This window comes from Tauraco erythrolophus, chromosome Z (assembly GCF_009769465.1).
Source record: "Tauraco erythrolophus isolate bTauEry1 chromosome Z, bTauEry1.pri, whole genome shotgun sequence".
NCBI lineage: Eukaryota > Metazoa > Chordata > Aves > Musophagiformes > Musophagidae > Tauraco > Tauraco erythrolophus.
In genome coordinates, this window is record NC_141496.1 from 37,179,285 (window position 1) to 37,323,463 (window position 144,179).

Genomic DNA, 144,179 nt, shown 5'->3' on the forward strand with positions numbered 1-144,179 from the left:
AGTTTCCCCGCAAAACCACCATGCTGTTGTGATTTTTCGTGTAGGGCGTAAATGCCTCTTCACTTCATCTCCTTCTCTTCTCCCCACCACCCCCTGCCTTTATGTAAAGGATGCAGAAATAAAATTAAAACTCTCTGAGTAGAATCTTTACCTGTCAAATAGCACAATTTTAAGCCAGTGTAGCCTGCCAATGCTCTTGATTCCACTCCAAGAGCTGCAAATAAGAGAGGATATCTTCAGTAATGATCTTTTATTATGAGGCTCCTGTCATTCTTCTGAATATATTTTGCAAAAGAAAAGCAAAGAAAGAGCTAACAACAAAACAGACTCCCGTCATGTTTCTTCATTCCTTTCTTGCTACTTATGCAAGCAAGGATGTCACTGCAAGGGAAGAGCTCCAGGAGGTCTCAAAAAAGCCATTATTCCTACGATGTTTACAAGCCTCCCTCGAGTGTAAAATTCAGACCATTTCACAGGTGGGAGCAAAGGTCTGAGGGCTACTGAAATTCTACATTTCAGCACTGCATCACATTGAAAAGAAGCACCTGTGTTTCATAATTTTGTGCTGACGTACTCACTCCGTGGTCCAGGGGTCAGGTACCTTTCACACCCTGCTTGTGCTTGTTTCTGAGCAGCAAGAGTGCTGACCTTCACGGCACATTTGCATCGTCGCTGGTAGAGGGGCAGACCGTTCAGATGAAGGTTTAAACTCTGACAGTGAAAACAAGTACCTGCCAGTTTGCAGTGCATCACGCTTCCTTGCTGATAATTAGCTGATTTATTCCTGAACCTGAATAGCCTCAATGAAACACCAGGCTAAAATTAATCGTGGAATAGCCTGAAGACTCCAGCAAGTCAATGACAAGGGAAGATTGGAGAGAATGTGGATTAATGGAAAAGACTAAGAGGTCAAGTCCCACAAATGCAAATTGCTGCATTCTTTATATTTGCATGGATCTAATTTTATGCATCCTCAATTTCCCCTGAACCCTTTATTGTCCATAACGTAGGAAATCAGGAACACAAGACTGCAAGCTCTAGTCAGACAGTTATATATTTGTATTGCTCCTAGTCCTGTGGGACCCAGGTTCTTGACTCAGAGCCTTGCACCTTAGTGCAACATTACATAAATTTTAAGTGTAACGTAAGTCTTAAGCCCTAATTTTCCACTGCTTAGTCACAGTTTCCATCTCGGTTGCATGTTGTAGCCAGCCGCTGATTAACTGCATAGGCACTTATGGCAGGGCAACAGTTCAGAAAAACAAACTCTAATCCAATTCAGACTGAGACACCTTCAGAATTTAGGTTTCAAGCAAAGTTCCATGGGTGCCTGCAGCTGCGTTTTTGGGGCTCATTTGGTGGTTTCCTTGTTCAGCAGGAAGCCAGCTCAACAAAGAAGTATCTCCTTGGGATCAGGAGACCAAGCATCCAAACACTAAGCCCTCTCGTGAGCTCTGTTGTCTAGTCCGGACCTCAGCTGTCTAACTATCCTGCACCAATTAGTGTACTGTACCAATCTTTTGCACGATAGCCTGGTCAATAAAAAGCTTCCCAGAAGTGAGAGTAGCAGTGGTCACATCTGTCTCATATTGAGAGTGTTTAAAACATCTGTGAGAGTATGGGTTATATTTTTATTTTAACTCCATGTCTCTGTTCCCCCAAATGAGATTTCCTGCTAAGCTGGTTTTAGAGGAGAGAGTTCAAGTGCTTACCTCTGACCAGCTTACAGAAAATCTGCATGTCTTTGTCTTCTGGTTGTCTAACCTAAATGAAGAAGAAAAGCTGTGTTCTGTTGACATCATTGACCATCACACCTGCCCCACATGGCTTCAAAGAACCCAGGACAGGGTTTCATCTCAAAACAACAGAGGGGTAAAAGGCGATGTAGGGAAGACAAGCAGAAAGCAGATGTTGTAACTCAAGTCTGGCAGGGTGAGAAAGACAGTGTGGATCCCCAGTCCCAGCTGGAGGTCCTTCTCAACAGTGACACTGGACCAAGATGGTTGGTTGGACTGAGCCTACAGTTTGGTATGTGTGGTGATGGAAAGCTGCTGGCCCCTGCCTTTGTCATGAAGTCCTATTGATTCTTGCATGCCTAAAGTCCTTGTGTCACATCTGTGCTTTAGTGAGGTTAACAAGTAAGGTCTATCCTTATCCAGCATATGCATCCAAAAAGCCAGGCAAAACAGCTTGTCTGGCTGTCCCAGCACTGCTCAGAAATCCTTGAAGTTGCCAGGAGGTCTCCTCCAGGGAGCCGCATGCCTGCAGTTCCCATTAGCCAGGAGGGAGCACCATCTGTCCAGCGCTCTGTGTGGGAGTCCTCACCTTCTCTCATTGAAAAGCAGCTGCTGGCTTTTGAAGGGTTCATACATACTACATTAAAGCAGTTATTGATAAGGAACTGAATGATACACCTTCCTTGTCTCAGGAGAGCATCTTGCTGCCTGTCTGGAGCCAAGCTGCCCTTTGCTTTCTGTTCTGGCAACTCCGAGAATGAAGTTCTTGGTTGCCCGAGGTCCCAAGAGTTATTGCAGAAAAAGTTTTACATGCTTTCTGTCTGTCCACGTAGGAAGAAGTCTAAGTGAGTAGTTTCACACCTTGAACATCATCTTCACTGGGACCTAACCTTCACCTGCAGACAGCACTGATCATGAAACACCTTCTTCTGGGCCTTTTGGGGGCTGTGGTTTAGACCCTCACTGGTTGATGTACCGACTCCCTGTCCAAGCCTTCTAATTCTGCTTGCTATACAAGCAGAATTTGGGCAAGGCTGTTCGTTCACAGAGCTGGCTGACAGATTTTAAGCATAGAGATTAAAGTATCACAAAGCACAGAAACCTGCCATGTCACCTGTCCCGAACGCCCTTGTTCATCTCATGAATGTCTTGAACTAGCAGTGATAAACAGTTTGCTTTCCAAATGAGAACTGAAGTTCTCTTGGATGGTTAGATGCTTAAACATCACATTAAAGATCTGAATTTGAGAGATCCTGGTATTCCCACTAAATGCAAGGGACGTGATGCTCATCATTTTTATAAAGACTGGAACATGAGGACTAAATAGGAACACCACTGTGAAAATCAGTCCCAGAAGTAGAAGGGAGGGTTGATATTAATTAGATTTTTTTTTTTTTTTTTAAAAAAGGAGAAAATAATCATTTTCTGTACTGTGCCTTTTCGTTTATCTTGGTCTTTGTGCAGTATGGTTGACAGGAATAAGAAAAGCTCTGATTTCTTGTTAGTATTACATGCTAAACACTTTATCCTCGGAGTTCATAGCAATTTATTATTTTTCTTCTTAGAAATAGATATGTGAAATATCCCATAAGGTTAGACCTCATTACTCTGCAAGAGAAGGTATATTGTGCTGTGTTTTCTACACACAGCAAAGTAGACACCCAGTGTTTTACATAGTGTGATTCCATTATGAGCCCATAAACCACCGTAATCCCAACACCCACCTTCCTAAAATGCATGCATGAGAATCTAAAATGCTTTTATTGCTTCTATGGCCACTTTCTGCAGGTGGAATATGTCAAGGAGACACCTTCGGAGACGGAGTTTGGAGTATCACTTAACGTCTTCAGAGGCATCCTGAAGAGTTGGTCTTGTTCCAAGGCCTGTGTTGAAGCATATTTTGTGGAAATGGTCTGGAGTTAGCCAGGAGCGAGGGAATAAGGTCTATACATGAGGATAAGACACGGAAGACTAATTGCACTCCTGGGAAATCCTGGCTTGGATGATTATATTGTCAGAATCATTGATCTTGGTTCTGCTATCCCTCTCTTGAGAGGGAAAGATGAGATTCTTCTATGTTATAAGCTAGAGAAGGAATGATACTAAATATCATTTCCTTTATCTAAATAACTGTGATGGGAATTGGGTGCAAAAGTATGTTTGTTTCCGAGCTAAAAGGAGAATGTGTTATAAAGGGAGAAGGTATATGTTTTTTTCAGGGCCTGCAGGACTTAATCATAACCTAAATGTGCCAATTGTATTTATTTTATGGGACTAACATCTGTGTTTTGCAATGTAATTGGGATTTCAGGTTCAATGTGAAAGAGCTCTGTTTGTTTTTCCACTATCGTAGATTATTCCCCTGTTTGTGCTAATTGCCCCTCTGTGCATGTGGTCCATATTGTCTCACTCTTGCACTAGATAACTTCATTTGTGCTGTGCTAGTCTGAAACACACCTGTGAAAACCTGTAACAGCTTTCAAAGCTGAAGATGTTTCCTCAGCTCCCTGTAGCACAACAGTCACGACTACCTGAGGTACTATCCTGAAAGACAGGGTAATTACAGTTGAATATACAGAGGGAAGGAATGCAGTGGTAGATAAAATATAACCGTTTAAGTATGTGGAGCAATCTGGGCCAAATGGCAGTGGTTAATGTCATCGATCTCCTGGAATTACATGGTTATTTCTACCAGCTTACCAGCTCCTTTCTTATTACTTAGACATATACAGTGCTGTGAGTTTCACCTGCTTCAACAAATAAAATAGTTATTTTGTTTGGAACCAAACCTTCCTGCCCTGGGTTTTGCAATTCTTAAAATACCTTATGCTGGACATGAGCTGAAAAGTAAATGTGGGTTGGATAAAGTAGTATAAAGTAGTATGTTTTGATTCGGGAGAAGATTGCCTAAGCTGCATGCAAGGGTAGTTCTAACAGGGAGCACAAAATGCCCAGGACTAATTTTTTTTATTTGATTGTATTTGAGGCTTTTTTTTTTTTTTTTTTTTTGAGAAACTCTTTGTGTGCTGGATTTAGTTATGAATGCTAACAGCTCTCTAGGAAAAATCCAAAAGCATGCAGAACTAGATCTGTGCCTGATGAATTCTAAAATTCTTTATCACCGGATTCCTATTCACTTTTTTACTCTAAAACCTGAAAATGCCAGTTTCTCTGACCTGATGCTGCTGCTTTGCATCGTTCTGACAGCTCGAAGCAGGCTTAACTGGCCAATTGAGGATTCCATTGTTAAGGCTATAATGACTCCTATGATAACCTGCTCTGGCTGTTGTCTCAGGGTCAGAGTGTGACATGTTGACTTTCTGCAAATTCCCTGCCTGCTAGAACAGTCTTCTGGGGTCAAAGGCGTTAGATGTAAAATGAGAGTAGCAGAGGCTGCTGTAATTCCCACCAAGTATCACTAATGTAGGGACAGAGGGTTTTTTAATAGTCCCTTTCATTTCTTCCTACGGCATTTGGCACTTCCTAGGTTTTGCTCTTTTGTTCCTCTGTTCTTGAGAGTAAAGAGGTACTTTTTGGAATATACGTGAGAGAAAAAGACTTCAGGATCTGATACTTTATAATAGTGCTCTGTCAGACCATTGTATGGTCATTTACACCTGTGCAAGTGCCCAAAGTCTTGTATGCAAGTATGGAAAGAGGATTCTGACGAGAAAGAGCATTTTATAAGCACTTATGATTAAGGCTATAAATGATCCCATAATGTGCAAAGCCATGCAGACTGAGGTCTGATATCTCCTTCACATGAATAAGTGATTCTTGCTTTTTATTCTGCTCAGCATACACATTTGAGATATTTTCAGTAAGGAGCAAACACATTCTGCTGAAGAAAACCATCTATTTGCATCCTTGTAATCTTTGCACAGCTGTATATCATGATTTCTGATCTGTAGAGTTCTTCTGAAATGGATGAATCTGGGACACCTGAAAGTCAGCTGAAGATGTGCAGGCAACGGCTCTGTACGGGCGGCTTTGGTTCATTTCCTGTAATACAGGACTTTGATGTGGTTTGTTGATTTGTCATTGTCAAGAAGTGTGCAAGAAGGCTAATAAATACAGCCAGGCTGCTTTTCTAATCTCCAGTGTCATCGGTATTGCCCCTGCCTTCCACCCCATGTTATTAATCAGTTTGCAGGTATGTATGCATGGAAACAGGTTTTTCCGTGGCACTGAGAATAGATAGTTTCTCATTTTTTTCTGATTTTATGCAAATACACATATTCCACAAAGTAGCATTTTCCCCTTAGGTACTGAACTATTTGAATTATTGTAGGTGAAGGTACAGCAGCCAATTTCCTCTGTCTCCTTTTTTTTCCTTTTTCTTACACTGCACGGGAAAGCAGGATCAAGAAGAGTTCAGGGGGTTTTGGGGTGGGTTTTTTGCTGCTGTAACAGGTTGCCATTGAGGTCAGATCATATTCATGAACATTGAAATATCTATTTACTAATTGCTTGTGACAAGCAAGCTCAGTAAAAATGAAAGGAGTTGGCTTAAAACTGCAGAGAACTGTCTGATAGTTAAGAATACAAATGCTGATAGTTAAGAATACAAATGTGAAACTTAAGTGTCTCTTCAGGCAGGTAGTAAGTAAATCATCTTGTAAAACCCCTTCTCTGAAGTTTGTAGTAGACACCAATTTAAGTCAAATGAAGTTAAAATGGTATGCAAATAGCCTCTGAAATATATGTATCTTGTGAAATGTCAAAGTTACATAGATGGCAAACAGAATAAAAATGTCACAATACTATTAAAACTCAAAAGAAGTTCAGTACAAATGGACAAAACTGGAGACTGGACAAAATTTTGTGTCTGTTTTATTCTTGCCAGCTTGTCCATCTTAAGTATTCTTTTTTAAATAATGGAAAGAAAGAAGACTATTGGGAAGTGCTTTGAGTTGCCTCCTTTTCCATGGTGAGAAAATTTACTTCTCTCTAAAGGGCATAGCTGTTCGTGCAATTTCCCATATATATTTTTAAAAAGAAAAATGAAGAGGGTCATTCTGAAAGCCTCTGTTTTCTACGTGTCACTAAAAATACAGATATCTCTTTGCCTTCCAGCCTGTTAATTCTGTGACAGATAGGGGTGTTATTTTTAAAGGTAGCCCACCCAGCTCTGCCCCCCTGCGAGAACACCCCGTGTGTGGGCTGGTCAGATGATAACCATGTGGAGTTTTGTGTGGGCCCTTAGTCAAACGGGTGCGAGTATCGTTACTCAAATGAGTATTCATAGCCACTACTTGCTTTATTTTTTTCTAGAGCAGCAACAAAATGGCAGAGACGACAGCTGCCACATCATATACATACACACACTCCTACACAAACTACGCTTTGTACATCAGAAGCAGCATAAATACCATGGCATGTGGCAGTTGCCATGGCAACGTGTTTTTTTAATGAATAGCAGATGGAATAGGCATGTAAAACTTACATAAGTTGTTAGTAATTTGTAAGTTACTGCAGACCAGCTACTGCAGTAAACTTTTTGTTTTCACTGTTTCTATTTTTTCCACGTACAGTGTTCAGTCACTCCTTTTCTTCCCACTGAGTTTACCCTGATCTGGAATATAGGCTATGGTGGTGCATAATAAATAGCAATGGCTAATTTTTTTGTGGGTGAGGTTCTATAATACAGACGACACAGGAAATAATATGGTTTAGCACTTTTTTTTTTTTAATTTATTTTTACAAAATTATTTTGATGTAGCCTTTAATGGTAAAACTCTAAGACATTGCAAAACCACGGCAGCTTTCCTTACTAGAAGCAAACTCCTTCTGAGTGGATAGTGAGCATTGAAAATGAGGTGGACAAGTGAAACTATTTGCATGATAATTCATGTTTTGATTCACATTCTGTCTATGGTTTGTTAGGAGACAGAATGTGATAGTTTACTGATCATCAGGCAAAGATAGTGACAAATGCTCCTCACTGTAAAATTTCAGCCAGTGGAATGCTGAAAAAAAGGATTCTTCTTCAAAATTTGAGGTATGAGCTCCTTAGGAGATGTAAATAACTGACTTGATCTTTACAGGCAAGGTCAGACAACAGTAAAGGCAGAACTGGAGTTAAAATGGAGGTCTTTGGCTGTGTAAGTAGCTCACTCACCCTCAGCATTTCCCAGTCAAGTCGTATAGGACAAAATCAACTATGATGTTAGTTCCTAAATCCAAGTTACTGGTTTCTGAGCAGCCTCTGGAGAGGGAGTTAACAGACATATATGGCTAAGACTTTTAAGCACCTTTAAAAGAGTTGGTGCTCTTGACTTTGGCCATCCTCCCTTGGCATTTGATAGGGTTTGAGTGTGCAAGTCCCTTAGTCTCATCTAATTCTGGGTTACAAGAGTGATCTTGTTCCCTGATGCTTAATTTTTCAAACTCCCTTTTCTGTTCCTTCTCCCTTTGTTTGGAAATTGGGTGCTGGTCTCCCTACTGAGGAACGGTGTGGGGTTCAGGAGTTGTGAAGGCTACCTGTTTTTTTTTTTTTATTCTGCTCACTGGTTCCCGACAGCTACTCCTGGTGGAACTGAACCTTCATTTTCTGGTCAAGGACATCTATCTTCCTTATTGTAAATCTGCTCTTGATTTTCCTTCTGCAACCACTTCTCTGACTGTTCCAGCATCAGAAAACCTCACTTGTATTTAATGCTGACTGTTATTGCTGCTTCTTGTCAAGGGATCCACTTATTCTTCTTTCTGCTCATGGTAACGATGGTCACAGAAAGGCTGATTGCATGATATAGTCATCAAACAATAGTTTCATGAAAAGAAACCCCCTGGGTCTCTGCTGTCTTCTGGCTGAGATATTCCAGAGCAGTATTTCCACTGAGCCCCATAGTGCTTAAGAATACTCTTCGACACTTTTTCACATTTTTATACTTGCTGTAGAGGATTAGGACCAGAAAGAGCAAGGTTATCACAAAAAAGAAAGTAAATAAATCAGGCTCTTCCCTTTTTACTGTTATCGAGAACTCCAAAGTCTTTCTTTTATTCTCCAGGGGTATATTTTCAAAGCAGTAAAATTAAGCACACCATTCCCATGCATTAACCATAACTTAGATACACAGGTAGATCTATGCTAATTGTTCCTTCTAATGTTCCAGGGGAGTTATAGCTAGGTAAAATGAACACTTGATTTAGGCCTCAGAATTCAAAGTCTTAGAAGTTATTTTCACCCACGAAATGGCACATAAGAGCAATTACTGCAGTCGTCTTATCCCTTTTACCAAATTAACCCTTCATTCTGTGGGAAGCTAAGTGAGAATTAAATGTTCCATCTTCATGATGGTTGCATGTATTTTTAAATTTACATTTTACTAACAGAGTAATTGTGGACTTAAATTTTGTTTAAATGGTATGCTTCATATAACTGCTAAGTAGCTGTTATACAATTGTAGAGAAAGCTTTGCAAGACATTGAGACACTAATGGCTTTTCAACCTCAACAAGACACCTAATATAAGAAGACATGAGAGCCTTGTAATTAAAACAATCTTCTCAGTGAACTGTTGATATAGAAAACAATCTGCTCTCCTTTACATTTTCCATATTAACTGACTGAAAAATTATGTATAGTACATTTTGTGAAGGTGCACTTTGTAATTTTTATGTTATTGAAAGCACTTTAACTCACCGTGCTACCACAAAATTGTATTGAATATTGCAATTTATCAGTATTAGTGTGAACTAGAAGTGTATCACTAGATATCTCTATCACTAATCCAAGCATCCTTCCAGACCTCTTTCAGTAACTCAAAAGCTCTCACCAGGAGAGTGTGCTTTGGGAATCTGACATTCCAGATATCTTGAAGGCAGCAGCGGGATGCAGGATGAGCGGTTCCATGAGTCAATTTGGCCTGGTTCACCTATGGATTTTTGTCTAGCAGACAGCTCTCCCAGTGTCTAACACGCTGTAAGCTCTTTCCTGAGCAGAAGAATTCAGGGCGGCTGTTCATTTTCCAGCATCCCTGAAGAAGTGAGCTCGAACTGCATCCACTGGAGGGAGGACAAGAAGGAGGGAGAAGGAAGTCCTCTCCCCTACTCCTTTATTCCCATGAAACTTGTTTAGCTTGCTACTATGCGTGTCACCTGGAGTTTGACTGTGTCTGCCTTGTTTCCTCAAGAGACCACATCAGCTGTTAAGTCTTTCCTTTCTACAGCAGCACCAGAAATCAGCATGTATTCTTGCAGGGCATGGTTAACCTACTGCTGTGTCTTCCAGGAGGGTTGGGTGTGGAAGCAGAGTGTGCGACTGTCCTCTAAAAATCCGAATTAGATGATGTAAAACACCATGAAAACACAAAACAGCAATGAGAGCAGATATCAGACAACTGACAAGTCCTCTCTTGACAATGCAACGCTTGTAATGAAGGAATATTAATGGAGGAAGGTGGAGGTGGATAAATTATTGGATTAGAATAAAGAGAAATCACCTTGCTTGTGATAATTGAGTTCAAATGGCGCATGTTGCATAAGTAAAATTTCGTTAGTATTAAACTGAAAGCTTTCCAAATCAGTCAAAGAAATTGCAGCACATTCAATCAAACCTTTACAAGTTTCCATGCATGAGAACATGTATGTATTGTCTTCCTATTCATCAATTAACAGCATAAGTCTCAACCTAAAATTATGTAAGGGCTGAAAAAAACATTCCTTAAAATGTTAAATTAGTTAATTCGTATTAAGGCCTTTGGGCTTTTGCTGAATATGAGTCATTGTCCAGTTGTCACTACTACAAAAAGTTCAGCAAAGGCTTTGCAGCACTAAGTCTCAAAAAACATTGTCTGAGACTGCTGATGCCAGTGGGGTCTTGTCCGTGAGTATACTGTGTGCCGTGTTGCTCCTCTCCTCCTTGAGAACTGTGGAAAACCTCTGTGAATAATTTTGGGTTAGAACGATTTCCTATCGTACTCTTCTTCCACGTACTTGCCAACATGCCAATAATCAGCATGTTATTTACTCCCCGATCATACCAGTTACAAGCTGGGCACACTTCATCTGTTGTGCAGTGCGACATATCAGCGGTACTTGCTAACTAGTAATTGATAGTGTCACCGAAACGATAGTGGTTTTTCTTCATGTGCATACTCATCAAAGATTCTTTGTATCCACAGATGAATAGTCTCCTAGAAATGAAATAAAACCTGCCTGCTGCATTACTTGTGAGGCATTCTGCCATCTCAGTAGGATCTCTGACTCTCAAAATGCTTGCAGTGTCTAATAATTAGATTTGGATAATTCTCTCTCTTCCAGGCATCACGTTTTGTTTTAGCGAGTATTTCCCTCCACAGTAGTGCTGTTGAAATTTTGAATTAGGAGAGACACAAAAAGAGCATGTGTGTGTGTGTGTGGAGGGCAGGGGGAGGAACCCTTAAAAACGCTCCTTGGGGTGTGGAGTCTGCCTGGGAAGAAAGAAGTGTTACCAACTTCTCTGTTCTTGATGTACAATCGCAAAAGGAAATTAGCTCATTTGTAATTTCAGGCAGTCCCCCCATCCCAACACACATACACCATTAATAATGAGTTGAGAGAAAAGAGATCCAGAGTGCACGCCTGCTCAAATAGAGCGTGTACTTAATAGTCCTGTTCGTCACATGGCTCCCCAAACCTGCCCGAGATGTCTCCGGGGACTCCGCCAGTTCGAGGCAGCGGAGCTCTGTGGTGCCAGGATGTCATCACCCCCATGCATTCCACAAAATCCTTCCTGAAAAGAATAAATTAGGCTAGAAAGCCACTACGTGATTAGGGAAGACAATGTGATCTTACTTAGAAAGTGACAAAGTACTATTCCTGTCTGCAAAGGCTCCTATTCCATGCTGGTTTGGCAGATACTGGTGAAAGAGGATTTTCAAGTGCTCAGGTGTTACAGCTGTGGGCACAAAGTCTCCTCAGATCAAATCTTAAAAGGTGTTCAGATCTAATACCCATCAGCATTTGATTCAAAGAGTTTCCAAAGATCAATCATGTGCAGGAAGAATTGGGTGACAAAAACCAGCAACAAAACTGGGCAAGAAAGTGCTGCATTCAGCTGTGGTGGGGGCTTTGGTTTTCAGGGTTTGTTTTGAGGTGGTGAAATAGTCTGTATGTATCACATTGGGAATATCTCGGCTATTTTGTTGTTATGACAAACTGGTATTTTAGTGTATTTATCAGCTGCAGGAGTGGGGTTTTTATTATTTTTAATGATTTTTTTTTTTTCAAATGAAAGAGCTATATTTTTAAGGAGCTAGTGTTTGGTACTAAATTACAGGATATCAAACACATTGAACCCTCTAACGCTGACAGCTCTCTGTACTCCTCAACTTCTACTAAGTGTGGGGTATGTAAGGAAGAATTTTACAGATTAAATTTTTCCTATTTATTCCTATCACAGAAGTTGACATCTTAGTCTTTTTTAAGGCTGAACAAACCAGAAAGGCTGTAAGTTAAAACTAGTTTACAACCTAGACAACCTAAAACCAGACAACCTAGACAAGACAGTGAACATCCACTGAGAGTCCTGAAAAACAGATTTACAATGATCAGGATAAAATTACAGGGACCATCAATCTTTTCACTTTAAGACGGAGATTGGTCACCAGCTGGAGTCAGAAAGTAATTCATAACCATTACTATCAGGGCTTGGCATTATACAATTTGATGCACTCTGGGTGCTTTATTCTCTTACCCAGAATAAAGAATATTTTCCTATGTGGCTTCCTGTTAAAACATTGCAACTTCTCTTTGTATTTGGAAAAAGGCAGGGGAAAAGCGTGGAACACCTCTAACAGGAAGAGAAAGAAAGCAAACAATTATTGACAGGAGCAGATGCGGACAGCTTTTGTCTCACCATTCGGTTGTGTATGTGAATGCTCTTAATAGTCCAGAAAACTAGCTTAATCAAGTCTACTGGTAAATCTACACCTAACAACGATCCAAAATAAACATATAAATAGGCACATTAACCTAAGCTCCGGACAAATCACAAATGTGTTAAAATAAATAAGAATTATAAAGAAACCAAAAATATCCATCACTGCATTAGAAGGGAATTCTATTCTTATGATCTTAAAATATCCCTCTAATTTGAACCATAATGTCCTTAATACACAAAGAAATGTAACTCCAGCAGATGTGTTAAATTCATGTAATGAAAAGAAGCCCCTTTGCGGATTCACCCTTCGCTGGGACCCAGTTTCTCCACCACATACCAACAATTGATGCAAGTTTCAGCCATAACCAACTCAAAGCAAAAAGTGAAAGCCAGCCAGTGCATGAAGCCAATCATCTGAACAATAGACAGCATGCCACCATATGGGACAGCTCTTGAACATCCTGTTCTTACAGGCTCAGCATGAAAGCCACAAGAAAACCAATGACTGGAGAGTGTGACTGTTTCTGCAGAGAAAAAGTAAATGTCAATAAACAAGGGTGTCTTCTGCGGTATGTCAAATAGTGATCCACCTGGAAGCATTAAAAAGCTGACAATGGGTTTCTTTCCCCATGTCTTATTAACCTTTGATGTGCCAAAGGCTATCCCTCTTGGTTTCGAGAAGGAGAACTAGGATGTCAGCAACTTGCTGACGACACCAAGCTGTGTGGTGTGTTCAACATGCTGGAGTGAAGGGATGCCATCCAGAGGGATCTGAACAGGCTGGAGAGATGGGCCTGTGAGAACCTCATGAAGATCAACAAGTTGGACTAGATGATCCTTCGAGGTCCCTTCCAATCCCTAACAAGGCCAAGTGCAAGGTCCTGCACACGAGTTGGGGCAATCCCAAGCACAAGTACAGGCTGGGCGGAGAATGAATTGAGAGCAGCCCTGAGGAAAAGGACTTGGGAGTGCTAGTTCAATGAGAAGGTCAACATGAGCTGGCAATGTGCGTGGCAGCCCAAAAAGTCAATCGTGTCCTGGGCTGCATCAAAAGCAGCACGGCCAGCAGGTCGAGGGAGGGGATTCTGCCCCTGTGCTCTGGTCTCATGAGATACCACCTGGAATACTGCCTTCAGCTCTGGGGTCCCTAACATAAGAAGGACACGGAGCTGCTGGAGTGAGTTCAGAGGAGGGCCACGAAGAAGATCTGAGGGCTGGAGCAGTTCTCTTATGAAGACAGGCTGAGAGTTGGGATTGTTCAGCCTGGAGAAGAGAAGACTCCGGGGTGATCTTCTAGCAGCCTTCCAGTACCTAGAGGGGCTACAAGAAAGCTGGAGACGGACTTTTTGCAAGTGATAGGACTTGATAGTATAGTGATAAGACAAGGGACAATGGCTTTAAAGTGAAAGAGGGGAGATTTAGATTAGATCTAAGGGAGAAATTCTTCACTGTGAGGGTGGTGAGGCACTGGAACAGGTTGTCTAGAGAAGTTGTGGCTGCCCCATCCCTGAAAGTGTTCAAGGTCAGGTTGGATGAGGCTTTGAGCAACTGAATCTAGAAGGGAGGGAGTTGGAACTAGATGATTATTTAAGTCCCTTTCAACCCAAACCATTCCGTGATTCTGTGATTCTACATATCGTCTCTCACCAGGCCAATCTTTAGAACAGTCAATATACTGTGACTTGTTTTAAGTACTGATGAGGTCTTGTGATTTACAAAGCAGTTTGGTCACAGAGGTGTAAGAGGAGGGAAGAGGAGAGCAGACAACAGACAACTGCCCTTTTGGCTGCAGTGTTTTGCTCCCATACAAGGCCATCATGGTAGCAGATGTGCAGAGGAGGGCATTGCCGCACGCATGATAGGACAGAAACGTGCTTCTGCAAAAGTCTGATGTACCCGGCTCTGAATACAGCTGTCCATCTGACGCTGTTTTCAGAAGGGTCAAACTTACCTCTTCAAAGAAAAAGATGCATTTGTGATGCCAGCAGGGCTCTGTGTTTGTGCTTGCTATGACACTGGGAAGAGGTCCAGGGCCCTCCTCAGAACAAAACAGGTTAAAACATTCAGATAATGGGAACTAAAGGCTACGTTAACAAAATAGCTTTCCGCAAATCAATAAGTTCACTTCAGGCATTGGAAACTCTGCAGAAGAACAAATATAAAGCTCAATGCTGTGCCGCAGCCTGCACAGAGCGAGTCATGTCCTCTCAGTGGTGTTGTAAAGTGACATGGAGTGTCTCATGAAGAATGAACTTTTTGAACTTCAAATCATCCTGGCTTCATGTAAACCGACATAACACCATCCAAGCTGCTGAAGAGACACCTTTTCTCCTCAACCAGCCCCAAGATCCAGTCTTTCTGTCCGTAGATGGAGAGAAGATCTATGGAACTGGTGTACTCTGTGGGACTGGTGTCCTTAGGACTTATTTTCTGCTCTTGGAGGGTGAGAGGGGAGACAAAAAGCAGCTCAGAACAAACAGTAAATCAACTTCAATCTTTTTCATTAAACTTCGTGCATCTCTGCACACAGTTGTGACCCTTGGACCGTATGGCTATCTCCTCCTGCTCTGCCATCTGAGCGAGCCTTGAGACCGGTGCTTTTAGCAGAGAAGTGGAGTGTGTTTGAGTGGGAGGGGGGTTGTGGTGTATTTTTGCAACGCTACATGTATTTAGACTCTTGGACATTTCACAGAACCATCGCGCTGAGTGCGAAGACTGTCATATCTTTACCCCAAGCTTCTTTGTGTTGTATAGTTCATGGGTATCACTGCTGGTTTCTTATTCCAAAGGACTTGCGGCTTCACCAGTGAAATCTGTTGCTTCTCCTGGAGGCTGTCATGTCAACAATGATTACTGAGACCTCTGTGGTCTGTAGAAGGTCAACAGCAGCAGCCTGAAAGCACACTTTTGAGTATTTCTGCTTTTGCCTCAGTGGTTAAATAGTGTCACTCAGCCACTTCATGGTGGCATTCTGGAAATGTCAGGATTTGCTTTACAGCCATTTTTCTCCTCCTGTGGATTTTCTATACATTAATAATATTTTGTAGTGTGCATGTGATTAGTCTGGCGTTGAAGATAGTTCTTTTCCTTCCTGCATTTCTCAAGTTGCATATCTTCGTTTCTGGATCTGTAGCAATTTTTCTCTTATACTTTTGAAAGTATGCTCTATCTTTCACTAAATATTTTCTCTTATTTCTCATCTAAGCAAATAAAATCCTTAAAGAGGCTAACCAAATTCCCTGACATTGGCCAGTAAAATTACCATGCATATATACAAATATACATACACACATATATATTTATGCATGCATTTGAATTTGTATGCGTTATATATGTGTGTTATACATGTATATAAATTATATGCGTTTATATGTGTATAAATACATACGCACACAAACCAACACATACAGAAGTATGTACACACGCCTGTATGCGTGTCTGTGAGTATGCATACTTGTTTAAATAAACATGTTCTACACACACTAAGTTATACATGCTAAGCTCCAGCTCTACACTAGGATATAGTGCAGTGATGTACCATTTAAGCAGAGACTCTTGGTAGCGTTATTTCTATGGTGGGTAAAATATACTCTCCCACTTCTGGAGTGTTTCAGTTGGAACAAGGCACAGCATATGCTCTGCTTCATGACTATTTCTGTGTGATTGTGCAGAAGAGGTGAGCACTGCCGTGTCTCTTTGGCTCATGGGGCAATGCCAAATAAGGGGCAATAATTATTATTCAGGTGCTGTAATGACTGCAGTTGACGACGATTCCTTCTACTGAGGTTGGAAGTCTCCTAGGGACTATCTGCATGCATAAAGTATTTATTTCTGTGCCAAAGTGTGTGAAATCAGTGAGTGTTAGTTCCATCCTGCGAGGCTGGTACGAGATCTTTAAAAAGTGGCAACTTGCCATGAAAAATGTAGCAGGCAGTAAAAAGAGATTTAGCAAAGGCCATTTACCAAGAAAGCATAGCAGAGAAAACATTGACAAAAGCTGGCGTAGGGGATACCCAGGGCTGCTATTGGACTCAACGGGGTGGTCATTGCACCCAACTCTGGTTTTGGGAATTGAGCAATGCATGGAGCTTTGGGTCGGTGGGTACCTTCGCTTTCCTTCTCCATCTCCCTCACTGTTGATCAGCATCTGTGGGCAAGACAGTGATGAGTGCTATCTACAGCTCTGAAAGAGAAGACTCAGGCAAGGCAGTAAGTGAGGCAAAGCAGCCTCCGTGCAAAACAGCCATGTGTTTCAGAGCCTGCTTTTCCATAGCTTTGCCGTCTTTGTCAGACGACTGTTCATGCAGCCAATTGTGTATCAGGCATAAGTGGTTAGCTCTGAAGATAAAATGCCATGTGTGTGAGGTCACTTACTGAACAGGAGTGTTGCAATAACTGTCTGCAATCCCCTTTAGAAAGAAGTTTTTGAAGGGAGCCCACAGTTCATGGGCAGCTAGGGATCAAATCTCTGCCTCCTCTGCAAAACAGCAGACATAAGGTCAGAAACTCCGGAAATGTAGAGAGGCATTTACATTGCTTTAAACCTCTACAGGCTCTGTTGTGAGACAAAAATTGTTAGAAGCTGAGCTATTTCATTATGAGGCAAATGCTTTTGTCTTGGGGAAGATACGTTATTCCGTATGTAGCACAAACATCTTTTTCACAAAAAAAAATAATAAATCTCTTTATGCAAGCTACTTGTGCCTTTCTTAAGATTGAAGCAGAAGAGTTAGTCTGAGAACTGGCTTGTACCTGGTCTGTTTTAGGGCCACACAAATGCAGGGGTAGTGGCTGCTTCTCCTCGCCCCATTCCAGCTGCCTGAGCCATGGGGAATCTATACGACTCTTTGCTCCTCAGCTTGGACCCTGCAAAACAATGCAAACCTGCCTCAGCTGGAGGCCCAGGTAGATCATGCATCTCTTTAGCTCCTAGAATATTTGAGGTAGCTTAAGGGTCCCCTAAATCATCTTTAGTACTTCATGACATCAGCAGATCTGCTGATCTCTCTGGGGAGAGTTAACAGAGACTGGACAGTGGGTTGATACCTCTTCCCAAGTCTAGTTCACCAGCACAGCTGTGCTGCAAGACTAATCTCACTGTGGCTCCTTGCTTTACTTTTTTCAAAAGTCAGACCAGTTAGCTTGATGGACCCAAATGCTCTGGTCAGCTAACTGATTTCTCCTAAAGCAGATTCCCTCACAAAAGCTGCATTGTTGATGGAGCTGTGTTTGTACCAATACCTTGCGGGGGTGCAGGCGTCCCTTTTAGCTACCACAAAACACCACAAATCTTGTTGATATCATCTCTCATCCCTGTTTTGTTTTTTTTTTTTTTTCCCCCATCTGATCCTGTTGCCTGTAGCTTGCACTTGGTAAGCTAAGCCTCTGCCTTTAGCTTGTTTTGTTACAGAGGAGAATTATGACGCTTGAATTATTTGGAAAAGAAGAAGGTTTTCCACACATCCATTTGAAATATCAGCCACATAAATGTCTCTGGTATTATACAAATGGAAGATTTTTGTATAGGACTGAATAAAAAATTTGGATGAACATAGCAGTCAGCCAGAGAAGAATGTCATTTAGCCGATTGAGCAAAGACACTGGAGAGATGCTTGAAATAGAAAGGAAAAACTCCCTGAAGTCTGAAATCCCACATATTTTTCTCATTTGGAGCAGTAATTCCAGTATACTGGGGCACCCGTTAGCCATACTGTTCATGCTAGGATTTCTACAGCAACTGCCAGGTTTCAGTTCTCATGCCTAAAATCAACTCTTGACATTGACAAACCACGCAGACCGAGGACCACAAGGTTTCTGAACCCTGAGCCAGAACAAGAAAGCCGGGGAAAAGCCAGACTGTGATTTCAAAATGAAAGCCTTTTGTTGATTATCTTTCCAGCAAGCAGTTCTCTCTTCAAATAATTTTGTCTGAGTGCAAACATCTAATTTTTTTCCCTCCTTAGTTTAATTAGCGTCGGTGGAGAGAAGCTTGTATGGCTGAAGCTACAGAGTGGAAAGAATGCAGATAAATGTCTTTGATCGGTCTCTGCAGCTCTGCTTTTGACCACAGGAAAGTCAACGTTTTCCTTGTCCTATCGGTTTAGGAGAAAGTTACATGAGGACGACAGTGCCAACTTTCCGGAACAAGGAGCAGAGCTGCGTTGATTTGTCCCACAAAGCTAAATGGCAATCAACAAAATAATGTTTTTGCACTTGAGGATGTGTGACTTGCTTGATAATATCTAATTTTACATGACTTTTAAACAAAACCAACAGAAAGATATAGAGACTTTTTAGGAGGAGTGGTAGAATGAAAAGCTGAATGAAGAAAATTGTGCTGCACATCATCTTGTCTTATTACTGTTAACGCCAGCAGTCATAATCAAGAGTTTATTGTACAGGGCAATCTGGATGATTAGAAACTGGATTCAAGTTCATAAAAAACATCTTGACATAAAACTTTTTATTTTTTTCACCAATAACACCAGGAGGCAAATTTACTCCCTCCCTCTGCAACCTCTTTTAATTCAGTGGAATTATACCAGAGATAATTTTAGCCGAGTATTGTCAGGATTGTTTTAAAATCATATTTCAAATAAACGTACATTTGCAGAAATAAATCACGTCACAAAGAAAGGTATTGATACTGTAAATTTAGGTTGTTCCTTGGTCTACCATTTGTATATTTGAAATGTGGAAGGAGCAAAATGTAAACAGGCCAAAGAAAAGTGAAACCATTGTGGCCAGTCAGATTATTTTCTTCTGACCTCTTGTGCAATTATAGAAGAGACTCACTTTCCTGTAGTCAATTCTCTGAGCTTTGTCGGGATGACAGTATAAGATTCAAATGAACAAATAGGAAGATATTGCTAGAAATCTGGTCATGATGTGAACCGTATGTATTTCTAGTAACAGCACTGAGATGCGTCAGGGGGGGTCACTCAGGAATCTTTTACCCTTTTTTCACTCAGGAAGATTTTCACATTGCCTTTTTTCCTACAGAATTTGTTTTTTTTTTCCTTCTCCCCCTCAGTCTTTTCTCCCAGCTTACTCTCATCAAAACGCTTTTTGTCCCTTTGCTCTGTTTTACTCTTTTCCGACTGGAACAGTGCTCCCTGCTTGACTGAACACCTCATTCCTGGGCTCTACTTTTTCCCATCTTCAAAGTAAAATGGTTCTTTACCACTCCTTAAGCTGTTTCCTTCTCTGGACTATGGCCTTAGGGCATTTCTCTGCCTGCCTAGTGCTTCAGCCCACTTAGGATATGACTTCTACCAGTTAACTTGATTTTTTTCCCCTCTAGTGACTCTGGTGGCCTAGTATGAGTTAAGACTGGCTGGTGATGAGTTTACCACGAGATAGCCTTGTGGGAATGTTGCTGTTGCTCTTCCCCTGCTTAGTCAAACAGTCGAGAGTGAGGGGAAGGACTTAGTGAGCTGTGACCCCACCAAAAGAGAAGCCTCGAGGAGAAAGGCATGCATGCAAACTTGTGTCTCTGCTTCATGGGTCAATAATGTTGTGTGGTATGATATAGACATACCATGTGGTTATCCAAGCCTTTGTACTATATATACTGCCGTATTAAACACATTTCATTCTTTGAAAATGCAGTCACGTCTGGGGTGGTGCATGGATGCTCTGCAACAATGAATAGCAACCCAATGTGACAAGACAGGAAAAGAACAATGCGTTGAGAAATATATTTAGAGTGCAACTTGATAATATTGAAAACGATGTCCACATACTCTCCCAGACCTCCAGGTTAGGCATTATGTGGGATTTACACGAGCTTAAATGGCTGGGCCTGTGACACAGTGAAAATCACTCTGTGACACTTATTTCTGCCCTGAAATCTTCATTTTATGAACAGTAGTAGCAGACACCACAGATGGAGATTTGAATGTGGTGTGATAAAGCACATCAGGAACTAGTTAAGGTAACTGTTTTTCAATCTGCAATTTACTCCTGTGAAAAGATCCCATGGCACTTTATCCAAGGGTAGGGGTGTTAGCCCCTGCATGCTGGATTCATTCCAAGTTCTGCTATGTGCATCTGGATCATCTCTGTAGTTTCCAGTGGATATATTACTCTTCACATCACATCCTCAAAGCTTTTGTACTGCTCCTGGCAATAAAATGTTAGTATGAACACCCCGACCAGACATTATTCTGATTTAAGAAATAACTGTATTTCTACCAGTAAGCTGCAGAGGTTGTAATTCCCAGTGGAAATAGGCATGCTTTATACAACAGATGCAATACTGTGCCTCCTTTTGCACTTTTTAGCTACCCATTTATTAGCAAAATAAATCAATCATCCTTAATCTCCAACTAGTTTGAAATCTTTTAATTAAAAAAAAACCCAACACAACAAAACAAAGAATTATTCCTTTTTCTCTTCTTGAAGATGCAATGTCATATTGCTTTACCCAGCTAATACACTCTTTAAACAATGCAATAAAGAGGTGTGTTAGAACATGTGCAAGTCAGTGTTTTTGCTGAAGAGTTCATCTGGCCCACAGAACTACTTTAAGGCAGGAAGTTAAGTTATATGAGGAGCAGTCCTGAGGCTGCTGCTCTTGTTCAAAGATAGGGCTGACCATGGACCAGTGACATTATTTATAATAGATGACGTGTATGGCACAACTGGGATTATAAATGTTCCTGATGTGAAGACATACACTGAATGCCACAGGACATCAGAGGCAAACAATGTAACCCGTGTATACCCAAAATTTTAAAATTCTTTGTCTATAGTCAAAATGCAGACACTCTATGCAGCTGAGTAAATTAATTAGTTACTATGATCAATAAGTAGATCAGAGTTAAAATAGTTACTGAAAAGTCATGATGCTTCTGTCCAGGATTTTGCTGAGTTCCACTGTAACACTAAAAGTGCTAAAAAATTCTCAGAAACACCAAAGGCTTCACTAAGACTCAACATATAGATAATAATTCTCCTTATTTTAAGAGTTACAGTGACTGTAAGGTGGTCAAAGGAGAAATTACAGAGTCAGAGAGTAGTGTAGAAAGCCTAATAAGCAAACGAAATTCCCCTAACGTTTATTTCTTCCTCTCTCTCTCTTAACTTAGTTGTCCTACATGAGAGAGGAGGGCACAGCAACGGGAGGATGGCGGAAGAGGGGGAAAAAGAGAAGAGACCTTTAAAACTGGTTTTATCACCTTTAGCAGTCTAGCCAGTAGGAGAGGAGCGTATGCTGTTATAGACATTGCTGCTAAGCAGTGCCCCGGCGCAGATGCGCACACTAGGAACCCATGATTCACTGTTTTATGGCAAAGACGACTGAAACTCCAAGCTTCGCTCCCATTTGCAAGACAAAAACCACTTCCATACATCAGGCTTTAATGACTCTTTAGGTCTTTCGTCTCTGCCAGGTGCAAATGACTTTTCATGTAGGCCAGCAGCACACTTCCCTCTCTGCCTTGTGGTTTTCTAGGGGGTTTGAAATGTGTTTTCCCCTTCTGAGGGCACAGTGACTTATTCCTCTTTTCGGCAGCACCACACTGGTCCGGGGATGTGTTCTGGGGGTTTTCTGATTGAATGCAACCTGTTTCTGAGACTGCTGCGGCATTTCAGGAGCTGCTCCGGGCTTACTGATTTTGGAGGCAAAGCCTGAAGATGAATGAGGCTATAAGAAAACTTTGCTAACTGCTTTTGGAGCTCTGTTACCCCTGAGTTTAGCAGGGTAATGTGTTCTTCCTTCCAGTGTCAGCCGTCATATTTCAGCCCAACTCCGCAGAAGCCAACAGAGAGGTACAACAGGCTGAATCAACTGAAGCTGTTGCACGAGTGCGTTAGGTGGGCTGATATGCGACGAAAAATTTTTAAAGGAGTTGCCCACCTAATAATCATAAGATTTTTGGAGATCATTAAGGCCTCTATTGTTATGTCGAGCACTCACTACTGTTTTAACACAATGGAGAGATCAAAGTCTTACCCTGTAGGGAGGCTTGTATTTCTGTGTTGGATTCACAGCTCTGGAGTTAGACTGGAATTGCTTCCAAAAAACGATCAGGAGTTAGTCTTTTCAAAACACAGCCGTGGCAGCTCAGTGTACAGTATTTACCTAGGATATAAGAAGATCAGTTTCATATTTCCGTTTGGTTTGCAGGGATCTGAAGTCCTACAGACATGTATTTTCCGTTGGCAATGGAGTGTTTGGTGGTGGTATGCAAATTGTTTTAGTTCTGGGAACTGGATGACCAAATTAATATCTTAGTGTGTTCAAACTAAGTGCCTGGCAGAGCTGCTGTTGCAGTTATATGGCTTCCCAGCCTGAAACTTGCTTGTGCCTGAGGCAGGTGGGATCCATCTCAACCCGTTCAGATAGACATGTGCAAAGTTCCACTTAAAACCCAAGTCCATGCACCTAATTGCAGTATTAGATCTCATAATGCTTTTAAAATCTGGTCCTTTATGGTCCTCGCTTTTCTTTTTCTGGTGTTTATCTTGAATGATCAGGTGTTAGACACATTGCTGTCAGCTGTGTGTAACTTTCTGGATCTGATTCTGATGCTCTAACAGCCATTGCCAGGCAAGCGATGCCCAAAATTGCTGTGCAATTTTTTATTATTAAATTCTGAGTGAATTCACGTTTAATGTGTTTGCACTCCCTTTTTGTCTGCTTTTCACGTACACTCTAGCAAATAAGTTTGATTGCAGAAATGTTTGCAGAAGCAGCAAAATTTTAAGTGAGAATGAAAAATATTTGTGGAAAGCAGGTTTTGCATTCATCAGAAACTTTGCTGTAAGGAAGATCCTATCTATTCAGGCAGTTGAATCATGCTAGGTAGCCCTTTAATTAAACTTGCTGTATTTTGAAGGTTCAACTATTTGAAAACAACCTGACTAATGGCATAGATAGCAAAGACTTTGGGAATCACTGGCTATATCACCTTGCTGTCTCCACATCATTTTAAAGTTCATTTTCTATGCTGGCGTAGTCCCATCTAAAGGGTGAGAAGGGTTTTGGTTCCTCATGTTCCTGCTGGGAGGCTGCAGCAGCGATTGAGAACAACTAATGGTCACTCTGGGGAAAAACAGACAACAGAAAAACACGGGAGCGAGTAAAAGTTTTCAAAAGCCAAATCTCTGCTGCCATCTTTGCTGTAAATTTTTCCATTTGGCATCATTAGTGCATAGCACTTATATATGAGTCTCTTGTTTTGAGATCTCATTCAGCCTGCCCCTGTTGACCAGGCCTGGATGAATTTTTCCTCTAAGACAAAATCAGTTTGTTTCCCATGAACACCCGTCTCTGTTTCCAATGAACTTACTTTCAGCAGCTGTTTCTGCAGTTTAAGTCATTGGGTCCAGACTCTCGGCCCCACTTTTGCTGCTCGGTCCGGGGCTACTGCTTAGAGCAGTGTATCAGTTGCTAGCAAACTGTTCAGTATAATAAAGTTCAGAAGATACAAAAGATCAAAGACGCTGAAAAATGACCAAATGTTACTTCTACCTTCACCCAAGAGCTGGTATTTGTCAGAGAGCAGCCGGCTGAATTTACACCGGATTATCAAAAGGACAGGCTCTACTTAATAACAGTCGTAGGAATAAATTCTTATTCATCACACTTAGTATATTCGTATGGTGAAACAGTCATCTGGGTCTGAATTTTGTCTGAAATACGTGTATTCTTTCTTTTTTTTTTTTTTTAAACTTCAGATTGTATTTCCACTAGCTTGTCAAGGTTGATATAGCTTCGAATGTTTAGCATCCAATGATACAGCATAAAACAGCATACAACAGCACTTCTCTAATTTCCTGTATTGATCATTCAGATATCATTTTCATTGAGTCTAAAAAAGGAGATAGAACACTTTACCCATTCCTGAGCAAAATTCTCTTTCTCTCAGTCTGCTCTTTGCTGTCCATCCACTTAGAAGGCTTTGCTTTATCATTGACATAGATAGACAAATTTGTTGTGGAATTCTGCACAATTTACAAAAGTGACAAGTTCAGTATGTGGAAAAAAAAGCAGAACTTCTCCAGGCTCCAGGCCTGAGACCGTCTCCTTTCCAGGGCTGTCAAATCGTCCCCAGGTACTGCAGTTTATCAAACAATTTCCTCTTTATTCCTCATCAGTATCAGATGCAGGAAACCTGCCAGTACATTTTGTATTACTGGTTTAAATTAAAAAGTAGAGTTTCTCATGACTCAGTGGAAGATCCATTGAATGATTCATATTAAAATGATGTTTTGGTAAAGAACCAAAATGTACCTATGGATACTCAGTGCGTGCTTCCAGTCAAACATTAATCTTTTGGCACAACTGCTTCCATGTTACTTTCTTATGCCATGATAACACTACAGTAATACTTAAATGCTGACACAACAGAAAACACTGCCAGTTTGGACTCCCAGGCATTGGCAAGATTTTTGTTACATTTGCAACCTAGCACTCTCTGTGAGCTTCACAAAAATGTTCCTCGCTTTCAATGGAGGTGGAGGGAAACGAAAAAAAAGAAACAAATTGCTTTACAAAGTGTTGAGTTGGAGAGGCTAAATATCACAACAAATGGAAGATCTGAGGCACATCAGAACCTTTTTCTTTCTTCCTTTCCTTGAAAGCGCGAGATTTTTCACTGGATTTATCTCTATAGGTGCAATCCATTTCCATTCCACCATTATGTCATCTATAATTTAAATTTACGAGACAAAACTTTAGGCTTGCCAGGGGAGCAGCTGGAGCGCTCTATTCCCTTTGCCATTGAAAATGTAGATGTGCTGAACGCATTGTGTCTGACAAGCCCCGTTGAAAGTACTCCCATCTTTTCTGACAAATATCCATCAGCATGTAATATTTATTCTTCTGGTTTAGTTTCCCTGAAAATAATTGGCAGTCCCTCAGCAAGGAGTGGGTTTCCTGCTGAGGCAGCACCACCTGTACGGTTTTCCCAAGCTCACATCAAATGCTCTGAAATGGGTGCTTTCATAGGGCTAATGGATCAGATGAATGAAGCAGATGCAGTCAAATGCAAGGAAACAGATTTTTCGCCTCAAAACTGTGATGTTAGAGCTAGCATTGCTCCGCAATGACACCTTCATGTGATATTTATTGCAGGTATGGAAAGACTTTCCACTTTTTCACTTCTTGCATTTTATTGGCCCAACAAACCCCTTTCTCCGCAGTATAGTTGTACACTTTAAGCGTCCTTATGCTTCCAAGTCTGATTTTACTGATGTAGACCATACCTCCGATGCTGTTGTCTATTATCCCCTTAAACTAATATTTTCAAGGGTGACTAGATATTATGTGGGTTTCGATGAACAGCAGGAGATGTTATGGGACCAAATCTTCAGAAAACTTTACCTATCCACCCTTTGAAAACCAGATACCTCTTAGGAACATCCCAACTTGGTCATGCCAAAAAGAAGTCTCTTCCATCACTTTTGGCCACCGCAGTGACTGAGATGACTCATGAAAGCATAAGTATTCGTGTAGCTCTGCAGGGTGGGGCCACACGGGACATCAGAAGTGCTGGTGAAGCTGATGTGTCACCAAAGAGCACGGAAATATTCCTCCTCTTCCTAGGGAAAGATCAAAAAAATGGCCAGCTGCTTTGTGATCCTGCCACAGTTATTGAAAGTCATGACATAAGCTGCTGAAAAAACACGGCTTGATTTTTCAGGTGCCAGAACTGTGTTTGCAGAGCTGGTAGCTTAAATTTTTGTTGCACAGAAGCTAATGTCCTTAGTGATTGTTTCTTTAAATGTAAGTGGCATTTTAATAAACCCTGTAATAAAGGTACTCAACACACTGCCATTAAGGCAATTACTGATTCTTTTGGGGACAAAACTTACATTATTGTGCTGCAAATATTGCCAAGAAGTGTCTTTTATGTGTCTACCCCCATACTTAACCCACACAGGTGAACATGTCCCTCGTAGCCATGGTGACGGTCCCTGCTTCCTTAGGTCATCATCTTTCTTTTAGCTCTAAAGGTCCCGCTAGGTGAGGTGTGCAAAAACAATGTCATGAGAATTAATTTTACGATTGTTATTTGTTTTACGCTAGAGATCTCAGGGAAAAACTTAACCTAGATTGCAACCCGCCTGCTCTAGCCTCGTGCAGCAGTCAAAGACAATTCCTGGTCCGTACTAAAGAGAGAAGCACAACATCCCAGAAATCATGGAAAACACATTCCCAAGGAAATCAGATGTGATGAGAAGAGGGGCACAATAATGAGGCTGTGAATAATGTGATCGTCTTCATATACATTTTAAATTCGTGTCTGTCTTTTTTAAGGGTTGGTCACTGTTTTATTGTGCTGTTTTGTTTGTTCTAAAAGGATTTTGTCCACTTCTAGCCATTCTCAGGAGCTAGTATGCTAATAAGTAAGGAGTAATATTTTTTTTAATACTGTTGTTATTACGAGATTAGATGGTTTTGCTTTAAAAAGTAAGTCTAGAAACAGACTTGGTCAGACTCGGCTAAAATCTATAAGGGAGGAGGTTGAAGAAGATTTGTTCCAGTTGTCCTCTACAGTGAAATCAAACATAAATAGCTGGATCTATAAAAGAGTGCTCCAACGTAGAGGGTACTATCCCGCAGACATCCCGTCCGGGTCCGAGGTTTTTCATGCACAGTTATCACTAGTTAAATTGAAAGAAAGCTGCTTCCTCTGTTTAATGCCCAGAGGGACAAGGTATCTTTGGGTCACTTTGTTCATGACTCAAAAGACATTTAAGTATGCAAGCTGGATCCTTGGATGGTTCAAAATTAAATAGCCTCTGGGACTCATCCATGGTAGAACAATTGAGGACCCAGAGGATGGTCCTGACAATGAAGGACTGAAGTGCTAAGGTGCATTTAGAAGCATGATGTTTATAAGGATCAGTGGCCTTGTAGAAACTTTTTCTGCCATGACTGAAAAAAAACAAAACAAAAAAACCAAACTGCTAAAGTTTCTGAATAAACGTAGCTTAGAGAAATGCAGTGTTTTCTGAGTTTGGCAAAGAGATGTCAAACATTCAGGAGGAGATGGCCTGGAAAGGCAATGTCCCAAGACAGAGCAATGAATTAAGACTTAGTTTTAATTTTTCCATCTCTGTTACAGGATGAATTGACTTCACTTTTTACGCTTAGGAAGGAAAGCGGTCTTTTTCTGCACCAGCCCCAAATGTTCGCATTCAGAGAACCTATTTCTTTTGCTACCGAGAAGCGAAAAGGCAAAGCTTTTTCTGAACGTATTCACAGTCAGTTCTGAGGCAGAAATGAGCTCTGTGATTTTTAGTGCTTTGGATATTAGGATAATTATCAGATGCTAATGAGTTTTTAAAGGTTTCTAATGTGAACCTATGATTTTAGAACCTCTCTCCTGTCAGAATCTAACTAGGTTACAGACAACATGACATGATCTATGGCCCATTTCTCCTAATGACTAAAGCATGAAGGTACTGCCTCCTATGAATAACTCTCCTCTACACCCGTGACAGGGGAAGAAGCTTTGGAAATCTGAAACGCAAGGCTCATGCACTACCACGGAGTTGTTTCAGAAGTTTGTGGGAAGCTGCAATCACAACAAGTAATCTCTATCTTACTTATAAAATCGAGGTTTTTCAGCATTCAACTGAAAATCATGGTTAGGGTGAACAAAATTTGAGACAGGGAACTGGATGGTCTAAGTTGTCTTTCTTTTGAGAACTGGCTTATGCTGATACTCAGTGAAATCTGTTAACAGTTGGTGGCTTAATACACATGAAATGGGCCAGTGGGATCAGTCCACTCCTGCATCTCAATGCGGTCTTCCTAAAATGTGTCACCCTGGCCAGAGGTCTCAGCAGGAGAGCTAAGATAAAATGTGAACTACTCTACAATCCTTAGAGGATTTTCTCCTGAGCTGGAGCTGAAGTATCCTGAGAGTTGCTGGGAGAGGAAAGATGCACTGCTGGTGTCTCTTCATAAAAGTGATTATGTGTGCAACTTCAGTCTGGAGTACTGTCAATTTTGTGCCTATTGAGAGCATGCCTTTTCACTAAAAAAAAAAAACAACAACAAAAAAAGGACAAAAAATCTCTTAGTTAATGGAATAGTCAGAGTGGAGTCTCATCCATTATCTCTTGAACATCTCTCGAATTTTGCCACCTTTCATAACACTTGAGGAGTGTTGCTAGTTATAACTCAAAAAATACTTAATGCTGCGCCTTGCTGATATTCACCTTAATTACTGCACTGACAGTGTTTTTGTTAACCGGGAGTTACAAAATGACAAAATTAGAACCAAACCTCATCCTCTGCCACACTCACTAAACCACCAGAATAATAAAGTGCAGAATACCTTGCCATGTCAGGTACCAGCATATGATTACTCAAGCTCTGTTAATTTTTGTAGCAGGGTATATAACTTATGAAGTGAGAAGAACAGTGCAAATCAGAAACAAAAAGAAAAAAATAGAAAAGTATCTTCTGCTCCATGATAGTTTCAGTTTTGAGAGGGAGAGGTCAAAGTAAGTGGTCAGCAAGAGTGATTCCTCACCAGATGTGTCACATACACTCATTCTGCATCATTCATTTAATAAAAAGAAAAAAAAAAGGAAAAAAGAAAAAAAGCTTTCTGTAGAGAAATGTTCAAAACTCATCCAAGCTGAACGTAGCCTATATACATCCGTGTAACCTATCTATATTGGACTGAAGTTCTTTGGTGCTTTGAGACTCCATTATGTTGCATGTGGTTTCCATTCTCTTGTTTTTATAGCTTTTTGGAATTTATTTTAGATCTTTTGAGACCTCTAACCATTCCCTGGCTGGAAAGATGGGAATGGTTCAGACTGTTCGATTTGTTTCAGAGCTTCTCATTTCTTGTAACAGTTCTTTGTGTGTTTAATTCAGTGTTAGACTTAATGTTCTTTGATTCCAAGCATTGCATCATTAACTAGCTTCGTTTTTCCTTTTGCCAACATGTACTAGTCTTCTAGAAATAGTGTTATTTCTTAATAAAAGACAGTTTCATTTTTATTGGTTTTGTGCTTTTTGTCTTTATTTTCCCAAATTTTAATTATTTGATTGCACTGTTTTTGATGAATTATGGTATGGTATGTTTTTCTGGCTCCAATTTTTTCAAATGTGCATGGAGGGAGGGGAAGCATGGATCAACTCTTATAACCATAGGATAGTTTGGCAACTTTCATCAATGCTTCCACTAGGAAATTTAATAGGCTGTGGAAAATAAACTGTTGGAACGAGACATACCCTGTCATATGCAAGACCCAGTTGTGGAAGTAAATTCATAAAAAGTCTCACTGAAGTCACCAAGGCCAGATCAGAAATGACGTGTAAGGAGATCAAACAAAGGCTTCCTTACCATCAGTTGTATTATTTTAGGTTATGTGTTGATCTCTTGGGGAATCTAAGTTTGCAAAACTCTCACACCGAATAGATGAAAGGAGCTATTCCTGGAAGTAATGCAGAGCCTCCTTTAACTTATTATTTCTTACTGTCTCCGAGTGGTACAATTTTGGAATTTTTTTTAATCATATTTTCTTCTGCTGGTTCTCTGGATTGTGAATTCAGGCCTACTTTAGTTGCATTAAGCAACTGGAGGAAAGGAAACTGCATTTCAGTAAGATGGATGACACAGATAAGGTGATAACTAAGTTGCATCATTCACCTATAATTCTCCTACCGCTGCGGTTGAGGGAAAGAACTGCTTTTTGTGTACATCAGCAGAAAATATATAAAGCAGAAGCTTCCTCGCACAACTTCTCTGGCAAGTTTGGTGCATCACACAGCCAGGCCTTTGCCATTCCTGCTCCTCCAGGATGAAGTGCTCTATTTGTGGATATAGCAGGAGCAGTATGAACCTCCTGTGTATGTCTCCTGGACTTAAAATTTCCAGCTAAAGCTCAGTTTTTCTTCCGTAAGTTCCCAGAAAGGCATAGGTATTTGCATGAGGATCTTATCCAAAGGCTTGAACCGAGGTAACTGGCATTTTCTTTGATATCTATCATTTTAGGTATAAAGACACAAACCCAGCTGGCATTTATTAACTTATCACTGAGCAGCTGAGCTACAGTAGCCATTCGTGTTCTGTAACCCCTGGCAATTCAAAATGAATCAGTTGTGCTTACTCACCAAAATGGGCCATGCTGGAAATTCATTTGAGCTTCCCTAAAGCCGTGTATGAATTCCACGGGATTTAGCTGCAGGAATGTGAACTGCTTGATGACAACAGGTATTTGTCGTGTCAGATCTATCATTGCAGCTGGTGCCAGAAAACTTCACCATGTAGCACTACATACAGTGCTGTCTTGATGTATGATCTCTTTCAGCGGAAATAATCTCTTTAAGCAGGGACTATGCACAGCTATTTACATCTCATACCTGTGTTGTTTTACAGATTGGTGGAATATATAATCAGATATTTAATTAAGAGTGTGTACTGCTGAACAGGAAGCCTGTAGTTATTTTACAGATAGCCAGTATAGCAGTGCACTACATGGCACGGATGACTGGGAATCAATGTTTCCGTGCAGTGGTCGCAGTGCCAAGTACACTGGTTAAACAAAAATCGCATGCTGAGACTGACCATTATATGGCAGCTTTGAAATGAAGCATGAGCTTTCTGCTCATGAGATGAGCCATTGATTTTCTATTAGCCAAGCACACGTCAGTGGCCATAAACAAACAAAGACGAGTCACTACAAATTAAGTGGAAAATCTGAAAGTGAAAGCTCTCTGCATCAAGCTGATTTTCTAAGGGTGAGATACTGGCCAGCCCTAGCAAGAGGGGCAGGATGCATTCATGTCTCCACGTTTACACCCTTGCATGGACCCGGGAACGTTCCCATAGCTACGGTCCAGCACACATGGTGGAGACCAGGAAGGGTGTTATTTCACACCCCTGCAACTTCTGCTCCCATCAGTTTGAGAGGAAGAACTTAATATTCTTGGCCTCCCTGTTTAATTTTGTATCTGTGAGCAAAGGACATTGCGTGCAATGTGATGCTGATGACTAGCCAGGATATCCCGTAATTAATAGCCACCACTGACACAACGATGACGCTGCATCTACAACGCTCTCTAAAAATTTGCTCATTTTCTCTCTGCCACTGTAATTTCAATGTGTTTCCAGCTCAGGAGCTCCTGGATTTCAGCCATTTGCTCTTTCCATTCATTTTAGAGCCCCGAGGGTGAACAACTCATCTGGTCGGAACGACCATGGGGCTCTTACTTGGAAGAGCGTGAGCATCGTTCAATACTTCTGGAGCCAGCATCGTTCCTGAAACATCATGATGGCTGCTGTGTGAATGCCATACACAGAAACTCACCATAGCCTGCCACTCAAGACCACTCTGCACTTCCAAAGCCCTTTTCCTTATTCATACTTTCAGGAAACCTCTTCCAAAAGTCAGTGCTCGCCATAATTATTTTCTTCAAGTTCTCTATTGTACTCTACTGAAAATTAATGTCTGTTTGTTCTCTTTGCTAACGGAGAACAATCGGTCTAGGTTCTGATAAGACAACAAAGATTAAGATTTTCCAGAGGTATGTTTTAGCCATGGTTTTATTTGCCTAGCACCCCCAGTTTACATTCTGACTCCAAAATTATCTACAGACATCACTGATATCTTATTTCTTTTAGTTTAATGCTGGTGAGGGTTTGGTGGTTTTTTACAGTGTTGCTTGCAGAGCAGCTCCTAGGACAGCAAGCCCTAGCATGGTGTGCTCATCATGCATATATTTAGCATCCTAATCTCTGCAACCAGCGCTTGTTATACTTTTCTTGACGTTTTCTGGTATGCTTTTTGACATCTGCTTGCAAACTCCTGCAGCCTTTTCAGTCCTGATATTCACTTGTTTCATCTGATGTTGTTTTCATAGTCTTTAGATATGCAGATTCATTGCTTTCCTTCAAGTCCTGTCTGCTCAGTCATACTGGGACAGTCAGTCCTGAAGGCTTTTTTGTTGTTACTCAGTCCCAAAATCTTTGCAGAGCCTTTTGGGAACAATGTAATTCATTGCTGTTTTAAAAGGGTACTTTTCCTTAAAAAAAAAAAAAAAAAAAAAGAAAAAAGAAAAAAAAATAAAGGCAAAAAAAAAAACCCAAACCCAAAATAACAATAAACTTCAAATTAATTATACACTAACCTTATCCTCTGAGGAGCTGTAAGGACACAAGATGTAAAGTTCTGTTTTCCTACATAAATCTGACAATGTCACGACATATTATCAAAGTAGGAAGGATGGTAAAAGATTCCTTTGCAACGTAAGTGGTTGGATCAAGGTGGGATTGTGTGTCCTGTGGCACTACTTCTTGTCAAAAACGACCCTTGCAGACCGTGGAAAACTCCAGCAAGTGTCATGATTTTCTGTTATCACATGCATTAGATATCGTGTTTTGATCCCTTCTTCTCCCTGTTGAAGATATTTCAGCATTTTACAATCCTTCCCACTAGTATGCAGGTCTGTGCACCTTATGCACAAAGGAAGACATCGTTTCTCTCTTTAGCTGTATGTCTAAGCATGGTATTTATGTGTGCAAATATTAGGATGTTAACAAGAAAAACCTTTGAGATTTTGGATAATTCTTTTCATGTGCTTCTCAAATTACTCTGAAGAAGTAAACCATTAAGCATCGCATTCAGATAAACAATTCACAGCAAATGTTTTGACAAATCTGTTGCCTTCTCTGTTTGAGACGTATCTGTGAAGAGATTTTGCATTTTTTCTCATTTGTTATTGAAAATTGTTCAGCCATCATGTGCATAGAAGAAAAGCATCGCCCCATGAATCCTTAAAGTACTATTTGCTAAAATTGCTAATGCTTACAGTTTTCTCATTCACTGCCCACACTGTAATTGACCACATGGCATTGCTCCTGCCTGTGTACCTTTTAGCAGAACAGGAGGATGGGTTGGCTAAGTAATTTTTGTCAACATATGTATGATACAGGCATAAATGTATATAAGTTTCTCTAATGCTGCCTGCATGCACATTTATGCAAATACATATTTTTGAACTAGCTTCCATCATTCATGCATATCCTTAAAAACCCATAAACACACAAACCAGATAGGGCCAGGAATAATATCCATCTGAATTCTCACTTTTTTATTTAAAAAAAAGTTAAATACTAACAGATCTCTACCATCATATACCCTAAATCAGATTCTTTTCTCCGTTAAATGGATCTCTGGTCACATTACCATGAATTTAGAGTATTATAACTCAGGTTAGTATTAGCTAATAATATTTATAGAGCAAATGAAAAACGATCAATAGTACTGTATTTTTATTTATTTTGTTACATCAAATGGCCAATAAAGCATTTGGGAGCTGAGGTCAAATTATTCATATGCTCTCATCCTTAAAGTAAAGAAGAAAGTAAGCTACTGTTGACTGTTGTGAGGAAGTTATGCAATATGTTAATCAGAGATCACTGTATTTTGTATTTCCATATTAACATACAAATGAAATTAACATAGCTCTGCAAGTTATAATCCGCTTCTGAACACTGGATATCTGTCGGTTTTTTGCTTTGTTCTAGTATTGCTATTTGATATTGATCATGAAAGGCTTGCTAAAACAATCAGACGATTTTTAAATTAAATTATATAATACCTTATGTTTTAGATATCCTATTATCTAATTATTTGTTGAATACCTTAAGCTAATATGTAACTGTAAAACATAATATTTCAATTACACTTTCAACACCTGTGGTTAGGAAAGAGTGGACCTTGTGTGGTCCATAAAATTCACAGGCTTTTTCTCTCTCTTGAAAAATCTACCATCATCCTCTCTTTTCTTGTATCATCAGTTTACTTTCAGTAAATTTACAAGAAGCTCATGTTTAGGCCTTATATTTCTTGTCTTTCAGAGGGCTTCCCACAGCCCACCTCAGACGAATTCATGGAGCAGACTGTGCTACAAACAAGACAACTTCAGAAAAGGGCTAAAGAGATTGACCCACTGGTCTTTGTTTTATTAGGAGTCATCAGAAAGCCCATGAATTTTTCACAGCCTCTTCCAAAGGGAACACGTCTCCTATAAAGCCTGTGCTATAGTCACACTTTGAAACTCAGTGTTCAAATGGGATGAAAATTAGGCAGAATGAGTTCATCTGTCTTTCTTGATTATACTTCCTTTTTTTCCACAAACACCAAGAAAGAAGATCTCAGTTTTAATGTAGGTTTAGCAACAATTGTACAGAATATCATAGAGATGAAAACTGATGATTTTTGAGGCTTAAGACACAAAAGCATGAGCAATTGGGAGCAAGGGCACTGTGAAACACGTAAGCTATCTTGCAAGTCTTTTTTTTCCTTTTCTCTCTATGCTTCTGCACATCAGCAGCATTCTTAAATGAAAGAGAAGTATTCTCAGCTTGTTCTTTCCTTATCAAAAATTACCCAAATAAAAATTCCCAAAGAAAAAAATGATCTGAGAACTTGGTCCTATATTCAACACAGTTAATTTTTGTCAATAGTAGACTTAATGATTTTTCTCTCCTCTTCAGAGATATTTAAAAATCTTGATGATTTTTTTTTTTTTTCTGGTGAAAGAACTGTTTTCAAGAAAAAGGAAGAACTGAGAGTTTTTTTTCTAATTTCGTAGTGGTAAATATTTTTACGGTATGAGAAAATATCCGTAAGGGATAATATTTCAGCCCTTACTGGATTATTTTAGGGTGGAGGTGGGGGAGACCAAATGGAGAACTGATTTTCTAGAGAAATTGATGTCTTCTCAGATCTGTAAACATTGAGCTAAAGTACTCGACTTCCTGAGGTGAAATAAGTTACTTCCAGCAGTTGCTAAGATATCATTAATAATCATACGTGCAATAAATAACAACATGCGAATTAGCTCCTAAGAGATATATGGCTGCAAATTGCAGCAACAAATCACCGCGTGTGTAAGAGAATGATCATTACTCCAGTGTGTACAAAAGCTGTTTTAACAACTGTATTCTTCATGGTGAAGCTCACCCTAATTAGCCTTTCAGATTCCCGAGGGAAACGTCTGCGGAGCATTTGACATTGTGATGTTTGATCTAGCGAGGGGGAAGGGAGGTTTGTTTCTAAACCTAGAAAGCACGGGGCCATGAGCTTAGCTTTCAATTAGGTCACTTCTATTAATGGGGGTGGGAAGTAAATAGTCTTTTCAGGAAAATAGTTTGGAAGTAAAAGAATAATTAATAAGTTTTGTGTATGTAAATGTTTCTCAAGATCGCTGTTTAGTGACAGGACTATCTTACCATTAACTGCATGCACATAAGTACATATGTGTATGCAATAAAAAAATCACTGCTGTGTTTCTTTTTTGTACCAGTGAGGTCTTCCTTTTCATCTAGTCTGCTAGCAAGTGTTGGAATTTATTAGGAAGCCGCTGAAACAATGCAGCAGGTCAGTTTTGCTAACCCAGATATCAGGGAGGCAGATTGAGGTTGGTGTTGATACAGAGCCGTCCATCCTCCGCCAAGATCCTGGGCTGGAATCAGTCAGGCAGTGAAGCACCTGATGGTTGGACACCCCTATGGCTGAACTGCAGGTGATTTCTTTCCTAAACAGAAGTCTGAAAACCAGTGCTGAATTTCGGAGCATGCATGGGAAGGCTGAGGTTCTTTGAGTCAATCCACATCACTTGGTATATGGGACAACCTGAGCAAATGGGCACATAAAAAAACTGCTGTTTCTCCTGCAGATATTAGATTTGAATCAGATTTCTCCTTTTTGTGAAGCACCAACACCTTTACCAAAAAGAGGGAAGACGGTGACGGTGGCAGGGAAGATGCCCGTGTGTTGTGTGACAGCTGTTAGTGCATCGTTCAGCAGGCGGGATGCCTGAGCTCACACCAGTGTTCCCAGTGATCCCAGGAGAACAGCCAAACAGCAGACTCAGGAAGATGGGGTTAGAACATAAAGAAAAAAGGAACAGCATTTAAGTTACTTTCTTTTTTTTTTTTTTTTCTGAGAGAGAAAGACCTTTCCTACTGGCTCATTGAAATTGCAACCTGCCCTTTTATTCTTGTATGTTTTATAGAGAACCTAGAAACCTTTATGGAGTTATAGATTCTGCCATGACTGCAAGTTGCCTGGTGTCCTTTTGTGGATTTAAGCCTGTACTTGATACCTACGTAGAATCCAGGGAATGGTTTGAGACAGCAGTGTTACTTGCTCAGATGTTCCAAGCTTAAAGCCTTGTACCTGGTGTTTCCAATTATCTTTGAGTTAATAGATTTAAAAATCAAAGAGAAGCCATTTGGTAAAGCATGCACACATAAATCAACACATTTTTAAAGGGAAGTATTAGACGGGTTTGCTATTTTACTGCTAGCCTATTGCTTGTTACAGAATCATATTTCCTAGGGTAAAAAAATTACATGTTTTCACTGCATGCCCCGACAGCTACAGCTCTAATGAAAGCAGTTTTTAAAAATTCTTTCTAATAAGTTGACAACATCAAATGATGCTAAGAGCTTACAAACTAGGGAAATGTAATGCAGCCTGCTCTTGTTGCTTGTTTGAAATAACTCCTTATTCTGCAGAGAGAGGAAAAAATGTCATGGAAAACATTTGCTGCAGTTGAAGTTTGGCTACTATGCTAAAGCATTCTCATGATCAAATTGACCCCATCCTCACTTCTCATCCCTCCGCCCAGGCCCCATCATGTTTTATATTTTGTTTTTTTGTTGTTTATTTTTTTTATTTTTATAAACAGCTGAGACAAACTTTGAAAAATATGTGATGGGGAACATATTTTCATATTTCAATGGTAAACGGTTTCCTTAAAAGGTATGTGTTATATGACAGAATCATAGAACGGTTTGGGTTGGAAGGGACCTCAAAGATCATCTAGTTCCAACCCCCCTGCCATGGGCAGGGAAATCCTCCACTACACCAGGTTGCTCAAAGTCTCATCCACCTGGCCTTGAATGCTTCCAGGGATGGGGTATACACAACTTCTCTGGGCAACCTATTCCAGGGCCTCACCACCCTCAGAGGGAAGAATTTCTTCCTCAGATCTAATCGAAATCTGTCCTCTTTCAGTTTAAATCCATTGCCCCTTGTCCTATCACTACGCATCCTTGTCAAAAGCCCCTCTCCAGCTTTCCTGTAGGCCCTCTTCAGGTACTGGAAGGCTGCTATAAGATCACCCCAGAGCCTTCTCTTCTCCAGGCTGAACAGCCCCAACTCTCTCAGCCTGTCTTCATAGCAGAGGTGCTCCAGCCCTCACATCATCTTCACTGCCTCCTCTGGACTTTCCCCAGCAGCTCCATGCCCTTCTTGTGTTGGGGACTCCAGAGCTGAAGGCAGTATTCCAGCTGGGGTCTCACGAGAGCAGAGCACAGAGGCAGAATCCCCTCAATCTGCTGTCCATGCTACTTTGGATGCAGCCCAGGATATGACTGGCTTTCTGGACTGCCAGCACACATTGCCGGCTCATGTTGAGCTTCTCATCCACCAACACTCCCAAGTCCTTTTTTTCCATGCTACTCTCAATCCATTCTCTGCCCAGCCTGTACTTGTGCTTGAGATTGCCCTGAACCACGCTCAGGACCTTGCACTTAGCCTTGTTGAACTTCTTGAGGTTCTCACAGGCCCATCTCTCCAGCTTGTCGAGGTCCCTCTGAATGGCATCCCTTCCCTCCAGCGTGTCCACCACATCACACAACTTGGTGTCATTTGCAAACTTGCTGAGGGTGCACTCGATCCCACTGTCCATGTCGCTAACAAAGATGTTAAATAGCACTGGCCCCAGTACTGACCCCTGAGGAACACCACTCGTCACTGGCCTCCACTTGGATATTGAACCGTTGACCACAACTCTTTGAGTGCGACCATCCAAACAATTCCTTACCCACCCATCAAATCATGAGTGGTGCATCCATCAAATCATGTCTCTCCAATTTCGAGACAAGAATGTCGTGTGGGACAGTATCAAATGCTTTGGATAAGTCCAGGTAGATGATGTCAGTTGCTCTTCCCCTATCCGTCAATGCTGTAACCTCATCATAGAAGGCCACCAAATTAGTCAGGCAGGATTTGCCCTCAGTGAAGCCATGTTGGCTGTCACCAATCATCTCCTTATTTTCTATGTGCCTTAGCATAGTCACCAGGAGAATCTGCTCCATGATCTTGCCGGGCACAGCGGTGAGACTGACTGGCCTGTAGTTCCCTGAGACATCTTTTTTCCCCTTTTTAAAGATGGGGGTTATGTTTCCCCTCTTCCAGTCATTGGGAACTTCACCAGATTGCCACGATGTCTGAAATATGTTGCATAGTGGCTTAGCAACTTCATCTGCCAGTTCCCTCAGGACCCGTGGATGCACCTCATCAGGTCCCATGGACTTGTCCACCTTCAGGTTCTTTAGATGGTCTTGAACCTGATGTTCTCCTACAGTGGGCGGTTCTTCATTCTCCCAGTCCCTGCCTTTGCCTTCTGTGACTTGGGCAGTACGGCTGGAGCTCTTGCCAGTGAAGACTGAGGCAAAGAAGTCGTTGAGAACCTCGGCCTTCTCCATATCCTGGGTAGTCAGGTCCCCCGTTTCCTTCCAGAGAGGGCCTATGTTTTCCCTAGATCTCTTTTTATCACTGACATATTTATAGAATTTTTTCTTGTTGCCCTTGATGTCCCTGGCCAGATTTAACTCTCTCAGGGCTTTAGCTTTCCTAGCCTGATCCCTGGTTGCTCAGACAATTTCTCTGTATTCTTCCCAGGCTACCTGCCCTTGCTTCCACCCTCTGTAGGCCTTCTTTTTGTGTCCATGTTGGTCCAGGAGCTCCCTGTTCATCCATGGAGGCCTCCTGGTGCTCCTACCTGACTTTCTCTTTTTTTGGGATGCACCCCTCCTGAGCTTGGAGGAGGTGATGCTTGAATATTAGCCAGCTTTCTTGTGCCCCTCTTCCCTCCAGGGCTTTATCCCATTGTACTCTACCAAGGAGATCCCTGAAGAGGCTGAAGTCTGCTCTTCTGAAATCCAGAGTAGAGAGCTTGCTGAGAGCCCTCCTTTCCTCCTTAAGAATCTTGAACTCCACTATATGCCACGACATATACAAATATGTCTCTTGTGCCTTTATTTTCGTTGAAAGTAGAGACATCTTTGATACTTAGGGAGAGCCTATATGGTAGAGGAAAACTATTTAAGCAAAATGTACGCATTGGCACTCTTTGCATAGAAATTATGGACTTGTTTAATCGGTTTTCTTTCTTGCCCTCTGTTGTATTATGAAGTGGCGCAGCAACATAGATTAAGTGAATCACTGACTGTTCTGGAGAGCCAGTTTTGATCCTATCTTGAGCACAATTTTCTGAAATATGCAATATATTTGCCCAGTGGAAATGTGAAAACTTGTAAATTCATAAGCCTATTGTAGCATAAGGCATAAATCCTTCTGTTGGAGAGGGACTCGTAGGTAGGTTTGAGACAGTATCTGAGCTGGGGATTCCTTCCTGAGAGGGTGGGGTTGTAAGGCACTGAATCAACAAGCAATCCAGCATGTGCATAAGTCCCTTTGAAGCCAGCCAGACTCAACACATACTTAAGTGCTTTGCTGAATAAAGGTGGGAACTAGTGTGTTTAGCTTCTAACACATGCTCAAGCATTTTTTCCTAAACCAGGGCCCTAGCCACTTAAAAAAAATAAAAATAAAAAAAATGATACACACATGCACTGGCACCACATGCTAGACAGTTTATGAGGAGTAAGTTTTTCCACAACAGAATCAGCAGGAACTGTTATTAAATGCAGTCATGTCAATAACGCGTAGCGTGGATCTGTGAGCCAAGTGGAAAATAGCTCTTTTGCTCAGTGATCGGAAAATGGGACTCCCCAACACCAAAGTGAAGTAGAGGCTACAGACTGAAACTGAAAAGTGGAAAGGGATATCAGTAAAAATCTAGATGCTTTCTGGAGCATATTTGAGTACGCATGAAGCTTGAAAACATGTTGGTTATTAAAAAAAAAATAAATTTTTTGTTTTGTTTTCTCCCTTGACTTGGACCTTTTAAGCAATTGCTGTTTTTCAAAATGTGCAAAGAAAATCAGAGGGGGTTTTTGCTAGTCTACAGGCCTCTGGATAATGTCCTTGCTTGTCCTTTTTCTTGTTCTTTATGTGTCAGCAATTATTGACCTCAACCTTCATTTTTGATGAGCTATATAAAATATTAATAAATGATGAGGAAAAAAAATGTTGTGGCGCATGATAAAATCACCTGTATTACAAATAAAACTTTCACTTCTGAGATTGCCAGCTATTTATACATTCAGTGCTCGAAGTGTTTAAACACAGTAGAGCTTTAAATGAAATGAACAAGAAAATCCTTTAACGAGTAGAATTGTGTTAGAAATGAGTAAGAATGCTGGTTCTGTACTCAGGAGTTGTAAAATATGAGTGAGGAATATGTAAAGCTTTCTTTAGTGAAAACTATAAACATAGATGCTACACTCTGTGTTTAAACAGAAGAAAGTCAAAGGGACAAATGGATATGGAAAATTGAAAAATACGAAAATATTTGAATAAAAGTAGTCCAGGGGAGAGGAAGAAAGGATTTTGGAGAATATTCCCTTTCCAAGAAGAAAAATCTTGTTTGTATTCATTCCCTGTGTCTTGTGTCTGTTTTTCTAGCAGACGTAACAGCATCTCTGCGAGGAAGGATCTCCTCCAGCACTGGGAAATCACAGACCTGCAGTGGCCGAGTTTATCCAAGGCTGTCCCTGACTTTCTGCAAAATGCGTCAAATAGAAAACCATTAGACTGCCAATAAGACTATGTCTTGCAAAACTCTGCGGTTCTCGTGCTACGCTAAGGCTTCCTACATGATCTGGATAGAGGCAAATAGTATTTGGTTTTGGCTTGGTTTGTTCTTTGAAGGTTTGAAAGGTTGATTTGATCATCATATCTGGGGCTGATCCCTTGCTGCAGCTCAGTCTAGGAGTTTGTTAAAGATGAAAGGAAAGGACATGCACGACTTTATTTATTTTATGACATTCACAGTGGCCAAGCCAAGCTGCTCTGGCCACCAAACCCCGAAGGAGCCAGCAGCAGGTGCCAGAGGCATGAGTGGCTGGAAGGGAGGCGCAGAGCCATGATGGTCCCTGGACATCCAGGTGCACCAAGTTGAGCCAGTCTTCCTTACCTGAATTGCCCACCTGATTCCCTGCTAGCTTCTTTCTTTTCTCTTCTTGCCAGGCAAGGCTGACAACCTACACCTTCCTCCTTAACCCGTGACCTCCAGCTCAGAAAGAGACAGGCAGCAGACATGGAACAAAAGGAGCTATTGTTTTTCCCAGCATGAAGGAACCAGATGTGTACTCTGGTCTGAGCTACCTGAAGGAGAAGAGTCTTGGCTCACTGTCCTTTCTCACTAGGAGGCACAGAAAACTCTTAGATCCACTCTTAGACCTGCGGGACACTCCTAGCTCTTCATTACAGCAAAGATGGAAGAGGATGGGTCGGGTAGGTCTACAAATTTGTAATATTCTACTGTTGCCAGGATGGGTTAAGCAAGTCTACAAATTTAATAATATTCTACTGTTGCCAGGCAGCACCTGGAAATGAAATTCCCCAAAGTGGAACAATCTGAGATGTTTACTCAGTGAGCACTTTGTGGGAAATTGTGCCATGAGATAACACTGGTTTAGGTGCATGATCGAGTTGTATTGGTATAGGCTACACTATGCAAGAGAAGTTATTAGCTATGTACGTCTTCTACATTTCTCTCTTTTTTTTCAGAGGGAAGGGAGCCTTTCTTTGAAGGGATGAGGGGTACAGTGGATTCCAGTTGTGTGCAAATGGGACCAGTCACAAGCCCCCAGGTCCAGGTGTGTGCTGCAGCTGAGCCCCTGCTCCATATGAGGCTGAGACTCAGGTCGTTCCCTCCACTGGCTCAGGCTGCTCTGCAAAAAAATACCCTATTTCACACCTTAGAAAAGAGCTAGAGTGCATTTAATCCTGTGCAGGATGACTAAAGATCTGGGACCTGGCAAAGGGCCATGCAAGAAGCAGGACTTCAATGCAGATGTACACCCTGAAAATCCGTACTCTTTCATTAAGGATGTTTGCTGGCTGAATTTGCTGCGCTGTTGCTGGTTAAATTTGAGTGAATTAGTCTTTTCCTGAGATCACAAACTATCTTGAAGTGTTTTATGTGGGCAAATGAACAACATTATAGTTAACAAAGTAAAAAAAAAAAAATAACGTAGCGTAGCTAAGTTTAGGCGCCTAAATCTGTATATAGGTTCCTAAAAATAAGTCTGGTTCTCAGAAGGTCATCATTTTTTGAGAATGAAGCTAGTAATTTAGGTAGTTAGATGTGAGCTGAGGTGCCTGAGTTCGGCCAGTTGGGCAGTAACATGTTTTACTTAAAACCAAGGATTTCTGCATTTAGAGAATACATCCTTGCTGGAAATGCAAGAAATTCGTATGTACAGTGTTTTACAGACGTGTTCTGTTCTTAATTTTTCCACAAAGAAACAATGACATAAAAAAAAAAAAAAAGGCTGTGAGCTTTTTTAAAGTAGAAGATAATTAATGCAAATCAGTCCTCAAAAACAATACAGTCTTATTTTCACATTTGTTTAGGATTAAGCTGCTTCCACAAAGTACTTCCACATGTATGCTAATTAGTTTTATAACAAAACCAACCATCCCACAATGAAGAGTAAAAACAAAAGTCTTATGAACTGTGCCTTACTCAATCAACGTTTATCTCCGTGTTCCAGGCCAGTGGGGTCCCCTTCAGAGTTAGCTCCTGCTGAGCACAGTAGACTCCTGGTGCTCAGCCCCGAACTGAGCCGGAAGACCTCTGGGTGCTCGGGAGCAGATAATAAGCGTCGTCTTGGAGAACAGCAGGTTGTTGGTGTGCAGGAGGTCGTACGCGTTCCTCCAGAGCCCAACGGAGACACGGGTTTCATGGTCTCAGCTGTGCAAGAGCCGGAGTTGCAATAGGTTCATTCCTTACCTCGTTTGCAAGGTTAATAATATGAATGGCATTGATTATTGCTTTTTCTTTCTTCGGTATCAAAAGCAAACGGTTTTGATTCATTATCAGTCCAAACCAAGTGTCAATAACCTATTAATACATGGGGAAACTGTATATTCTCTTTTTTTTTTGACTTGTTTTTTCAGTCTTTACTCCATTCCTGCTCCTCGGACCTGCTCTGTGCAGGGCAACAGCTGTCTGTCTCAGCTGTGACAGAGTAGTTCTTGATATATGTACTTACAAACCATGAAAAACACATGCAATAACCTCTCACTTTGGCTGAATTACTTTATATATACCATAAATGAAATCTGATGGGACGTCATTTTTATGTCTTTATTGTGTATCTGAGTATAAGGATGCAGCCAAGGGCAGATTTGAAGGCAAGGGAGTAGCAGAGCTGCAGTAGCCTGGTGTAGCCCACACTGCTGGCAGCAGCAGAGAAGACACAGCAATAGCCTTACTCCCTGACTCCCTGTCCCTGCCTGCACCCTTATTTCGACCACTGTAACTATTTACGTCTCCACACTGCAAACTGGATCACTAAAATGACTAAGGTTAATGATAGCTTCCTTTCTGGAGGGATAACAAAAAGGAACTTTCTACCCAGCCTTGCCCATGAAGTCAGCACATCATGTAACCGAGCCACTGGAAAGCTGAGAAGCTCTTACAGTCCAAGCTAGTCTCATGGATATGCTCATAGGTGCGTTTTTTCTTGTGAACTCTGGATCTCCCCAAATTTCTAGTTCCTTCGTAACCCGAATCCCGAGCACCCAACAGATGTGTTGCCATGCTGCCAGTGACACAGATGAGCATTTTTGTTTATGGAAATCAGAGCATGGGACCAACTGGTGAATGCATAGGTGTCACCTGTAAGTAGGCTACACACCTATCAGCAGAAACAAGATCTAGTCTGGATTCTATCATTTGGTTTTGGTTGCCCCAGAGATTTTCTTTTGTTCTTTTGTGATGACATCATTATTTGAAGGACCAAAGTCATACTTCGCTACAGTTTTTCTCAGAGGCAGTATAAGCAACTAGACTATGGAAAAGAAACAGTGACGGTTGCTTTTTTTCATACAGTTTGGTATGTCACACTCATTTATCACAAATTTAAGCCCATATCTGCATCCTACAACTGCATCCCACCACCTGAATATGTCTGATTTCCCTGTCCAGCATGCATGGAACATAACCATATTTTGGTATTCTGATGGAGGTCAGTAATTATTAAAGATCCCACCCCACAGTTGCTGTATACACAAATCATATTTTGGATGCAGATGGAGATACATGACTTCTTTTCAGAGTGAAGAGTGATTCTGCCTTATCAGACATCTGTCGATACTGCTATTTCTGAACTTCAGTGGATGCTGCATCACACAGCCACTTTGTTTTTTGTTGTCAAAGCAATTTCTTCCAAAGCTCTTCAGCTGCCTGTCTGCCTTTGGTGCCTGATACTCTTTGCTGTCAGTGACTGGGTGGACATGTTATTTCCAGCAGTGCAGCATCTCTGCCAGAAGCATGAGAACCTTCTACAGAGCTGTTATGATCTTTAAGCTGCACATAGATATTCTCTTAGCATCTCACGTAGACTTAGCCCTCGGAGTGGTCTACAGCTCACCAAAGACAAATTTGGTATCAAATACCAAAGATTGTAACAATAAATGGAAGGTGTACTCTGGTTCCCTTTTGCGAGTTCAGCATTGAGGGGTGTCCCAGGTGAAAGGTATCAACAACAGCATACTTAGCTCCTTGAGTTTTGTTCTGGGATCAATACAGCATGCGTGCATGCACCTCATGGAATTTGCCAGATCCAAAATCGAAGCAGTTTGTATCAAGAATGCATGGCTGGGAAAATTGCGTTGTCATGAAAACGGTGTGTTAACTTCCATGCTTTTTGGTGTGATACAAGACTATAGGCATGAGAGTTAGGGTCAAATAAAAATATAAATCACAGTGCTTCCATCTTCAGAAAATCATATAGAGGATACGGGAAGGAAAGTGAAGGAGAACCTTTCAAGGCTGCTATAGACAATGGCAAGGTGTCGGTGATGCATGCAGGGGCATCTTTAAACAATGGGATGCACTTGCAACATCCCTGTATCACAAATAATGTTAGTGTAACTAAAACTATGTCCCTAACTCCACATACTTCTGTAGGAGGCCTGCTCTCTTTCTGAAACAAGAGAAGCTTTTGTTAGTGTACCTGAAGCTATTTCCAAAGCAGCATAAATCAGGGGAGATGGAGTCCAAATCTAAAGAAGGGGTAGGAAGAGAGACATAGAGCTGCAAACCTTTTATAGGAAGCTGTGTGGATGTGCTTCTCCAGGTGGTGGGATTTGCGAAGGTGGGCAAAAACCATCTGCAGCCCCCACTAAACTTGAACTGGTCATCTGAAAGAGGAAGGACATTCGCAAAGGCACAGGAGTGCTCCTCAGGGAGCTCTACGCATCCCAATACAGCACTCTCGTAACATATACTGCAGAGGTACAACTTCCATGTATAAGCACCTTTAAGGCTGGAATGAGCATTTCCTCTTGACTTCCTCCTGGGAAAGTATCCACCTTCTACTGGAAGATCAAATGAGCTCTTCCACTGGATCAACATAACAAAAATAAATGAAAGATTTACTTCATTCTGTATTGGCAGAACTTCACCTGAATAAAGCAAATTTTTGACCTGACAAAAAAATCCTGGGCCTTTCACTATGTCCTTATTTATTTTTTTTTCTGACAGGAACAGATTCTGCTCTCAGCAGATGAGAGTAATTCCAGTGCCTGAGAAATCCATAGACTTATTCAACGTGTAGATCTTGCTAACATGTTCTGTAAGGATTATTTTTTCTTTAAGAATTAAATACTAGCATCTGTGCATAGACTGATGTGTTTTTGTAGCACAACAGGAATCCCATTGCAGCTTAGCGTAGTTTTTAGTCTTCTACATGGTATTGGAAACAGCTGGATTAGGGCGGACACAACCTTGGAGGAGATCAGTCAAGCAAGGTCGTAAGGGTGCATTTTCAGAGCAGTGCCTAGTGATTTAGCCATGCAGCTCCCATTACTATAAATCACTAAATCACTATGCACCACTTTTCAATACAACCCCTAGAGTCATGTTCTCGAGGACCCTCATGGAGTAGTTTCATAGAACAAGTCTGAAAACCCTTTATATCACTAATATTTGCCTTATCTCACTCCCAAAATGGTATTCTTTGCACTACTGCACTTGATTAATTAATTGAAAAGTCTTGTGCAGGTGTTTTGCGGTCTGCCATTTATATTTGAAGTCATCGTTTAGGCTTTAATTAAGACTTCAACAGAGAGGCGGAGTTACGTATTTTCCTTTTTACCTTTATTCAAGAATGCAGCTTTCACAACTTTCAGCTGTATGTCTGCACGCATTACTAATGAGCTGGTGGATACTTGGACGTCTTTCTGAGGAGACCTAACACAGCAGATAAGGAAATATAACTATTTAAAACGGAATGACCATTTTAATTTTTTTCTCCATGCCTAATAGTTAAAAAGTCTAAACCTAAATCTTCTATTTCAAAGTAAACTGCTATCCACTTTAAACTAATAATACATTTAGCTGCTTGACACATCATCTGGAATGATTAAATTATGTAGCAGTAGAGATATCTCAGGAAGCAATGACAAGTGGTACAAGCCTACCAACAGTAGTTTGAAATGGTGGAGGGGGGGGAAGCATTTTCAAATGTCAAGACAGCAGCATCAGCCTCACTGTTTTCTTGTGAAATATGGCTTCTGGTTTTTATATGTGTTTGCCATTCAATCATAATTTCTTGTCTTTAACACACTCTTTTTGGAGCTGTTGGGACTGAGAGATGTTTGCAGATGTGCACATACATATACATAGGTGAGTATGTGTAAGGATCAAGTCACGCTTTCGCTTGTCTTTGTGTCATTAGAAGGATGCTGGAGAGAAAGTGTGTTTGCAGGACACTGTGCCTAGCTTAGGTAGAAGCATGCTGAAAAGTGGAAGGTCCCACCTGGGATGCACATAAAGTCCTGCTGATAAGCCCAACTTGGTGTTTTTCCTTTCGGATTAGCCTATGAAAAAAGAAGGACAGATAGAAAGACCATCATATTTGCTCTTCTTTCCTTGACAAAACTGTAGTTCAGGATTTCTTAGCTAATCCACCCCACTTTGGGCATTTGAGAGCTTTTTCCTGCGGTTTTAATAGGACATTGGGTTCTAGCCTGCTTCAGTGGTAGGTTAGGATTGAGCTGAGAGTTTGAACTCTGGTAGTAGTGTCTGTGTTCCTTCTTCTTCCTCTAACGCTGCAGTTGAGGAAGAGGTGAAAACCATTTGTTCTCTCAGTATTTTATTAGTCAAGAAGCCATGCATATGTATGATTTGTTTGAAGCTCACCACTTGTTAAAAGAGTTCTCTGGGCCATTCTCAGTTACATCAGGGTTGAGAAAACCATTCGAACTGAATTGTTGAGATATTTGTAAGGAACAGCTCTAGAGTCACCTAGAATCCACTTAAGATACATCAAGGTGCAAAGTCACCAAGGGCTAGCCCTGGGTACTGCTGCCTTTTACACTCTTGTCTTTTTAGCAGGAAAGCCTCAGACAAACAAATTGGGGTCAACTGTACAAAACTTATCATTCTGCTCTTGAAGAACCACTTATGCTTGCAGATGTTGTTGGATGTCTTTTGCTGCCGACGTATCACACAAAGCAGGCAATGCCTAATCAGGGAAAGCTGCTGAGGGTGTCGGTCCTGATGAGGGCTGAGGGAGGATCAGAAGATGTAAGCTGTGAGCAAAATCCCCTGACTGTGTAACTGGAGGTTTAGTGAAATACTCACGTGTCTAAGTCCTTAAAATACATTTCTGCTTCCTTCAGGGTCTGGCTAACCTTTCTTGTCTGTCTGTTTGCTGGTTTTGGAGCCACCGAGGGGCATGCCCTCCAGGCAGTTGGGTGTCTAGCTGCTTCAGGCTGAACAGCTTGAAACATCTCGTACAAAATTATTGGACTAATTTCTCCAGGAGATGGGGGTGATCCAAGCTGAGTTTTCCATGCTCAGTTATTATAACGTTATAGTTTCCTTTTCAATGTGGAGCCTATTTTTGCATAACTTGATTTATCCAGCCCTGTGAATCACAAGGCTCTGAGAAGACCCCTGGCCCTTGTGGAATTAAAAAGTAATTATTCCATTCCTCTAATGGGACAGGAAGAGACAAGTCTGGTGATTCATTTCCTATACTCTTCACTGGTTTTCCTCCTCAGAGGCAAGGGCAGAACCACTCCTCCTTCCCCTCTGTGCAAGGCCCCATCTCAGTCTAACAAACATTCAGCATCAATGACCTCCTTAAGCACTGGTCCCCAAGAGACTTCCCTCTTTACAGGAAGACCACATGCTGTCATGCAAGCATTAGACACGACACATCCTCTGGATTCCTTTTCCCAATTAATCAAATTCAGTCAGGTATAATTGCAAACAAACACTGCAACTTAATTTTTGATCGTTCATAGGGAATCATAGACAACCAAGAATTATATCAGAAAAAGCCATGGGGTGAGTTATCCATTATTTTCCAAACCTTGCACCTCCTTAACTTAATGTATAGGTATATTTTCCAATAACTATCAGATCGTTTTGATTTCTAGCATTATTTTTAGAAATTGTCAAAGTAAATATTATGATTTTGCCTAAGACGTCAAGAAAAGGAATTGAATAGACCTTTAAGGAATTTTAAATGGTTGGAAAGATCCTTGTCTGCATGATGAGGGGAAAATATTTCTTCTCTGCAGTGCAAGTTACATATTTAGTGGTTTCTCTACACAGAAAATATAGTCCATTAATCATGTCAGAATACCTCATTTAGTTTAGGTCTTTATGTCTAGCAAACCATTCAGTTTAAACTGAAGATCTGTAAGCATCCTTTTAATGTTGGAGGAAATACTGTGTTTCAATTTCAGAAAAATATATTTTCGTTTTTGTTAAAAAAAGCTTCATCTTGAATTAAAGCAAAACCTAAAAATATTTTTTCCAAATTGAAATTCCACCGTGTCCTGGTATTCTCTATAAAATAGGAAACAGTAGAAACCACTTGGTGTTTTTGAAAGGAAACACGTTTCTTAGGCTCGTTAGGCTATGTGGCTTCCCACAGGCTGAGCTGGCAAATCACTGAAGATCCTGAGATCTGGGAGGCACTGGAAACTTGGTGAACATCCTCAGGGCTCAGGAGCCAGGACTTCAGAGCTCCCTTTCAGGCAGGCTCTTAGGAAGTCCAAAAACGTCATCGATCTTCAAGATCACGAGTTTGATGGGCTGAAAGAAGTCCAGAATCTACTAACTCTTAGAACTACACAATCAGTTCAGCACATCACCAAGGAGAGAGGCCAATACATTCGTGAGGGAATCTGGGAGGAGGGTCTGATTAGTCTCCGCAGATACTAATGGAGTAAGATCAGGGGACAGAGTATACCTACTGAAGGCAAAAGAATATTTTGATACATGTGTAAATAGGTGTATCATTAATATTTTGATGGCAGGTGTTGTCTGTCTATCAGAGCGGTGAAGATCTGAAAGACACTTCCAATTACATGCAGTAGGGCCATAAAACCTCCTTGCAAGTCGCACTGCTCCCATTCTAATCTTTTAATGGGACTTTAATATGGCAGCAGGGGATGGACTCAATGAACCGTGATGAACCTTGTCATGCTGCATTCAAAAAAGTGCTTCAGTTTATTGAAATCAGCATTTTCCTGCAATATTGATTTCACATTCCCAAGTTGCTCCACTTACATGCCAACACAGTGGATGAGCCTCCAAGGATCTGACAAATGGATGGAGAGGGTTCAGTAGACGCTACCTTCTTCTCCACCGTAGGAGAAGAACCTCACTGCAGAGTTAAGAAACTTGATGGAAGTTTTCAGGTATGATAATGGTCTTTATAAAGGCTTTTTCATGCAGTCAGGTGGAAGTTGATAGGGTTTCAAGGCATGAACGTCATTGCGAGCAATTGCATGGAAAAAGAAGATTTATCAAAATTCTCCCTCAAAAGGACAAACTTCATCCATTCCAAAAATTTCATTAACATCACCTCTCTGTGCAGAAACTCTGAGTGCTCTGCATCATGCAGCCTGGGTGATGAAGATCACTGTCATTCCTTTCTGACCACGTGTTTTAATTTACTTCAACTGGAAATAAGTATGTAGGAAAGGAAAGGTGGAATCATCCTGACTTGGCTGTAGGTACAGCCTGGTGGACACCTAGATCAAGGTTTTGGAAAATACTCCACAAAGCCCCATGGCTTACATGTACTCAATGGGAATTTTGGATTCATTTTAGCAGAACATAGTTTTTACCCCAGAATTTATAAAGTTGTGATGTACTAAATCTGTTCCCTCTCAGGGGAAATTTAAGGGACAATTGTGGTATCTTGGACCTTTCTCTGAACATATTGCATCATCAATCGTATCAGCGATATGCTTTTAAAGGGTTTCTAACTCCTGTGCCAAAATAAGATCTTTCCTGGTGACTTCTTACTGGCAAGAATAGGTTTCCTTCAATATCTCTTGAGTTTTCTTTTTTTCTTTGATAGTGTCAGGCAATTGAATTTATCTTATTTATTTGGCTATGATGTCACCTGGAATTTCTTATTATTACTTTAGGATTTCTAAGATGTCAAAGTGTCTCCATTTGTGAACGTAACGAAAGAAATAATACTGTGGAAAAAAAAAATCTCATTAAAGTAGTCTGAAAGTAAAACCTGAGTTTATTCATATGTAAAACCAGCTCTCCTCTTTCTGTTTAAGCTTTCAGAATAGGGAGACTTCCAAAGCTGAGGTGTTCTAGTTCGCCCGTCGAGCCCAAAGGGGATGTTTCACTTGAAATCATAAACCTAACGATATAGGAAATGCTGGAAGAGCCTTAACAATAACGTTACCTAAATTGCTATTACATTCTCTAAAGTGTATTTCAGTCTTTTAGAGCCTCTGCACGAGAGACACTAGTGGAAAGAACTTTTCCATCATTTTATTTCCCTGTCTTCAATGCTTCATCTTTCTCTGGAGTGCTCTGAAAATACTGGTCTTAAACAAAAAGGTACACCAGAGCGCCCCGTTAATCTTTCTGTTGTTCAGTTTTTCTGTTATGCCGTTTTCTGTCATCAGAGTATTCCCAAATTTGACAATCATCACTGTTCAGGACTACCTGATGTTCTGTGGATATGACCGTGTTCGGAGCCACTCATAAAAATTAAAGTTCCTCTGGGAATATGTTCAAGTAATCAATGACAATAAACAGCAATAGTTGCCAGAATGACTCCACCGCAACAAAAACTACCTATGATCACGGTAGTCCTGATTATTGCATGTTGCTTGTAAGCTAATGAGAAGCGTATTTTGCATAAATAAATCATGATTGTGGTCAGTGTCTGGAATTGTTTAAAACAACGTGACGTTTGCTTGTGTTGCCTACAAAATGCTCTACTTTACATGCATGAGCTTTGATTGGAGTGTAAAACCTTTGCCCAAAAAAACAAAGTGAGAAAACTCCCACTGAAGTCAGTGAAACTGATCTTATGGAGTGAAATGCATGCTCAAATGTTTGTTGGACACAGACTTTCCATAAGATTTTCCGTAAGATTTGTACTGCGATTGTTTATATTTTTACCTACCAAATAGATGCTTTTTTAGGTCCATAGGGTATTCGCCCCAGTGTTATGTTCTTTAGGCCCTTAATCTGACCATGACCACTAGTGTGATGCTGTTTTGTCCCTGCGCTCATCATGATGGAAGATGAAAAGCAAGGTGTTCCAACAATGCACACGGTAGGGAACCTGTCCATCCGTGTCTGGGGCAAACAAGCAGAACAAGTGCAGCCTGTGCCCCAGAGGTGGTGGGCTGCGGCAGTGGATGACCACCTGGGCTGCCTCCCTGAAGACTGATGAATAGGAGGGGAGGTACTGCAACTCTCAACCACTAAAGCCATCAAGTATTTGTAAACTGCTCCAGTGCAAGACAAATGAGAAGTTGGATCAGCCAATTTGTCATCAGGAGGCTTTGGAGGTTATTTTTATCCTTTGGAAAGGTTCTGGTTTGGTAATATTCAATTATTCTTAGATTAGGAGAGCTTGTTTTTTTTAAAAAAAAAACAACCCTGAACCTGATCCAATGACACTTTTGTTTCTCTGAAGACAGCATGGAAGTATTATGCTTTCTCCTAAAGTAATCAATGTGTTATTTTTGGAAAGACTGCGCGTTATTTTCTAAGAATTAGGTATATCAGATGTTTCAGTAGCCTACCAAATTAACTAGCGAACGAATAATGGAAGAGTTAAGAAACTGGTTTTGTATCTCTTTTGATGTTAATCATGTTAACAACAAATGTGTACTCATATTTGGTCTAGACCAAATCCTTAGCTGTAGCGCACATAGTTGAGATAAATAGGAAGCATAACAGTAGATATGATGAATCCATTGGCTCTTTGTTTAGCTGAAAATGCAGCCTTTTCAGTAATTTAATGCAGGCTTGAGTCTATAAATTGTACTTTGAAGACCTTAAGAGAGCTATCTCTCAATCTACGGTCACAGAATCTCCCTGTTCAACACCTAATGATGCCCATGGGTCAGAGTACAACTGGTCATAATTTTTTCTAGTAATTATTTTCTTGATTGTTTTCTTGGTGAAGGGTGTTTTTTTCACTGTGTTGAAACATTTCTAAAAGTGTCAATTTCAATGACATTTAGGATGAAAGAATACCAAAAGAGGAATAGTGATAATGAAGTATTAGAAAAAGCAGATGGAAAAGATACATTGAATAGTGATTTATCTCACCAGCTTCCTAGTGTTTAACATTTTCTCTACTACTTAATTAGTGTTTATGGTCTTTGGTATATTGTTAGGCCAACTACCACATTTTCATGCAGATATCCTGCTACATGTATGTCAAAAAACTCGAAAATTGCTTCTGTAGAAGAATACTACACAAAATATACTTGTATTTAGTGCATGAAAAAGTTTAAACTGACTTCTGGATGTTCTGGTATCATGGATTAAACAGAGCTGTGAGATAAAGATCTCATTCGTACTTCCCTGGTACATGTTTTACAATGCAGTATATATTTATCAGTGCTCCCAGCCCTTTGTTGAGTCTCATTGTTGTTTCAGTGTCCAAGCTCTTCTCCTCACATCTCCAGGAAGTCTCACTCTCTAATTTCCTGCTCCTCTCTCCTTATCAACGTGAGAAGCAGAGGAGCATCTGGATGGGGAAAAAAGAGATCTTGGTAATCTTGCTCTTTTTCTTTGGAACTGCTTTAAAATGTCGCAGTGGTATATGCGTAATACGTACCCTCAGATCATCTGCTGGATACGTAAAGATTTATTTTGCAGAATAACAGTTGTAAAGGGCTACTGGAAATCTGCAGTTGAAGTAACTTTTGTAAAAATATCATATCTTATACTTAAGCACCCGGAAAGTTTGAGGAAACTTTCCATGCTGCAGTTTCCACTTTGTTAGCTACAGTCAATGGTGATTGCTTATTCTTTGCTGTTGCACAATATTACATTGTGAAGTAATGCTATATTTTTTTTTTCTTTCCCTGTAAATTGAAGGTAAAGTTTTGGCTTGTTTGCAAACATTTTGATACAGAATTTTGGATTCAAGAGATAACAGCCTTTAGATCCAAAACCTGCTTAAACATCATGATGAAAGGCACCTTTGAGACAAGATTTTTGAGATAATGCAGTCTGCAATTTTTTCCAAAGGATGAACTTGTATTTCCTGTTTCACAACACCATGGTTTGGAAACTGCCAGCTAGACAGGCAGATTTATGTTGCTATTAGGTGTTTTAGTTTTCTGTGGCTTAATGGTATTATTTTTATTTTCTTCTTTAAAGAAGCACTTTATTTTTTTCTCTTGCATTTCCCATAAATGTGTGTACAGGTACTGAATCAAGAAAAATAATCAAGAACTTTAGGACATGTTTGGTTTTTGTTTGAATTGACATTGATAGCTGCTTCTTTTTCTTGTCTCTTGTTATTTAAATAACATTTGGAGGTATTCTTTGCTTAAGAGCAAATACTCCCGCTTTTAAAATGGTGGAAGAATGGCATGCAGAGAAAAATTCTTCCCCTCACTTGAGCTCTAAACTCAACTGCCATCAGGACAGATTGTAGCCAAAAATAAATATGGATTTCTCTTTTCTTAAAACCATAAATATTTTACTATACTAACTTTAAAAGAAAGCTGCTGAAATGTCTCTCTCTATCATGTTAACCATCTTTGTGTTTTAACAGATTTTACATGAAGGGGAAAATGGTGGTTTTTTTTAACAATACTTTCCATGAACTTTTCAGATTTTGGGGTGTCCTTATAGGCCATTCATATGGCTGCTGACAGAGACTATGCAATCAGTGAAAGTCGTACCAACGGCTCAGGACTATCATATTAAACCTGTTGGTAAGCTGGGAAAAACTGGTAACAATAGTAAAAATGCATAAAAAGTATAAACCATAGCATATTATAGAAGAATAAATTCAGTCCTGTGTATTCACTGAACATGTCAAATTTCTGGTTTACTCGTGTCACCCGGGAGATCAAATTAGTACACAGGAGATTGATGTAATGAGAAAGCAGATCATGTTCTGTGGGTAGTCACAAGTCACTGCAGCCTTTTGAGTATACCCCTGGATGTTTCCGACTGACATCGGTTTTAGCAATTAGTGAAACAAAGGAGGGCACGTAAGTGCCACATCCACAGAAGCAAGGCTATGTGGGGTTTTTTTGCAAGTTCTGGTGGATGCAGAAGAGGTGGGGGACATTTGGGACGTTTTCTCTAATCACCCAACCATGCCAAAGTAAACAGCTACATTTCTATCCTGACTGGTGCTCCACCATCAGGGCCTTTGCCCAGCCCAGGTTCTCCTGTTGAGGATCTCGCCAGTTTGGTTAGACTGCTTAGAAACCGCTCTTTCCTTGTTTTATTTTATATGCCTGGTTTTACACCGTCTGCAGCAGTATGATTAATATTCCAGGCAGCGTTTCATAAAATCTTTTTTGCTGCTTCCTGGTGCCTCATGACTGACATCACTTCAAGGGTGATTTTCCTATTGGCAAGACGAGGACATGCCACACCAAGTATAACCTTCAGGAACAAGCAACATAAGTACTATAATGAGATGGGTCTTTGCAGAGCCTGTAATTGGTGACAAGGCATGGCAGCTTCGTATCAGACACAGATGCACAACACAGGGCTTATTAATGAGGCTGGAACATCACAGTCGAGAGCGTTGCAGTCACCACTAGTCAGAAGAACGTAATATATTCTGCATGTTGTTACTGTGCCCAGTGCCTCCAATTTGCATTACAAAACCTTTAGGTAAGCCAATTCAAGCTAATCCAGGATGGGATCCTGCTTCCCCTTGGATGGATTATCAGCGCTATGGCCTGCAATGCATCATTCCTGATCCCAGCTTTTGTAGACGGCAGCAACAATCATCTCAACTTGCAGATCTGCTCATTTTAATCGGGTTAGTTTAGTAACCCTCCTTGTATTAAAGTTGACTTGGAGAGAGATGTAATATTTTCGGTTATGAAGACCTAGAAGCCGGTTGTAGTGAGATTTGATTGTAGATCAAGAAATAGGATTTTCGTCATGTTAAGAAATCTTCATGGAAATATATGTGGAACAACTGATGAAATAAAATGATTAGCAAAGAATTCTGCAGTGATACTAAGGAATGAGGAATCTGGTTGAAAATCAGTTACTTAAATTGTTCTCTCTGGAAAAAGGACTTGGATGATTTATTATTACTGGGTTTGTGTGTTCTGGGTTCGTCTTTTTGTGTTTTTAGTATTAGTTGGAAAAACACAGTCCTTTTTGAAACAACAAAAAATGTTCAAATGAGTGGAATTTTGGTTAGAAAATATTTTTCCTACTTTTAAATAATAATAAATGACTGGTAAAGTAACGTGTTTGTTTGCTTGCGTGTTTTTTTTTTTTTTTTCCCCAAGGGATGTTTTCAGAAGAAGGATTTCATGTAAAAAGGTGGGTTCACCCTAAGCATGCCGACATTGTAAGTTACATTGCTTTTATTTTCTAGAAGCAGTCCTCCATATATTACCTGGCATGAACAAAGTTCTGTGGAAATTGTATTATTATCCTGAGGTTTGGTAAGAAAAAATGACAAAAGAAAGAACCTCTGATTCCAAAACACCTTTTGGTGTATGTCATGAAAATCTTTGTTAAAGATCTGTCCCTGCCTCAGCACAAACGTTCTCAGAGCACACTTCATAAGAAGTGCATCTCCAGAGTGTTTTTAATAATGTTTAAATGTTAAAATATAAGTTTTGATTGAAAACACTGGGTTTCTTGTTTTGTTTTGTTTTCAAGAAGCTATGTTGCTGATGTGACACCACTTATGCCACGAGCAGAAGAGGAGCCTGCCAGGCAGCAAGCCACTACACTGAATTCCTAATAGTGACTAAATAACACTGCAGGCTTAGCTTACAAATGTCTCTTCCTTTGCTGACACTGATCTTTCAGCCAGTAATTCAGAAGAATTACAGCTGATGCCAATGTCATTTGTCTGCAGAAGTTTCATGGACAAAGCATTGAATATCTTACTTTATCTAAAATATAAATTCACTGAAAAAAGTAGGAGATCTGCCTTTTCTTCCAGTTTAGCTTTCACTTATCACTTTTTTTTCAGGGCTAACACATTCAGATTTAATACTTTTTTTGTGTGTTAATGATTAAATTAATGACCAGTGAACTCACAGTCCTTTAAGAGGCCAGATGTGGAAACGCATGTGGTAAATCCACATAACAAAAATCTCTTAGTTCTTCTACTGGAAGCCAACTTTTTACTTTTTCTGTTAGCATTTTAGGGTTTTGCTTTATTTTTCTGGTCATGGCTACGTTCTTGTTGCCTAACTTCACTATGCTTTTAGCTAATGCATGATCCTTATGCCTTGTAAGCTGTTTTTAATATCCAACCAATGGCAGAACTGCAAAGTGTAACAATCTAATGTTGCTTGGAATTTCTCATAAATTTTTAGAAGAAAATCTGATTATTTTAAATTGAAGTTTTCCTTAAATAATTTCTCAGTATTGTAATGAATTCTGACAGAATAACGTCATTATCCTTTACAGGGAAGAAGTAATCTCTTCTCACTTATCAAGTAGAAATCTATTCATTGACTCTAAAGGAGCTAGGGTAAAAAAAGTGTAATTTTTCAAGGCTGAATAAACATTGAATGATTTTGAAGGAAATGTCAAAGGATTTGTAGTTTATTTGTGAGCTCTTGTTGAAGTAAAGGGGCTATGTGTAGCCTTTTAAAGTGGCCATCTCTTTTACCTAATTGAGTAGAGGTAAGGCAATACTAAGGTACCAACAAGAAGAGCACAGCCAAATCATGTTGAAGAAGACACTATAGCCAACGCCTTCAAAATTTTAAAGGCGTTCATTGCAGCTTTGTTCTTGCTTTTTTTAAATTACTTTTTTTAATTATTCCTGGAGGCCTTTGAAGGTCGAATTCTTCTCCGTCGTGTTGTACAGATACTGTCTGAACACAATGCAGATGCATGCCAACCCCATGAAGAAACAAGCAGAGGGCTGTCAAGCCACTTGGTGCAAAGACCTGCACATCATGTCACAGGAAGAGCCACCGAGCCCCAAAGAGAGAGGCAGAAAGGAATGCTCCTTCAGGAAAAATGATCCAGCTGTTCCTCAGTCTGACCTGATAAACACTGCACATGAAAAAAGAAATGCAACTATGAGCTAAAATAATTGCACTTTTGCTGGTGGGCTCTAAACCAGCCCATTCTGATATTTTACCATTATGGCAAAAAAAAAAAAGAGTCCTGTAACAAGGACTAAGTTCTTGGCAGCCCAAAGTGGAGCTTGATTATCAACAGCAGTGTTAACTTTGTTAAATAAGGACCACATTTACAAATGTGCTTATAACTGGGCAGTTTCCATAACGAAACCACTGGCCAAGTTTTCAAAGCATATTAGCCCCCACTGTATGCCCAACAGGCTTAGCTGGTTTGTAAAAATCTGGCAGCGATTGCTGCCCTTCACTGCTTCTGAAAATCAGTGCTGCGATTAAATGACCATCCATATTTTTATTTTCTTTTCTTTTCCATTATGATTTGGAAGGGGTTTTTCCATTGTCTTGTATTTGTTCTCTTTTTGGCATATCAATAACTGTTAACTGAACACTGGCTTTGTTTTAGAAAATGATAAAACAGTTGGTGCCTTTAAGCATTTCTGAGTCTGCTAGCACACAATTGTTAAACTGTAAAGGCATACATTTTTCTTTGCTAAACAAATGCTTAATAATAGCTCCTAATTCCCAAATGATGGGATAGATTCTGACCTTTCATCTCTCTTGCAGGTATGGTCTTTTGGGTTTCATCTGAGTTCCACTGAGGGTCAACACAGCTCTTACGAAGGTTCACTTGTATAACTTGAACTGCAAAACAAGTCCATGCATCCATGAGGGACCGGAATTATAAAAAAATACTAATGTAAGGAGTTTCTTATTAAGGTACAACTTTTATAGAACATAAGGATGCCTACAATGTTATAACCTGAATAGTTTATGGGTTTTAAAATTTTTATCTTTATTTTTGTGTTACTCAGTAGACATATGGTGGGATAATCAGACATTTTACTAGTTGTAGGTGCTCTTTTAGGTGTTATTTATTTTTCTTATCTGAGGAGTTGGTCATGTAGCATGGGAAGTAGCTGCGGTGCTGCAGCAGAAAACGTTTATGTCACTGACAGCATGAATTTATTATTGACAACTTTGAAAGTGATAGATTTTTTAATACCTTATTCATTACAAATTGGCACTTGAGGGAGGTTGCAAACAAAACGTAGAACTGATTTTTTTTCCTCTGGGCTTGATGTTCCTTGCCTCTGTTCATTTTACAACTCCCCTTCTGAACTTATGAACCCATCCAAAGACCATTCATAGAGTATTTCACTCACTACAATTCTGTTAGTAGAAGGTGTTTGCTTGACCCCTTTGGACCATAATCTTCCTTTCTCAGTCACATCATCCATCAACCAACATTTTATGCATGTTGGAAAACAGACTATCTTATGAGTAAAGAATCCCCTTCCTTAGCAATACAGAAATGAACACAAAACCAACTGGTTTATGACAATTTGTGATTTTTTTTACACCTGCTTCCTCTGTAGCAATAAAATTTTGCAAAAATCACGTCCTGAACACAAGTTTAATGCCTAGACAGATGACCTCCAGGAGACTTTTCTGTTTTCTTTATTTATGCTTTAGATGAGTAGGAACAAGATCAATAAAAAGATGTAACTTTTATATCATTGTAGCTCTGCTCATGTCAAATTGTGCCTGTGAAATTCTAATCAGTGCCTTCCACATGCCAAAATGCAAAATATATAGCTTTGGCAATTAGGAGAGAGAGTCCCACTTTCACTTTCTGCCATCCATGTCAGTTTTTAACTGTTTCCTGCCCTGGTAAGAACAGTGACAGGCCAGGTAGGATATGTCCTCTCTCAGAGTGGACTTTCTCCAGGCACTCGGCAGAGACACAGTTGTCAGGAGAAAAGGACTCCGATAGCTCCCCTGTGCTGAGGAAGGGCTTTAACAACTGGATGGTTGAACAAAGGGCTTAAATTTCTTGAAAGAAAAAGATGATGACTCCTGAGAGCTCTTCAGTGTCAAAACAAGAGAATATTCAGTGTGGCAGATTCCCAAACATTACTGGATCCTTATGTGAAACACTGAAACACCAGAAAGATGATATTTTTACCCAGAAAGCTGTCCCTTCCCAGTGCCACTTCTTTGTGTGTGCTGGACCTCATTCAGTGACACCTAAGCCTCCTTGTCTACTTATCTTGGGAATTTAGCCATATAATGTTCTGACTGCAGATTCCTCCTTTGAGGACAGAAGTTGGATATTGCAATACTTAGCACTGAGACTTCACATACAGAGGAGGGAATGGGTGATATCTTTTGGGTTGCTTTTGGAAAAAAAAAACCCACAACCAGAACCAAGTCTTAAATCATATAGCCACTACTTGAAAGCAGATGAACCAAATCTTGTGAAATTCTCAGTTCTTGGCAGTTCTATTAGGTTCTGAGATTTGATATAGAGGGTCTTCTGTCAACAAATTTATCACATCCATCACAGACTGTATCCAGGGGATTGGAACTTTGAAATAAAAGTTTTCCCATCCCCTGGCTTTCTTCTAAGCAAAGACACATTCTTGTGCCTTTTTAGGAATACAAATAAGATCAAAATCAGCAGTAGACGGCAAAGTCAAAATGGAGCTTTGTCCATTTGCGTGAGATAAAAATCTGATCTCAGTGTTTGGCCTGGCAGTCATTGGAATTCAGGTGGAATTTTCCTCACCTTTAACTAATAGTTATGAAAAAATGGCTCAGATAGCTATACAGCTGTAAAGCTCTTAGGTAAATTACAAATAACGTAGAACAAACTCAGGTTTCAAATTCTCACTGGATTGAGCAGGGGCTAATTAATGCTGGTTTCCTGGATACACTCTCCTTCCTTTAAATTCTTCTTTCTATTCTCAGTGCCTTAATCAAAATCTGTTGGCACTCCAAACAAAGACTACTGTGTAGACATAGTGGTTCCGATGAATTGTCTGTCCACATGGTGAACCTAGGGTACTGTTTTTCTTTGCTCTTGTTAAGTCCCATAATTTGCTTCTCAGGGTGTGAAAAGTGGGCAGGCTGTCAGGAGCTGCTCAACGTTGCTTCCAGAGCTGTTCTGCTGCAGAAGGAACGAGGAAATACAAAAGCAACAGAGGGGAAGAATATACAGAGGAAATAAAGTGTCGTACGCTCCTTGCCCGCAGAAAAAAATAGATACGAAAATTAATAAACTTCAGAATTCTTCATAAGAATCAGCAATTGATGGTTAGACTGCAGTAATCCCCCTCGATTAACCAAATCTCCCGAAGCAAGTTGTCTATCCTATGTAACACCACTTACTGCTCCGCCACGTTTTTCGTGCTCTGTTCCTTTCTCTTGGAAACTTCAGATCCAATAAAAGCCCTTTTGGAAAGCAACTGGATTGTACTCCACATAATGATGTTATTTTACTTACTATTCTTACTTCTTTCAGAGCCGTTCTGGCTTTCTTGGATTTTTGTGTTACATGGAAAGTCTGCTGCAATGCCTTTGGAGAAATGAGTGGCAGTGAGACACTGCGGCCCTAAACACCTTAAAGGTGAAGGCGGAGAGCAATTCCTCTCTGGTATCTCCAAGGGAAATGATTTCCAAGGGAAAATAACAAAATCCCCAGAAAGGAATGATTTTAGTGTCCCTTAGGTCCACAATTTTAAAGAATATGACAGAAAATATTAGGGTCTGCTGGATGACAACATTGTGCTTATAAAGTCTCCCGCACTAGGGTCTATTATGGAGATAGGTTTCAACATCGTCATGTCAGTTATGATTAGGAAGGGCTGCTCTGGAGGGCAGCACCAGCAGCCTGCGTGTGAACAGAGCTCGCATGGCTCCTCTCTGGAGGTCCAAACCCTTGGGAGATGGGAAAGATCTCTCTCATGCTCGGGAGCAGCAAGCCAATAGTAGGACTCCAATTAAATGGCAATTTCCAGAGAAGCCGAGTTACAGGTCAGGAACTATCCTGGTGCAGTTGGTGTCTTTGAAAGAGCAAACGTGACACGACCTGTTCTCCGATGAAAACCCCGTCAACAGCAAGGTTTTACTGTTCACCATAGTCAGTTCAACAGGAGAGGTAGGTGGGGTTTTTAGTCTCTCTAGTCAGATTTCTTTGTCTGAGCACTGTCTTTTTGTAACCAGAAACCTGTTTAAAAGTCCATTTATTTCACTCCCATCTGCTAGCAGGTTTCTGAAGGAAACTCATGTGATGGGACAAAAGACGAGAAAAAGAAAAGTTTGGTGGATATAAATCAAAGAATGAAAAAAAACATCAGATGATCATTTCTTTCTATATACACAGCAAAGGAGTTTTTCTAAATGTTAAAAAAAAAAAAAAAAAGACTGAGGGGTTCTTGCTTGTTTCTAAACAAATAAGGGGCCAAAATTTCTGGTTTAAGCTCAGACTTCGTCAAGACCAGCGAAGCCAAACCCAGGCAACATTAGTTTATCCTTTTCAGCCCTGACAGGGTTACTGTTGGAAGCCATCCCTTCCTTTCAATATGATTGCAAACCCACATTTTAGGCGACCTAATTATTTTCTGAAACTGTGCTGACCATATCGAGTCTTCCCGCAAGTCTATTTTTATGATTTTAAAATCATCAGGAACTGCACAAGGTACCCCACCAGAGATTGCTACGGTTTGGTGAGAAAGTGGTGTTACTGTCTCTTACAAATTGGTAAAAATATTCTGATTTTTAATTATTTTTTTTAAAAAGAGTCTGGGGGATTCACAAAGCTAAGACACATCCTTAAACATGTTTTAGCAGTCGTAAAACAAAAAAAACCCTTTCCTGTCTTCACATCTACTCCCATTTTAAAGACGAAAAATACAGATAAATTTAACTAATAAGTCAAGAACCTAGTACATGAACAGAGGGGAGGTCCCACTGAATCCTGCCTCACATAGGCAAAGTACGTTCAATTAGTCAAGGAGGCTAGTACAGCAGGACACAGTTTGACCTGGCTTTGCACAGCTTAGTGCTGGTTGTTGTATCTATGAAAGACCAGGTATTTTTGTAGATTTTACCACCACTATGAAGCACACAGTGTGCTGGAGGAAGTTTTACACTACACTCTCCTCTATCCCAGCCTCTTATGCTCCCAACCGGCATTTGTCAGGCAGCTCCCAGCACTGACAGAAAAGAGCTTTTGTAACTTTTGGCAGGAAAACTCTTCTGTGAGAATATTCTGTATTTGGTTTGAAAGACGCTGATGAGTTTGTTTATCATGGCACTGCTATAGCAACAGAAACTTTGCAGGTTTGTGCTCACCTTAGAGGTTGCAGGGGTTTTGTACTTTTTGAAATATACAATATTCACCTTCTGGTTGTGCTAGAGAAGTGTCGAGATTTCTTCTAACCTTTATGAAAAGACTATACCATCTCGAAGGTTGCTCATATCTCTTGTGCCTCTAGCTTCCCATGTAATTTTTCTGCAATTTCTTAAGCTGCCACTTCACACACAGTTTAACAGTCTCAGTCCATGTAATTTTTGTGGAGAATGCAATCTAACTCAACCAGTTCCAGATACCAAACAAAGTTCATAGTTAATGTTGGAAACCATCTCTGCTGTGATCTATTAGCTTCTATTTTAGTCCAACGTGTAGTTTTCAAGCCATAAGAGTTTCATAAATATTTTACTATTTACCGTACTTAACAAAAAAAAAAGTCTTTAGAAAGACCAAATGTCAAATCTACATTTTGAATGTCGTATAATACTATTTGAACTAGTGCAAAAGTGGAGATAAAGTTTAGGGTGACGTAAAACAGCAGAGGCACAGGCTGGAAGAAAACCATCCCTATATGTTTGAGGAGCCATGGGGGAGATGTGGGAGCTCATGAGTCACACGTTCAAGACAAGGAAGGAGAGGGAGACCATGCAGAACAGTCATACCAAGACCTTACCCAGAGGTATTTTCCAACACAGATGAATGAGCACAGAATTGGAAGGTGGCAGGAAACCACTGTCCTTCTGGTGCCTGGAAGGGAGCAGCCAGTCTAAGCTGCTGTCTCTGTAGGGTCAGTTTCCTGCGGCAAGAAGAGTGCCAAAATTATTAACAACAGTCATTAACTGCAGCTTATCTAAAATTATTCACCATTCTTAGCACTTTTTGTCTTCAAATATTGGAAGCGCATTAATTCCCAAACATATTTAACTACAAAGACAAGAAACACTTTTGAGCTGAATAAACACATAGAAGCAGTGTCGGTCAAGAATTTGAAACTAGGTTAAATTTTAAGAATCTGTAACTCAGCAAGGATGTAGCATTTTTCCAACACTGGAGAAATCTTTCCCCTTTTTTTCTGGTGATTTGCAGGCCACTGTGGTTTCCCAAATCAAAGTTTACGGCCCCAGGCTTAGAAACTAAGCTCTCTAAGAAATCTGGTGAACTACGGACACACTGCTGCCTATACATCATCTATGATAACTTTAGAATTGTGGCTACATGAATATTCTGAATATGAAGACACATATTTTATTATGCTTTGCAAAACAGATAATTACTACCATACTTCGGAATGAAAGGCGAAGGAACAGCTATTAATGGTGTAATGATTTACAGCCCAGCTTTGCTTCCAGACAAAAAGACTCCGAAATTGCATGACTATTCATTAAAACTTGCAAGTTCATTAAAGACATGGTAAGATTTCTGAAAGTCTTACTGAAAGCCAGTGACTCCTAAGTTCCAAATTTCAATAAGAATTAGGTATATAAAATTCTTAGGCACTTCGGGAAGTCCCAAGATGACTCATATAGAAAACAAAGAAATACTTTAGACAACTAAATATATTTAAACAAAAAAAAGCCCATGGCTCATAGCTGTTTAATGTCACTGTTGGCTATCCTGTTTAAACTGAACGTTCTTTCAGCCCCAGTATTTCTATGTTGGCACATCTCTAGATCAGCCCTGGGTTTAGCACTTACCTGGGACCTATCAGGTTTCTGAGGTGCTGAAGAGTTTTTCTAGGCAGACACTGACTATTTTGGAGCACGAAGCCTCTGGTTAAAAAGCAATGAAGTGCATGTGAGAGATGGGAATAGACTAGAAGACAGACCCGTCCTTTCAACTGTTGTCTTACTTTTTGCTTTCTGCTCTGTAGACAGTCTTCAACAAGAGGGCTTCAACGTCTTCCATATATGATGCAAGGCCTGGGGATCTGAGCTTCATCAAAAGAGGAAGAAGAGGAAAAAGGACTGTAACTTCTTCGCATACGAACAAGTCAGAGTCTGGTCTGAGGAGGTAGCATCACCCTCTGCGTACTGTTTTGGAGGAACAGATGATGTTCAGGTCTTCCAAACACAAATATGGATGCTCTTGGCCTTTTAGTTGATTGGATCTAGTGGCATCCCCTTGTTATGCAGAGATTTCATATCAGTTTCAAAGGGAGTAAGGCATCTTGCCATTATTAATTATCTCCTTTAGTATAGGTATTTACTTCTGAACAGATCCAGCTCCAATTATGTTTAGGCAATGACTATAAGGGAAGGTGATATAAGACTGACCAGTTGAGGTCTAGGATCTACAGCAGTCCCAGCCCTCTTGTGACAGCACAGTTTTATACTTGGGTTTGGAGCTAACAATATATCTGTACAATACTTTGCCATGGTTACACACAAGCTCTCTCAGAGCTGGCTCAGAACGTTTTGCATCACACCCCATTGCGGACCCTGAACACAGGCTCAGCAATACCTTAAGTGCTGTTGGATATGTTACCAATTGTCTTAAGTATCTTAATTAGATATTGCTTTAGGTGGTCATGGAAGATACTTGTTAAAAAAAATACAATTCCTGAAAAATAAGTACGTTTATGTGTGTGTTTATGATTTTTATGGGTAGAGATGGAAAGGCATGTCAGCCCCAAAGAAAACTGCACTTGTGGTATCTTAAAGCATCTTCTCTGGATCCTCGTAAACTTGGTTTCAGAAGAACATCTCCAAGTCCGTGGACCTGGGGTTCTTGATGCAGCTCATGTTCCTAGTTACATCTCTATCAGTGAAGAACTAATCCGTGGTGTACCATATTTACAAATCCAGTGGCTTGGGAACCTTCCTTGAGGCTTCTGCGGGGCTCTCTCATCTTTGATGTTCTGTCATTTTTCCCCCCTTATTTTACATATGTGCTAGAACAGAATTGGTTAGTCAAGCACATTTATGTCATTAGCAGAGGGTTTGTTTTTTTACGATGAGTGATATCATGTAATTTAATTGCTGGATTTCATAAGTAGGGTTAGCGATCTCTCTCTACTCCAGATCAGTAGAGATACCACAAGGATTCCTATCATATGGTGCACTTAATTATGATAAATAAGCAGGGATAAATTAAGCCTATAAAAGGCCCAGATGGATATTATATTTGCATCGTGAATGCACGCTATGATGAAAATATGGCAGTTGGAGGGCCCCTTTGAAGCAGAGCTCTGGATCCACACTTAATCTGTATTGTAAAAAAGATGTGAACAGTAAATTCAGCAGTTCATGACAAGCATATTGGAAGATTTTGGCTTCAGCAAAGAACCTCATTTTAATTTGTGTAGAAGAGAATGGGGGTGGAAAGCTCAGGCATGAAAGGTCTGATAGGTTTCACTGGCATGTAATTTTTTGGTCAGCTGCAATGGAGACTTGGGGTTGAATAAAATCAGACGCACTGGTGTTGTTCCAAAGTTCCAGGAAGCCTACCTGATTTACAAGTGTATTTGTATTTGGACTAATTATGGAGTGCAGCCCCTAAAATTGCTATGCAAGGTCAGGAAAGATGTGGTTCATGTTAACAATATGACTCCATTGGGAAACCAGTGGTTTTACTCACTTCTGCTCATGAATAAATTACATTTTTTAAAAATTCATATGAGACAACAAAATCGTAGGAAAAATAGCTCTTGCAATTTAGAAAGATAGCTTACTATTGGGAGTTGAACATTGCTGAACTTCTCTAAATCAAGTATAAAAATATCTTTTTACATCACGTTTATTTATATAAAAAAGAAAAAATAGACAGACAGTAAGAAGTCAAATTTAGCATTTACACAGCAACTCTGAGATGACAGAAGCCAATTTCTTGTGCATTTAAGCCAATAGTGTCCAGTATTATGGAAAAACAACTGGAACAGAATGAGAGGAGTACCTGTGGCATGCATGGTTTTAAATAACTAAATTACTTGTGTTACATTCCTTTCTTGATTTTTCAGTTTACCTGGTAGTACTGCGATATTAGTTGTATATTGATGTATTATCGTCATTGTTATGTTTTACTACCCTTATCATGAGGTTTCATATGCCTTTAAGCATACAAGAGAAAATTATTTTTTGGGGCGTTATTTAGCTATTTTTAAAAACGTTTCCTGAAGCACTGATTCTCCTTGCATTACCTCAGCCTCCTTTTCCCAGGACAGTTAATCTTGGCTTCACCTTTTTTATCTTTTCCACAGGCTGGGGGGAAGAAGCTTCACTAAATTTTGAACATATATGTATTCAAATGGATTTTATGTGAAATCCAGTTCAATAATTTAAGTGATTGACAGTGTGGTGAATTCTGAGACACACAAGGATTACAGCCAGGTTGTACAAATGCAAAGCAACCTTTAAGATGTCATTGCAAGGTTTATTTGTGTGATGGTTTCATGGGGGGGTGGGGGGGTTCTGGTGGCAGGAGAGGGGATTTGTTCCCTGTGACTTCCCTGGTTTTGGAACCGGGTCGGACCTGGTTCTGGCCACCAGATTGGACTCCCATCCCCCTCGGGGTTGAGCCAACCAGTGCCTCTGCGAATTGCCCTATTTAAGTTGGGACAAAGGAACCGGAAAAGGTGCTTTGCCCAGGAACGAGGAGAGAAGGGAGGAGGGCACTGCCCCCGCTCCCTGGCTCCGAGCCAGGCAGCTGCCTGTGCCGGGCCGGCGCCACCTGCTGAGGATGGCAGCGGCAGAGCCACTTGGGGAACTCAGGGAGCACCTGGCTCATGGGGTGCCCACCGGGCTGAGTTCATCTAGAAAGGACTGAGAACTGAGAGAAACGGCCACACCGAGACTGGGTCAGTGAAGATGGAACGGGACGAGGTGTGCCGGAGCTGAGTTTCCCCTGCAGCTGGTGGTGAGACAGCAGTGGCCCCCCTGCAGCCAGGACAGACTCGGTGGAGCAGAGACACGCTCACAGCCCATGGAGAAGCCCGCATCAGAGAAGAGATGCCTGAGCCTGAGGATCGTGAAGCATGAGATGCACAACAAGGTAGAGACGCATCTAGAGTCTATGTGACGGCCCATGCCAGAGCGAGTGGCTAGAACTTCCTAAGAATCCGAGACTGTGGTAAAGCCCACACTGGAGCAATCCAATAAGGAAGGATTGCATTCTGCGGGTAGGACTCACGCTGGAGAAGTTTGTGGATTTTCCTTGTGAGTAGGGGATCCACTGGAGCAAGGGAAAAGGATGTAAGGACTCCTCTTCCTTTAAGAAAGAAGTGGCAGTAACAACATGGGATGAACTGACCTGCACTCCCCCACTCCCTGACCCCTGTGCTGCTGGGGGAGGAGGTAGAGCCGGGAAGAAAAGGAAAGGGGGCTGGGAGGGGGGAGGGAATGTTGTTTTTAAGATCTGGCCTTGTTTTCTCTTTATCCTCTCAAGTAACCGGTTTTGTTTCCCTTCGTCCTTTTTAAGTAACTGTTAATAAATTGTTTTGCTTCAAGAAAGCCGAGTCTGTTTTGCCCGGGACCATGGTTGGTGGGTGCTCCTCCTCTGTTCTTATCTTGATCCTCAGTCCTTTTATTATGTTTTTCTCCTCTCCATTTCACTGGGAAAGGAGTGAGAGAGCAGCTGTGTGGAGTTTAGTTGCCGGATCGGCCTAAACCACGACAATTTGGTTTGTACAGCTCCAAGGCTCCTCATAACACTGTGTGTTTGCAGATTAAAAAAACAAACAAACAAACAAAAAAAAGCTCTTTAAATTCATGTCTGCTAAAATAAAAAAGAATTCAGTAAAAGCAGAGATGATGATGGGAAGGCTTGTGTTCTTGGAGTTAACTGGGGCTCAACTGTAGAAAGTGCATCAGACTAGATAGCTTAAAAGGACAGAAGTCTATATGCGCCTATATGGGGCACTCACTTCAAAGACCTATATTCAAGTTCTTTCCCATATTTATAGCTATGGTTTTTATATGAAATTTGACAGATAAAGAATAGTCTGAGAAAAAATTTCCTGTAAATATGCAGTAGCATGATTCATAGATTCATAGATTCATAGATTTCTAGGTTGGAAAAGACCTTAGAGATCATCCAGTCCAACCGTCCCTAATCCCCATTAAACCATATCGCTAAGTAGTTCATCCACCCTATTCTTAAACACATCCAGGGATGAGGACTCAACCACCTCCCTGGGCAGCCTATTCCAGTGGCTGACAACCCTTTCAGAGAAGAAATACTTCCTAACATCCAACCTGAATCTGCCCTGACTAAGCTTATACCCATTTCCTCTTGTTCTATCACCCAACACTAATGTAAAGAGCCCTTCCCCTACCTCCCCACCATCCTTTCTCAAGTATTTGTAGACTGTAATCAGGTCTCCCCTCAGCCTCCTCTTCTCCAGGCTAAATAGCCCCAACTCCCTTAGCCGCTCCTCATAAGTTTTATTTTCATGATATTACCAGCTATTTACTTGGGATTTTTTTATATGACCGTATTTTTATTCATAGAGTGGAGGGAAGACTATACGATAACTGCCTTTTATAGTATTTTTCAGAGAAAGAGTTAACTTGCAGTTGGAGTCCAATGGTACTGATGAACGAGGAGCAAAGGTGCCACCCAGAATTAGGCTTCAGACCCTCTGGCAGACAAGGTTACATTCTGGTCCTTGCTCAGAACTTCCCTACAACGATCTAAGATGATTTTCAACTCAGAATGAAGAGCTGATTTTCATATTTATGTACTCCTTCTTATTCATCTCATGAGGCATCTGGGATCCCAGCTGGCTCCTGTGAAATCTATGAGGCGGCAAGTTTGCAAGACTTTGAGGTTTCCCACGTTTAAGTCCACCTCATTTGCAAACCCAGCCCTGCACATTTTGTGATGGCCAGTTTCTACACTTGTAGAAAACGTTCCTAAATTTATTTCTATCTACAGAATATCTCTCTCTATTGCATCTGTCTATACAGAGGGTTTATTTTGTTTTGCTTTGTCCACATCATGCCTCTCTGAGATCTAAATTTTCCCACAGCCTTCTGAACTTAAAGAAAGGAGATTGATGCCTTGCCACTCTCAAACGTTCTCTAGGTGACACTTAACCAGTCATTTTATTTAGCATCTCCTGCTGTTTTATTCAAATTTAAAAGAGATCTAAAGAGCTTGTGTATGCCATGAAGTGGTGATTTTAGAGAAGATCGTAGAGGTACATGCCACATTTACACTTTACACATAATCTTTCTGACTGTTTATTGATTTTCAGTTACCATTATTGTTATTATTTCATGATACTCTTCTTATTCAGGTGCTTTAATGCGTTCAAACTGACCTAACAGTAAGAACTAATACAGCAAAAGGCAGTGTGGGTTCATCAGTAAGTTTCCTACTTATATGGATAGTGCAAAAATGGTGATGATTTTTGTTGTGGTAGTGATCTCTGCCTAGGTTGGAGTTTAGAGGCAAAAACTGAGTGCGGCTTTTGCTATATTTGTACCTGTGAACACAACATGAACGGCTGTTCATGCAGGGTGAGAAATCAGACTGTTGATTTTGGGCAGGCACATGCAAGGGCAAATACAAGAAAAGCATGCAGAGATGCTGCATGTGCTCTAAGAGGCCATGAAAGGACGTTTTGATGTTCACTACAGTTAATCAGTGTATATTGGTTCAGTTTCATGAATAAACTATATTTGGTTTGTACCTGAATTTTTCATGAATTGTTAGTGTATTTTATCAAACTGTTGAGAGAGTATTGCTTCCATCAGTCCTGTGTCTGTTCTGCAAAACAAGGTAAATAATTTATTTTTTCCTCCACACATGCAAAAGAGATTCAGCAATGCTAAACATGAACAAACAGACAAAAAAACTTTTAAGAACGTGCATCACCAAAGAAAGAAACACAAACTCCTGCCTGCAGCTCATGTCGCTACAGCAGGAATATCTCCTAATAGATACAGAATGTACAAGGAAAAAAGTGTTGTGATGGTCTTGCTTATATCAGCTCAAATGAAACAGCTATACCAACAAAAGCACTTTCTTGCTCATAAAATCTTGCCTATGGTAGAGACGTTGCCAGGAAAGAAATGTTGCAAAAAAAACCCCGAACACAAAAATCACACTCTTAACTGACATTCCTATATGAGCAAAAGTTTGCAGCGACTCCTGGCTCTTATTTCTAGTTGCTCCTTAGGAAGCCCAAGGTCTTATGTTGGAAGATAACACAGAGAACTGTTAATGACTCCAATTAAGAGGTGTGAATATCATTTACACCTATCTGTTCCCTTTTAGCAGGAAAGATTACAGCCAGAAACACACAGTGCATAATCCTACAGAGAGGGTTTCAAACAGAAAAGGTTGAATTTATTTGAATCATACAACTCCTTAGTCTGAAAAAGAAAAAAGAAAAAAGATATGTCGAGTATTTTAGAGAGACAAAAATAATACTTCTCCTGCTGTGTGTTCTCACTTTGAAACAAATGGAAAAAAACAAGACAATGATTAAATAAAGCTCCAGAATATTGAAAATATTCTTTAGAAATAAATGTAAATACAAACAATATGTGATTTAGAAATGTGAGCCAAAAATACACTTAAAAAATAGACTTAGATTTTTCATTGATTGATAGCAGGCACTGGTTACAAATTTTAAAATTATGAAATTCTGCTTTAAGTTTTCACCTGTAAATTAAAACATTTCTTGTTGAAAGCCACTCATTGCCTTTCAATGTAGAGGACAAGTACAAATGAACCCACTTTTCCAAAATATTAACATTTCTTCTACAGCCTCCTTAAAGTGCTTCTAAGTAAACGTACAGCTGTATCCAGATTCCACTTACCCATAATGTCAGTTGCCTAAATTGGGTATTTTTTTTTTAATTGGAGAATTATATTTCCCAGAGAGGTTACTCATCTCGTGGATCACGGTATCCAATCTCTATCGTGGTGACGAGAATTTCACTGCCTGTTCTGTACTTCTGGCCCTCTTTTTAGTCTCTATGAAGCTCTGTGAAGTCACTCATAGACTCATAGAATCACAGAATCATAGAATGGTTTGGGTTGGAAGGGACCTTAAAGATCATTTAGTTCCAAACTCCCTGCTATGGGCAGGAACACCCTCCACTATATCGGGTTCCTCAAAACCTCATCCAACCTGGCCTTGAACACTTCCAGGGATAGGGCATACACAACTCCTCTGGGCAACCTATTCCAGTGCCTCACCATGCTCAGAGGGAAGAATTTCTTCCTTAGATCTAATTGAAATCTGTCCTCTTTCAGTTTAAAGCCATTGCCCCTTGTCCTATCGCTACACGCCCTTGTCAAAAGTCCCTCTCCAGCTTTCCTGTAGGCCCCCTTTAAGTACTGGAAAGCTGCTATAAGATTGCCCCAGAGCCTTCTCTTCTCCAGGCTGAACAGCCCCAACTCTCTCAACCTGTCTCCATAGGAGAGCTTCTCCACCCCTCGGATCATGTTTGTGGCCCTCCTCTTGACCCACTCCAGCAGCTCCATGTCCTTCTTGTGTTGGGAACTCCAGAGCTGAATGCAGTATTCCAGGTGGGGTCTCACGAGAGCAGAGTAGAGGGGCAGAATCTCCTCCCTTGACCTGCTGGCCAAGCTGCTTTGGATGCAGCCCAGAGCATGGCTGGCTTTCCAGGCTGCCAGTGCACATTGCCGGCTCATGTTGAGCTTCTCATCCACCAGCACTCCCAAGTCCTTTTCCTCAGGGCTGCTCTCAATCCATTCTCTGCCCTGCCTGGATTGTGCTTGGGATTTCCCCGACCCCAAACAGGGATTTCCCCTGTTCTCACAGGCCCATCTCTCCAGCCTGTTGAGGTCCCTCTGGATGGCATCCCTTCCCTCCAGCGTGTCCACCACACTACACAACTTGGTGTCATCTTCAAACCTGCTGAGGGTGCACTGTCTATGTCGCTGACAAAGTTGTTAAATAGCACCGGCCTCAGTACTGATCCCTGAGGAACACCACTCATCACTGATCTCCACCTGGACATTGAACTGTTAACCACAACTCTTTGAGTGTGACCATCCAGCCAATTCCTTATCCACCGAGTGGTCCATCTGTCAAATCTATGTCTCTCCAGTTTAGAGACAAGGATGTAATGCAGGGCAGTGTGAAACACTTTGGATAAGTCCAGGTAGATGATGTCAGTTGCTCTTCCCCTATCCGTCAATGCTGTGACCTAATCATAGAAGGCCACCAAATTAGTCAGGCAGGATTTGCCCTTAGTGAAGCCATGTTGGCTGTCACCAGTCACCTCCTTGTTTTCCGTGTGCCTTAGTAAAGTCGCCAGGAGAATCTGCTCCATGTCTTGCCGGGCACACAGGTGAGACTGACTGGCCTGTAGTTCCCTGGGTCTTCTTTTTTTCCCCTTTTTAAAGATAGGGGCTATTTTTCCCCTTTTTAAAGATAGGGGCTATATTTCCCCTTTTCCAGTCAGTAGGAACTTCACCAGACTACCACAACTTGTGAAATATAATGAGTCAACAGTTCCTTTCCTGTTCTGTGTTGATAGAGCAGCTTGCACAGGGATGGAGACCCTAGAGTCAATTCCTAGACACCAAGATAACCAGGGTAAGTTATTACACAGCTCCAATCTCAACAGATGTCTTCAAACTAACCCCCAATGCATCCTTTTTGGGTAGGCTGGTGCACTTTTATTAGGAGACAGCTTCCACACATCAACAAACTCTATCTTGCCATCACTGAGCAGTCTCACAAAGCGGGTTTCATGCTGAAAGTACCATCAAAGACAGGAATACAGTGAGCTGATTGAAACATAAGGGGTAAAACCAGGGAAAAACAGGACACGGCTGTGGTCATTTACCAACAATGGTCTTTTACCAACTAGTTTGTGCTTCTTTCTGGCTTCCCTGCTCTGATTTTTCAGAAGAAGTGATTGTCTCTGTGGTGGCCAGTGCATCATTTGGGTTTTGTGAGCACAGCAGGCTCGGATGTGATTCCTCTCAAAAAGGAGGACACTTGGCTAGAACAGAGCTGGTACAAACACTTTGCTGAATTTGTTTCAGTGCAAAGCCATACAAACACTTGTTCAGAAGAAAACACCCAAATGAAAAAACAACAACAACAACAAAAAAAAACCCAAAACCCCCAAACCAAAACCAAAACCAAACCAAAACAAAACCAACACCCTCTGTTTTGCTTTAGATATATATATTTTTTTTTAATTCAGATTAAAAAATGACCAACTTAATATCTAACAAGTAAAATCATTAGGAAGAAGGATAATTTTCTTGACACCTTTATTTGGGCAATAAAGACAACTAAATCAAGCAGCGTAGCAGGAACAAAGACAAACTGCCAGTGTCAGTGTGTGGGAAAAAGAAGTGAATGGCAGCTAGAACTGGTCCTATATCCACCTTCGTTTAGGGTACGAGTCTGATACAAACAAGCGTTGTATAACAGCCTACTGTTCTTGCCCTACAGTCTACTGTAATTCTCCATCTTGGAGGGTCTGTCGTGCTGATGAAAAAACTTACTTTTTAAAAAAGAAGCTCTTGTTGTTCAAGCCTGATTCTCAAGCACTTTGCTTCTGTGTTTGGGATAGAGACAGATACAAAAAGTCCTTATACCATTTGCCTTACCCTTAATTTGAATTTCCCACCTTCTGTTTTAAATTAAAGCAGCCTTCAGGCTGCTTCAGGAAGTTTTACTTTCCACACCATTTGAGTTCCCGAAACAGACTAGCTCTAAGCCTGATCAGATCTGCCCACCGGCAAGTCTGAGAAGAGGGTAGAAAAAGTGCTCATTCCCTAGCTCTGCAGGAACTTCACATAACAACATTTTGAGCAAGGGATGAGCATGTTTCTGCCCACAAACCTTGATGTCTTGTAAGCAAACCTTAAAAGCATTTTAATGAAACTGAGATTCAGCAACCTTGTTCATTAGAAAATACGATCATATCTCTTGTTTTTGTTATGTATGAGTAAGAAGATTTCCTATTTCCACTCAGACTACCGAAGGCAATGACTCATAATGGCACTATTTCTGTTTAGAAACTCAGTATATAGTGCTTATCAGTGGTGCATAACTTTAAAGTGGCTGGATTGGTAGTATTCATTTTTCAAAAAAGATTTGTGGCGTGGACATATCAAATGACTTATCCAAGGTCATACAGTATTTCAGTAGGAGTACTTAGAGATTGGTATTTTTTCGGCTTTGAAGACATTTCATATTTTAGGCTCGATTGTGTCCTGTGTATCACGTATTTGCAAAAGAGGCGTAGGACAAAACACTTCCCCAGCGAACAGGGAACGCTTCTGGGAGAACTCACCAGTGAGTAGCAGACATGCTGTCACTGCCTTTGGTGGATGCGATGAATTACCTCCTCGTTTTCTGGTACTTGCTCAGTGATGGAGCAGGGGAATACACGGAGCTCCCAGCAAAGGAGTAGGCGAATCCCAGCTGTGATGCCTTATGTTTTCTTGGGAACCCTGGGAAAGCAGTACGTGTGTTCCTCTGAAGACAAAGGCTGTCAGTCTGCCCCTTATATAGCCCCCCCAGAGAGTTTGGGAAGAAACCCTGGTGATGTTTTATCATTGACTTGAATGGCCCTGACTTGGAAGTTATAATGCTTAGAAAGCTGTTGTTCCAAAGTACCTTGTTCAAGTTTTTTGTTTCCCTCTGCCATGTGTGTGAAGAGCTGGAGAATGAATTAAAAAACCCACCTGATGAATAGAAAGCCACCTGAGAAAAAAAACACAGATGAACTCTTCTCTCTTGTATGAGTACCCTGACTGGAAAGGTACACAGTCATATTTCTTCCCATTCCCCTGATGCCATCTTTCATTCTCTGCTGTGCAAGTTCCTCCACTTATATAGGAGAGGGTTTAAATGTTGGTTTTTTTTCTATGTAGACTGTTCTAAATGTTTACTGTTAAGGTTATATCATCATCCAATAGTGAACAAGGTGTGGTGGGATTTTTTTCAGCCAGAGAAAAGCCTACATTTCAGATGTTTTATTTAGGACATGAGTGTTCTAAACTTGATTCTCTTTTGCAAAACACGTGTCGAAACATCTTTCCATGTGCTCCATTTACGTATGAAAATCAGCCTCAGTGCTGGTTTTCAGACCGAATTCATTGCTCTTAGTGTGCAGTATGCATGCTCAAAATCCAAACTCTGGCAATCTGGGGATTTAAGTTGAAAATTCAGCTTTCTGTGTGGGTCCAGATCAAGACAGGACTTTTTGTTCACTTGAATAGATATAGTTTAGGATAATTTTCAAGGTTATAGTGTTTGTGGCTGAGTCCCTCTCTGATTTCCTTGTGTTGGAAGTAATGAATTTTGGCACAGTAGATGAAACTGGCAATTAGGAAGCAGTTTCCTTTTAGAAGGATGTCCATCAGAGTGCAAAACAGTAGTAAATAATAATGTTTGAAAATGTACAAATAAATAAAATGAAGACTATTCTTCCTTGGGTGTCATTCACACTGTGCTTTTCACTTAATAAAAAAATCTCTTAGCATGATTTTTTTCCAGTCTAAGCAGGCAGTGTTAAGGTGTTGATGGTCATTAGCAGGATCTAGAGTCAGCCAATTAGACTTATGTTTGCAGCAAATTAAGCTGCAAGACTTTAGAGTCTGCGCTTAGCAGAGTCTGTTTCTGACAAGATTTTGGACAACCGTGTTTCTTAACAAGTAGCAGAACAGCAGAAAGAGAGGGTGTGGAAAGCCTTTGCTTGTCTGAAAGGCAAGTACCTCCTAATCCCATAGAAGTAGTCTGAAATGCTGAAGATGGCATGGCAGACGAGTACATGCCAACACAGTGACTCTCAGAAGCCTATGAGATATTATTAACAGGATCTGAGTCAGGAGATTGATACAGGCAGTTTCTACATCAAAGGATTGCCAGAAGGAGAGTTTTTTTTCTTCTCTGATGGAGAGAAACAGATGCCTAGGGTGCCCGGTCAGTGCTTTGGAGTCCTGCTGATCTCCCAGGGTCACAGGATGATTGAGGCTGGGAGGGACCTCTGGAGATCATTTAGTCCAACGCCTTAGCTCCAGTGGGATCAGGCAGAGCAGGCTGCCCAGGACCATGTCCGGTTGAATTTTGATTATCTCCAAATAGAAGAAACTCCAAAACCTCAACCTATGCCAGCATTTCTCCACTCTCACAGTAAGAAATGGGTTTTTTATTCTTAAGAGTCATTTTTTGTGTTTCAATGTGTGTCCATTGCTTCTTGTCCTGTCACTGGATGCCACTGAGAAAAGTCTGTCCATCTTTTTGGTGACCCTGCACTGCACTCTCTCCAGTATCTTCATGTCCCTCTTGTACTAAAGAACCCCAGCATTGGACCCAGCACTCCCAATGTGCCTCACCAGTGCTGAGCAGAGGGAAAGGACCACCTCCCTCGACCTGCTGGCAATGCCCTGTCTGATGCAGTCCAGTATGCTATTGGCCTACCGTTTTCCAAGCAAGGAGATATTGTTAATGACAAGAAAATACCTGACAGCATCTCTATGCTGCCCCATTCAGAGCTTCAATAAGGACTGATACAGAAACAAAGAAAAGCAGTAGCAGCCAAATTAGGAGAATGATGCCTTACATCTATGTGAGAAAGGATGGTCTACATTGAAATAACATTTAACATGATATTTACCTGCGAAGGCCATTTTTTTTATTTCTAGAACAACCATAAAACTCTCCTATATTTCTGTTAAATTGAAACAAGTGTCAACTCAATTTCTATGGTAGTCCTTATCTCTTAACATTACTGACTCACGGTGCTTTGGAGTTGGACTCTAATGCACCTTGTATCTGTGTGGGGGAGAGGGGACTAATCCTATAATGCCATTACGTCAAGAAAAAGGTCAGCAAAGCATTACTCCAGAGAAACGGAGAAGCCACAAAGTTGGAGCTGTGAACGGATTTCCGATGGCCACTTTTGGGATGGAGCAGTTTTGTGCCCTGACCTTTGCTCACAGCTGTGCTTGAAGGTACAGTTTTGCTTTCACAAATGAGTGTTATCGCCAAATTCACAGGTAGTCTGAGAAATTATTGTAAACTCTATCCAGCTAGTAATAATGGTTCGGTAATCTGTCAGAAACATGTAGGCCAGAAAAATTAAACAATGAATGAACATTTGTCCTAGTTTTAGCTGGGACAGAGTTAGCTCTTCTTTTTAGCAGCTAGAAGAGCTCCATGTTTTGGTTTTACTCAGAGGCTTGCTCTGAGAAGAATGCTGATAGCAAGCTGATGTTTGTGGTTGGACGTGAAACTCCAAGGACTTTTCAGTGTGCCGGAGTGCAGAAGCACGGCGGGATAAGGGGGGAGCATAGTTGGGACAAGGGGGACGCGATTCGCCTTGTGATTTGTGGTGGAACTTAAGACTGAGGGCCAAACTGGCCAATTAGTATTCCATATCATGTAGCGTCCTGCCCAGTATAAAAGTGAGGGTCAGCCGGGAAGAAGGGCTTTTGCGCTTTGGCTCTTTCGCCGCTTTTGCTCTTTTGTGCTTCCGCGCTTTTGCACTATTGCCTTTTTTTCTCTCTCTCCCAGTACTCCCACTCTCGGAGTACTCTCTCTCTCTCTCTCTCTCCCCCTCTCTATTTCGGGGCCTCGCGTTCGTCCAGGATTGCAGCTTCGGGACGAGACGGGCTTCGCATACGAGGGGGTGATGAGCACCTACACTGTGTATTAAATCAGCTGTATTAAATTGTTCTTATCTCAACCCACGGGTTTCCCATTTCTCCTTTAATTCTCTCCCTCATTCCTGGGGGTGGGGAAGGGGGAGTGACCGGCTGTGTGTGTGGGAGGGTTCGGCCTAACCCACGACAACATTACAGGAAGTACTTTTTTTTTTTCAGTTTACTGACAGTGATAAAGTCATTTTGATCACTTAAGATAATCTGACACAGAGACATCACAGTAATCTCTTATTAAATTTTGTGAAAGATTATTAAGTCCTGCAGTGTATGTGAGATTACTGCATCATTTTGTAATTCATAAATATTTCACAGTACGTCACCTGTAAGAAATATTAGTAATGTTTTGGTAATATGAAATCTTCAGGAGTGTGATTTGTGCCTGCTCAAATGTAATTTACTTACCATATGAAAAGAATCATAGAATCATAGAATCATAGAATCATAGAATCATAGAATGGTTAGGGTTGGAAGGGACCTTAAAGATCATCTAGTTCCAACCCCCCTGCCATGGACATAGAAATCCTCCACTACATCTGGTTGCCCAAAGCCTCATCCAACCTGGCCTTGAACACTTCCAGGGATGGGGCATACACAACTTCTCTGGGCAACCTGTTCAACTGCCTCATCACCCTCAGTGTAAAAAATTTCTTCCTTATATCTAATAGAAATCTCTCCTCTTTCAGTTTAAAGCCATTACCCCTTGTCCTATCACTACACGCACTTGTAAAAAGTCCCTCTCCAGCTTTCCTGTAGGCCCCTTTTAGGTACTGGAAAGCTGCTATAAGATCACCCCGGAGCCTTCTCCTCCCCAGGCTGAACAGCCCCAACTCTCTCAGCCTGTCTTCATAGCAGAGGTGCTCCAGCCCTTGGATCATCTTCGTAGCCCTCCTCTGGACTCGCTCCAGTAGTTCCATGTCCTTCTTGTGTTGGGGAATCCAGAGCTGAACACAGAATTCCAGGCGGGGTCTCATGAGAGCAGAGCACAGGGGCAGAATCACTTCCCTCGACCTGCTGGCCACACTTCTTTTGATACAGCCCAGGATACAATTTCCTTTCCAGGCTGCCAACACACATTGCCGGTTAATATTGAGCTTCTCATCCACCAGCACTCCCAAGTCCTTTTCCTCAGGGCTGCTCTCAATCCATTCTCTGTCCAGCCTGGACTTGTGCTTGGGATTGCTCCGAACCACGCTCAGGACCTTGCACTTGGCCTTGTTGAACTTCATGAGTTTCTCACAGTCCCATCTCTCCAGCCTGTCAAGGTCCCTCTGGATGGCATCCCTTCCCTCCAGCGTGTCCACCACACCACACAACTTGGTGTTGTCTGCAAACTTGCTGAGGGTGCACTCAATCCCACTGTCCATGTCTCCAACAAAGATATTAAATAACACTGGCCCCTGAGGAACACCACTCATCACTGGCTTCCACGTGGACATTGAACTGTTAACCACAACTCTTTGAGTGCAACCATCCAGCCAATTCCTTATCCACCGAGTCATCCATCCATCAAAACCATGTCTTTCCAGTTTAGAGACAAGGATGTGGTGTGGGACAGTATCAAATGCTTTGGATAAGTCCAGGTAGATGACGTCAGTTCCTCTTCCCCTATCCATCAATGCTGTAACCTCATCATAGAAGGCCACCAAATTAGTCAGGAAGGATTTGCCCTTAGTGAAGCCATGTTGGCTGTCACCAATCACCTCCTTATTTTCTATGTGCCTTAGCATAGTTGCCAAGAGGATCTGCTCCATGATCTTGCCAGGCACAGAGGTGAGACTGACTGGCCTGTAGTTCCCTGAGACATCTTTTTTCCCCTTTTTAAAGATGGGGGTTATGTTTCCCCTCTTCCAGTCATTGGGAACTTCACCAGATTGCCACGATGTCTGAAATATGTTGCATAGTGGCTTAGCAACTTCATCTGCCAGTTCCCACAGGACCCGTGGATGCACCTCCTCAGGTCCCATGGACTTGTCCACCTTCAGGTTCTTTAGATGGTCTCGGACCTGATGTTCTTCTACAGTGGGCAGTTCTTCATTCTCCTAGTCCCTGCCTTTGCCTTCTGTGACTTGGGCTGTGCGGCTGGAACTCTTGCCAGTGAAGACTGAGACAAAGAAGTCATTGAGAACCTCAACCTTCTCCATATCCTGGGTAGCCAGGTCCCCTGTTTCCTTCCGGAGAGGGCCTACATTTTCCCTAGATCTCTTTTTATCACTGACATATCTATAGAAGTTTTTCTTGTTGCCCTTGATGTCCCTGGCCAGATTTAACTCTATCAGGGCTTTAGCTTTCCTAACCTGATCTCTGGTTGCTCGGAAAATTGCTCTGTATTCTTCCCAGGCTACCTGTCCTCGCTTCCACCCCCTATAGGCCTTCTTTTTGTGCCCGAGTTGGTCAAGAAGCTTGGATTCATGGCAGTGGTTGGGAAAAATCAGCTTTGTTTTTTACCAGTGCCAACAAGTGACCTGCCAGATGACTCCACTAGTGCCCAAGCCATCTGCAGCGTGTGAGCAGATGGTTCTGTCAGAGGGAAAATACCCATTTACTACTACTTTCATGACGGTATTGAACACATAATGTAGTTCTTTAGGAATGTTTGGCAATATCTTTCAGAAGGTGGATCATCTTTGAGGACATCCCTGGAACATTTGTACTAATCCCAGTTAACAAGTGGAAGAGGCTGGGAAGTTTTTGTCTCTGGATAGGGACTCCAAACACCTTCATGGCATTTCTGGTGGTTCACCTTATCACTGATGCCCAGAAAATGTGTTTATGTTAAATGTAACATATAAACTAATAGCAAAAATATTAACATTTATTTTGTATTTATTTTGGGAACACACTGACTGACTCCTGTCCCATTAATTATTGAGCAAAGATTTTTAAAATGTCTTTTGGAAACTTTTATTTACAACCCCTTACTCATCTCACACTTTTTCACATGCACTTTCCAGGTTTCCTTCAATCAGACTTTACCTGAACATAAGCTGTTTCATATCATGTAGCTCCTGCCATACTGTGTGTCTTGTTTGCAGTGCAAAGCATTTTTGCAGACTGTTTTCTGAACAATTTATCTCTCCCATTGTAGGCCTGCCTTTACTTATGTGCATGAGAGAGGAAAACTAGGTGACACAGCCAGGAACAGTGAATTGTGAGATTATAAATCCAGATAAATCCAGATACATGCCAAACGTAGGGGAAAAAAGAGGGATTTTGAGCCAACTGGGTCAGACTCATACCTACAATTTTAGCAGCACTTCCAGAGTTGGATCAGATACCACAAAATGTTGAATAAAGGGATAAAGATAATAAAGCAGTATGGTCTTTTGGAAAACCATAAGGCCAGCCCTACCATTTAATTTAAGAGTTAAACTTGTCAGTTTCTAGACCTGTAAAAATGCTTAGCTGCCTTGTGCTTTCTGTTGAACAAGATACTATCCATTTGGCAGAGGACTCCATCAAACTTTTCAGAGTAATGACCTGGAAGATTTTGAGATCCAAGGAGATGTGAGACAGAAAGAAATCATTGCCAAATTACAGATTGGGCATCCATTTATGAGAACATTTTTACATCTTCTGAAAAGTCCTAAAGTGCTTGGATCTACATACTGCTTCCTGCAGACAAACTCATAAAGCTTGGCAAAAAATCTGCAAAAAATCTGATATTCCAGACTGAGTGTTTTGGAGACAAAGTCATGTTTGGTAACTAGTGCTTTGGGAGTTTGACTCAGGAAATTATGTTCCCTTTCTCCATTTGTTAATCTCTCCTTTCCCTCCAGGTCGTAATGAAAAAAATTTATCTGGACATTGACACAGTAGATTGTTTCACATCTGAATTTAAATTTCCACCAAAGACTCCCTTGGTAGTTTTCCTTGTTCTTGGAATACTTTCAGGTAGTGCTTTATAATCTCAGATTATAAATCTCTATGGGAACTATCCCATCAATTCAAATCCCTTCTTTAATCTCTTATGCCTTGATTTGTAAAATCCACATCTAGCCATTTTGCTGCATGGTTTCGTGCAAGGTCAGTGGAAGGACATTTCATCATACACATTTCTTCTATGCTTTCCAGTAGAAAGCCTTATATTCTTTCTCCTTTTCCTGCAAATAATTGAAGGGGAGATGTGAGCACATCATTTTTAGAGAAACTCCTCATTTTCATTATCATCTTTCCTTGGAACCCTAAAAAATGTACTCACAATCCAGAAAGTATGCTTTTGGAGACTACTGTTATTGCTGAGACTAAATGATAGTAGTGGCAGCCTAAAAGGCAAGGAAAAATTTAATCTGTAGATTGTTTTCTTTCAAACAAGAAATAACACCAAAGGATCGAGATCTAAAAGTAGATAGATGTACTGAAATAGCATCATACTTCGCTGTCAATGAGTCATGTGGTGGAGTGAATGCATGCTACTCACTGACGTGATGTACTATTCTTGCTTGCAATAACAAGAATATTATATACATTATCCCTGGGTCAATATCATCAGTGTTCTCACTCAGTCAGTCTGAAATTCAGTTCTCCATAAGTCAGTTTTCACGATTTCAGAGATCGAAACTGCATTATTACTTACTCGAGTTATATTGGTGCAAAAATTATGTATTTTGCATGGATGAATCAAGCACAGTATTGTATTACATTCATTCTCTGCACATGCATACGCATACACACAATTTCTAGTTAGAAAGCCTTGAAGTAATAAATTCTATCTGTAAAAAACTCCAGTGTTTTAAAGATCAACAGTCTCATTTCCAAGGTTCACAAGTAGTTCTGTTACTGGCCATTTTAAGTACACCTGAGCAAATAAGTACCTGATCCTCATTTTGAGGAAGTGTCTTTCTTATCTATTTAAAATAAACAATACATCCACTTAGTCTCATGAAATGTTCATTTTTGTACTTTTACACAGTACTGTGGCAGAAAGATAACTGATTCTAGAATGATAACAGATTGCAGCATGCTCCAATACAAAGTAGTTGCTCTTCACACAGCGCTGTACACCCATTGCCTGTTTTTTGTACATTAGGGGGAAAAAATCCGGGCCATTTCAGAGATGGGAATAAGAACATGGAAAGAAGAGCAAGTTCTTTCAGTGTCAGTAGACAGATTGATCCTTTCAGCCTCCTGCTTTACTTAGAAGAGTTCATCCCATGTAACACTTATTTTCCTTACGAATAAAATCCCAAATTGAATTTTGCACGCTCCTCCAAAATGAAATCTGGAAGTACTTCTAATTCTAATGGGTATAAAGCTGTCCAGCTCAGCTCTGGCTTGAGTGTGCTGTGTGATGCTCACAGAGCCTGCTCTGCACATCATGGATGGAGAGTTCAGCAGTAGACTCTGGGAATGCGATCTGGTGGAGGTCCAATTTCCATCCCATGTTAAGGTCAAGGGATTGCAGAACCCCTTTCAATAAAACTGGCAAGTCTCCAAAGCTCTGCTCTGGAGCTCAGCACCAACGATCCACCATTGGCCAACAAATTCTGGAGCTGTGTCCAAGTGAGAATTGCCAACTCATTAGTTCTGAAATATTGAGCAGACTTTCACATGTAAAAGGAGACCCTGAAGAACATAGTTAGGCAATATAGAATCAGTATTTAGAGGCTTTGTTTTGCCATTGCCAAAGTACTTCTGTCCTGTCCTCATGTTGTGACAACAGTTTGAAAGTCTACTCAGCTCTGATGAATGAGGATCACACACAGGAGACAAGACTACTCTTGGAGGAGAACTGCCATCTTCATAAAAATGTTGTATTACATCATCTCAGTTCTGTTATGAATCTCTTCAGTTAAAGGCTGATCTGATAACTGGTCCTGTTATGCTGATCACCAATGGTCATCTCTTTTTTGTTTTGCCTGGCAGGCTTTGAGTTAATATGTAAAGAACTATTTCTGGTAATTTGGTCAGATAGTAAATGATGACCATTGTTCCTGAATAGAACAGTGTGAAAGTGCAGTTCTTAACTTTGATTGTGAAGGCACACTCAGCCCAATGGCCAAAATAATATCAGTTGGGTTAACCATTGATAGATTTCCCAGAAAAAAAAAAAAAAAACAACACATACTTATAAGTAATGCACTTACTTATGGTAAAAAGCATATATTTCCATATCTTATTCTAAGTCACCATAGTGGTTTAACCTTAGTGCCAATATTTACCTGGAATAAATTTGGAGAATATCTATGAAAAGAACTGACTTAAGAAACAACACAATTTCATAGATTTCATCGATTTCTAGGTTGGAAAAGACCTTAGAGATCATCGAGTCCAACCATCCCTAATCCCCATTAAACCATATCCCCAAGTAGATCATCCACCCTATTCTTAAACACATCCAGGGATGGGGACTCAACCACCTCCCTGGGCAGCCTATTCCAGTGGCTGACAACCCTTTCAGAGAAGAAATACTTCCTAACATCCAACCTGAATCTGCCCTGACTAAGCTTATACCCATTTCCTCTTGTTCTATCACCCAACACGAATGTAGAGCCCTTCCCCTACCTCCCCACCATCCTTTCTCAAGTATTTGTAGGCTGTAATCAGGTCTCCCCTCAGCCGCCTCTTCTCCAGGCTAAATAGCCCCAACTCCCTTAGCCGCTCCTCATAAGTTTTATTTTCCAGCCCCTTGACCAGTTTAGTCGTCCTTCTTTGGACTCGCTCCAGGAGCTCAATATCTCTCTTAAAGCGAGGGGCCCAAAACTGGACACAATATTCCAGGTGCGGGCTCACCAGTGCCGAGTACAGGGGCAGGATCACTTCCCTATTCCTGCTGGTCACACTATTCTTGATACACGCCAGTGTCCCATTGGCCGTTTTGGCCACCTGGGCACACTGCTGGCTCATATCAAGCCGGTAGTCAACCAACACCCCCAGGTCCTTCTCCTCCAGGCAGCTCTCCAGCCACTCTTCCCCGAGCCTATAGCGATGCTTGGGGTTTTTATACCCCAAGTGAAGGCCTCTGCACTTGGCCTTATTAAAGCTCATGCTGTTGGCCTCAGCCCAACGATCCAGTCTGTTCAAATCCCTCTGAAGGGCCTCCCTACTCTCGAGCAGATTGACACAGCCTCCCAGCTTGGTGTCGTCCGCAAATTTACTGAGGGTACATTCAATCCCCTCATCCAGGTCATTGATAAAGATGTTAAACAGAACTGGACCCAGCACTGAGCCCCGGGGAACCCCACTGGTGACTGGCCTCCAGCCGGATTTAGCCCCATTTACCACGACTCTTTGGGCCCGGCCATCCAGCCAGTTTTTAACCCAAAGGAGGGTGTGCCTATCCAGGGCAGCAGTTATCAGTTTCTCAAACAGAACATTATGAGAGACTGTATCAAAGGCTTTACTGAGGTCAAGGAAAATGTTATTAAAAAGAATTTTCCGGTTATCATAGAATTATAGAATGGTATGGATTGGAAGGGACCTCAAAGATCATCTAGTTCCAACCCCCCTACTATGGGCAGGGAAACCCTCTGCTACACCAGGTTGCTCAAAGCCTCATCCAACCTGACCTTGAACACCTCCAGGGATGGGGCATACACAACTTCTCTGGGCAACCTGTTCCACTGCCTCACCACCCTCAGAGGGAAGAATTTCTTCTTTATCACTAATCTAAATCTCTCCTCTTTCAGTTTAAAGCCATTGCCCCTAGTCCTATCACTACACGCCCTTGTCAAAAGCCCCTCTCCAGCTTTCCTGTAGCCCCTTTAGGTACTGGAAGGCTCCTATAAGATCGCCCCGGAGCCTTCTCTTCTCCAGGCTGAACAGCCCCAACTCTCTCAGCCTGTCTCCATAGCAGAGGTGCTCCAGCCCTCGAATCATCTTCATGGCCCTCCTCTGGATCCACTCCAGCAGCTCCATGTCCTTCTTGTGTTGGGGACTCCAGAGCTGAACACAGCACTGCAGGTGGGGTCTCACGAGAGCAGAATAGAGGGGCAGAATCCCCTCCCTTGATCTGCTGCCCACGCTGCTTTGATACAGCCCAGGACACTGTTGGCTTTCTGGGCTGCCAGTGCACAGTGCCAGCTCATGTTGAGTTTCTCGTTCAATATCCAAAGAAGTCCTAAGGCAAGAGTCCTAAGGTAATGACTGATTTATCCATTTCTTGCATCACTTTTTTTCCGTAATGGTTTAGTGCTTTCCTGCAGTAATGTAGGAACCAGCAGATTAGCTCATCTTTTGCTGATGCATGGTGGTTTTTCTGCAATCATACTTACCACTTTTGTTACAGGATCTATCTCTGAATGTTTATGTATCTGTTTTAGCTGGAAGTAACAATCTTTGTGCAACTTTGAAGTGTGATATTGTATACCTCAAGGTTGATTTACAATGAAATAAAGTGTCTGACTCATTGCAGCTGATATTACTAAAGCTTGCTTTCTTTCTGTAGAGAAAATTGCATTTGGAGTGGCATGTTTCACTGAGACCAAAGAGCTGCCTTTTGATCCTTTGCAGTTCTAACCAAGAATAATGTTGTTAGAGACAAAGAATATGAATGCAAAGCATTTCACACGTACTGCAGCCTGCCTTGAAGTTTTTTACCCTATCCAAAAATCTTAAGAAATGTCTTTTAATTGACATCACAGCCTTAAACTCTTCTTAATCTTCTAGTTATTTTACTGCCAGTTACTTGAAATCCAGCAACATGACAGGTTATTTTGTGTCACCTTACAGTCACTTTGAATACATCAAAGATCAAAATTGTTGGAAGTCAGATCCAGAAACTACTCTTAATTTTATAAAATTCAAAATTGTATGTGCATATGTGATCATGCGCTCATTTTTTGTAACAGCAACCTTCAATTATTAACTCACATTTAAGGTTTGGTCACCTCCTGCTTAATTAAGGGATCAGTCACAGCAACTGAAAGTGATTAAATCTGCATAGGTAGTTACTCTATTCAGGAATGAATAGAAGCAGTATTAATTGCCGAGGTGAAAAATGAAATAAATATATTTACTAACAGGCCTTGTCATCACAGGCAGAATATTATCATAAGGCTGTCTAAGAATACTTACTAAACTCAGGAAAGCCAAATAGTGTCACCAGGAATATATTTACTATCACTGTTGCTTTTCAAAACTTTTTTTTGAGGAGTGGGGATGCTTAAGCTAGAACAATTTCAGTGTAGAAAGGGAGGTTATTGTAAACTACCTCACTACTACTTTTCACATGTGTGCTGAGTTTGTGGTTTGCTGGCTTGGATGCTTTTTCACATCTCCAAGCAGCCTGCACATGGCCTCAAAACTATTCACCTGGTGTGATCCTTTTCTTTCCCCTCCTGAACAATTGTAGAAGAACACAGGAGCTGAACGGAAGTCAAACAGATTAGCTTAGAATTAAAGCAATGCTTTTGTCTAGTGTCATTGCCTTTGATGCCTGGGTGTGCTGATGCCCTGAGAGGTAGAGTGCTTTCCTACATCACATTATGTCACTGCAGCATGTGCATAAAATGAATCATCCACAGTTCTTTAAAAGCATTCAGTCCAAACTGTTACTCCTGATCTCAAAGGGGTAGAAATTTGTAGTTCTTGCATTTGCAAGAAAAACTTGATTTCCCTTGGTCCATATAATTTTTTGACGAATGCAGAGGGAAAAAAACAAACAAACAAACAAAAAACAAATTACATTCTGAAAGTCTTCAATTTTTTTTTTCCCAAGTAAATTAAAAAGGAAGGATGGGAGTAAATTAGATGGAAATTACTTTAAATGAGTCAATTGTAGTTTTAAGTCCCAGTTGGACATCAAGGAGGACTATAAGAGAGTCTCATACTGACAGATATTGAGATCATTGGACTTCTGTTAGAAGAAAGGATGGCTATAGAGAGTGCCAACAACAGAGACAATCACAACTGAAATCACATCATCAACTGTGCTGAAGTGGCTCAATTTCTTTAGTTATGCCAGTTCACTCATGGAGAAATTCCGGTCTACACTCTCTAGTAAAAACCTATTGCAAGAGTGGTTTTACTAAAGAGAGATGCACCACTGTGATAGTTGGACACGTGGGGGGGTGTTCTGGTGGCAGGGGAGGGGATTTGCTCCCTGTGCCACCAGATCTGAGTCCCATCCCCCCCCAGGGGTGTTGAGCCAAATCGGCGCCTCTGCGAATTGCACTATTTAAGCTGGGACAAAGAGGCGGGAAAGGGCTTTTTGCTCAGGAGCGAGGAGAGGGGAGGACGGCGCTGCCCTCACTCCCGGCTCCCGGCCGGGCAACTGCCCGGGCCGGGGCCATGTGCTCAAGATGGCGCCGGGGGAGCCGCATGGGGGGCTCGGGAAGCGCCTCGCTCCCGGGGTGCCTGCCAGGCCGAGCTCCTCTAGAGAGGATTAAGATCTAAGAGAAAACAACCACAACGACCGGGTCAGTCAAGATGGAGCAGGAGGAGGTGTACTGGAGCTGAGGCTTCCCTTGCAATTGGTGTGAAGATGGCAGGCGGCTCCCCTGCAGCCAGGGTGTACTCGGCGGAGCAGAGACCCACTCGTGGCCCGTGGAGAAACACATGTCGGAAAAGAGATGCCTGAGCCCAGGAGAGGTCGTGGAGCAAGGGATGCGCGACCAGGTAGTGTTAATAATGGGGCATGGAATGCACAACGAGGTTGTGGAGGCATCTGGAATCCATGGGATGACCCACGCCGACGCGAGTGGCAGCAGCTCCCTAAGAGGCCGAGACTGGTAAAGCCCGAACTGGTGCAATCCATGGGGAAGGATTGCAATCCTGCGGGCAGGACTCACGTTGGAAAAGTTTGGGGACTTTTTTCTTCATGAGTAGGGGATCCACCGAAGCAAGGGAAAAATGGTGTAAAGACTCCTCCTCCTTTAAGAAAGGAGCGGTAGTTAACAACATGGATGAACTGACCTGCACTCCCCATTCCCTGTCCCCCTGCGCCGCCAGGGGGGAGGTTGAGCCAGGAATGAAAGGAAACAGGGTGGGGAGGTGTTGTTTTAAGATCTGGCCTTGTTTTCTCTTTCTCCTCTCAAGTAACCGGTTTCGTTCCCTTATGTCTCCTGTTAAGTAACTGTTAATAAATTGTTTTGTTTTATGAAGAAAGCCTGAGTCATGTTTTGCCAGGGACCATGCTTGGTGGGTGCTCCCTCTCGGTTCTTGTCTCGACCCTCAGTCCAAAAACCACGACAACCACAAAGGTAAAAGCATGGGATTGTAAATGAATATCACATACAGATCAGAAATGAACATATTGAATTTGTCTTTCAGAAAACTTTTTTCTTTGCAGTTATTGAGGAAGAGTCATATTCAATGTTCGTTCCAACTTGAAAGCCTAATTTATTTTAATGACTGATTATTTTACAGTCTTGTGCTCTTGTGTGTTTTTTTCTTCAAGAGATATCTCTCCTTCATGAACAGAAGCTTTTATTCCCAGGTTTCAGCATGCTTACATGGAGGTGGTGGAATAGATTTTCAAGTACAATTGAAATAACATCTAAAGGTAGTTCAGCACTCAAACTATGCAAGTAGAATGATTCTTGTTGCATGTTGCAAATTTTTGTGAAATATTCCCATAATGTTGTAACAAAATATTTTATCTTGATGGTGTATTTGAGTAATTTTTGTCAGAGGATTTCGAAATTGTCCATACCTTGCAGTGTTGTGTGTTTGTTTTTTTTTTTTCACATCAGGATTTATTTATAGGAAAAAAAATGTTACCAGAAAACGTTATTGGTTTTATTAGGCAAAATTATGGAAGCTGACTCAGCCTGTGACAATATACATGTGTCACTCAGAAGAAATTAACCCAAGTCTGTTTTTTTTTTTTAAAGAAGTCATAGAATACTCCATTAGTTTAGTCCTCTTCCCCACTTTTTGTTAGTACCAAGTGCTTAGTCCTTGTGAAAGAACAAGAGGTACTTAGAGTAAAAAATGGAAGAGAATGAATATGTCTAAGAGCACTGGAAAAGGCAAGAGCTTTTTCAGCAGCCTTCAAAGATAATTCATTAGCCTTTCCTGAGCTGTCATTCATAGCTGAGTAATGTAATCTGAAACATAGAGAACGGTATAGAATGATGTATCTTTAATGTGAATGCATTTGTGAAATATACCATATCAAATTTTTCCAATGTAGTATTTACAAATTTGCTGTTGATCTGTACAAATGCAAAATCGAACTCAATGTGATAAAAAGAAAAAAATAGGCTGTAAGCCTATCAAAGCAGCAAAACTGTGTTCTTCCTTGAAGTCTGTGTATTTTTCCAACCCAGTGGTGGTTTCTCACATTTGCTGCAGTGCAATTGATGTCTTTTTTGCACTGGTCTTTGCAATCAACGCCAGCTCCCTGACATCTGCCCACACTGGCACAGTTTGAGAAGGAAAGGGACAGGCAGCAGTAATGGAATTAAAATTTAGAGGCTACTTACACAAGTTGTACACATTCAAATCCGTGAGGCCGGCTGGGATTCAGAATTGAAGGAGGTCCATACTGACTGCAAACAAGGTTAATGTTACGTCTGTCTTTAAAAAGAGAGGACTTGAAAAGGACCATACCTCAGCCTACAGAAAGGAAAGATACCCTCTTAAAATCAATTTCCAAGAATATGACATTCAAGAAAAATAACCAGAGATAGTCAGCGTGCATTTGTCAAAGGCAAGTTGTGCTAATTCAATCTGATTGTCTTCTGCAGTTGAGTAAGCGTATGAACAAGGAGGAGAGCTCTGGATGCTCTCTGCCTTGACATTGGCTCCAATAGCATTCATTTATAAAAAAAAGAATGGATAAGAAGACTTAGATGGGTTGAAAATTTGCTAGACTGTCAGCCATAAAGTGTAGCAATAAATGGGCTGATGTGCAACTGGCAGCCAGTGACAAAGAGGGTACTCAAGAGTCTACTTAATCGCAATTGATATGATGACAAAGAGCGCACCCTCAGCACGTTTACTGACTATACTGAATTAGGGGAAGTGGTGGACCCAAAGGCAGAGCCCCCATCCTCAGCTCCTATGGGGACAGCTGAGTGGGACTGAGCTGGGCTTTCTTAGTCTGGGGAAGAAGAGGCAAAGAGGCGGTCTAATAGCAGCAGAAAACTGTCCATGTGAAGTGCTGTTCCAAAGACAGTAGAGCCCAACTTGGTAATGTCAGACTATCTTGTGGAAAAGTCCACAAACTGAGGCCCTGAGCAACCTGATCTGGTTGGAGATATCCCTGTTCCTTGCAGGGGAGTTGGACTAGATGACCTTTGAAGGTCCCTTCCAGCCCTAACCATTCTATGATTCTATGATTCTATGAACTGTGGCTTGAGATATTAATGTTGTACATCAGAAAGAATTCTTCACCAGGAGGTAGTGCAGCCTAGAAGGGATGACGCAGAGAGACTGAGCAATCTTTGTCCTTGGAGATTTTCAGGACTCAGCTAGAGAAATCTAGCTGACTTACTGCTTATGACAGCAGCACTTTGAGCAGGAGGTTGGAGTACAGACCTCCAAAGTTGCCTTCCAATTGACACAGTGTCACATCCAGGCCACAGAGCAGAAAGGAAAGTTCTAAAACTATGTTTATTCTAGGTAAATCATGTATGTCTAGCTCCTGGTGAACACAAGAATTTTTTTTTCAGTAAAACAAACACACAAAAATGTGTTTATCATCTGCAAAATGTTATCTATAATGACATTTGTAGTTTATTGTCCTCCTCCTTCTGGCATATTGTTACAGAGCTCTTCTTGGTTGTTTTGGCTTGTTTGTTACCTCAGAGTAAAGCTGAAAACATTTCTTCCTTTAACAAATTAAGTATTAATTAAGGTAAGCAGGGGACTGGAGCAGATAATTGCTATTATGAAGTGTGATAGCAATGATACATTCCTTAAAGGAAAAAAAATGCTCCACGTTTTTTTGCAAGGTGCTGAGAAAAGAGAGCAATGATACGAGAAATGTACTAAGATTGTATAATTTGCTCTCGTTTATTTACAATAAGTTAATTTCAAAGTGATTCTTGTGCAATAATTTTACACAAGAATCACTTTGAAATTAGCTTGGTATATGTTATTTTCTACTACAACAAACAAGGGGATCATAATAAGCTTGAGTATATAATGATCAATGCTGCTAATAAAATCATGCTACTTCTGCAAAAGTTTCAGGAAGAAAATATAGTCTTAGGAATTTAAGATTAATGAACGTAAGATTAGTCTTAAATTCATTGTTGACAGAGTGTTGTTTACAACTATGCATAGAAACAATTTTCAAATACTGATTTTCAAGGATGCAGGATATTTTTCTTAAACTCACTTTTTAGTTGAATTCTTCTTGCATAAAGTTTGCCTCATTGTTTGCTGTTGTGTGATTCAGGGTTCATGATCAACCGTGTTACCATCATAATTTCACGGCTGAGTTATGAGAGATCACCACTGTAAACTACACTGAGTCATTTTTTGTCATAATGCATCATGACTCATTGCTGTTAGACAACTAAAGGGCAGGAATTTTGCCTTTATTAATTTGTATTTTGTTTACAGCAGCCCTGCAGCTTTTACACTGCTTTTTAACCTTCTCTTGCCTTTTTTTTGTTTTGGTTTTGTGTTTTTTTTTTTAATTACTTCAGTTCTCTTTCAGTGAACACACACAGGTAGAATAGATAGATGTGTGGAACTTAGATACTGTAACAGTGGTCAAGAGTTGATGCATGCAGAAAACTGTACCTGAGAGGGCTAGTGGCTACTTACAGATTTAGGTCAAGTAATCACAATTTGAACAGATGCCTAGTTAACCAACTTGCATTGATAAAAGTTTATTCAGAAACTCTAGTTCAGAGTTTTTGCTAGGCTAAGAGATGAGTGTGTACCTCTGTTTTATGGATGTACATGTGGCTAACAATTCTGACATATCGGTGAAACAACTGTCTCTTTTTTGAATCAAAAGATTTCCCCTTTTGTGGCATTCAGAGAAAGTTAACAGTAGCCACCTTTTCTAGCACTTAATGTGTCTTTGCAGACTAGCGGAGTTGTCTGTGCTCAGGCATATTCCTTACTTAACTCATATCAAAAGAGGATGGCTGTCTATCTCCTTGAGAGGCAGACATCAACGAGTGGGATACGTGCGATGCACACGGGGCTTGTTAGAGCATCTATCTTTTGATGCTAATAAGGAAAGAGCACACAGCAGAATTTAGGTCTTGTTTAGTCTAGTGAATAACATACAAAACGCATCCACAGACTTCAGTGAAATGATGCACACTTTGTCTGGGTGGAACTTTGTAATAGCACCTGGGATTCTCAGATGCTCTAAATATGCCATACTCGCTAGAAATAGAGAATTATCTTAGGACAGATATCTCTATTCAAGGAAACAAGAAGAAATGTAACATTTCTGCCTACAAAACAGTCTGTTTAACAAACTGCAATAAGGCTAGTGAAATTAACCCTTCCTTTCAAGTAGAGGATGCAAATCGATTTATGTGTTTTCAGCAACAATTAGTCTGCGACAATTTAGTAAAGAGGAAAATTTTCGTAAAATAGTTAATGACCCTTAGAGCTCCATCCTTTCTCTAATAGGCTAGATTGCAGCAATCCCCTTGCAAACATGCGTGATTTATAAGTCAGCTTTGTATTAAAACCGTAAGTAATTTTTCTAAACTTGATTTTTTATATTTCTTATTGACAGGCTGGTACTGTTTTAACACAAAGGATTTCCTAACATGAGCTAGGATATTGTATTAATATCCTCAAAACCTCACACTACAATGCAGATTTCTCCGGTGTTTACCAAAAGTGTCATCAGAGTCATTTTGGACACAATTACTATAACCTTCTTAAGAAGAAGAAACAATTATGCTGTATTTAGTATTTCTGTGCCATTTTCATCATTTGCAGGAGTCCCATGTAAAATGTAAAATCATTTAAGACTATTTTACTGTGTAGTTTAAAGAAAACATTCACAATATTTTTTTAACAATGCTTACTCTACTGTAAGACGTAAAAATTATTATTTTGCGATCTGTGTACAACGGAAGCCTATTTATCCATGTATTTGCTGCACAGAGAGAATATTTTTTTGTGAAAATGAGTTTTGACAGCAAATAAATCTTCAAAACTATTTGTACATATATTATACACACTCATACACACACACACACACACCCCCCCCCCATATATATATTTAGTACCTGTCACACTGGCACAACTTCTATTGAGATAACAGTGCACTTATCAGTAGAAGCATTTTTATAATGGCAAAAATGTCATGGTTTATTTACCATTTTTCTTTTTTTCCCATTCCCTTCCCAAAGTATCCCGAATCAGTGAAATCTCACTACTAATATATTTGCATTTTCAGTCCACAGGACGCTTGCTAATGATTGTCTTCATTAATTTCATTTCCTTTGGTTCACTAATTTTACGTTGTGACTACAAAGATGACTCTATAGCAACCACTGTGCTTCCAGCCAGTTGATATGGGACAGTCATTTACAGTTCTTTTCATTAACGCAGTGGACCAAAATCAGTGGACGCTTAATAAGTGGTACAAATTGCCTATTAGTAAAATTAGCTCTAGCTTGAGCTGGGAAGCAGGAGAGTGGGATGGTGGGCAAAGAGACAAGTAGAGGTGTTGACTTGTGTTTGGTGTCTGACAGAAGAGGGGCATCAGAGGGAAGGTGCACTGCTCCATCTGCACTGCCTTTTGTGTGATGTTTTCGTCCTGGCGAGGGGGTGCTAACCTCTAGAAGAAGGATTACAAAGGCAGCTGGAGTTTAGAGCTACCTCATCTTTTTTAGCTTAGTCTATTACGACTTGCGAATCAATGCCTTAAAAGGCAGGCATCATAAGGAAGCATCTCTTTATCTCCTCACATTGTTGGGTTGTTGGCAGCCTTTCTCTCTCTCCAACATGTAAATTACAGCCATGTATTCCTGTCTCAGATTTACCCCCCTGTATATCATCTTTAAATTTAACCCAACGTCTCCAAGTTATACTAGCGTTAGAATGACGTGCTAGAAGCACACGTAGCTCTAATGAACCCTTCATTTGCAAATTTATTTTAATATTTTACTGATAGGCATGCAGCAGCTCTCTAAACTTGTAACGTGAAAACAAAGACATATTAGAAAGCTCTTTGGGAGGAAGGACTTTCTATCTTCCTAATGAAGCCAGGATTCCTGCGAGTATCTGTTCACTTTGACAACAATTGCATTAAGATCAAAGGGGATATGAAAACCATGACAATATGACTGTATTTCATGCACCACGAGGCAGGGTTACTGTAGATTAGACATATCATTAGTCAAGGGGATCTTTTTCCACTGAGAACTCTTGGCTGCTCAGTGTCTTTTCCTTCCCCTTTCCTTTCCAAGTCGGTATCTGTTTAAGCAGAAAACAGATTCCTTCCCCCTAAGACTATGACAGAAATAGGCTACAGATTTGAGTCTGTGTCCAATCAGTGGCAATATGCATAGTAATATGTGGCACAGCTTGTGTAATGAAGTTCCCAGCATGCAGCCTGGAAAGGTATCCTCAAGTGTGCAGGGTGATTTATTTCCTCTGTCAAGAGGCAGGACAGGCAGGACTTGTCCTTCCCCACAGTCCCTTCAAGAATACTCTATCACCCCGGGAAGCTGTAATAGCTTCTGGAAGCTCAGCCTTTGTTATAAAGCTTGGAACCCTGTTTTAGCAAGGTTACTTCCCAGGTCCTTTTCATCATCTGCACTTGCTTTTAAAGAGTCGACTTGCAAGGAAGAATACCAGCTTTCACCTTCTATTTAGATTTGACTTTACATTAACATATCAAATGATTGATGAGAAGGTGTGCTCACTGTACCTGAAACTGAAGAACCTGACCACAGTTGGTGCAATACATATAATTCTTTCTTTTTAATGCAACGACAGCGTGCCTGAAGATTATATAATGTCTGTACTGAGCTGTGGAAAGTGTTCAGCCTAAACAACGTGTTCAAAATGGCTTTATTGTTCAGAAGGTTTATGCAATAGTGGAACTCTGTTGATAGAGATACCAGACTCATTTGTGATTTCCTCCCTCACCCCCTGTAACTTTAATTTGCTCATTTGATATATTAAAAAAGCTGCACTCTGATTTTAAACTTACCTGCCTCAGAGAGACAGTACTCGTTTTCATCTGATTTGTAAAAGTTCACTAAGTGCTATTACATTGCAGTCGCTTCACTGTCTAATATGCATAGTTCTAAATGTTTTTATCAGAACTCAGAAATGATTAATGAGATATATTATCACACGAGAAGATTGAACAATTTCTAATACTTTCTCTGCGTATAGACTTAATACCTTCTGTCTATTTGAAACTAATTTGCTGGAGACTTCACCGGAGCATATATGGTGCAGTGCGACTACAGTGCCCTGGATACAACAGCTAACAAAGAACCCTCCTGCCTAGGCGTAGGCACGTAAATAGACTTCTGCAGATGTTTAACAAAAACTTCTTATTTTTTGAATCCCTCTGGAGTTCTCTTAGAAGATCTCTCTTTAGCCTCAGACGTATAACATCCTAAATCATAAGGATTCATAAATTTGTCACTATAGTCACTAAACAACCAGTAGAGTAATTCAGATTTGTGAAGTGCTGCTGTCTCCAAAGATATTTCTGCCTGTCACCAATGTTTGGGGTTTTTTTAAGGTACCTGGGGAAGAGTGCAGTATTTATGATTTATGGAGTTTACAGCTGGCTTTTCAAAGAGCTAGCAGGAGCAGTTGCTGAGCTGCCAGGACAGTTGTCGCCAACTTTCTCTGATACAGGACTGAAGTTTTTTCTGCAAGCACCTTTGTGCTCTGCTTTTCATTTTCATTGCATCAGCATGTTTCTAGGGCTCATCTTCAGAGGACCTCTTCTTTCAGACAGATCCAGATCCAGAGGACCTGCTATTTGGGTTTTTCATGAAAGTGCTTTATATAGGCTCACTCTGTTGGGGCAGGGAAGGGGAGAGGGGGGGTTGTTACGTGCTACTTTTCTGGTACCACTGTGAGTCTTTTACCACCCCAAAACCTAACCCTCTTTCTCCATTTTCATCTGCCAAACTATACAAAGCACCAGAAATGTGCTGACCAACTGTCAGTCAATGTAATATGACATAGGACTTACTAGCTCACAAAATTGACACTGGAAAGATCAAATGTGGGCACAAAATGAATGAAAGGCTAGACCACACAATGTCAGTTGTTAGGGTGCCAATTGGTCCTTACATTTTTTTAATGACATTTTTGTCATTGTTCAAAATGTATATAAGCTCCTGTCAGCCTTCTTTCACATAGTTCAGTCCTTCCTGGAAACTCAAGAAGTTAGATTTCTATGAGACCTAATGAAGACATTCTTCAGTCTGAGGGTGGTGAGGCACTGGACTGGGTTGCCCACAAAAGTTGTGGATGCCCTATCCCTGGAAGTGTTCAAGGCCAGGTTGGATGAGGCCTTGAGCAGCCTGGTGTAGTGGAAAAGTGTCCCTGCCCATGGCAGGAGGGTTGGAACTAAATGATCGTTGAGGTCCCTTCCAACCCAAACCATTCTATGATTCTATGATTGCATAATTCCTACATCCTTCAGAAAGGAAAGAACATGGTGAACTAGAAGGAAAGCATAGAAATGTCTGAATTAGTGGGTAATATATGAATTTCTGAGGTGCTGGTTTATTCAGCTTTTATCAAAACCCCTTAATTAATAGGACATCATAATACAGTTTTGAAAAATCTTTGTTCCTAGGCATCTAACAGAGACTTTGCCTTACATTTCTCTGAATCAGTGATACTAGACTGAGATATTACTTCTTAACAGGTGTTGTGACATATTGACATCTTTCACAGCAGATAAGAGGAGTTTGTTGGTTCTTTTTTCTGCCAAAATGGGCAAAAGAATACAGAATACATGAAAAATTATTAGAAAGGGTTCTGGTGGAACTTCTGCAAAGTCCCATCATAGTGAGAAAGAGCTATTTAACACCTAATTAGTCAGGGATAACTGGATTCTCTTTAGCAATGCTGTTACCAGAAAGACTCAGGGATGCCATTTTAAATGAGGATGAAATTTGGCCCCAGAAATGGGTGACATTTGTATTCAGTTCTGAACAGGCAGTTCTCACTGAAACCAATGGACCCTGAAGAAGACAGAACAGCCTAAATGTTCTCCCTTATATCAGAAGTACAGAGGGACCACGACTCCAATAATTCATAAATCCTTCATGAGTTCCTCTTGGGGAATGTGGTTCCGTAGAAGGTAATGAAGGGATATATCTTAAAGTCATAATCTAATTTTCAACTTCCAGTCAGCCTAATTTCCAGACCTAACGAGATGCCGAAAGTTTAAAAATCTGTTGAGGATTAGCGAGTGAGATGAAATTACTCAATCTGAATGTACTAATCCTAAACATATCTAACTTAATTTTTGCTTTAAAAGTCTTGCAAGGTTTGAGTAGGTTAAATAACCTTTAAAAATGAAGTTAAAAGGCATAGCCATAATAAAAATTGTCCTCTGAAAAGATTTTCTCTAGAATATATATTCTGATCTTCTCACCCCCAAGTGCTGTAATATATCATAAATCAAACAGTAAAATTGTTAGGTAAAAATTGGCTGTTGACTGCAATAGAAATTTCGCTGGATAACAGCAAAAAATTGCATGATTCACCCTCCTCTTTTAACCAGGAAAAAATGATTTGACTGTATAGTTCTCTACTTTTGAGGAATGTTTACCTTTCTTCAGTTCTATGCAGAAATAGGCATATTAGTCCATGTATTTTCGAGTATATCCAAAAAGTCTAATAACATAAACGTTTTTGTTTGTTTGTTTTAATATTGAAATAAAAACAAAGTAAGGTTTACTCTCCATATATTGACTATAAATTGAATTCCTTTCCCGCTTTTGTTCACTCAGACACAAGGCAGAATTGGCAAGTTAAATTCATGTAATAAAGCAAGCCCTTTGTCCATTAGGATTTTAGCACTTAGATACTTCTAATACAGATTCAAAAGATGCTAATAAAGTCAGAAATTTCCCACTGGGGGAGTAATGGAATGCTTTTAAAACTTACTTTCAGTTAATGACTAAGGTATTTTCGCTAACAGCAATTTGGCTTCTTATCCCAGGTAGAGAAAAAAATGCATTAAACAGTAGATTAAAGTGTCCTTACAGCTACCTGGTAAAGCCAGCTGCTGCCGGCGAGTGAAATGGTATTTACGTGATGGGCCTGGGTTTTGGGGAGAATAGTGGGAAGAGAAGAACCCTGCTTGGAAGAGGGCCCTTTAAACATGAATATGAATCAATAGAAAATGTAGGAGCCAGGCTGATGTAGTACACTGTACAATCTGTTCACTGCATTTGGGCTGCTAATTAAAAAGTGATATAGACAGTACTGTATGAATGCACCATAACCTGTTGAAGGTCTGTCAGACTTTATCTTCGCTTTCACATATTTGAATGTTGTTTAATAAGAGGTCTTCACTGAAAGCAGAATATGTCTCTATAAAAGCCTAGAACAGATATATCAGCTTAAAATTCTTACTGAATTATGTGTGTATATGTGTGTTCGTGACATCCAGCTCCCTTGAGCATTTCTAAGACAGCTGCTCTAATTCATAAGCACAATATGTAAATTTTAAGTGTGGGGGTTTTTTCTTGCTTCGGGAAGCTGAGCTAGGCTGGAAAGTTGGAAATAGAACACCTAAACGTAAATGTGAACCTAGCCATGAATTGCATATCTACAAGGAAAGAACAACCTCTTTTGTTGTCAACAAATACTATTTTTATGAGGTACACATGAATAAGAAGAGAGGAAAATACATAGTTACTTTTAACCATGGCTCTGTGTGTGTCCTTCCACAACTCATGGCACGCTTTTTCTTCATTCTTTCCTTCATCTTACCTGACAGTTCTTGTCTCTATATCTCAGAAAGCCAACTTCACCTTTTCTTACTTAATTGCACCCCGACTCCGCAGCAAGGTAGGATTAATGAAACATTTCTTGCATTAACTGGATTACACTACATTAGCTGACACTGTTAAATATGAAACCTGTTTTAATAATACTAGTGATTAGCAAGCCTCTGAAAGTTTGGAGATTAACATTGGAAGCTTATCTAAATTTCCAAATCCCAAGACTGCAAAAAAGCTAGTTTTCCTTCTGAAGCAGGGAGGTTCTGAAAACTTCTCAGAGTGTCAGAGTGGGAAAAGGAGGTGCTTGGTGGTAGTGATTCCATGCAGAGGACAAGCTACAAGCATAGGAGAAAGAGGAACAAATTGTTCTTTTCTTTTCTTTTCTTTTCTTTTCTTTTCTTTTCTTTTCTTTTCTTTTCTTTTCTTTTCTTTTCTTTTCTTTTCTTTTCTTTTCTTTTCTTTTCTTTTCTTTTCTTTTCTTTTCTTTTCTTTTCTTTTCTTTTCTTTTCTTTTCTTTTCTTTTCTTTTCTTTTTCTTTTCTTTTCTTTTCTTTTCTTTTCTCTTTTCTTTTCTTTTCTTTTCTTTTCTTTTCTTTTCTTTTCTTTTCTTTTCTTTTCTTTTCTTTTCTTTTCTTTTCTTTTCTTTTCTTTTCTTTTCTTTTTCTTTTCTTTTCTTTTCTTTTCTTTTCTTTTCTTTTCTTCTTTTCTTTTCTTTTCTTTTCTTTTCTTTTCTTCTCTTTTCTTCTCTTTTCTTTTCTTCTCTTTTCTTCTCTTCTCTTTTCTTCTCTTTTCTTCTCTTTTCTTCTCTTTTCTTCTCTTCTCTTTTCTTCTCTTTTCTTCTCTTTTCTTTTTCTTCTCTTTTCTTTTCTTTTCTTTTCTTTTCTTTTCTTTTTCTTTTCTTTTCTTTTCTTTTCTTTTCTTTTCTTTTCTTTTCTTTTCTTTTCTTTTCTTTTCTTTTCTTTTCTTTTCTTTTCTTTTCTTTTCTTTTCTTTTCTTTTCTCTTTTCTTTTCTTTTCTTTTCTTTTCTTTTCTTTTCTTTTCTTTTCTTTTCTTTTCTTTTCTTTCTTTTCTTTTCTTTTCTTTTCTTTTCTTTTCTTTTCTTTTCTTTTCTTTTCTTTTCTTTTCTTTTCTTTTCTTTTCTTTTCTTTTCTTTTCTTTTCTTTTCTTCTCTTTTCTTTTCTTTTCTTTTCTTTTCTTCTCTTTTCTTTTCTTCTCTTTTCTTTTCTTTTCTTTTGTATTTCTGGTCCCCAGAAGACATTTTTCCTCTAAAGTACAACAGAACAACCCAGTCACTCCAGACAGACAGAAAATGGTCTGATTCTGGAAACTGCTGATGAGAGATGTGCTATCTGCGCTCCCAAGGAAACAGCAGAGGTGTGAGAAAGCCGCAAAAATTTCACGTTATCTGTCCAACGATCAGAAGCTGCGACTCTGAAGTAGACGTCCCTGTCTTTGCAGAGATCGCTTTGAGAACAAAGAGTTTCATTAAATAGTAGATATTATCAGAGGAATTACAGCCAGACAGCACGGTAGGAGAAAATGTGCTTTTATGCTATATTAAGAAGTTTTTCCTCAGGGAGAAGAGATATATCAAGGTAGTCGTGGTGTTCCCTCTGCCTGAAGCAAAAGTGCCTCCTGGTCTCTCTGTTGTCCTCTGTCACTGAAAAGCACAGTGAGAGGTTACCTAGAACAAAACTGGACATAGCAAGAGCTGCTTCAGCCATGAGGATGTCCGTGAGCTCTTCCGGAGGCAACCGTTTTGGAAAGCACTGATGCTCTACACAAATCCTTGGGTTAGGACCATGGAATATTACTGGTTTTGTTCTAAATTCTCTCATCAACTGAAAGCAAAAGTTTTCTGAAATCGGTCTACAGAGTTTGTTTCAGTAGATGCTTACTTGAAAACGTGGCAGTTAGAGTATCATAGTCTCTTCATACTGTCTATAATGTCCTAAATGCAAAAAAAAAACTCACTGGATTGAGTTAAAGTCACTTTTGAGAAACCTTATCTAAATTAGGTGATATGAGCTTGACATTCATTAGTTGAGTAATATCTTTCACTTTCTCTTTTGATCTTTGTAAGAGATATAAAGTGTGGTGCAAAGAGTGCAGAGCTGTGAATTTTCAGCCCTTCCTTTGCCACTGAGTTTCTGCATAGCCATGACCAGCTCACTTCTCTCTGCCTACTGTACTTTACAGAAACATTATAAGAATTAGTTAGCTGATAATTACAAAGCATTTTGAATATGGAGTAAATTGCATAAATGCTGTGGGTTTAGACTTTCTCTACATTGACAAGGCAAGTGACAAGAAATACAATTTTGACAATAAAATAAGATGAAAGAATGGAGAAAAAAAAGCAAGATAGCTGACAATGTAAAGCTGTGCTACAGTATGCAAATATCTATAAAAGTCTATGTAAAATTATCATAGCCCATAAAATTAGACTGGATATCTTTAAAAATGTTCTTTTTGAAGATGGAATAGATAATTAGAATCCTGCCCTATCTCAAGCTGAACAGACAGGAATGAACTACATTTCTGCCTTGGAAAGTGTGTAAGCAACTTAAAATGACAGAGAGAGAAAAGCTAGGAGCAGTTTTAGTTGTGCTAGGGGGTTGAGTTGAAGACTAGATGCTTCCGAAGCAAGAAGCTGAAGAACGGAAATCAAGATCCCTTACACTTACAATCTATACAGCAGAAGAAAGGAATTATCTTATAAAAAGGAAGTGAAAGAAAGGTTGAGGTAAAGCTATTGGTCTTTAGTTTCTGACTTAGAAAGTCCTTCTGAAGGAAAAATAAATTAAATCATATGAAGCAAAGGCAAACCGCATCCTGGGATGTATCAAGAGAAGCATGGTCAGCAGGTCAAGAGAGGTGATTCTCCCTCTTTACTCTGCTCTTGTGAGACCCCACCTCAAATACTGTGTCCAGTTCTGGTGTCCCCACCATAACAGAGACATAGATTTGTTGGAGCATGTTCAGAGAAGGGCCACAAAGGTGATCCAGGGGCTGGAGCACCTCTGCTACGAGGACAGGTTTTGGGAGCTGGGATTGTTCAGCCTTGAAAAGAGAAGACTTCCGGGAGGGACCTAATAGCTGCCTTCCAATACCTGAAGGGAACCCAGGAAGGCTGGGGAGGGACTTTTTACAAGAGTGTCCACTGATTGGACAAGGGGAAATGGGTTTAAGTTGAAGGAGAACAGATTTAGGTTAGATCTTAGGAAGAAATTCTTCAGTACGAGGGTGGTGAGACTTTGGAATAAATTGCCCAGAGAAGTTGTGGATGCCCCCTCCCTGGAGGTGTTCAAGGCCAGGCTGGACAGAGCCTTGAGTAGCCTGATCTAGTTGAGAGGCGTCCCTGCCCATGACAGGGAGGTTGGATTAGATGATCTCTAAGGTCCCTTCCAGCCTATGCCATTAAATATCGTTACAGTATTCTGAGGAAGCTGTTGAGAGACAATGCTATCAAGACGAACATCAATGTTCTAGACAACAGTAACAGTTTAAACTTAGGAAGCTGAACAGAGGGAAGATTTGCAAGACATGGCTATCGCATCCCATGTGTACTGCATGTGAGAGATGTGTCTCTTCTTTGACAGTGAAAGCAACAAACTTTTAGGTACCAAGACTAGAGGAATATGAAGAGAACTCAAATTTCAATCAAGCAACGAAGAGTCCTGCAATCAAGAGGGAAAAAAACTGGAGACCAAACTTTTAGTATATAGTGGCTCTTTGTTTTCTTGCTTTACAGTCACAAAAAAAAAAAAAGCAACAATTTTAGTGTAGTAATGCCATGAACTACACAACCTCAAGGACTGACCTTTTCTTGTCTGTTAAGACAATCCTTTCTAAGATTGACACATGTTGATAAGGAGGATTTTTTGCTTCTGTTTTTCTTCCTATCTGCTCCATGATTAAACAATCTTACTGTCCAGGGCGCTATGTCTAACACTTCTCACAACTGCTGTCTTTATTTACATACAAAATGTTGCATAAGAATAGGTTCTCTAAGGCATAAGTTAGATCTCATCTGCTTTATGCTATAGTCTTCTCAGAACTGAGATCAGGATAACAACGAAATTCTGTTTCTGCAAATTCTGTCGATACTCAAAGGCTTATAATTTCCAGAGTGAATTGAAATACAGTAAAATGTTCCCACTTGAAAGTACAAATGTAGATTATTACCATCTCATGCTGCCATAATTATTACTACCGGTTGCAAAAGTTATCTGCAATAATAAAACTACACAGGAAACATCACAGCCTGAGCTTCTTTACTTGTTCAGGATGAGATAAAAGAGATGTTGTTAGTGTATTCCTGGTGCTAAACTCTTTTTTTTCCTAAGTGTTGCCCATAGCTACTAGCAAGAACCATACACAGGGGTAGGAACTATTATGTCAGACCTTTTCCACACTCAGGCAAAAAGCAGTGTATTTGAAACCATCAGTCTCAGCCTGTTTGCAGCTGGCAGAGTCTCACGTTTATGTGAGAAAACTAATTTTTATAAATATGTTTAACACTGAAGAATAATATTTTGGATTTTTATGTCACGTATCTAAATATAAAGACACAAAACTCACCAGTAGTATTTAATATTGCATGGTGGAAATATCGTGGTTATTTCTCCGTTACACTGTTACATATGCAGCTCTCTGTCAGCTGCATAGTGCTTAGTAACTATATTTAGAAACTACCAAAAATTCTGTGCAACCTGCATTCTGGTTTATGAAACAGAAATAATTATTTTACCCTATAATTACAGTGGTACCAGTAAAGTTTCACGCAGATCTGCAGATTCTGTTTTCACACAAGAAAGATGTACCAAAGTGATTGCTTTCTGAACAGGAAATCAAAGATTTTCACCCAATAACACCTGCATAAAACTCGTAAGTGTTCTGTCATTGCATTGCCAGGATCCCTACATACTCTCTACATAATTTAGTATTTCTTTTTTAATTAAAAGGTCAACAGACATCATGGAATTCAGGAATATTTACTTGATATTCATACTCTAAACCCTCTGTCAAAACTTTATTAAAATAGTGTATAGAGAGGTTGCTAGTGCATTATTATGTAAACTTCATAATCTAATCTAAATGTCAAACCCCAACATGAATTTCTTCTTTTGTTGTGTTTTTTTTTTTTTTCTTTTCTTTTCATACTTCATGAAATAGGCATTAAAAACCCCCATTCAGATCTACTAGGAGAAGTGTTCTGTAATGGAATATTTTGTGTCGGTAGGATTTTGTTCTCCCTGTTTTCTTTTGTAATTAGTGCCCTTTAATTGATTTGTGTATAAAGCGAAGAAAACAAGTCTCAAAGACCCTTTCTGTGGTCATGACAAAATTCCTATTCTTGTCTTTATCATTTTTTTCTAGAAAATTTAGCTATAGCAAAATCATTTATTTTTGAAATGCAATTGTCAATTTAATCCTCTGTCTGAAATGGTCCACCACAGGAGATTGGGTCCCGAGCTATTGAATGCACTGCCCAGAAGGACTCACAACTTGAAAAATACATGAAGCCATTTTAATGAGGAGTGGTTGGACGTTATCTGATATAATCCGTACGACTGATGATGAATGTCCCCATAGCTGACAATCCTCCCTGACATGGTGACAAAACTGTTGACAAGCAAACAACATGGTAGACAGTTGTATTCGTAGATACTAGGATCCCAAAGCTGAACTTCAAAGAAGGATGCAAGAATATTTTTGACCTGTGGACTATATCTAGTAGCTTTGGATGCATTTGACCTGCAATCAAAGAAAAATAAATCCTTGCTGTAGCTTTCTGGTATATTTTCTTCTTGGTTTGTTATTAGTAAAGGAAAAGATGGGTGAATAATAAGTCAGAAGTGAACCATGACAAATAAAGTGTGCCGTGTGTTCAAGATAGTCCTCATCAGTGTTTGTATACGTTTGCCTTCTTGTTTATTTCATTGTGTAGTTGCTAAAAGGTTTTTTCCTTTAAATATTATTCAGCTACTTTAAAAGTTTTATCTTCAAGAGTGGATGAAATGATACACTTTTTCCATTTTTCTGTCATTTCCCTTTTCTCGGTGACTTCTCAAAACCAACTGTCAGAGCACAGATGACTAATACCTAGTTCCCTTGGCCCTCTGAGATTCATTTAATTCAAATTCACTAATTTGTAGAAATTACCTTTTTCCATATCTGTCCATATCTTTCTTCTTCCTTTCCTTTTTTCTTGTATTACGAGTTGTCAGCCATAAATGCTAATGCACCTGTTCTGTGAATCTTTCATCAGTTCCACAGCCTATATAATAGCTTATGGTAATTTCTGCGAGACTGGCCTTATTTCTTCTTGATTCTCTGTATCGTACTTTCTCAAGTGAGCAGTTGTGACCACAGTACTATTTGGTTTTGTGTCTTGAACTACTGTTCTGCTCCAGAGAACCTATGGCTATTTTGCAATAAAATATTCAAAGCTTATCACACTGATTTAGTACACTTTGTGCTTGTGGGACGGTTATCAGTTGCGTTCCCAAATGTTTACTCTGAAGTGTGATCCAAACACAAACAAAGAAAAAATAAACACAGAAATCCTCTGACTTAAATACCACTATTTTGCTGTCAGGGGAGATGCATACAGAGTGACTTGACCTGGTTTTCAGCAGAAATAGTGTACAGCAGCAGCCCTGTCTGGCTAAAGAGAGATCATCTGGGAAAGGACAGATAGGAACCTGATCATCACAAGCAGCCCCTGAGCATGAATCTGATATATTTTGTGCCTATCAGGGTGCAGAGCGGATGAGCAGTTAGGAACACACAACCATGTGTTGTATGCTCTTTATTTTAAAATACTTTACAGCAGAATAAACAGGGCTTGACTGCAGGAGATCACAGTGGTCCTTGCATAGTCTCGTCACTGCCCCTGGAAGGATGAGAGACGGCTGCAGGGTGAATCCTGCAGACATCCAGGACAGGGCAGATCCTTCGCTCTTTATCTTGCCCCACCGCTTATCTCACGGAGCAGATAGTCCTGAGTAGCTTGCCAAGGGGTGGTTGTAAGAAACAGTCATTTCTGATATCCCAAATGTCCAATAACACCATTCCACCGATTGCTTTTATCTCTTGTTCAGTGCACCACTTTGTTTGTTACAATCTCAGCAATTTGTGTATTACTCAGTCCCTTTGGAGAAGCGCGTGAAATATTTATGAATGTCAAGAAAAATTTAGAAGATGTATTTTGCAAGTACCACAATATGATCTGTACAGTGGAACCTTACATTTTTCATTAGAATTGTGCAAAATATTGCGCTTTAAATGAAACCAGTGGTAGGGAATTTTCCATTTCTGCTGTCAGAACCTACAAAAAAAAAAGTTATATATGCCTCAGAGACTGTAATTCTATCAATGTCACAAAATCTTACTGAAATATATATTTCTTTATTTATATATATTCTTTTTAATATTTCTTTATTTTTTTTTAAGTGAGGTTGATTGTTGAGCAGGTGAGAAGCACCAGAATGGAAATAAGAGAGGAAGCAGAAGAAACCGAATTCCCTTCCATACAAACCAACAGGAGTCAGGCAAGTCTCTTCAAGCTACTCTGTCAAAGTACCCTGTTACTGAAGGGCCATGTTATGGCGAATACTGTAGATTTATGTTTATTTACAGATTAAAAACGTCTGAGACCAGTCTCTAGCACTGAAGAAATAAGCAAGGAAAAATCTATATCAACACCATTAAACTCTCCAAGCCTCCAAAGCAGGTAGACCATGTGAAAATTGCCTCCTGGAAATTTTCCTTGCCCATGCTAAGTTCACAACTGTGCCTAGCCATTGTTAGGAAGAGCAAAACCATACCACTGCTTTTGCAGTATAGATGCTTGAGATTCAGTGCCCAGTAGCATTTCCTGACATTGTCTGGTTTACAGAAATGAGGAAGCTCTGCAAGACTAGTGAGTGGAGGCCAAATCTTGAGGCAGCAGCAGGAGCTGGGATGATACTTGCTGTGAAGGATGAGGTGGCTGTAAGTTGTTCTCTCTCTTCCTAGTGCAGGCAATGTTCCAAGTCTGCCCATGAACAACACAATAAAAGTCTTTTTATGAGCTGTGATTACAAAACGAAGTAAAATGTTGCTTTAACGACATTTATCATTTAAAAATGTTAGATCTTTTTTAAAGAATGCTTGTTGTATTCTGTTTTTCTGTTTTAATTGTGAGATTTTTTTACCTTTGCAAAGCGAAAGGATTGTATTTTGAGGGTCGATGTTTTTCAAGGATTTTTAAATGCTAGAGGGAAAAAAAAAAATCAAACACTTGTATCATGTACCAGAATAGGATTTAAACCCCACTGTCTATTTTTTCATGATAGACATTCATGTAAGCTGGTACAAAACACACAACCAACATATCTTGAAAACTACTCTATATACAATATCAAGTCAGAATAACTCCCACACAGATAAAAACTACTAGATGGAAAATATGACAGCAGGTACGTTGTAGTGGTTAAGGAGAGCCAGGTTTCTTCTTCTGGGCTGAAACACCAACTTTTGTTTAACCTATAGCCCAGAAGAGAAAATATTCTTCTGCAATGCCACAAAGCTAAAAAATATTTTTACAGAACTTTGTTTGCCAATCTAAACTCACCACATGCAGCTAGGACAGAAAATACAATTAAAATAACATTTTTGAAAGAATTTCTATTCCATTACCTCTCTGTTGGAAACACGAATTTCCCCTACAGATTTCTGTTCTGTGTAATGTCTCATTCTGGCAAAGTGCTTGTAAGTTCATATGCACCTGTGTTTTTCTGTACTTTATTATGACTATCTTTCTACTTAAGTATTCGGTTGTTTTACATACCCAAGCCAGAAAAAAATAAGTCTAAGTACATACTTAACATTCCCAGAGCACAGGTTGATTTGACCTGACCTCTGAAATGGATGTAGAAATCTGTTCCTATCAGTACCAAGAGAAGTCTTAATGGATTTAGAAATAAGTATCAGATGTGTGGGTGTGATGTAGCCCCTCTGAAGACAGATCATCTCCAGAAAAAAAAAAAAAAAAAAAAAAGAAGTAATAACATCAAAAGATTAGCAAAACCGTCTTTAATCCCTAATTAAATTGCTTCCATCTGCCAATCGGTGGTGGATGTGCGGAGATGCCGTAACCACTGGTGCTCCACCTCTCCACATTTGCAGTCTGCAGTGCAGCATATGTAAGATGTCCTTGGGCAGGAGACCTCCTGCACCCCACTCAGATACCCCATCCACACAGTAGCTGCCTCTTTTTTGTGCGGACTCTGTCTCTAAGGGCCTAGATATTCTTTCATTTAGATTGAATGGTACCTGATAACTGGATTTTGGAAAACTAATTCATATCTGTCTGATAGGAGTTGGATTTGTTCTACATTCACATTGCATCCAGGCAATCAAGTTTGCTGAAGCCACATCCACACTCCAGTGAAATTAATGAGGAAAAGGCTAAACAGCCTCTGAAACAGAAAGCAGGACATCAAAGTTAAAACACACTCAGCTTTGCACTGAGTTTAGTCACTGTTCATCCTACTGACAGCAGTTGACTGGTCATTCCACATGTACGCGCCAGTTGCCGGGCCAGCAACCACTTCACTCCAGGTTGGCCATCTCTTGCCCAGCACAGACGTCATAAGGAAAATGGTAGAACCGATATTAACGTGGTAACAGAAAGGATGAGTTTATGTGAAACAAACCTTCACTTTTTTTCTGCCCATGAACAGCTTACTCAGATAATGTTCAACGTTGTCCTCTAGAGAAATAACTTTTGCTGTAACATTATCCCTATTCCTTCTCTTCAAGACATTTTTGTTTAATGTTTATATACAGTAAATAAATATATTTTTTTTCAAACTGAGACAGACCTTGAAACATAATGTATCTTTTTATAGCATTATTCACCCACTCAGAAGAAAACAATTCACGAACATAGAGTTTAAAATACATCATAAAATTCACGCTTCTTGCTGAACCAATTTAACTCAACACATCCCCTGCATTAATAACTGTAACACATGAAAGTAGATCTGAAAGAATTTAAGACTGTGCAGTCAAAAAATATGTACATTTAACCCTGAGGTATCAGCAATCAGACAAAATTCATAACGGGTCTGGGAAGTACATTTCGTTACTCAATTGGTGACAGGCAGATGTAGAGCTTCTGTCAAAAAAAGGAATATAGTAACTATAAGCATTCGTGTCAGTAACAGGGCAAAGCTGTCTACCTCTTGCTAAGAGATGGAGCAGGACACCAGTTTCCTTCCTATAGAGTTGGTATCTTTGTGCAAGATGCATCCTTCCTGAAGTCACAGAAGTCTGCACAGAAAGTCTCTCCTTGCTCATCTTCAACTCCATGTGGTTAGAGACGCACAGATGTACGGCTGTTACCATTGGATGCCCCAACCCTGGAAGTGTTCAAGGCCAGGTTGGATGAGGCTTTGAGCAGCCTGGTGTAGTGGAGGGTGTCCCTGCCCATGGCAGGGGTTTGGAACTAAATGATCTTTAAGGTCCCTTCCAACTCAGAACATTCTATGATTCTATGTCCATTGCAGTGGACATGGTTGCACTTGTCCGATACCTGCCCTAAGCAATACCCCCACCAAAAAGCTCCTGGGCTGAAGTGGCAATGAGTCATGTTCCTAAGGTGTTTCGTGAAGAGCTGACATGAACAGAGACACACCAGCACTGGTTTGTAAATGTAATAGGTTTTTAACTCTGACTTTTCAGAAGGGCTACACGTTTCAGTAACTACCTGCTTGTAACTGCCTTTATCCACTAGACAATTTGAACAACGTTTTAAACTATCCAAACCCTGAAATCTGTGACGGAGCATCTCAATGTCTGCACCACATAGAAATGCTGAGAACAAATTTCTTCCTCATATAATGAAGAAAATGCACTCAATCAAAAGAGGAAACAACTTTCAATGCTTGTCAAGCTGTCTCTGTACAGGTCCCAGTTCTGAAAATATTGGCTTGTAAGAAGGAGCCTTAGTTCCTTAACAAGCTGTTTATCCCCCGGTGGAGCCAGCGAGGTAGAAAACATTTTCTGAAGGATCAGTTCTCCATAAGCAAATACCGGTGAAGGGGCAACAGTAAGCTATGACTGTACCAACGAATTCACAATTTCTAGGGTTTTTATTGAGGTATAACACACAAATCTCATCCTGTACTCATTTGCAGAACTTCTCTTGAACCAGCATTTTTTGAAGATTATAATTTATTTTGGGAACATGCTTTTTTTTTTTCTCCCCCTCTTTCCTTTCCTTTTTTTTTTTTTTTTTTTTGTTCTGATCCAGCAATCTTCTGTATTCTGTCTGCAGCTAAAAGCAGGACACTGAGCTCCAGTGCGAGAGATCCTGCCCCTGTAAGGATTGGTTTTGACTCTGCATCTGATAGTGGAAACAAAAGCAATTGGCACCAATCCTTCCCTCTAAGGCTAAACATGAGTAGTAGTTCACTTTTCTTGTCCTTATCTACAAGCAATTTAAGACTGTCCCACTCAATATGTGCTTTAACACAATTACAAATTACAGTACAGATGTACTCAGATCTATTTGTATTTTTATTCTTTTTTTTTTCCTCCTTTTTCAATGTATTATGAATGTCACCTGATTTTCTAGAAGAAAACAAGAATCTTGCCAAAACTCCAGGTAATCTCTAATGCTCACATCATATGCAGTCACATTAATCATAAATATCACATTACTAACAGCTACAGATCAGTTACTTGATACGTGTACAACTAAATGAAAAAAAACAACCAAATGAGGAACAAGAAGTGCATATACTTTATCATATGTCTCAGTGGTGAGGTCATTTACTAGAGTTTCTTCTCAGGTCAGATTTTAGCATGAATAAAATAACATTTTTTTCCTTTTGTATATTTGGATCATAATATATGTATTTTTACTAAGAAAAAGTTCAGTGAACAGATAATTAACCTTTAAGTAGGTATGATTCACGACTATTATTTAAGAAGAGGCTATCCTTTCCAGGCACAGATATAAACACACTTTAAGAAAAAATCCAGAGAACAGATTGTTTGTCTGCAAAAGAATTATTGTGGCTGCTTTTTTAAAGACAGGCTGTATTTCATAGGCGAAGACGTGATCAGGGAGCAAAAGGAACAGACTTAATGGGAGCATAGGAGGTTTCTGCATAGCTGGTGAAGGAGAAACGGCAGCAACGGAGTCATCCCTCAATGGATATTGGACTGGGATGATTCCTCCCAAAGGACTCTACCTCTCTGAGCATCCAGCCAAAGCCTTGAGTCTTTGTTCTGGGAGACAGAGGGAGAAGAAGTTCAAAGTCATAGTCTGCAATAAAGAATATCAGTAATGTGTTTACAAAGAGGTGAGATAAACATCAGGTAGGGAAAAACGTCTTGGTAAAACCTGCAAGCATTATGGCTTTAAATGGATTGACATTTGCAAAAGATTAGAAAGAAAGGAAACAAAAGTTATGTGTCCAAGAAGTATGTATGCTGGAGTGGTCATGAAGAAAAGGAACACCTGGAGGCTATTATTTGAATTTTTTTCAATGTGGAAAAAAAAAAAAAGGAAAAGGTTTTTTAAGATGAAGAGAAAAGAGAGAGAATTTCTGAAAAAGCAAGGACTGTGGATTGCTGACAAGTTCAAATATGAGTGCTGGGAATCCAGTGCTGGGCTTTGTGGGCTTTGGTGCAATCTTTGACCCATTTGCACTTAACCTGCATCTATAGGTCAGACTATTAAAGAGGTATCTAGATTAAGTTCACTAGGTTAGGCATCTAAATACTTAAATATTTAAATACGTGGAACATTGGCACTGAGTGCTTTGAATTTCAAAAATTTCCATCCCTTTCTGCCAAAGAATCAGACTTTAAACATTTTATCCAGGTACGTAATTATATGCAAGGGTTTTATCATATTTGTTTTAATGCTGTATTCAGTTGAGAAGCATCTTGGTGGCATATGGTTGCTTATAAAATTCATGTTAAGCAAGGAGCTGAAGTAACCCGAACACAGTAATACATAAACCTTGTGCACTGAAGTCAAACGCAGGTCAGATTTTGTTAAAATTCTTCTCAGTTAAATTTGGCCTTGGATACTGTTTATAAATATGAAATATCCTTTTCTAAATTAGTACCATATAACACATTTTCCAGTTTCATTTTTTCTTTTGTGCTACTGCATAAATGAAATTTTCTTGGTTTAGATATATTCTACGGCTTCAGTTAATTGAAATTGAAATTGAAATTGTTGCCTAAATTTTATCTGAAGGGTCTGTCTTCGATTATATTTTCTATCTATTCGATGGAATAAACATTAATCACATTTGGGTAAATACCACGTGTGTGTTTTCCCTGCCTATATCCCAAGGCAAGAGGACAAGGGTGTGCTGTGTTTGAGTGGGATGCATTTAAGGTTGAAAGAAAGCCTGAGAAGAAACATGCCATCTATGCACTGTTCTCCGGGCAGCAGCACAAAAATGGACATGTTAGTGATAGGGAGCCTGCTCAGGCAAATGAAATACCCAGTTCTGCTTCAGTCAAAGGCATCAGGCTGAGATGAAGACCTCAAATCAGAAAATAGGCGTATTTGCTATTTACAGACCAGCATATTGACTTTTCATATCCTTCTGGTGGATAATGTATTGAAGTGAACCCCTGTCCCTGCAGTGAGGGCAGAAACAGGGGAAGGAATTGCATGCTCAGGCTCGAATGTTGTGAAACAGGCTCCAAAAGAGTTTCACATTACATCATAACTCTGTTTGAAGTGGTCAACACTTGCATAAAAGGTAGCTGCAGCTTACTTGTGCACCTGCATAACTCAAAGGCATTTGGTATCTTCTATTCACTGAAAAAAAGACTGTTTTGTTTTATTTTAAAATAACTTGTATTTCTCAAAAATCTATACTCTTCCCGCTCCTCTGCTAAGGAAACTAAAGGAATCATTATTATTCTCAATATTTCAGAGTATGCTTAATTCTCAGAAAATTTGAGGAATTAGTTAATGTACTTGATGCTAATTCTGCTCGCTATCTTCAAATATCATTGTTTCTACAATACACTCCATTTAAAAAGGTAAATTAATTTCATACATGTTCTTTTAACCCATCAGTTATGCCATTTTTAAAACTCCAATTACAGCAGCTAATCAGGGCAGATGGGACCTTCTCGAGCCCACTGCACAAAATACAACTTTTAATTCAGAGATATTGCGGGATATGTTTTGCAATGGGAATATCCCAAACGGATCTCCCTTGGAGATCTCCTGGATCGCAACGGGCTGTGACTAACATCTTCCCTGAGCTGGGATGCCTTTCAGGTACCAACTCCATCTTCCAACACAGCTCACAGAAGGCCGAGGACAGTTATCCTTCTCGAGTCTCAATTACCACCCGTTGAGGAATGCCGATGCATATTGTGAGCATTTCTCTAAACTTGAGAGGGAAATTTTGCCTATAGGCTACCCTCTTCCATTCACCTCTCTACCTACCTAAGTGTTTGAAAATATACATTTGCTTTCACAAGTGTGGGTGTCTATATTTCACTGGATCCAAATATTTCTATCTGTCTGTACACTTTGTGTTTTATACATATATATTATTTTTTATTTAGGATACCTTGTAGTAAGTTAGTTTGAATCTTGTCATTTTTGAATCCATAATTAAGTCACTGTTTTAATTATAACACATCCTATTAAATCATCTTGTTATTCTTTAAATTGGTTAATCATTAATTGTTGCTAAAATTCAACATTTGATTTACCTCATACCATTAATAAATCTTGAATTGCTGCTGAATCATAACCGTGTTAAAGCATTCCATCCGTGTCAGCAGAATAATGAGCAAATAAAAACTAAATCTTAAAACACCTTCCCCCCACCTCTACCTTCTTCCCAGGCTTGACTTCACTCTCGATTTCTTTACCTCCTCCCCACCAGCGGCACAGGCAGATGGGGAATGGGGGCTGCCGTCAGTTCATCACATGTTGTCTCTGACAGTCCATCCTCCTCACACTCTTCCCCTGCTCCAGCATGGGGTCTCTTCCCACGGGAGAGAGTTCTCCATGAACTTCTCCACTGTGAGTCCTTCTCGTGGGCTGCAGTTCTTCTTGAACCTCTCCAGTGTTCCAGCCCCTTTCCACAGGTGCAGTCCTTCAGGAACAGACTGCTCCAGCATGGGTTGCCCACGAGGTCAGAAGTCCTGCCAGCAAACCTACACCAGCTCGAGTTCCTCACTCCATGAGCCCACAGGTCCTGCCAGAAGCCTGCTCCAGGATGGGCCTCCCATGGGGTCACAGCCTCCTTCAGGCATCCACCTGCTCTGGTTTGGGGTCCTCCACAAGCTGCAGGCAGATTTCTGCTCCACTGTGGTCCTCCATTGCTTGCAGGGGCACAGCCTGCCTCATCATGGTCTTCATCAGGAGCTGCAGGCGAATCTCTACTCCTCTCTCTTTTTCTTCACTGACCTGGGTGTCTGCAGAGTTGTTTCTCACATATTATCATTCTTTTTTCTTCTGCTGTTTCTGCAGACGTTTTTTCCCTTTCTAAAACTTGTCCCAGAGACGTCACCACTGTTGCTGGTGGGCTTGGCCTTGGCCAGCAGCAGGTCTGTCTTGGAGCCAGCTGACATTGGCTCCATCGGACCTAGGGAAAACTTCTAGCAGCTTCTCACAGAAGCCACCTCTGTAGCCCTGCCGCTACAGAAGCCCTTCCATGCAAACTCAATACACAGGTATACCATCCTGCAGGAGGTGATATCCGAACTTCAAGTGCAAGAACAACCTGATCTGGATTCTCCACTCACATCTGTTAGCAAAGCCACTATGCAATGTCATCAGTGCTGATTTAGGCTGCCATGAAACGCTGAAAGTTGTGCTTAAGTTTTCTCAAATTCATCTAGCTTCCACCTCATTCATCCTCTTTTCTTTAATCCACCACTTAGAAACGAGGCCCAAGTAAACGACTGATTTGTTGTTGGTTATTTGGTACTATGACACTTCATGTGTAGTTCCTGCACCTGCTCGGTCCCCATTGACTTATGCTATGGCCATACTTTGATTTGTGTTTGTTTAGCTCATGAGGACTGTCAGAGCCACAGTCTATGACTCAGCTGGATATGATCTGACACACATAGTGACCACAGCATCTGCAGATGTGCAAATAAATCAAAGCTGCTAAAAATATTTCATTATCTTTAAAGAGATTTGCTGACTTTTGATGAGTTAGTCCTAAGAAAGGATACCAGTACAGATTCTGAAATCAAGATAGTTAAACACATCCTGATTTCTAATTGCAATTGGTAATAATAAAGGGACAAGTTCAGTGAGATTCAGATGAAACTTTAGGTCTAAGTTTGTACTGGTTCCCAAACACTTTCTCCATCTTATCAGTATTACCAAATTGTCTCCTTTCTTTTTCTTTTTTCCTTCTTTAGCTACATCAGTGCTGCTCTCAGAAACAGCCTCAAGACTGACTGTAGATGTGATTTGCTTCACTTTCACCTACCTTCTGCCCATCCCACAGCCTACTGAGCCTATTAACCCAGCGCATAAACTCAGTGGCTGCATTTGGGTGTGCAGGGTCCCAGGTGCTTTAGATGCTTCTCCAGCCATGCTTGAGGCAGTCTTTACAGTCTTGCAATCTGCAAGGTTAAGACGTATCTTCAAAGTGGCCTAAGAACTGATTTTAGCACAGATTAATCTGTGTATCTACTCAGTGCCTCTCCAGCATGGAAACAGCAAATTCCAGAGCAGTTGTTTACATGTCTTCCCTTCCAACACACAGCTCAGCTGCCAATAGCGACTGACTAGTACTTCATTATCCTCTCACTATTTTAGTGACATGTTGCTTTCCATGGGCTACAACTTTGAGACTAATTTTATTGTACTTCTGGGTTAGTGTGTGTGTTTCCTCTATTAATGGGGCATCCACGACTTCTCTGGGCAACCTGTTCCAGTACATTGAGGGTGGTGGGGTACTGGAACAGGTTGCCCAGAGAAGTTGTGGATGCCCCATCCCTGGAGGTGTTCAAGGCCTGGTTGGATGAGGCTTTGGGCAACCTGGTGTAGTGGAGGATTTCCCTGCCCATGGCAGGGGGGTTGGAACTAGATGATCTTTGAGGTCCCTTCCAACCCTAATCATTCTATGATTCTATGATTCTATGATTAATGACTTTAAAGAGTGCGACAGCTTAATGTTTCTAGATCAAGGATCTCCCCTCTTGTTCAGACAGAATAGTTTTCAGGGCTCAGGTTTTATCATTTTGATATTTTTTAAGTTGTGGTAGCTCTCGCGACTTTTGTAAACTACCACAAAGCTGCTGAGCCAGCTTTGCATATCACTGGCAAACAAAAAAAGACAGAACCCATACCAGAAGATTTCAGTGCTGACACCCACCAGTGTGTGGTTGCTTTCTTCTAGTACACTGAAATACGTGCTCTCAGGATTACAAGAGAACAAGGTTCTGAAAGGTAAATCCACAGTCTTTCATTGTATTAGAAAAGGAAATCCTTTTACTTTTTTTTTTTTTAATTTCTAGAAACACGTAGTGAGTCAGCTTTGTTTTGGAGATATTTATTTCTGCAACAATTCAACAGTTGTAAGTTTTCTGTGGGTAGAAGTAACTGATTCTAAATATAAATGCACAAGAAGTATTCTTGTGTTACTGAAGTTATTATAGCTGTGTTCTTACTGTTGCTACCAGCCTTGATTTCTCATTTCTTTCAACAATTATAAGTAATGAAAAAGTGCACACTCAATTAAGGTAAGACTTTCATGAAAATGACAAAAGGATGAAAATGCAGTCCTGTGATACACCTGGAATCTGAGTAAGACTGTAGATTGTGCTTATTTCCTTTTTCCTCTGTCACAAATTTTTGTAGTAGTTTTCATCGTGCTGTAATACGATTTTCTGTGTGCATCTGAAATCCTCACTTCCGCTTGATGTAGTGCAGTAAAGAAGCTATCGAAAATACATGTTCAAACTCAAGACCCTAATATTACTTTTAAATGAAATAACCTCAAATAGTTATTCTTAGTTGATGGGTAGCAGTCACAACAGCAGAAAAAGGAGATACACAAGCAGAGGTGCTGATTCTGTCAAAGACATTTGAACTTGCCTAAGTAGGTGTGCAGTGTGTATTTGCTTTGAGATTACTTGGGGAATATATAAAAAAAAAAAAAGCCAGAAACACACCACCAAAACTCTACCTTATGCTTCATAGAAAAGTATGTATTTATTAAAGAGATTTTTGTATTTGAGATCAGCAGAATCTAAACTCAGAATACTACTGCAGTGATGGCACTCAGACTTACCAGTTAGTAAGTTTGAGGGGTTTATTGAAACAGCTGGCAAATCAGCAGGAAAATGCTGATTTTGAAAAACTATTATTTTTCCAGAGAATCAGACCTATTTAGTAGCTCTGTTAGAGATGAAGACAAAAACTGCGTTAAAATTTCATTGAGGGTGGGGCAGAAATTGAGCAAATCAACAGTTCTAACTTAAAACTGGCCACAGCCAGAAGTGTACCTTCTTCTAATGAAACACGTGTGGTCCGCTATTGGAGGATAGGACCCTTATAAATCTTTACAAACTCATGCAATGTATTCATTTGAATTACTCTGGTCCTGTTCTTTCAGAAAAATATATCTCCAATCATTTCAGGATATGTAGCTTAGAAAAAATATTCATATTTAGTTGACAGATTTAGGTCCTAATAATATGAGATATTTTTTAAATGCACATTTAAAAATGCACATTTAATTTTTTGTTGCACATCCCTTTTCTAATGTTCATAAGACATAATGGAGAGCAGGCAAGGTTCAGAATTAACTCATATATTTGTGTACTTCTAAGGACAAACACAATTCAGGTGATTTTCACTAAATCTGACAGTTTTACAGTCTGGGAACTTCAAGGCCAGATTGGAGGAATGGGTTATTTTCAAGTTATGCTGTGATCTTACTTTATTTTTTCTTACGCTGGCTGTCAATAATACGCCACAGAAATCAGAAATACCAGTGGATCCTTTTGTTCTTTTTCCCCCCCACTTTCTAATCAAACTTAGTGAACAGCTCAAAGACCCACAGCTGAAACCTAGGAATTCAATATGTTGGAACTGACTACTACTAAAATATTTTGTATTCTAATGTTTTGAGAGAGCTTCAATTTCATCTCCACAACCAAAGATACATCAAGGATCATGATTTGATTTCTCATCTGAACAGATAAATTGTTTTGATAATTAGCACTTTACTAATTCCTCCGCATGATCTCAAAACTGAACCCACTACCTGAGCTTTTGATCTTTTATGCCAGAGGAGATACTAGTAGTTTTACTATTATCGCTGTCCTATGAAGTTGTCATGCTCCAACAAGATGTCTAAAGATTGTGCTGGGTTTATGGATGGGGCTACATAAATGCCCCCTTTAAGTAACTGTAGTTTGTCTTGCTGAGACTGCTGAGGTTCCTCAAGAGGACTAAGACCTGAGAGAAATGGCCACACAGACACCAGGTCTGTGAAGATGGTGTGGGAGGAGGTGTGCCGGAGCTGGGATTGCCCTGCAGCCCGTGGTGAGACAGCAGCGGCCCCCTGCAGCCCGTGGAGATTAACGGTGGAGCAGAGACCCACCTGCAGCCCATGGAGAGCCTCCCACGCTGGAGCAGAGATGCCTGAGCCTGAAGATTACAGAGAATGGTCTCCATGAGCTGCTGGAGGCTGATGACAAGGCAGAGAGGCATCTGAAGCCCATAGAGAGTGCCACATCGGAGTGGGTGGCAGCCCCCTAAGAAGCCGTGATCCTGTGGGGAAGAAGCCCACACTGGAGCAATCTGATGGGTGAGGATTGCATCCTGCAGGAAGGACTCATATTGGAGAAGTCTGTGGACTGTCCCGTGAGGAGGGGATCCACTGGGCAGGGAAAAAAGAGTGTTGGGAGTCCTCCTTCTTTAAGAAAGGAGCAGCAGAAACATATTGTGAACTGACCTGCGACTCACCATTCCCTGTCCCCTGTGCTGCTGGGAGAGGAGGTAGAGCCGGGAAGGGGGGAAGGGGTGGGGGAAAGGTGGGATTTTTTTGAGTTCAGGTTTTATTTCTTGTTATCCTCTCTGAATGAGTCGTCAATGAATTAAATTGCTTTGTCCCTAAGCTGAGTCCATTTTGCCGAGGCCATGGTCGGTGGGTGATCCTTCCCTGTTCTTATCTGGACCCTCAGGCATTTGTTACATCTCCACCTCACTGAGGTGAGTGGCCTCATGGTAGCTTAGTTTAGCTAAATGGTGGCTTAGCCTGGGCTAAACCACGACAAGATACACATTTAAATTAGTCACTGATTATAAAGTATTTCTCTATACAGTGGGTACAGAGGTCCATAGCTAGATCTACAAAAGGGTTTGGCAGCTGAACTTGGATTGAGTTTCTAAAGTTACAGAGCAAATTTCTCACCCCACTACCAGAATCTATAAAAGCTTTAAATCCACAGGTATCTAAAACTTAAGCCAGAATTCTTCTCATGTCTAAATTTATTCTTATCTTCTGCATGCAAAAGGTTTGAGTTTAGCAGGCAGAGCTGAGCTGCTGAGATGATACCTACTAAGCCTGATTGTACACTCATGGAAATGTGAGGCTGGAAGGCACCTCAAGAGATAACTCAGGATACATGAGTCAAAGTAAGCAAGGTATTTCTTCTGTTTCTTCTTTTTTTTTCTGATATGGCCTCTTTTGTATGTCAGAGCATGCTTAGCATACAGGCACTCTGTCCACAGAGTCACATATTAGTCTGTTTTTCTTACTTTCTCCTGCAGAACCACATTTAACAGCAGCTTCTGCTTGGGTAGATTCAAATGCACATTTCTGGAGACTTTCTTAGCCAAAAAAATATAGCTTATTTTGCTGAAAGCAGACTCTGCCAAGGCTCCTTTTCTTTGCAGATGAACGTTAGAGATGAGCTGTGACTGAAAGAGGGTGAGCACGTTGCACTCTAAGCTTCATGGCTGGTCACTCTACAAAGTGAAAAGGACCTGTGGACTAACATCTAGACTGTTCCATTAAAGATGACTGCCTGAGACAATCTCTAAAAAACATAAATAAATGTTTCCTTCTTTAGCATTTGATGGCAAAATCTTGTTTTCCTACAGCACAAGTGAACATTAAGGATGTTGGAGGAATGCATCAAAGGAGAAACATGGAAGCAACACTTGGGATTGTGCTGGGTAGTGTGGTTGTGTTTCTGTAGTGGGGGAGGGGCTACAGGGGTGTCCCCTGTGAGAAGCTGCTGGAGTTTCCCCTAAATCCCACAGAGCTAATGTCAACTGGCTGTGAGAGAGACCTGCTGCTGGCCAAGTCCACGCCTGTCAGTGACGGCGGTAGCACCTCTGCTACAACGTCTTTAAGAAGGGGAAGAAACTGCTGTGGAAACAGCAGTGGACAAAGGAGTGAGAATGTATGATAGAAACAGCCCTGTAGACATCCAGTTCAGTGAAGAAGGAGGGGGAGGAGGTGCTCCAGGTGCCAAAGCAAAGATTCCTCTACAACCCCTGGTGAAGACCATGGTGAGGCAGGCTGTGTCCCTGCATCCCATGGAGATCCATGATGGAGTAGAAATTCACCTGCAGCCATGGAAGACCCCACACCAGAGCAGGTGGCTGCACCTGAAGAAGACTGTGAGTCCATGGGAAGTCTGCACTGGAGCAGTTTGCTGATGAAGGACTTCACCCCATGGGACAGACTCATGCTAGAGCAGTTCATGAAGAGCTGCAGCCCATGAGAAGGACTCATGTTGGATAAGTTCATGGATGACTGTCTCCCATGGGAAGGGATCCCACGCTGGAGCAGGGGAGAAGTGTGAGGAGTTCTCCCCGAGGAGGAAGGAGCAGCAGAGACAACGTGTGACAAACTGCAACCTACAACCTCCGTTCTCTATCCCCCTGTGCCGCTGGTGGAAACAGGTAGAGAAATTCTAGAGTGAAGTTGAGCCAGGGAAGAGAAGAGGAGTGCAAGATGGTGTTTTTAAGATCTGGCTTTGTTTCTTGTCATCCTCTCTGATGTGATTGGAAATGAATTGCATTGATTTTTCCTCAAGTCGAGTCTGTTTTGCCCACGACCATAGTTAGTGAGTGATCCCTCCCTGTCCTTGTCTTGACCCTCAAGCCTTTTCTTGAATTTTCTCCTCCTCATGGCACTGGGGAGGGAGATACTGCATGGTGCTTAGTTGCAGCCTGAGGCTAAACCATGACAAAGGTCATTTATTGTGAGTATAAGCATGTGCACATGATACACGTATAACTAATAAATATTACAACAGCTTGTTTGATATGAGTACAGCCTTCCTAGTTTTGAGAGGGAGTATGCAGACTCTTGATTTTCCTCCTTCTTCTACACATAGTTTACTTTGCAGATTAATTCAGAGACAGGTCCTGTGCTTTTCTCAGCATGTGGCCCACAACGATTATTGCTCCTGGCACATGAGGGGCAGAAGGTGAAGGACTTACTGCAGCTTTTTTCCTTCCCAAAATATTGTACACGTGCTTGTCACAAGTGGCTGAACGAGGTTACTGCATTTTGGGTTGTCATAATGACTTCTTGAAATGTTTCAAAATTCATTTTGCATGTATTGCTTTCTAATGAACTCATGTCATGCACTGGAAAGGAAGCAATAAATAGAACACGAAGGGTAATTAATAGCAAATTGTTAGTCAAATTAGCAGATTTTAGAAAAGAGTGTACCCATTTTCTTATAATCATGTTGCTACCCCCCATAACTTTGATTGTACATTTGACTGTACACCATAATAACATTCAAGGGGCCTTTTTCAACATGCATTGAAATCTTGTTGCCATTTAAAACTGAATCCCTGTAGAGTTCATTTGAAATTGTTTTACTTTGATAATGGCTTTATTAATGTGGTCTCAGTGGACTTGAAATGAGATTGTTTGACCATTGTAATGTGGTTTTCATAGGCTTGCAGTAAAATAATTTACTCTTGTAATGTGGTTTCCATTAGCTTGTGCTAAAATCATTTCCCTCTGGTAACAGGGTTCTCATGGATATTCACTTCAACTGTTTTGCCCTCAAAACATTACAATGGGCAGCCTTGTGGTTTAGGATTCAGGATATAGTGGCATAGTTTGGCTCTTGCTATATCTGCTGTGTCAGACAGGGTCCCTGGTACAAAGATAATACTCAGAAACACATTTTGCCTAGGTTCAGCTGCATTTTTCTTAGCCACCTTGCTATTTCCCCAGTCTTTTCCAGTTCAACTTAATCAGGACAGTTCCGACTTCATAAATCCCCATCTAAATGTTTTTCATGTTTCAATTGCTTCTGATTCTCAAGAAAGACATACAAGGGACTTAGTCACAGCTAATTTTCCAGCAGAGGTGATTTCCAGGTCAATTGTTTGGCACTCTAAGGCAATACAGGGGAGTTCTGGGCTGTTTGCAAGTGGAACAGAATTATCATTGCTCTACAGGGTCATCTTCCACACTCATAGATGACAGTGGAGAATAGCTATGCTCTTTGTTATTCATAATGCACCCTGCGTACCAAGATCCATAGGAGGGGAAAAGAAGTGGGATCCACCATTTCTATACTAGTCAGGCATCCTCTCACTGTGGGAATACTCACACTGGAAATTTCAGGCCGATAAGCAATGATTTTACACCTTTCAGATACATACAGAGAATTCGAGTGCTTATTTTTCCCTTCCCTCACTCCCAGATACTTTTAGTACCTGTCTCACAATCACTGAAATAAATATCTTTCAGTAGTATTTTGAGAGGTTTTATCTTATGAAAGTTCATTTCCTGCTCTGAGGACTGACTGTTTCTATCAAAATTAGAAGCCAAGTGAAATTATTCCCATCAATGCCAGAAAACATTCAGATTATGTTACTGTTCCACTCATTCTGTGGATACAGGAGGGTTGAGGACTGTCAATCTGGCACATTTAATGAGTAACAAATTCACACACCATTTAAGAAAAAAAAAAAAGTAGTGTAATATTTCACAGTGATCTAAGCTTTTCAGAATAACGCCAGTGCAGTTTAACTTTTAATTAAAGGTGGATTCAGCAGGATGGTTAGAATTCCAGTGATACTGGGAACTTTTACGCCATTCCTGAATATTGCAGTTTGCAGTCCAATGGGATCCAAAACTGCCTGGAAGAAAGTTGCGTATCGAACAGGATCATCGTATTTGAATGTATGGTGTTCGTACATGAGAAATAAAAGTCTGGGTCCTGAAACTAGTGTTATAAACCATATTATTGTAAGTATTGTATTGTCATGTGCTTAAAGAAAAGGTCTGGAAATACAACAGACTTGTTGCAGAGGTTTTCTACAGGACAGCACTTCTATTAGAGATTTGATCTAAATAAGAATTGGATTCTTGTGTAACTAGAAAAAAGCTGATTCATTTATTTCTTTTTTATACGCATAAATCCTGCACTGAAGAAAGGAGAAAAGGCTGAGTTTAGAAGCTGATGGTCTGAGGAAGGAAATCTTCTTTGCTATTAAGAAGATTTCTGTAAATCTCCATAAGCAAATGGAATATGGTGTCTAGATGTCTGAACTACTGACGGGACTTTTTACGATTGTAATGTAAATGATACTGGGCTTGGTTTTGATTGCAGTTAGAGTATTTCCTTGTTGATGGAAAGATGAAAAGGAGTAGGCAGGGTCTTCTTGGAATTAAACGCACAGAGAACCTCAGTTTTGACAAATGTGAAGTTCAATACTGGTTACAGTATTAAGTTAATGAGTTGTTTAAATGGATGTTTCGCTAATAACTCAATCTTGCACTCATATCCAGTAGAGCATAATTTTGGGTGGGTAGATGAAAATAAGTTTCCTGCCCCTTTATATTCATATGATGGGAAAACATTTCAGTGATGTTGCAGATCTGCCTAGAAGAAATTTAAGTGAACTCCTTAAAGCTTCATTACTATTCACAATAAATTAACAAGATAGTGGGAGGAGTCTTATGCCTGTAGGGGGGTGATTTGTGTTGCTAACTATGATAAAGGATCCTCTTTCAAGTTTATGATAATGCAGAACATCCTGGATTGCTGAGGATATATAACAGCACAGCAGAGGAAGCTTGATGAACCGCCGAGGATAACTAAGGGCAGAGAGCTTAAATGGTAGAGATGATTGTCCAGCTTTTAAGGCCAGAGCACATTAAGTAAGTTAATGTGGCTATCTAAGGACACTGAGCATGCCCAGTGAGTGGCAATAGATTTTTAAGGACTCAGAGCATGCTTTTGTGCACAGCTCCTTATGCCACATAATCCCTAAAGATGCCATTTTATGCCATCTGGCTTTTGTTGTTATTCCCAGTCAGCACTTCTAGATTGTTGGGTTGTTTTTTTTTTTCCACTGTGAAACATATTTCCCTTTCATTTCAGAGATAATTTTTTACTTTGCTCAAAGCTTACCCTGCATACCAATAAATCAAACCATATTTCAAGCATTTTTTTTCTTTTATTTTAGCTGTGTCCATAGATCCAATTAGCAATCCTCGTTAGTCACCTCTTCCCTTTTCTCTTTCACTTTCTTAAGTGGTGACTTCTACGAATGTCCAAGGAACACTGACTCCAGCTGTGCAACAACAGCTGTCGTAACGGAGTCCGTAAGTCTCCTCTTGCCATTTTTCTTCATTTCTCAGTTTTATTTGAGAAAAGTTTTTTCCTGTCTCCATCTTCTCTCTGTGTTCCTCCCGAACTGCTGGAGCCCAGTAATGACGATGATCTGGTCTGGAATGAGGGAGACACTTGGCCTCAGCCACCTCTGTTGGGGCTGATGATCAGCGGGCATAGGATAACAAAAAATAGCGGATTTCTGTTTTGGAGCCTCAACAGGAGATGAGTGAGGTTGCCACAGCCACATGATTGCCAATGACTAGAACAAGATGAAATAATCATTTGCCACTGATATTTCCAATTTTGATGCAATTAAATTCGGAGAGAAGCTTTTGTTGTATACAGGCAAAATCTGAAATACAAACCTGAGGCCTCTGGATGCTGGAAGAAGACACAGGTTAAAATGTGTCATAAGTGCTCGACTGCTTCTCAGTGCCCCATATATATCCTATATATTACTCTGGGGCTTGTTCAGACAGGGTGTAGGGGTCACAACCAGAGTCTTCTGGAGACTGTGCCTTTGGGTGCTGCTCATGATGCAATGCAATTGCTCATGAAGAACATGACTGACATGTAAAGCATTATTAAACATTATTAATTTCCCTCGTTTTCGTGCTCGGTAATTTTTCCCAGCCATGAACAAAAAACCCATAGGAAATATGAGAATACAGGTGGATGTGAACAGGGTCTGTTCCACAAAGGGGATGAGCAGCAGGGAGAGAGTTCATTTTTTTCCCTGCACTGGCACATATCAGGGGGGTGAACAGGGCACTCATAAGAATATAGTGATGAGCTTCTCTGAACTGGTTTTTTTTTTTTTAATTATTTAATTGGAATCACTAATTGAGGCAAGGGATTGCTGTTGCCGGGTAAACTCACAAAAGATATTTTATTTAAGCACAGATATGTAACAAGGGAGAAAGCCTCACTCGCACTTTCACCCCCTGCTCCCGCTGGAGAGTGACACGGCATCACTTTATCCCCAGGCAAGAGGAGCGTGGGAGCAGAAGACATTCCCTGTCATCACCTGCAGAGCCTCAGGGAGAGAAGCCACAACCAGACCACCAGCACAATCTCCACCGGTCAGCGATTGCTGGGAAGGACAGCAGGAGGCTTCTGCTGGAGGAGCAAGGCTTTGGCTGACGGCTATCAGAAAAAACCTTGTCAACTCAAGCTCAACTTTGATTTTATGGATGATTGAAATTACTATAAAGTATTACCAACCAGTTCCACTTTCCACATATTCCTGTTAAGTGCCATTTTTTGGCCATCTAAATATTAAAGATGATGCCTTTAGGAATGAGTGTTCGTCCCCTTGATAAGACAACTCCACTAAATATAACAGATATAGTGATATCTTATGCTGTTTTATTGTGTTTCTTCTGATGGGGAAGGTTGTTGTTGCTGGGGTTTTTGGCAGTCTTCTGGAGTTAGAAATCAGGGATGGCTGAAGGATTTCCAGGATGCTGGAAAGCATTGACCTGAGCTGTTTTCAGCATCCGCTGTCCTGATCCACGGCCGTCTGTAGGACAGTCTGTGGATAAACTTTACAGCAACAATTTCAGATGGATTCATTAATCAATGCACAGAGTTGTGTCAGTCAAGACAGAGTAACCCAGATTTTCGACATTACTCACGTATAAAGAATGCAAAAGCAGATGATCTGCTGATCAGTAATTATTTCACAGAGAACAATTTTAATTATCTAATAAACTTCAGAAAGATGCGAGTTTTTTGACAACCATTTTTGCAAACAGAAACAGAAATTAGGCCTAGATTTTCAACTCTAGTGGGACTCTAAATCTAAGGCCCTATATCCATATTTAGGTATCTACCTTAAAAAACTTCACTTTTCAATGTGCTGTGCACCCAGGATCTCACTTTGATTTGCATTCCAGAAAATCAAGGTCAAAGCTAAGCCTGTCTTTCTTTCATCTTCTGCACAGTATTTATTACAATAGATGCACCACTGCCTCTTGAGGTGTTAGTCCTCCACAGGACAAAATTGCATTGTTTAAGATCTGGTTTTAGTCCTCTTAATATTTTTTTTTTTTTCATATAGGTATTTAGCTAATGGGCAATTGTGTATCATTTACTTTTGAGGTTGACTGTGCTACGTGGGGTATCAAGACTAGGAATTATGCTGTTCAGAGATGTTGGAAGTGTTGCAATAAGAGCTGAAGAAAGCCATTTGGATTTCTAAGTGCCGTTGACCTTCGGGGTATAGGTGAGGCCTTATTTACAGCTGCTCTATGTGTCCTGTCTGGGCTGACTGTGCAGCGCGTGTCGCAGAGGACGAAGTTCAGACGCCTTCGTTCCCAGTTTCTGCCTGGCAGGAGGGGAAAGGAAGGAGAAGTTGTATGTAACGCTTCAAGGCCTAAGTTAATGTAAAATAAATCAAACCTGAGATGGTGTTTTAAAACAGAAATCTGGCAGTCACAGAGAGGAGAAGGTGCTGGGCCTGGAAACATATTTGTCTTTTTTAAATGCACACTTTCAAGCATGTTTGGTTTCTGGCCCAGTTTGTATCAGAAGGGATCAATTTTTTTTTTCCCCGTTTCCCTGTTCTACTTTTGTGCTGGTATTGTCTGAATCCCAGAGTGAACAGCAATACATCATCCTGCTTCAACATCTGCTAGAGCCCCCTCTCTTTCTAATCTGCCCAGATCCCCAAAGCCTTTCCCACCTGCTATAGCACCAAATGCTCATTATAGCACACAGCTACGCCCTTCACTGTCCTTTCTCCCTGACTCTCAAGGTTAACATGGAACAATGACTATTATTAAATGGGGGCTTTAACAATGTAAAGGCAGCCCAAGCTGAGGAAGGGGATGGAGGGGGGGGAGAAAGGGAGCTGGGAGGAATTGGGTAACATGCCAGCTCTGCTGGCAACAAAGATCTGCGAGAAAGCTGCGGCCAATTTTCCAGTCGAAACATGACTCACTGAACAGAGATGCACCCGAAATAAATAGCTTCCCTGTTCTGCGCCCAGCAGAAGCAGGAACCACACCCTCCTGTGGTTTCGTGTCAGGGTACTGCGGGTACCGCTCCGAGCTGCTTGGTGGAGCAGCGTGGATAAAAATGGCAATTTTGAAGGAGCTGGAGGCTCTGGGGGTTTTGTTTATTGCTTGCCAAACTGAAAATCATAAGCAATTGGAAGACCTTTCTTTTTCTGCCCCCTCCCCCTCTCCCCCCCCCCCCCCCGCCCCCCGACTTCAAACTACCAACCTGCTCCTTCTGCTTGCATCATCAGATCCATTGCCAGCAGAGAGCCTGGCACAGGCACTTCGGACTGTGGAAAGAGAGAGAGCAGGCAGGGTATGACAAGCTCAGGAGCATCACTGTGAACGGGGTCTGACTGTGGCATGCAGGGCAGCTGTGTTGTTGGAGAACGGAGACTCAGTCTCGTTTTGTCCATGTTCAGTCTTAAGATAAGTGGAGGGTTTTTTTCCCTGACCTATTGGGGTTTTGGGGTGGTTTTGGTCTTTTATTGACGTGACTTTAAATACATGAGAAAAACCTTCTTTGATGGTGTCTTTTGGCCCTTGCAGTCCAATGCGTGGATTGGACTGTGTTGTTGCAGAAGGACTTCACATACAATTTGTGAAGTTTGAGGAGACTGTATTTCTATGTACATCTCTAAGGCACCATCCCAGACACAAATCATGCATTTCCATCTCCTAATAAACATATATAGCAGCCTCTCCTTTTTTGCCTAAACTGCGTTGCACAGTATGCCATGTCGAGCAGAGCAAGATTTTGGAACCAACGCACCCTGCACTGAGGACCTGGGTTGTGTCTGGGCATGTGCAGTGGCAGACAGAGGGACTTGGAAAGGATGGAGAGAAGAGGATGGCTTGTGTTAGTGTTAGCTGTTGCTGTCATATGTTAGGCATCCCTGTCGGATGGCAGCTTTCCTGGTCTCTGGATGGATGGAAACATGCTGTGTTTCTTCTTTATGACTGTGCTTTTGAGGCCATGTCTTTTTTAAGGAGCTACTTAAGGTGCATACCTGTTGGATTTAAGCACTTTGTTCATTCACATACTTGCTCATTTCACTGAACAAGAACCAGTTTCTTAAAGTAAGACTTAAAAATCCATTTTTAGCTGGACCTTACGTAAATAAAGCTGCACTGAATGCAAATGCACAAAAAATCGTACAAGAAGGGGGCAAAACATATTAAATAAAACGTAAATTTAAAAAAAAAAAAAAAGTCAACAACTCATGCTGTCTGTTTACCACACTCGAATTCATCTAAAGGTGAGGTTATAGTTATCTGAAAACTGCATTTGAGCAGTGCTCTTCAGATGAAACTTAAAGCAGGATAGCTATACACTTAGCTGAAAACATTTCATGCAGCTGTAACAGCTCAACCCCTGAGCCCCGCACCCAGTCACCCAAGGGTCAACTTTTAAATAAAAATTGCAAAAAGAAACAAAAACAAATGAGTATTTGGCCCCAGACTGTAAAAGTGAAATCTCATTTGGGCTTGATTGAATTTCTGCTGATGCCAGCTGAAGCTAGGCTATCAGTTTCAAGAGAGCAAGATCATGACTTCCCTATGAGCCAAACCATGACTGTGACTCAATTCCTCTTAAATGTTTGACCCTGACGGGAGTCCCACTTGTGGGATATCTTTGGGAACTTTTTCATTCAGTTTTTGGGTGAATAAAATAATTTGTGGAACATATTCTTCACATATTCTTCATCTTACTTTGACAGGATAAAGGACAAAAATGTCCATGTTCTCTCTCTCTCTTTATGTATATATATACACACACGCATACATGAAGGTTAGAGCTTATGCCTGCCAATCTAAAAAGGAGGGAAAAAACCCAAAGCATTATTAAAAAAAAACCCACACAGATTGGTCTGATGACAGTTGTGGGTGGCTATGCTTCAAAGATCCCATAAACTTCCTTCAGCTGCATGAGGTTTTACTGCAGTTTAGTGTGGGTGATGGGATGTTTCCACATGCACTTCCTTTCGGTTATTGTCTTCTGGTGAGACTTCCTTTATTCATCTGAGAAGACCACCATTTCCAGTTTCCACCCACAGACCTGCTTCCTGGCCTGAGTAAGACCAGTGGATCTCACTCTGCAGCAACTCGTCCCTCTCCCCACCACCTGCTAAAGGCAGGACCACTGCGACAAGCTTGATCGCTTGTGCAAAGGATGCTTAGCATTGCTCAGAGACCTCAACACCACGAAAGAAAAAGCTACCAGTACCCATTAAACGGAAGCTGTAAAACCTCTTTTCCATAACAAGCATTGCAGGAAGCTCAAATTGTAGTTGCACGTGCCTTGCTCATGTCAAGGCTTACAGTAATCGCCGTACCTTTTAGCTTGCATTAAAATACAAAAAGGAGTATGTGTAGAAAGAGCAAGCCCTGAAAAAAAATTAGCTGACATTTAGGTGTTTGTGTTGTTTCACTCAACTGATGCAAAAAAGGAAGAACAAGAAACCCTATCCGCTACTAATGCTCCTATAAGAGAAACAAGAAAAGAGGGAGTATGAAGCCAAAGCAAAGCCCTGGTTCAAAGTCTGTCTGTTGGCTTGGAGCTACAGATCTGCAGCTCTCTGAATAGTGCAGGAATTTTGTTATATTTCTTAAATTTGCAATTTCTTATCTTTTCTGAAACAAACAAGCAAATGAATGAATGTACTTTAAATAACATCAACATTGTGACATAAAACTGAAATAGCTCAAGAAAAGCAAAATTATGGTAATTGTGGATGACCTTGACACTCTCTGCCCTTTAATCACACCATCTGTCCTCCTCCCTCTACCAAAGCCCGGAGTTAAATTAGAGTCACTCTTCACTTTGAAAGTCTTGGATTTAAACGTCCTTCCATTTGCACCATGATTTCACGTCTCTGAAACCTCTTGGGACAAACGTCCCCGGACTCGTCCTAGAAGCCAAGGGTCTTCTGTGTGCAGACCCCACTCTCCCTGACTCACAGCCCAGTACAATGGGGTGTGTATGTATACCTGTAAGGGCGGGAACTCCCTTCTATTTCTGCAGGCACAATATCAGCCCTGAGGCTTGCGCTGAACCCGGTGAGCCACTAGATCACCTCTCAGAGATCCCTCTGAATCTCTGAGGGATCTTGCTTTACATTTAATTGCACGTGCATACAAATGCATTCACGCAAGTTTCATAAAACCCACAATATTCGAAATATTGAATGATCATCAGTGAGGCACTGGAAGTGTTGAGGCACCTTATGCACACTGAATTCAATCCTGTTTGATATACGTAGACACACTATGGTACTGACTTAGTGACACGATAATTCTTCTTTTTTACGTATGACTTCCACCTCACTTGTTAGATTAGAGGAAGGATGCTTATTTAATGATGAGCCTCTTGACGTTTTTTTTCCCCTTGTTCTGCGTGTGTCCTTATGCCTCCCTCACTTCCCACAATTCGGAGTTGTGCCTTCTGTGGCTCATACTTTCTCACTGTGCTGCCAGCGAAACAGAGCTCCTACACGTAGCAGCTTCCTGAAGTTTGTTGTAGTGGTGCAGACTTCCCTGCCTCTACCCCAAACTTACTCCTCCAGCTCCAAGCTACCACAGTCCGGTGCCTTCCCACTCTCCTTTTCCAAATGCTTTTATTTCATCACCCAGTCAGTTACAATTTCAACCACGGAAGCCCGACCACTCTTCTTCTCACCACCATCTGGTCACGCACTAAAGCAAAAGCTTCTAAAATTCCACTTGCACTAGCTCTATAAACCTTGTTAGACTCTTACGACTTACTGGAAATGTGAGCAGAAATCTTCATTATCCATCCCTACAGAGCTTTATGATGTGCTAATCCCATCCAGCCTGCTTTTAGGCACAGACCTAGAACCCTGAAGGAAATGTGACCTTGCAACCATGGCCATGGGTCCTGGGGGACAGACTTACAGCATTTTTCCCAGCTCCATAGATGGGTTGTGTTCTGCAAGCATTCAGGTATAGTGCCTGTTATATTGACATCAGTCCCAGTAGCAGCTGAGCAAAGGTAAGTGTCACTTTGCCCAGGCAAGGTTGCAGAAACCTGGCCTTACCATTTATACAATGTGATACAATTTGTGCCTTAGAAAAAACGTATAATATTTATCATGTTTAGTTCTGTGGGATTTTTGTCAGACTCGCAAGCAAGCCTTTTGGCACTCTGTGTTGTTGGAAATTTCCCAAACACATGTAACAAAAACTCAGTCAGTTTAATACAATTATCAGCTTTTTCTCAGTCTGTGTTGAGTCTGTGTTTGTCTAATGTCCGGGTAGATATTTTCTACTTATTAAAATCAATAAATCTGCTACTTCGAAGATAAAGGCACATTTCTTGTGGAGTCGACCGTACGTTGCTTCCTAATGCTGCAGTCTGTCCACTGTGCTTAATGGCAGAGTAGCAAATGAAATTGATAGTTAGCGTGCCTTCATCAAACCATTTCCAAAGTTGTCTTCTAAAGAAACATCCAGAGGAGCTGTATGTCCTTCTATTTTCTGCCAGAATACAGCATGCATCTAGGAACTGTATTATATTCTCCTTTTAGGTATAAATAGTCTCCTCATAAGTAGCATGTGCAGTGCGCACATATTCCTAGCTTTGCAGCAGATGAATTTAGACTTCTTAGGTAGAATGTTTACTCTTGTAATTTTATGTTAGTCACTTAAAATTGTCAGTTCTCTGTTTATCTTTAGATCTGACAACATCTCCGCCTTTATTACTTATTTCACCTGTAAATATTTGAGTTGTCATTGTCTTGTATAATATTTTATTTTTCCCACTACAACAAATTACTGTTTTACTCTAAGCACATTGATCCAACAAAATGCAGGTTTCTAGGAACACAACTCTTCACGCTTTTGAGTGTCTGTGGCCCTAATAGGCTTTCTTCTTCTCGCGTCCACGCTGCAAGCCAGAGCCAAGTCGTGCCAAGATTTGTTTGTGGATACAAAAGGCACGGCGTTAGTAATGTCATGGAAGTGACACAAATGGCTGCTTCGCTTTCGAGTGTACTGAGATAAGCAGATTGTAACATGTTCTGTGTGTTCTAGCCCAGTTCCCCTTTTTAACTGCAGAAATGCTTGGGTATGTTGAAAACGCGAGGAGATCAAATTTTTAACTTTTGAGAGAATTATCCTGCCTTCTATTCAGCAGGCTCTCTGTTAATACACAGTACTTCTTTCTTCTCCCTGACTTATTTTTGCCCTCTCTTCCCTTCTGGCTTTCAGCTCGTCCTTTTCCTTCCTTTTGATTTTGTGCTCAAACCTTTTTCTTTTTCTTCCCTGCGAGCGCAGACCTGGCCTTTCCCCCCTTCTTAGCTTAAGGCTTAGTCTTTTTCTTCCCTTTGGCACTAGGCATAACCTTCTGTTTCTCTCTTTCTTCATGTTGTTTGACTTTCTCTCCCTGACTTCCCACATTTTCTGTTTGTTTTTTTTTTTTTTTTGTCCCAGAGGGGATGTTGTTTAAACGTCTGCCTTTCTTGAAGAGATGGGCCATCATCTCCTGCATCACCGTGTCTGTCAGATGTTCTCTGCAGCTCTGGTGACAGACCTTGCCAGCCAGGCTTTCTCACTGACCTGTCTTGCAACTACATTTTCAACAGCAGAGCCTAGGTTGCAGCTACGACAGCTCATTGGGAATCAAGGACAGAGAGTGGTTCTCTCCCCAGATGCCTACCCTCACCCATCCAGGTTATCCAACGCATGTTGGTCAAGCTTTGGTGATGCGCATCCAATCTCTAAGTGTCCTGTAAAGGTCTTTTTGATCATTTAAGTCATCTCTATCTCACAGCCTGCAACACACCTCAGGGTATTTGCTCAATATCCCTTCCTCCTAGTAACAAACGTGGTGGCTGCAGACAGAAAAAAATTACTATTTGTTGTGTATCAGCAATGTTAGAACCTTTCAGAAGCATTATGGAAATATTAAAGCCGTTGTCCTTGAAAAACAGCATCTGTTCCTTTGCAATTTGATTTTTCAAACATTTTCATTGTGCCTCCATGACTTCAAAGCAGGTTTCTCCCTTTCCCTCTGCTGTTGAGGAGGCGACTTTCTCTCTGCCATCTAGGCGACACCTTCACCTCCTTGATGCAGCTCTGCAGCTCTGACCTCAAGCCCTGTCATCCTGATGTTTTCATCCAGCTCCAGCTGCTTTTCTTCAGGAGGTGTCTAACTGCCCACCCTGTGCCCGTCCCTGACAGCTCTATCCAGAGACTTGAGTCTCTCTTTAATCTCTCTCCCTTTAATTTTTGGCTGGGTATCATAGCCAGCTATGGACCTTCTCCCGCGTTTTGCACGAGAGGAAGTAACTTGCTGCTCAGCTGCACAGAGAGTTTCACTTGTTCTTTTCTCACTTCTTCCCCTTTTCTTCTGTCTCCGCTGGAGCAGACCCACACAGCTCTCTCACTGCATCTTGTTAAAAGAATATCAGCCTGAAGCTGAGAGGGACATTTATTAACGGTAATGCAACCTCAGCCTACCACATGTGATAAAGGAAGTAGAAATAATGCCTAAAACTCCAGATTTTGTCAAGCGCTCTGATCCTGAGTGCTGACTCAACAGAAATGATGAAAACTATGATGTTCATTAGTGAGCAATGGTCAGACATGAAGCCATGGCTGTTTTGAAGAGAAGTTGCATCTGACACAAAAAAAAAAAAAAAAAAAAAAAGAAAAGAAAAAAAAAGTGTCTGGCTGGAATTACAATGTACAAAGGAATGGAAAAACACTTACTAGTCTGTGAGAACTAATGCTATGCAAATTAATTCAATTCAGCATTAACTTCATGCAGATCCATCTGCATAGCATGTTGCAGGCTTTTTAGAGGTGCTGTAGTTGTTCCAGATTGCTGAATGAGACCCCATGACTTTAGAAATGTTGACCAAAGTCAGGATTTCAAAAGGCTGGTGTCACTGGCCTCCATCGATGCCCTTGTGCTGCTCCTCTTCCTCCAGCTGTGAATTCACAGCATCCTGCAAAGGCTCTGGTTAGCCTGTGCCTTCACTGAGCTTTTTGTGCACCTCTTCTGTGGATATTTAACTTGATTTCTTGACTTTGGTGCATCTATAAAATTTTCCTTTACAGATACAAACTTCTTCCATGTGGTTTTGCGTGGTCTGTGCCAAAATAGATTGTCAATGCAAACCTCAGTCTATTTCTCCCCTGAGCATGTAATTTTTCGCATGCAAATAGAGCCGCTTGTGTTCATTTTAAAATATACTTTATAATTATTTTTACTTTATTTCCCCCCACAAAACTGAAAGCAATCAAAGAGAAAGCAGCCAGTCAGGAAAGTGTTTAATTGAGTGTAACAGCATTCTTACCAGCATCAAAAAAGAGCCTGCACAAAAAACTTTGAAGCACCAGCATTTCTACGGGATAGATTGACAATTGTCTCAATCCTTGTTCACCTTATGTGCATGGCTGTCAGTATCTGAGAAGTACCAGCTTAGTGCAGTGGGAAGTGCGCAAGGAATCAATGCCAGAATTTTCAAGTTTAGGGAAAATATGAGAAATAATATCACTTAGCATAAATGTCATTCACTCTGCTGTGCTGACTAAATTCGGTATCTAAATAAGAAAGGGGGGAAAAAAAAAGCTCCAACCGCTCATGAGACACAGTTGAGCTATCTTGCACAAAGAACTCGAGCAGCGAAGGTCAGCGTTAAGAGTTACTGCCTCCGGCGTGAGGCAGCCCTAAGTTATGTTCAACAAAACTCTCCTTCTGCTGACCTAAGCAGGTCAAACGAAGGAACAAAGACAGTCAGAATGGTTCTTTACCACCGTCTGCCTCCAAGTACAAAGAAGCTCTAAAGCCAATTCAATTGAGTTGCTGCAGCTTTGCACTGCCAGAATGAAAGAGGTGGACCACCAGCTCCTGATCCACCCAGGCTGCTTCCAGGCAGGAGGTGGCTCAGCTTCATCTGTCCTCCATGGCCAGAGACACCCAAAAGCCCTCACAGAAAAGCTGATAGCCCTCTCAGTTTTGCCTAGAAGACACATCTCTCTCAGACTGCAGTCAGACCAAAGGCAATGCCACCCCACGAGAAGCCACTTCGTCTTCATCCTTTGGGGTCATACCAAGGCACACGAAGGTCCCCAGCCTGAACTCACTCTCCACTATGCAACTGTAAATCAAGAGGAACTGCTCTGCTATGAACCTTTCTTACAAAATCACGAGTCAGGTTCCAGCTGCCCGCTCATCTTAACGTAGTTCCAATATCTGATACGAGTTTTACATGAGGAGAATACCGCAACTGATGCATCTAAGCTGAAAAAGGCTGGCAGTAAACCTACAGGTCTCTCACCAAGGAAAAATGGCAAAAAAATTAGCTGCGCATTTTATGGTGGAAGAAGCTTGAGAAGAATCTCTTATTGAGAGCAAAACAGCCTACCAAGGCAAGGGATGTTGTGCGGACCCACAGTGTGCTTCATCTGCTGGAAAACCCTGCAAATCTGTGTTTTGCGTTGTCCTTTCCAAGGCCTCTAAAATAGCTTTGTTCTTCAAAACAAAAACAAAGCAAAAAACTTAATGCATTTCTAGTATTTTGAGAAAGCTAGATAAAATTATCATAGAAAATACACAGTGAATGCAGGTTTGTAAAGACTCCTTAACCTTTTTTTTTTTTAATGATGACAAATCACTACTGCTGCAGTAGGATTACGATAACAACTGCTCTAGCTAATATTACCAAAATGCAAGGTGCTTTTAGGAACCTTCTCTTGTGAATTATGGCTCTTTTACCATCATGCGGCTGTGGAAAAGAAAAAACAGAAAAAAAAAATCAACAAATACTTTGAAAATCAGGTTCAAAGCTTCCTTGTGCTAGCTGCATGCAAAACATGACAGATCAACTGCAGAAAACTGCCTGAGTTTAATTTCAGACATCCCGCATATCATTGCTTGGATTTTGTGTGTTTTCTGTGTTTCGTTTGTAAGGGTTTTTTAATTGTTACGTGTGACACAGGTCCTGATAGGCTTGTTGCACTTGATAACACAAAAGTGGTAGGGCAAAAAGACAGTCCTTCCTGAACGAAGCTTGTGAAATCTGAGCCTTTATGAAATGGAAAATCATCCTTAATTTACATTGAGGGGACTCTAAAGCTCAGGGCACCTTTATTTATGAGTTACAGCAAAGTTTGGCAGAGAGGGTCTTTACATAATTTAATATCCCTCACTCCTAACTGGATGCGTGATAAGCCTGACGCAGGGAGGACAAATGCGTAACTGTAGAAGGAATAGAAGCTTTTCTCCTCTCCCTAAGAAAAGCTCTGTCCAAAAACCTCTGTCCTCTGTACACTTTATCTCTTCTGGCCAGCTGCATTTCACATAGACCATCTTCTAACTGTTGGTAACTCAGAGGAGCTCCCAGCTTAAAGCCATTTAAAGAGTGGAAGAAGAGTGAAATAATTCAATACCCCGTGTACCATAAAATTAACAGAGAGTGATAGAGATAAAAGGCTCCATTCATTGCAGCTGGCATCCTTTTTATCACGTAGGCTCTATAAGCAAAATACGGCGTTGAGCTGCCTAGCCTGAGGTCACGCCTGCTCCCAAATTGGGGCGGTTTCAGTGTATTTTAGTAGGCATTCATTACAAGGTACAGTGTAGAGTTGAGAAACGCGCTGGTGGCGCCAGCGTGTGATTATGGCAAGACGGGGCTGACCACTGGCAAACTGCTGACCTAACAGGGAGAGGAGCTGGGCTGAGCGGTGCCGGAGCCGCATCTGCAGACTGTCACCACGCCGGCGCACCTTGTAATGACACATCTGCGGCCCTCTGTGCTCGGGATGCTCCTCGGAGAGACGGCGTTGTTTTCCCAAGGAAAAGGGTGCCCGCGTTTTCAAGGGGCTGTTTATGAATCCTCTCCTCTATCCTATTTTTGAATCCTCTGGTGTGCCAGTGTGGGTTGCCTGTGTGTGCAAATTGTCCTTCTGTCTTTCTATCTCTCCTTGTGCCTTTTTGGGTTATTTCTTTTTCACTCCCTCTCTCTGTCTTTCCCCCCTCCCTCCCGCCAAGAAAAAGTTTGAAAGCCTAACCACAATATAAAACAAATAAAAATAATACAAAAAAAATCAGCTTCATACTTAGTGGTCAACTAGCTGCCAAAATCCTTTTCAGAGTGACCATTATGTGAGGCAGGTATAAGTCAGACACCTTAAAAATAGTGACATTTTGGTCACGGCATGCAGTCTATTAGTCTGTGGGTTTTTGGTTTGGTGTTGTTTTTTTTTTTTTGTGGGTCAAAAACGTCTTTCAGCCCCTTGTGAACGTTTTTCTCTGCACACAAATGTTCGCTCCCCCCTCCCTTTCCAGTTTCAAGCAGCCTGTTTATTCAGGGTAAAAAAAAGAGAGCACAAGAGTTGTTAAATAGAAAAAGAATTTGGAGAGGGTGTCAAATGATAACCATGACAACTTGGGAAGTAATAATGATGAAAAGAAGCCCAAACTCTGAGAATCTAACGTTTATTTCTCAAACCTGATAAAAATCTAGCAGCTGAAACGGACATGGCTCTACTGTGGGCACCTAGCTGGAGTGAGGCACGAGACATTTATAGAGACATGGAGGCCTGTGCTTACAACAAGGTTTTGCTGTAGAAAAGAGTGCTATAGATTGAGTATAGGAAGCCTTGGTAGAGGTGGGGCAGAGATACAGAGATGTCCCTGAAACCATGGGTTTCTCCACCTAATTTGCTGCTCAGATGGTAACTAAAGGGAATATTTTATGCATAGTGCAGAAGTGCAAAAAACAGCAATAAAGTATTTACATATTGTTTCTTCAAATGGTAAGAGGCTTAGAGGTTGGTCAGTTGGCTATTTTTTTTCTGCATGTTTCAAAAGGTTCTGCTAAAAAAGCTGGGCTGCACTCGGAAGCACACTTAAGCTGACCACAAGCTCCTTGTCCCCATCCTTTTAGGCTGGAGCTTTCCTCAGTCTACTTATGTCTTTAAAACATCTTTCAAAAAACTTGCTTTGTGTTAAAAACTTGGTTTGTGCTAAACCAGCTGTCCCTGCCTTGCTCAGACGATACCTCTTGAGCACACCATCACCTCATTTTAAATAGGTGCGTTCTCTTAGCATGGCTGAAGCAGCTGGTGATACAGGAGGATTTAAGAAAGAATAAGAACATTATGGGTGAAGCCCTTAAAAAGCCTAATTCTCCATATCAGTCAGAAATCTGCAGAATAGCCTGGCTGACAAAGAGTGCAATAACAGGGATCTCCTCTCACTAATGCACCCCATGGTGTGTGATCTCTAATAAGATTGTTATCTTATTTTGGGCTTATTTCTGTATGTTTAAATGAGAATACACTTTATATAACAGACGTTGTTGAGAGAATGTCCACGTTGGTATGGGTTTTAGTAACTGTGAGGCACTGGAAGGACGACATCCCAACTGTGGTGTTTCCCTCTGGGTGATCCGGGTGAAGTCAAGATCAAAAATATAGCACTTTATGTTCCTGTTTGCAACCTGTCAAGGGAAACCAGCCACGTGGAGCATCGTTTGTAAGGCTTTGAGATCTCTGCATGAAATACGCTCAACAAGAGGCTGTTAACAAAAGTGAGCTTTGGGAAACTTAGAGTACTGAACCGGGGCTGTGCAAAATTCACACTGAATTTCATGCATGCAAATTTATTCTTCATTGTCAGTGCACAAGGGGTTGATCAAACCACAAACGCAATTGAAACATCCGCATGTCGCTGATTGTCACATGTATATTCAGGCTTCTTAGTCTCCTTCAGAACTGTCCTCTGCCAAGAGCAGGTCCTCTGTTCCACTCCCTCTAAACCTCTTTTGTTTCGTCCTCTTCTCCCCTTGTGCTCTCCATCTATAAAGAGTTTCTTTTGATAACCAATTAAACACTTTATAATTAGAAGATTTTCAGAAACCTGAAAGGTCGTTAAGGCACAGCTCTTGAAAAGGATTTAGTTGTTTTGCTTTTATCAGAGTTTAGCTACTTTTAAAGGGTCTTAATAGGTGGCTTAGTACTTTAGGGATCCACGCCTTGGTGCATAACTCTTACAAGCTTCAATGGCAGCTAGGCGCCTAATTTCTAATAGCATGTTGAATATAGAGATAATTCTAATGGACTATGTAGAGTCCTCCAATTCGTATCAATTCCTTGCTTATTCTGAAATTTCTAAGCTAGATTTTTTTATGCCACTCCCCTGCTGACTATTGTGGGCTTTATCTTAAATAACAAGGATTTTGCTTTTAATAATGGAAATCTTAGTTATTTAAATTGGAAGTCACAATCTCTTTATTTTTCACAACAGATGCTCTGTGAATTGTATTAACTTGTGAATTTAGAAGCCTCTCTGAAGAATTCGGAAGCACAGCTAAAACTTGTAAAGTTTGACTGCGTAAAAGTGAAAATATCCCTGAGTCCTGACATCTATTTGCTCTAAACCTTACTTATGTAAAAAATGCAAGGCTTTTTTTTTTCCATGTGTTTTAGAAGCTATAGGGTTTCATTGGTAGTGCAAGCATAAGCCATTGATGTTATATAAAGAATGTATCCTCAAGATGGTATCTCAAGAGCCCTGTCCGAAATATAAAATAAAATAAAATAAAAATTTCACTACCTGCAGGGGACATTGCCAACAATTAACGTGGAGTGCTGTAGGAACAACAGTTTATAACTCAGTTAAAGCACAAGGTTTTACACAGTAGCTGCTGCTGGGAACTGCTGAAAAAGGACTGGTATTTTTTTGCACATAGCCACTTCCCCTCCTAACACGTTCTGCGCACTGAAAATCATTCCTCGCCTGAACAGAGCTCAGTTGTTTTAAAGCTTTTTCTTAATGAAACAGCTGCCATGTAGTGTTGCATGCATTTTGCATCATTTGTGTGATACGCTTTCTCAAAGCAAAATAAAAAGAGAGACTTTTGACAAAGGCTTGTAGTGGTAGCACAAGGGGCAATGGCTTTACACTGAAAGAGGGGAGATTTTGGTTAGATCTAAGGAAGAAATTCCTCACCATGAGAGTGATGAAACATTGGACCAGGTTGCCCAGAGAAGCTGTGTCTGTCCCATCCCTGGAAGTGTTCAAGGCCAGGTTGGATGAGGCTTTGAGAAACCTGATCTAGTGGAAGGTGACCCTGCCCATGGCAGGGGGATTGGAACTAGATGATCTTCTACATCCCTCCCAACCCAAACTGTTCTGTGATTCTATGAAATAATATTGCTCCTGTGGCTGCTTCTGCTCCTGGCACTGTGCTGTGCTTCTCTGGGGAAGAGACCTCAGGTCTTTGCATTTGCCTTCGGCCCACAGAATCACAGAATGTTCACAGAATGTTAGGGATTGGAAGGGACCTCAAAGGATCATCTAGTCCAATCCCCCTGCCGGAGCAGGACCACCTAGATCAGATCACACAAGTCCAGGCAGGTTTTGAACATCTCCAGAGAAGGAGACTCCACAACCTCCGTGGGCAGCCTGTTCCAGTGTTCTGTTACCCTTACAGAATCACAGAATCACAGGCCCCGGCAGGGATTGTAAATGCCAGTTGTCTTTGTAGGATCTCAGGGTGAACTGGAAAGCAGGCGGAGCCATGGTGAAGCAGAGGTGCAGGGTATGGGTCAACATGAGACTGTTGTTTTCCTAAAACCATGCCGAAGCAAGAAACAGGACTGCTGCAACCCTTGTTTCCAAGCCCTGTGTTGTCACCTTTAGTACCCAAAGGGCCCCTGCTGAATCCTTTGATCTGTTCCTTTATTTATATAATTATTTTTGCAGCCGGCTTTGCTCCCCGCTCTCCGCTGGCTGCCGCGAAGGCTGTCTGAATTCTCGTCTCTGCAGGCTCACTTGCTACTCACTGCGGTAAGTGGTGGAGCGAGTAACCGCGTAGCTATTGCTGCCGCCGTGCGCGCAGCTGCCACGGTGACAAATTCCATGGTACCGCGTCTCCTGTTACGCCCAGCCTTAGAAGGGATGCGCTGGAACAAATGCTGGGTTTGACTGTCAGATTCTCAGATGTGTCACATATTTCTTGGGAGCTCGGGGCTGTTGCAACAGCTGTTTGTAAACACTGCAAATCCAGCATTAGACCAGGGAAGGAGAATTTTTTCTTTTTTTTTTGACTTCTAGCTTCCTGAACCATCCTTAAAAATGTTGCAAATACACCGGCATTTCTGCTGTTGATCTAAATAGCAACCAGTATTGGTTTTCAGCTGCGCGGGCTGGTGGGCAGGCTCCTTCCCCGCGTCCTCCTGTGTCGGATGACTCATCCGCAAGTCTGAGAATGTGCATCAGGCTGCGGCTCCGACAGGCAAACCCAGCGACCGGCTAGAGGAGCGCTTGGGAGCTGGAGGGGATTTGATCATATTCAATCCGACGCTAAAAACAAAATTAAAAAATATATTGCTAAAATTGGTGAGTCGCATTCCAGTCGGGGTGTGCTAGGCGGTGAAAGACAGGCTGCCTCTGATTCACAGAGGTTCATTTGGTAAAGCACAAGCGTGTAAACAGGGCTCAAGTGATGTAATTTGGAAATTACGTTGGCGATGGCGTCGGAGAGGCATACATTAACTCGCAGGCTGGTGCTCACTGTTCTGCAGTCTGCAGGCTTCTCCTTCACTCTCCAGGCAGTAAAAACTACACAAAATGGGTTCCCCGAAGTATCAGAGGATGAGCATGAGCTTGC